The following is a 127,627-nucleotide window of genomic DNA, read 5'->3' as shown; positions in this document are numbered from 1 at the left end:
GTGAGCATTTTCTTTGCTGACTGTGTAGAAGAAAGAGGAGGAATTGAAAGGCACAATGAGGTGGAGAGGACCTGAGGTCACAAATTATAAAGGGCAAGAACAATTCTAGACATTGAGAGGTATGTTAATCTCATCACTTAGCAGAAGCAGAGCTTGCAGATTGAGAGACCCTTCAACAGTCTTTATAGTGGGCCAGTTTTAACATCTTCTTTGTTGAAAAGCAAATAGTATCCTGAATTTACAGGATAAAGCTGAGTAAAAAATGCTCTGGTTGCTGTTCTCTGTGTATTTGGGTATTGTGCTGCCAGAAGTGTGTGTGGTGGTTGCATAAAAGAATCAGAAAATGAAACTTAGAAAGCAAAAGCCTGAGATGTGTCTAGATTCAATGTTTGTATGTGATATGTGAGGACCCCTCCTTGTTAAAAATGTTTAGTAAAGTCAGTGCTGTGGCATGGCCTAGAAAGTCTTGCAAATTCCTTCAGACACACTTGAGTTATTCTGCATACACAGAGTATTTAACAGGCATAGTATACTGTGCTGTGCTCATGTCACTGTGAAGCTAAGGCCGTGCCCTTGGAGCAGCAAAGACACCTCAACCTGTGTAACACAACCTTCTATCAAGGTCTGCATACCATTAAACCAGCTGGAGATGGTCTAGCCTCCAGGACTCCTCCGGGCTTCTTGATATTCACCTAACTACTGATGCAAAAATGCTCTTCCCCACTTGCAGCAGACTGCAGGACTGGGCTGTCCTTGCCAGAGACAGACTTGGTTCTGGTGAAGCTCACATTAGCAACTTCCATCCTTGCTTACTGAAAGCATCCTTCTACAGGTGTGAAAATTCACAGGAGTGAAAGAGTTCTAGAAATAACATTTCCACTTTTCAAGTAGTTCTGAACAAGTAACTAAGAGGATATCGTGACTGAGCTCTTCATTACTTCAAGGGAAACATGAAGCGAAAAACAGGCAGAAGAAACCCTTCAGATAGAAGAAGCAGTTTAACTTGCACTGGCAAAGGTTGCTGCCCACACCCATACAGATGAGTTGGAACCACAATAGTGGCATTATGCAATTATACTGGTAGCAAAAATCCCCAAGGGGGAGAGACCATAAATATTCTTAGACCTTAAGAACATGGAAGAAGAAATTGTGGGCAATAAATTTGGGTAATAATCTCCGGGAGAGAGAAACCAAACCACAGCAGGCTTTAAGACTTGCTTTTATTTTAAGCAGCAGAGGATGATAGATCTTGCCTGGCTGGGAGTGGTAGCAGGGCCCTCACCAGCGCTGGATGCCTATGGGATAATTGGATGCTACAAGGATAGGAAGCCTCATTCACTACAATAGTAGCAGTTGGGTATAACTCTAATGAGAGCCATATAGGGGATGAATGTGCACTTTTCATCACTTTAATTACTGTAACCTATCCAATCATGTCACCTATTATGATGTAATTATGAGATCAAGCTGAAGACTAATCATTTGTCCCACTGCCACATATTTTGCCATTTCTCACAGCTGCTTGGTAGACTTCAGATCATAAATTGTCTTACATTCAAGTGAAATGAAATAAAGTGGCTAATCACCCAGATTCTGCACACAATTAACCAGACGTGCCGTGCTGCTGTCTCAAATCCTGTCAAGAAATGTGGGACAGAATGTTCCCTTTTTGTTTAAACATATTGTTTTAGGGTTGCCTTGAAACAAATATTATGATCTAAAGATTCATGACGCTCTTTGTCAAAACAGAGCCTACTGTTTTATAACTTACTGGTTGGCAGCATCCTTGATCAATTTGTCAACGACAAAGCTCTCATTGTCTTTTTGTAGGTGTTTTAAAGAGCCTTCCTGTTTCTGTAAGGCTCTAGCCCTCACACATTCAACAAAACACCAACGTTTTTAGCATACAGGCAGCCTGTAATTTTTAACTGTAGCATGTTGGGGTTTTTTTTTGAGGGGGAGTTCACAGCTGAATTTGCATAGTCTGCATTTTTCCCCCTGGAAAGCAAGTTGTCGTTTACTTATGTTTCTGAGGCTGCATCCATGTAAGACCTAAGAAATGACTGGGGCAAAATATGAAAGCAATCCCTTGGTCACAGAATCACCAAGGTTGGAAGAGACCTCAAAGATCATCAAGTCCAACTTGTCACTTCCAGGAATAACAAATTCTGTTTGAATTACAATAACCTTTTCATGAAGCCAGCAGTCAGTCTAGTTATATTCTTCAAACCCAAAGTGTGGAGTATTGGAAAGTGAATGCAGGCAAGCAGAGTTTACCCTTTTTTGATACAGTAAGTGTGGCACTTACTCTCATGTATAGCAGAGAGAGCAGTTTACATATGGTTTTATCAATCAGTATACACCTGGCTATATTAGTAAGAGCTGAAAGCAAATACAAGCATGAGCTGTGCCAGGAGAAGTTTAGGCTCGAGGTGAGGAGAAAGTTCTTCACTGAGAGAGTTGTTAGCCATTGGAATGTGCTGCCCAGGGAGGTGGTGGAGTCACTGTCCCTGGAAGTGTTCAGAAGCAGATTGGATGTGGCACTTGGAGCCATGGTTTAGTCATGAGGTCTGTGGTGACAGGTTGGACTTGATGATCTTTGAGGTCTCTTCCAACCTTGGTGATTCTGTGATTCTGGGTGATTCTGTGACTCCCTGATGAACAGAAAACAGCCAGTTTGCAGCAGCTCTAGCTCTTCTTCCTAATTTCAAGAGCTCATGCCACATTGCAGTTCTCTTGCAGGGTGTGATAGAAACTCAGGCAGAAAGCCTGAGGGGTTGAAAAGTAAGTGGAGAGATGGCCTTTCCCTTCTTTGAAGAAAGAGGGATGGGAATCATGCTTTATTAATGTAGTAATTAGTGATGCGTGGGACTGTGCTTCCTCCCTCCTTCCAGTGGTCACTTTGAGTCCTGTGGAAGTCTGTACTGGGAGCTTCCCAGAAGTAAAGCAGTTATGCAGAGTGGAATCATGGCTCATAAATCTGCAATAATCATTGTGCACAGAGTAAAAAGCTTCTTGTGCAACTTTTCCACATAGCACTGGGGCACCGCACCAATGAATTACAAGGTCACATTCTTGCAATTCATAACTGTCACAGCTGTGGATTACAACTGTATATACAGTTTAAGGGTTCACTGTCAATTGCTTTTAAGGCCAGGCTATTTATTAAATGTAGAAGAAAAAATGATCAAATGTCATCTGTCTTTGCAAAGACCTTTGTGCCTTTTGAAACATAATTCTTATGAAAGAAATATGGGCTTGAGTTTGAGTATTTTCTCATCTTTCACTTACAGTGTTCAATGTATTAGTGTGCCTCTTTATGAAATGCAAAGTAAAACCAGAGCCCAGCTCAGGCTCCTTGTCAAAGCTAACTGGGTAACAGAAAGCAAATGTAGCAGGTTGGTGAACAGTGAAATCAGTTTGAAACATTCACTCCTCGTGCCATAATAAACGGGCAGTAGTTGGGAATGTTTAGCACTTAGGTTTGTGGGGACAGTGTGGTTTCTCAGCTATTCCATCCCAAAGAAGGAACATCTGGCATGCTTCTATTTATCATTTTTCATTAAGGCTGCTGTACTCTTAGTTATATTAGTCATGCATAACTGGTGGTTGTCATTGGCCCCAACGTTCCTAAAAGGTGCTGAAGAGCTTCTTTATAGAATCATAGAATCACCAAGGTTGGAAAAGACCTCAAAGACCATCAAGTCCAACCTGTCACCCAACACCTCCTGACTGCTAGACCATGGCACCAAGTGCTTCTCCCTGCCCCAGCCTGCTTTACCTTGAGGTAGTGTTTGTTATGATAGCTTAAGCACATTGCTGTTTTGCAAATCTGTTGGGAGTCCAGCTGTGGTCACAATAAAAGGCCAACTCTTTCTATTATCATAATGCAAAGAGGGGTCACTCCTCTGTTGTGCAAGATCACATTCAAACAGATCAAGAGCAGCAGACACCTCCCCCCCCCAGGTTTCTCTCCGTTAAGGGACAACAATGCATTCTCAGACCTGAACGTGGTTAACCCTATCAGCTGTTAGAATGAAGGTGCAAGCCAGCAGGGTCAAAGGGTGCCTTTCCTGGCCTTACTTCCCCTCTTCTGCTGCTCACCTGATGTGTTGAGGCAAAGCAACTTGCTGAGCCAGCAGAACATTTTCCTGATAACAAGGTGAGTGGCTCTGTGCTGTGTTAGGGACCTGAATTAGCTCATGGGAGGATGAAAAAAGCGTCACAGGCAGTGTATTGGGGAATGGCCACACTGCTGAGGCAGGGGAAGATGAGGTCTGAAAAGAGGTGGGGAAAGGTCAGGGCTGCTGTCTTTAGTGTTCAGGTGTAGCTCTGTGTGCTTGCCTCCTCCTCACTCTGTCACCTGCCTGACTTCTTAGTGAAGAAAACATCTTCAGGAAGGAAATTTTCCTTGGCTGGGGGGAAACTCCTTCAGTAGAAGAAAATTTGGAAATGTTCTTCCCAAGGTATGTTTTCCTGTCCCTCAAACAAGAAGGGGTCAGACATATCTCCAGCTGTCTGCAGCAAGCCTGTGTTTGTCTGTTGGAGGCTCAAAAAAAGTTTAGAAAGCTTGTTTATTTTTCCCCCTCCTTCTTCTCTGCGTGCCTTTGCCCATGCATATGTGGAGAAAGGGAAGCACTTCTTCCTATGGAGCAGCAGTGGGAGCCTGTATCCAGGGGCACTGCTCAGGAGAGCTGAGGACAGGAACCTTTGAGGGAGTGGGACTGAAAGTCTAGGTATTTCCTGAAAGCATGGTGACCAAACAGCACTCCAGCAGCATGCTTTCACAGGCAGTGACGTGTAGTCAGATCCAGCCCCTGCTAGTTCATGTCTCCATGTTGGACACCCTTGCCTCTGTAGCTGTCAGAAACTCCATGCAGACGGACTCTCTCCTGGATTGCTGGATGAGCAATTTCTTTCCATGGAAGTTCTGGGAGTGGAAATGTGTTCAGGTGTTTTGCAATGCCGTGGAAACCAGGAGGTGTCAGAGGTAAAGCCTTTTATTGGAGATGTTTATGCAGACTGAGCATCTGACTGTTATGAAGCTCTCTACAAAGATCACATAATCTGCACTACTGCTTCTGCTTCTTTTGTCTTTTTCTCCTAATCTCACTCTTATATCTTCTTATACACCAATCTGCATGCTCACTCCCTCTGCAGTATGCAATCTTCTTTCTTGCTCTTCTTCTCTAAACACCTCTGCACATCCTTTCCATGCAGTCCTCTTCAGAGATGCCAGGCCAGGCCATTTCAGACTGCTGCCCTGTTTACCACTTGTGCATGTTGAAATCTAGTTTTCTTTAGATTTTAGACTGCACATTTGCTTAGTAACAATGGGGAGACATCTAATAGATAATACAGCTGAACAAATCACTAAAGAGCTTTGCAAAGACCTTGCCAACCTATCTTCTTTAAAGCAAAAAGCAGAGCAAGCTTTATCTACTTAACAGCAAGGATTTTATTGTCACTTTGTGCTAGCTCTCTTTCTCCCCTGGTGTCACACAGGGTGGTTACACAAACATGGTGTAGTGAGACCTGATATAGTCTTTCTTTTATTCCTTTATTTATTTTAAAGATTTGACCTTTTTTTAGCACTATATTTATAGATCCATGTTATGCTTTACCATTCCTTGTATTTTCTGCCCTGGGCCTAGCTTTTCCACATCTCTGGCCGTTGTTAGTCTCCAGAATTCAAATTTAACTAGTCTGAAATCCATCATTGGACATTGTTTAATGAGACATTTCTCCAGTCATCATTACTGCAGATCAATAGAAGCAAATCCCTGTCTCCTGACTGGTTTAGCTAAGTATCTCATGCATGACTGTCTTTCCAATTTGATCCCGTTTAACAGTCTGCTTCTCCCCCCTCTCCAAGCCCACTTCTCTAATCTGCAGAGATAGATATAAATCTTGAGCCAGACTCCGGGGGGTTTCTCCTGTTGGGTCTTCCCTCTGTTTGTGCACGGCGCTCCCTGACTGACTGCCTGCTGTTGCCAGACAAACAGCTGCCTGCGCAGTGGCGCTAACTAATACGAAGGGAGGGAGGCAGGGGCAGTGGGGGGAAGCCTTTTGCCCTTAGGGTCCTTGTTCACTTATTTTACTGAGAAATTCAACAGCTAATGGGGGCCGATTGCTGGGGAGGGAAATGTGAGTAATCCGTGGTCTTTGGAAAAGAGTGAAAATCCATCACCACTAGTGAGTGCTTCACAGCAGTAGATCTTTTCAAGGCTACTTTCACAAGACAAAAGGGTTAGAAACTGATAAGTAAAACCCGAGGTTTTCCTTTTCGTTGCTCTGCCCTGTAGGCTGATTATGGCATTGACAGTCCCTGCGCTCGGCTCTCTCGGCTTCCCCTCCCATCCACACGGGACTCATGAATTCAGGGACGCCAGGGAATTTTTAGCACTGTGTAACTGGGGGCACAAGCAGTCCAGATTGCACAGAGAATCACAGAATCATGAAACCATAGAATGGTAGGGATTGGAAGAGCTGATTCTGTCCAGCCTCCCTGCCAAAGCAGGATAACCTAGGGCAGATCACACAGGAACACATCCAGACCCATCTTAAAAGTCTCTAGGGAAGGAGACTCTACAACAGCTCTGGACAGCCTGCTCCAGTGCTCTGTCACCCTTAGAGTAAAGAAGTTTTAACTCATGTTGAGGTGGGGCAGGCACCTGGGAGATTTGGGTGTCCCTCTCCTTGTCTCCTCCACCATCCCTTTCTCTGTTTCTGCAGTCCTTCCAATGCTGCTGTGTGCTGTGGTTTTGTGAAGCTACACACAGATGTGTTTAAATGGTGGCACATGGTCAAGTGTTTCATCTGATGAGGTTTTTAGGTGCCTGACTTGCCTGTGAGAACAGATTGAAACTAAATTGCTGGAGTGGCCTCCCTTTTTGATGGAGGATGTTGCCAGTGAGGTAGGGATGATTGTATGTCTCCTGGACTGAGTCAGTTGGGAGCTGCCCTGAAACTTGAAAAGTTTTGATCTGGACTATTAAATAACCTGAAGCTGGCATCAGTTTTTGTTACTATGTTGTTCTGGTCTGTAACCTTTGGCAGTCCAGGTGATGCTTCCCAACTGATGTCTCTGGCTGTAGGGGTAGCTGGGGTGTATGATTGAGGCTGCCAACCTTCCTTCACCTAAGAATTTCCTTGTTCTGCTGTAAATAGAGTGAAGCCCTAAAGCTCTGTGTCTTAGATCATTAGCCTGCTTATACAGCTCCTGCATGCATTTGAAAAACCATGTGTGTGTTCACATGTAGGAAATATTTGTCCTCATGGGTCATGATAATTTCAGGTTCAAAAATGTTAGCTATTTGCTTTACTGGCAGTAAGAATGTGCATTTTTCTGCTCAAGATACAAGAGCCCACATTTGCTTGTGCATATTTCTACTGCTCTCAAAGGATTCATCTCAAAGATGAATCCATAGTTTGTGAGGTGCTCTGATACATACTGCTGTTCAGGAAGGGAATTATAACAGAGTTTGCTTTTCTCTGTTTCTCATTACACTGCTGGTTTTCTCCTTGTTCATGCTCTTCTCCCCCGTAGATCCTCTCCCTGTGCTGGTCTTTGGGATGAAGGAACTTATGTTCTGAAAGGAGATCTATAATATGAAGGACAGGGTTTATTAATGATACCACCCCAGTTCTGTGCCAGGTTACAGTTTTAAGGGAGAGATGCACTTAAAAATGAGACCTAATTCTCCACCATTTACAGATTTCACAAGTTCAGTTTCTAAAGCTCCTAAATACCCTTTTCCTGAAGAATTCCTGATATTCAGCTGAAAAATCCAATGGCTCAGGTGAAGTGATATTTGTTCAGACGGTGTGTTAGGAGGAAAGGAGACAATTCAAAGCTTTTTTCCCCCCCGCCTTTGAAGGCCCTGATTTATGGGATGTTACAGTGACACCTGGTGGAAAACAGCGTTGGAACCCTTAACAAAACTTTCTGCATCATAAACCGAGTGGCTTATTTGAATAATGTCTTTAATGTTATCTGTTTATTAGCTCCCTACACCTCAGCAATGGTCAGAGCCCATTTGTGCAAGGCAGGCATGAGGCACAGTGCAAATACTCACTTACAGGAATTATCAGCATCGATAATAACAAATCTTACCAGTCATGAAGAGAGAGTCAGTACCCAAATTTCCTTGGCCTAAAAGCCAAATAACAACGTTCTTATGTGACTGCTTCTTCGGGATTTCAGATGCACATTGATTACATTTCTTGCCAGGTTCTTAACTTGATCCCTCCTCTCCTCCCACTGCACCTCTCTATACACCCTCAAACAAGACCCAAGATATCCTAACAGTCAATTAGTTCCTAAAAATAGCCCAAACAACAACAACCACACACCCCCTTCCCCCCCCAATAATTAAATGAAATTAAAATGCTTTTTAAATGATTGAACTTGGACATGTTTGTTTACCAGGGCTATATCCAGGAACAGTGTGAGATGTAGTAAAAGCCAGGAACCATTCCCCAAAGGTATTTCAGTTGTGGCCACCCTCTTTTGGAGTATGAGTCAAGATGAGCTGGATTAACATACAACTTTTTAAGCAGACTAAACTGGTTTCTTTTGGCTGGAGCTAAGGAGTTCCCTCTCAAGTGGCTTTGCTGATGAGTTGGAGCCAGGGGCAACACCCTTTTGGAGAGGAGAAATGACAAACAAATGGGGCAGTGACTTCCCCTTACATATGTGACTGAAAGTCTTTAGCTGAAATCTAGGCACAGCTTAGAGAAGTGTTCCTCAGGTCTAGGAGTTCCCTGGAGTAGTGGTGAAGAGGCTGAGATAATGCACAACTAAACTCCAAAGTGTTTTCCAGGACAAGTGGGAGAAAAGGAAGGATCTTGCTCCTAAACTGATTTCCTTCCTCTGCCTATCTTCAAGCCACATGCTTGGCAGTATTTGTGGGCTTTCCCCAAGCTGGCTTATCCTTTCCTCTTGCCTCTGTGCTTTTAGGTCCTTTCACTTTCCCCAAACAGACACAGCAGTACATGGGGCTGTGCTGCAGCCTCCATCAGAGAAAACCATGAGGTTAATGCTAACCAGTTGCTGCTGTTGCTGGGTTAGTGTTAAGCAGATGTTCAGGCTGGTTTATTACATGACTGCAGGAATATTTGCTTGATGAGTGAGTGGGGCTTGGGAAGGTGAGGTGGCAAAGTGAGTCCCCTCTTTAAGCAGCAATGATAGAATGTGGCAGCTTAAAGTGATTACCAAACTGCTGGGTTGTTTTAAAACTAGCACATCCTATTTATCATACATAACACACATGCAGGAAAATCAGATAGCATTTGTTTATGTATACATAGATTTGAAAAGATCACTGGAGGTGTTTAGGAGGAGACTTGATGGGGTGCTTGGTGCCATGGTTTAGTTGATTAGATGGTGTTGGATGATGGGTTGGACTCGATGATCTCGAAGGTCTCTCCCAACCTGGTCCTGTCCTGTTCTGTCCTGTTCTATTCTGTTCTGTTATTCTATTCTATTCTATTCTATTCTATTCTATTCTATTCTATTCTATTCTATTCTATTCTATTCTATTCTATTCTATTCTATTCTATTCTATTCTATTCTATTCTATTCTATTCTATTCTATTCTATTCTATTCTATTCTATTCTAATTTGCACACACATATACATGAGGGGCTGTGGTTATCTCTGCCAGTACAACACAGATGTGCCACAGACTGGGAGATGGGTGTGTCTTAAGCTTGAATTCTCACTGACCTCTTTAATGTGTGTTTCTAACTTCATGTGGGACTCTTCAGCTCTCTTTAAATGAGGTACATAATTTATCTGTCCATCAGCTTCAATTTTCTTCAGTGACATGGGCAGAAACTTAGTAGTGAAACAACCCCCACTCATGCAGAGAACCCCTAGCGGTTTTGCAGTGGTTAGTTTGTGGTTTGTGTCTACATTGGATCCCAAGGCGGACAGGGGTCTGTTTTGAGTGGTATTTTGGTGTAGAAATGGAACATTTGGAGGCAGGCATTAAAACAGTGACCAATATGAACTATGGTGTTCTGACAAGGCTGTTCTTCACCACAATCAAGTTTTCCTTGCCATATCCACTTCAAAATACCAAGAAACAGCTTAATCATAGCAGAAATGAACATCAGACCAATTTTCTCTCAGTCTTTCCCTGTTTCTGTGTTGTTGGAGCACCTGGATAAAGGCACTGCACTGAGTTTCCTCTTTGCATTAATGATATTTATGCAAGGGGATCCGCCGACCTCATTGGCCAGCTCTTTTGTTTCAGTGGTTTAATAAGAAACTATGAAATAGACGTTGTGCAATTTCAAGACAAGTGCTCCAGGAAGCTGAAAAGTTGTCGAAGGAGCGGAGCCTGAACCAGGATTTCAGAAACATTTAATAAGCCCAAATGTAGAAATTTCACTCTCACCTCTCTGCCCTCTCGACCGAAAGGAGTCTGTGAGGCCAAACCAAGGAAGGAATCAGGCTGACAGATGAAATTGCTTAAGTTATGAGGAACTCTTGCCTGGTGGAACTCCCGCTAGCCAGACTTGCTGCCTTTTATTGTGTGGGGATCTCTGCTGTGTGCTGTTCTTTCTTGAAGGACTGTCAAAGCTTATGTACAAGTAACCTGGTAAGTTTTGGAAAACCCTACTTAACCTTTTGAAGCCTTGGTGGTTGCTAGCACTGTAAAAATGTCCTATTGTAGAGCAGCTCTCTAAGAATCAGTTTTTTACAAGAGTTTGAGGACTGATGTTGAACGTTTGGCTTTGTGAAGCCTGGTAAGGAAGAAACCCCACTCATCAGTCTGCCTGGGGTTTTATTTTGTAGTTTCTTTACATCTTTCTATTCCAACAGCTGCTGAAATCCCATTCATCAGGCTGTGTGAGGCAACCTGGTAAGGAAGAAATCCCCTTCCTCAGACTGCCTGAGTTTTTATTTTGCAGTTTCTTTTCATACTTCTCTTCCAGCAGCTCCTGGAATTATTATAAACACCAAAGCACCCAGAGGGTGAAGGAGAGAAACCTTTCTTCTTTCAGTTTATTCACTTAACTTACCAGTTTCAGTCTAGTCTGTGACTTTTCTTATATAAACCTAGAAAAATTGCAAATTCACCAGAAATGGTCTGGGAATCTGTGGCTTGCACACTTATCCTGAACAAGTTTCAGATTCTTATTCGAGCTACCTGTGCTTTAAATTGTGACTATGTCTTTACATATTAAAGTAAGTGCTTGGATCTTCAATCTTGCACTTTCATAGTGTTCCTTTGAGTAGCCGAGTGGAATGTACCACTTCTCCTTCTACTGATGCATGGCAAAGCTAAGCAAAACCTCTCAAATGTAAGAAATAATCCTGCATGAGGCTTTCAGCAGTTACATCCCTGTTACTGCTTGCCTGAAATGCTGATTTGTTTAGACGATCATGCACCTTTGCCCTCCAGGAAGTGCATTTTGTGCCTTGGGGCTAAATAACCGTGGAAACCTACTGCAGAGGACTATCACCTGCTCCATTTTATGTCATAAATTTGTCTTGACAGTTCCTTTAAAACTATTCCTTACTCTTGCATCAGTGAAAGAGTTAATTGCCTTCCCTGATGGAAGTCTATCATGCAACGATAACTTTGATGGAGATCCTTTGATTTGAGCTCAAATTAATTCAGAATAAGAAATAAGTTGCTCTCCCTCTCAGCTTTGAAAGACAGGAAAATCGCATTCACCTTCAGTGGATGTATTGTGTAAGGGATTCAGATGAGAAAAATACACTCTTAGAGTCTGAGAGCTGTAAATCTTATTTTTCACCCACCCCCACTCTGCTTATTGTGTTCACATTTGCTTTGTGACACCTTTAATTCTCGCTATTGTCACGGCGGTGTGTGCAGTTTGCTGAGAATTGCTTCCTGAGAGTTGTTTTATTAAGGGTGATCTAACCTGTTTGCAGGGAAAATAACTGAAGGCCTAACATTCAGCTCCTCTAAGGCTGTTAAATATGTCCCCAGATCATTCACAGTTCACAAGAGGAGCCTGGGTTTGCACACTTCTGATGGCGTAAAAACACAGGCACTTCAGCCCTGGAGCGCTTTCGGCAGGAGAGGAAGGGCAGTCACCATATGGCTGTGTAAAACCCCTTCAAAAGAAGGGCAGACAAAAGGCATTTAGCTTGAAGAAAGGTCTTTCCTCTGGCAAGGGCTCAAAGCCACTTGGCTTTGTCATTTATACCCAACCTACATTTGTTATTGACTTGGTGAACCAGAATCAGGAGACAGGAGCCACATTCCTACCTGAGCTAATTCTGCCAATGTCTTAGCTGGGTGGCAGTCTGAAATTAGTCTCAAGTGAGAAGCTACTGATGTGCCAGTAATAAAGTGCTTCAAATGAAGTAACATTAGTCAAAGAAGAGTTGTTTTTACAAGAAACCAAGGCTTTAACATGTTTTAATCATAGAATTTGGGGCAACATTTTGACTCTCTGTGAAGCTGTGTGTTTCTCTCTTACAGGAAGGAGAACTTGGAATTGCTCCCCTTTGCAACGTTAGTGACATCACTGGGGCGGTGAGTAATGGTTTACTTTCTTAATTAATAGCCTTCTATGTTACTGCTATTGGAATAAAACGAGCACAATGCTCGCATTGTCAAAGACCTCACGTGAAAGTGTACAGTCGCCTGGCAGTATGAGTCAGCAGGTTGTGTGCTTAGATTTGGCTCCAATTGTTAAAGACTCAACTATTAGTTTTTTGTTTGTTGTTTCTTTAAAGAAAATCTGTGGAGTGTGTGGATCTCTGCCGTGAGTCACATTCACATGGTGATCTACAAAGTTCACACGTTGAGAAAATGAGAGAACAACCTCCAAATGCAAACCATTAGGTCTGCTTTGTTCAGCAGCCTTTGTGCAGTTAATTTGTTTGTTTGTTTTCCTTTGCTTTCCTTTGCTTTGCTTTCCTTCGCTTTGCTTTGCTTTCCTTTGCTTCGCTTTCCTTTCCTTTGCTTCGCTTTCCTTTCCTTTGCTTCGCTTTCCTTTCCTTTGCTTCGCTTTCCTTTCCTTTGCTTCGCTTTCCTTTCCTTTGCTTCGCTTTCCTTTTCCTTTGCTTCGCTTTCCTTTCCTTTGCTTTCCTTTCCTTTCCTTTGCTTTGCTTTCCTTCGCTTTGCTTTGCTTTCCTTCGCTTTGCTTTGCTTTCCTTTGCTTCGCTTTCCTTTCCTTTCCTTTCCTTTCCTTTGCTTTGCTTTCCTTTCCTTTGCTTCCCCTTTCCTTTCCTTTCCTTTCCTTTCTTTCCTTTCCTTTTCCTTTCCTTTCCTTTCCTTTCCTTTCCTTTCCTTTCCTTTCCTTTCCTTTTCCTTTCCTTTCCTTTCCTTTCCTTTCCTTTCCTTTCTTCCTTTCCTTTCCCCTTTCTTTCCTTTCCTTTCCTTTCCTTTCCTTTCTTTCCTTTCCTTTCCTTTCCTTTCCTTTCCTTTCCTTCCTTCCCTTCCCTTCCCTTCCCTTCCCTTCCTTCCCTTCCCTTCCCTTCCCTTCCCTTCCCTTCCCTCCCTTCCCTTCCTTCCCTTCCCTTCCCTTCCTTACCCTTCCCTTCCCTTCCCTTCCCTTCCCTTCCCTTCCCTTCCCTTCCCTTCCCTTCCTTCCCTTCCCTTCCCTTCCCTTCCCTTCCCTTCCCTTCCCTTCCCTTCCCTTCCCTTCCCTTCCCTTCCCTTCCTTCCCTTCCCTTCCCTTCCCTTCCCTTCCCTTCCCTTCCCTTCCCTTCCCTTCCCTTCCCTTCCCTTCCCTTCCCTTCCCTTCCCTTCCCTTCCCTTCCCTTCCCTTCCCTTCCCTTCCCTTCCCTTCCCTTCCCTTCCTTCCCTTCCCTTCCCTTCCCTTCCCTTCCCTTCCCTTCCCTTCCTCTTCCTTCCCTTCCCTTCCCTTCCCTTCCCTTCCCTTCCCTTCCCTTCCCTTCCCTTCCCTTCCCTTCCCTTCCCTTCCCTTCCTTCCCTTCCCTTCCCTTCCCTTCCCTTCCCTTCCCTTCCCTCCCCTCCCCTCCCTCCCCTCCCCTCCCCTCCCCCTCCCCTCCCCTCCCCTTCCCTTCCCTTCCCTCTGCTTTCCTTTCCCTCCGCTTTCCTTCCCTTTTTCCCCCCCCTTCTTCTCAGCTATTTGATGGGAGAAAGCTTAAAATGACTGTTGTTAAAAAGGTAGTGTCCTGTCAGACTAGATTCATGTGAGCTTTCCCCAGCAGTGAGGACCTTATCTGCTGTTCCCCCAGTTCAGATTTCAAATGCAGTTCGAGCTGGTGGTTACATATATTCTTTGCAGAGCAGTGGAGAAATCAGTCATCAATATTTTCCACAGAGACTAGTGGGAAGCAGCTTCTCAACACTTGATATCTGGTGAGGTTGGGTCATTTATGACACTAGGACCATAAAAGGCTGTGTTGCCATGACAATACATAGCCACATTGACTTAGAGGTTTAGGTTACTGTGTGTCCTTGCTCAGTGTTATCAAGCCTTGCTGTTGTTGGTTTTAGCTTGGTTTTTTTTTCATGAGGCTTTGTAAGGTTTGATAACAGTCTCCTGCTTCCAAAGTTGTTCCCTGACAGCTTCCCTTTAAAAAGAATAATGTACAGCACCATTGACAAGTGGATGGGACAGAATAAAGGAGAAGGGTCCAACATCAAATCCAAAGCACATATTATTTATAAGATCATGGGTTTGAAGCCGATGCCTTGCCTGTTGGGGAGTGAGTGGGTTGTGATGAATGGCTTTCCACTGTGCTTGGCTGTGCTGCATCCTGCACCTCTGTTACTGCTCTGCAGAGAGCAAGTGATGAAATAAAGCTGGGAGAGAAGGAGCACTGAATACACCCACACACATCATGGCTGGCTGGGTGGCTTATTCCCAGAGCAAGAGTGAAGATGCACTGCTTTAGCCAGGGCTCCTCCTGCTCCTGGAGCTGTTCAGCAGCCCTTTCCCAAGGCCTCACTCTCCCAGCTGATAGTCACAGGATGCTCTGGTGTCCTGTAGTCCTTTTAAGTGCTCTCAGTATGTGCAAGGATGTCAAAGTCTTTACTGGAGCTGGGCAGCTACCTGAAAATCTCTTGTTTTGCACAAAGCAGCCTCTGAGAATGATTTAATTCCACGCTGTACATCGAGAAGGGCAGTATAGAGCATAACTCCCTCAGTGTAGTAACTGAGTACCTGAAATCTTTGGTGTATTTAATATTTTTGTTACAGTGTTTAAGTGCTGTAAATTCCTACTTTATTGCTAAGGAGTCAGGGCACAAAGTTGGTGATGCAGAATGTTTTCCTGCAGCTGGAAATGGATGCATTGTCCTCACCCTTAGTGCTGTAGTATTCCTTCTCTTTAGAAAGGTCCTTTTCAAAACCACTGTCTGTCTTTGCAGTGCACACAGGGATGCCAGCTTTGGAATGCAACAGTGCAAACCCAGTGCCCACTGAAATGTGTGAGTATTGCCTTAGCCTTGGCTCTGCAGCACTTGTCTCCAGTCCATTGAGTACCTTATCCAATGGCAGATGTGGAAAACCTAACCAGAGCAGTGTGTCTGTGAAAAGATGTAATGTCCATATTTTTACTCAGTGCCTTTATAAATTCTCCTTTCAGAAGGCAGTCCTTCTTGCTCTGGGAGTTACCTGGAACACAGAAAGTTTTTACTGTGTTTGCCAAAATGTGGGGATGTTTTACAGCTCATTAAGCTCAAACACTCGCCCAGACTCTCAAACAGAGAGAAAGAATTCAGGATTTTACTGTCCCAGAGCTGTATGCAGATGTAAATGAAGCACATGGTCCTTACTAGATTGATTTCTTGCTTTTGCTAAACCAGATGGATGAGACTGAGCACTGGTCTGGGACAACTGCCATGGCAGTTTTTAAACTGGCCTTTTGTTCCTGGACCTCTTGAACACCTGAAGCTCGTTCATTCTTGGCATCATTTTGATGTTGACTTTCTGTGGGGTTATTTCAAGTGTGGTTTTTCCTTCTCTCCTTACCTGGCAATGATAAGGTTTTGCAGTGTACTTTCACTGGAAGAAACTTCTAATTAATTGATATTATCTGCTTGAAATACTCTATTATTATGTGCATGCTAATCCTACCTTTTCCTGACTTGCTTCTTGGCAGAACCAGACATACAGCAGAGCATGTGAGGTGAGTTAAATGCTATCAGATCAATAAAAAATAAGTAAGTCATGATTTCAGTGATTACTATGTCCACATAGTAAGTACCATAATAGCATAGTATAATACTACCATAATAGTACTAAGAAATGCAATGTAGCTACACAAACTTATCAGTCCATGTCTGCTTTGTGCTCCCTAAAGCTGAAGAATGAGTTAAGTACATGCACCCCTTCTTTCCAGCAGGGTGGCTAAGAGCATGCTTGCATTCAAATCTGCTGTGTGTCAAAAAATAATGCTTTTTTAAAAGCAGACTAGTCACATTAGTATAGAACCCAGTACAGATCTATTTAAACTATGTTCTAAGTGCTCCCAGGAGTCTTGTTCTACCCAGTTTTTCATTGATGCCATCAAACGTGTATGCTTGTTAAGGCTCCTGTGACATCAGCTGGGTGAGAAGTGGGAATAAGGAGTGGAAGCTAGAGGACAAATCACACTCTTGACTAGACACAGTCTGAATGAAGTAAAACACAATTGAGTGAGGGACAATGTGTTTCCCTTTAGGAAAGAGCTCTCAGATGAGGAGTGCCTGCTCTGTGCTGCAGGTAGACTGGAATTTACAGTGATAGGTATGAAGCCAGCCCAGGAACTTCCTTGTTCCCTCTCACCTAGGAACAAGGGAGTGCCACTGAATTTGGTGGGAATGTTCACAACAAAGGGCAGCAGGATCTGGTTCATACAGGTTTCCTGTAAGTTTGGCTGTAGCCATGCCATGCAGAGGATGCATATGGAGTCAAAGCACAGAGTAAGTCTGGATAGAGTTCTGTGTCCAATTCGTGGTCTGGTAAATTCAGTTTTAAAGTTATTGTCTTATTCTGTTACCTGGGTTGAAGAAAAGTAGAAATGTCTTCCTGAGTGTTTTGATTCACACCAAAATCTCCACTCTTGTTTTAACAAATACAGTGAAGTTAATTCTGCCTTATAGTAAAACCTTTTTCATAAACCTGAGACATTTTCCATGCAATCTCAACCATTTAAGATGATGCTTTGTTGAGCACCAGTCATTGACTTGCCTATTTGAAACCAGAGCAGGGGAGATTTGGGTAGGACATTAGGAAGAAATTCTTTACTATGAGGATGGTGAGACACTGGAACTGGTTGACCAGAGAAGTTGTAGAAGCCTCATTCCCTGGAAGGGGATTCCAACAGGTCTGATCAGTGGAGGATATTCAAGGATTTCTTGTTTTCAGGCAGAGCAGATGGCAAATTTCCCTCAAAATTTCTAAGGCTGGGAGCTTTAGTAATCCTCTTACAAAAATTGGATTTACAGTTCAGACAAAGATCAGGAAAAAGAAAGAAAAACATGACAAGACCCAAATGGTCAGAAACACCTGTTAAATAAAGAAGGCATTATGAATCAGAATGTAAACTGAAGGCACTTCCCCTACAAACTCAACAATGCTTGGGTGTAAACAAAAGCTCCAGTGTGCAGTTGATAATTGATGTCTGCTAATAACCAGAATCTTTGCCTGCTAACAGTCCTGAGAATTCACAGGGGAGGATTTTATTTCTCTGAATAGAAAAAAGCATTGGAAAAAACTTCAGTGCTTGCCCTTGTCACTGAGTGCCTGGCTGTGAGGTAATGTCCATAGGAATACACTCCTGAGCAAGCTCTAAAACTCGTGTCGGCTGCAGCTGTTATCTGAAGCAATATGCCTTATCAGCTTCCATCGGGGACTGGAGGTGTACATCCTGGAACCACAGGAAGAGCAATTAAAAAGAATTAGCTCACTTAACATAATGAATTGATTCTGCAGGAGCTAAAGGTTAATTTTCACTTGAGAGGTGGTTATTGTACAAAGCAAGCGTCGAGATTTCATAAGCCAAATGAACCTGCGAAACAGAACGAGCCCAAATGAAATGCCTGTCTAGAAAAGCTCAAGCCATCACTTCTCAGAAGCTTTGGCTTTCTAGGAGGCTCAGTTTTATGTACAGCTTTTAATCTGAGATCCACCTGGAAAATGCTCCTACCTCTTCTTAAGTTCTCTACCCACTACGCAGGGTAACGCTGGTACCTGGACTGAAAACTTTCTGTCCTTGGCATGTGAGTGTGGAGAACGCAGTGCCCTGGGTATTTGGTATGTTTGCAACTTGTAGGCATAACTGTACCAGAAGGAGTAACTACTATCAAGGAAGTGTGAATTAGCATGGCTGCTCTAACCAATGACTAATTTCAGTTATTGTGAAAACTGGCTGGGACTACATTTGTAAGCGTGTGCCTCATTCATGGGAAGTAGATGAAGCAGGAGAATGTGAAGCAGCATATTGAACATATCATTACCAAGTTAAACCCCATTGCTTCCCAAGTCCCTGGTTGTCATTGTAGTCTATTCCCAACTTTAATTTATCCCCATATTTGTGCTTTCAACAAAGGGACAGGGTGTAAGGAGGAAAACCCTAATTCAGTGCCCAATGAAATGATGGAAAGGCTCTTGGGTAGCTCTTTGGTGTCAGTTTGTAGTACTGCTGCTTTTTAGAGGGGATCTATTGGTTGGTTTGTATGTTGATTAGGTGGTGTTGGATGATGGGTTGGACATGATGATCTTGAAGGTCTCTTCCAACCTGGTCTGGTCTGGTCTATTCTATTCTATTCTATTCTATTCTATTCTATTCTATTCTATTCTATTCTATTCTATTCTATTCTATTCTATTCTATTCTATTCTATTCTATATACCCACAGGACTTGTATGCATTCAGAACATGTTTGCATAGTTGTAGGAGGAAGTTTGCCTTTATGCCAAAGTAACAAGTGAGTTCTGTACCCTCCACAGACAGTTTCCTGTAAGTTTGGCTGTAGCCGTGCAGAGGATGCATATGGAGTCGAAGCACAGAGTAAGTCTGAACAGAGTTCTGTGTCCAGCTCATGGTCTGATAAATGCAGTTTTATGATTATTAGTGTTATTGTGTTATCTAGATTTCTTTGGAAAGGAAAAATAAAGTAGGAATCTCTTCCTGAGTGTTTTGATTCACAAGATCATCACCACTCTTCTGTTTTAACAAATGCAATGAAGTTAATTCTGTCTTGCAGTAAAATTTTATGTCACAGGCATGAGATTTTTTGAACACAGTCTCAACTGTTTAGGATGATACTTTGTTGAGCACCAATCCATGGCCTGTCTATTTAAAGCTAGAGCAAGGGAGATTTAGATTGGACATTAAGAAGAAGCTCTTTACTATGAGGATGGTGAAACGCTGGAACTGGTTGACCAGAGAAGTTTTAGAAGCCTCATCCCTGGAAGATTTCAAGACCAGGCTGGGTGAGGCTTTGAGCAGCCTGGTCTAGTGGAAGGTGTCCCTGCCCATGGCAAGTGGTTAGAATCTTTAAGGTCCCTTCCAACCCAAACCATTCTGTGATTCCATGTTTCTGTGATCTTGAAATCACTGCCAAAAGCTCCTGTAACTTAGATGGAAACAACAGGGCCAATACAGTGCTATTGAAATAGCCCCCTTGAAAATATCTTCAAACATCTCCCAAACCTCTCTAGGTTTCTGTTCAGAAAGGGTTTACTAAGTACCTGTAACTAAAACTGCATTGACACAAGAGCAGAGTTGTAGTCACATTTGCTTGCATTGAGCTGGAATTCTTCCACCCTGTATCCATTTCTAAGTCTATGACCAGAGAAGACTGAGAGGGGATTTAATAAATGTTTCTAAATATCTGAGGGCTAGGGGTCAAGAGGGAGGGGACAGGCTCTGCTCACTCGCACCCTGGGATAGGACAAGGGGCAATGGATAGAAACTACAGCACAGGAGCTTCCACCTCAACATGAGGAGGAACTTCTTCACTGGGAGGCTCACAGAGCACTGGAACAGGCTGCCCAGAGAGGTTGTGGAGTCTCCTTCTCTGGAGACTTTCAAGACCCATCTGGATGTATTCTTGTGCCACCTGTGCTAGATTCTATGCTCCTGCTCTGGCAGGGAGGTTGGACTCAATCCCATCCAACCCCTAACATCCTGTGAGCCTCTGAGCTGGCTCAGTTCAGGCTTACTTTATCAAATTTTCCTTCTACTGTCATGTGCTTTATTCAGCCACATGCTCTACATATTCTTTGGACTATTTTTATTAGCTTCACAGCTTTCAGGTGTGTGAGGCAATAAGCCTTTAACCCTAAACCCCCAGAGATCACTATGAAAGAATTTGTTCTTACTGTTGTATTTAATTCCCCTCAGACTGCTTGAACAAGCCTGAAGCACCATTTGCATCTACCATTGGAAACCACAGTGTCACACTACGCTGGAGTCCAGCTAACATCTCTGATGTAAAATACATTATTCAGTGGAAGTTCAGTGAGCTCCCTGGAGACTGGAGGTACACAGAGGTAAAGAAGAATGCTTCCTCTTACTTTGCAAGGAAATAAGTCCTCCTCTGCTCTTTGTTTTGTTTTGTTTTTGTTTTGTTTTGTTTTATTACAGAATAGAATAGAATAGAAAAACCACTTGGAAGAGACCTTTGAGATCGTCGCATCCATCCCATCATCCAACACCATCTAATCAATTAAACCATGGCACCAAGCATCCAGTCTCCTCCTAAATACCTCCAGTGATGGTGACTCCACCACCTCCCTGGGCAGCACATTCCAATGGCCAATCTCTATTTCTGTGAAGAACTTCCTAACTTCTTCCTAACATCCAGCCTAAACCTCCCCTGGCACAGCTTGAGACTGTGTCCTCTTGTTCTGGTGCTGGTTGCCTGGGAGAAGAGACCAACCCCCACCTGTCTGCAACCTCCCTTCAGGTAGTTGTAGACAGCAATAAGGTCTGCCCTGAGCCTCCTCTTCTCCAGGCTAAGCAACCCCAGCTCCCTCAGCCTCTCCTCATAGGGCTTGTGTTCCAAACCCCTCCCCAGATTTGTTGCCCTTCTCTAGACCTGTTCCAGCAAGTCAACATTTTTCCTAAACTGAGGAGCCCAGAACTGGACACAGGACTCAAGGTGTGGCCTAACCAGTGCAGTGTACAGGGGGAGAATGATCTCCCTGCTCCTGCTGGCCACACTGTTCCTGATCCAGGCCAGGATGCCATTGACCTTCTTGGCTGCCTGGGCACAATGCTGGCTCATGTTCAGCCTTCTGTCAACCAGTACCCCAGAAACAGAAAACTATTGCATGGTATGTTAGGCACATAAAGGAGGTTTGCAAAATCATGAGCAAAATGGAGAAGCTGAGAAGTGGACAATTACTCCCTCTGTGCTCCAACACAGGAACTTAGAACCTTGGTGGTCACTAGCTGGTAGCAAATGACAGTTATTTCCTCATAGAATGTGTAGTTCAAATGTTCAGCTGCTTCCTGCCACATGTGGATGTTAAGCTGCTACATTTAAACTCCTAAATATTAAAATTAGTAGAATGACTAATTAGGACTTGAAAAAGTGAGTGGACAAATTAGTGGAAGAAAAAGCTAAGTTCTACTGAAGGGAAACTTTGAAACTTCACCATTGTTTCCTGTTGAGTCATGCTTAGAAAATGTCAAGACAGAGTATTCAGGAGAAATATCACTGCAGGCTTTTTTTCCCCCCCCTACCTTTCCCTAGAGAAATTTCTTTTGGTTCTTGTGAAAGACAATAGTTGGCTAGCTAGAGCTTGGTTCTGACTCAGTAGTTACTTCTCATATTATGTCCTTTTACGTCACCTGTTATCTTGCCATCATCTCTCTTGGACTCGTTTACAGACATGGCAGGTTGGTGCCCCAAACCAAAGGCAAAGATAATTTTCTAAGCAGGAAATTCTTCTGAATTAATCATTGAGGAACAATGACTGGAGGCCATAAACCTTTTAGGGTAAATAGGACTAGAGGACACAGTCTCAAGCTGTGCCAGGGGAGGTTCAGACTGGATGTTAGGAGGAGATTCTACACAGAGAGAGTGATTGGCCATTGGAATGTGCTGCCCAGGGAGGTGGTGGAGTCACCATCATTGGAGGTGTTTAGGAGGAGACTGGATGGGGTGCTTGGTTGCATGGTTTAGTTGATTAGCTGGTGTTGAATGATAGGTTGGAAGTGATGATCTTGAAGGTGTCTTCCAACCTGGTCTGGCTTGGTCTATTCTATTCTATTCCATTCCATTCCATTCCATTCCATTCTATTCTATTCTATTCTATCTTTCCTGCTGTTGAAATACAACCCTTATACATCAGTTGCCTGTCGGTGTGCACAACTGCAGTTTCCTTTCTTTGTCAGCTGGAGAAGAACCATATATGTTGGCAGTGGGGGCTGAAGGTCTCTGGAAGCAGCAGATGGATAGCTATGGGCCAGGAGAACTCCTGAGTTCTCAGTTTGGTCATGAGGTGTTGGGTGACAGGTTGGACTTGATGATCTTTGAGGTCTCTTCCAACCTTGGTGATACTGTGATTCTGTGTTCTGTGAGCCCCCTTTTGCTCTGATAACACCCAAGATAGTAGCTGCAGAGGGAGGGAGGAAAAAAATAATCATATTGTGTCTATGTATTATTCCAGGTAGTATCTGAAACCTACTATAGAGTCAAAGACCTTCAAGCCTTCACAGAATATGTGTTTCGAGTAGTTTGGGTCATTACATCTCAGCTGCAGCTCCACTCTCCATCTAGTTCCAGTTACCGGACACTTGCTTTTGGAGGTAATGATTTGCACTATGAGTTGTGACTTTCAGGATTGCATCAGAAACATAGAATGGTTTGGATTGGATTGGATGGGACCCCCCAAGGGTCATCTAGTCCAACCCCCCTGCAGTGAGCAGGGACATCCTCCATTAGATCAGGTTGCCCAGAGTCTTGTCGAGCCTGACCTTGAATATCTCCAGGGATAAGTCCTCAGCTACCCCCCTGGGCAACCTGTTTCTGGGGCCTCAACTACCTCCCTGGGCAACCTGTTTCAGTGTTCCACTACCCTCATGATAAAGAACTTCCTCCTCATGTCCATGTTTCCATGTTGTTTCTTTCACAGTAAACACTGATGCTTCATTAACAGAATGATTTGTGCTTTTTAATCTAGAAGATTTAGGGCAGCTTCCTGCTTTTAGTTTTAACAGAGTGCACAGAACAAAAAATGCATGGTCAAAACTGAGGGCACATTGAATATCTTTGTGTACAATTAGCCATTTCAACTTTTTGTTTTGACTGAAGTACAAACACATGAAGAAAAAGTTAACCATTGTGGAAATTTTGTGCTGTCCCTAATGATCTTTACTAGTGCAAACAAACAGGTATGAAACCTAAAATACCTCAGGTATTTCTGTTTCTTACAGTTCCTACAACAGCCCCTATCATTAAAGATATTCAGAGTTCAAGTCCAAACACTGTTGAAGTTAGCTGGCTTCCACCACTTTTTCCCAATGGATTGATTGTTGGATATAACTTGCTCCTGACCAGTAAGAACCATAAACTGTCGAGAGCCTCAAGAGGGAACAGCTTTCAGTTCTACTCCACCTTCCCCAACACCACTTACAGGTATGAAAAGCAAAGATGACCACCATGGCCATAGGCTCTGTAGCATTCACTGCTATGCCTGAATGCCACTTCTCTACACTTATGCTACTTACTTCTAGCTTTGCCAAAAGCAAGGGTGTCTTCCCTGAGATGATGCACTTGTTTCAGATGGAGTTGGCTGCTTATGTGGAAGTCAGATGGGGAGGAAGGAAAAGATATTTGGTATAGGGCCAACCTGCTGCAGTTTCTTAGCTGCTGTTTTTCTTGTTTTTCAGTATCTTCAGGGACTGAGAGCAGTCCTCTCTAGTCCTTAGCATCTGGAAAAAGGTCTTGATTTTCTTTAAACACAAAGGCCTGCACCCTGCTTGCCCTGGTAAATGCAGATCTTTCTTTGAAATGAAATTCTTCTGGGTCTCAAACCCCATTTTGTGTTTTAGTTTAGAAGATTCTTTTGTCCTACTTTTGGGGACGTCAGCCTCTGTTGGGTTTATTTTTTATTACACATTTCCTAGAGCACTGTATTTAGATAAGTGTTCAAACACTTCTGTAGGAGCTGCCCTGCTGGATAAAATGTTTCCCAGGCTATGTTTCACGAGAAACCTGCAAACCAAAATCCATCTCTCTGGCTTCTTGTAGGTTCAGCATTGTGGCCGTGAATCAGTTTGGTGATGGACCCTCTGCTGAAGCCAACATCACAACCCCAGAATCCAAAGGTACAAGAGCAGCAGAGTCCTTATTGCTGTCTGTTCCTGGGGTCAAAGTCACATTCCCTGGGCTGCCATCTACCTGGCAGAAGAGAGATAGACTGCAAACAGTGCATGACAAAGAGTTGCACAGTGAGGAGTCAAGAATGTATCAGAGAGTCCTGTTCTTCAGTTCCAGATGTTGTTAGGCTACACAGCATCGTAACACCCTGGGATGCTGGTTGGCCTGAGTTGTGTTATGGATGAAAAACATCTCAGTGGTCCAAGGTAGTCACTGAGAGGACATGCTTCCATTTTCTAGATGGGATTTTAACAGCTGACAAGAAGATATATTTCTTCTAATACCATGAAATACTTAACATAAAGATTTTGTCAAAACATACCCAGTGATACCATGCCAAGTACATGAATCATAGAATCAATAAGGTTGGAAGAGACCTCGAAGATCATCAAGTCCAACCTGTCACCCAACACCTCATGACTACTAAACCATGGCTTCAAGTGCCATGTCCAATCCCTTCTTGAACACCTCCAGGGATGGTGACTCCACCACCTCCCTGGGCAGCACATTCCAATGGCTAAGGAATCTTGAGCCATAAGTACTTGGCACACATAGGAATGGGTGTACATGTGCATATGCATGTCTGCTAATGATGTTCCAAGTTAGCAACATTTTTTCTGTGCTACAGTTACCTAAACTCTAAATTTCTCTGTTAGCTAAGGAAAAAGCAGGATGGCTCTTCCTATCCAGAAACCAGTCTTTAAGGAAGAGATGCACAGAGCAATTCCTTGAAGCTGCCCAGTGCCTGCAAAATGGTATTGTACACCACAACATCACAGGTAAAACCAGATTGTGCTCTCTTCTTTCAAGTATGACTTAAACCTCTGTGTCACCAAAGACACAGTGCACCTCACCTTGCCTAAGACGGTGTCTAGCCTCCCTCTATGGTCAGTGGGGAGAAAAAGGAACTTTCAGGACGTGATTTATTTGTAAATGACAGGTACTGAGAAGAGATTAATTGTTCTCTCAGTGTGGCTTTTTCTTCACTGAATCAGGGCAGCTACTTCAGAGCTGAACTTTTCCATGGTGTGTATCTACATCAGGATAACATGAAGCCAAAGCAGATCTTTCTGTGTGATTAATGACTGGGTTTTTTTCAATGTGAACATGGGGAAGTGAAGTGGCTTAAACTTAAGAATGAAACAATGCAGCATGTCAAAAGACACTGGCTGAAGAGAATGTTAGTGCACTATCTAATCTGGAGCACGGAGCTGTATAATGACACATTAGCAGCCCAAGTCATCAAGACATTCACATTATCTCAAATTGCTGGTGACTGTAATATTTCTTATCTACACTGGTGCTGTATTTGGTACTTAGAGAAAGTGTGGAAATCTGAGTTTGCCTCCTGAAGTTCATGGCATCAAAAAGATGCCAGAGTACAAACATTGCCCTGGACTGAATACCCTTTGATAGCACAGAGGTGGCACGGATAATGTCTAGCTTGAAGTCTGCGGTGAGCGGTGTTTCGTAAGGAGATGTCATTTGCATCTGTTTGCTCTGGAGAGGGGTGATCATTGTCAGCTGGTTTGCATGTTACCTGTTTTTTGTCTGATGACCTTCCAGAAGGGCAATTGTCTCCAGTAATGTCATTTACATAGCAAATGGGAAAGTTTCTTTTTTATCTGAAAGAAGACTAGAAGTAGAGGAGGAAAACCCAGTGAAACTTTTTCCAGTTGGGTTGCAGATTGAAAAGTACTTCTTTGTAAGACAAGCAGAACAAGTTACTGGTAAAATCAAGCTTCTCTCTTATATTATTTGTGTACCCATATCTTTCTGGTTTTAGGGATTGCTGTCAATGTTTACCAGCAAGCTGTCTATTTTTCTGAGGGCCACTCCATCTGGGTGAAAGGAGCTGCAAATATGTCTGATGTGTCTGACCTAAGGCTGTTTTTTGCTGGCTGGGGGAATATTACATCCATCTCAGTGGACTGGCTTTACCAGAGGATATACTTTGTCATGAATGAAAAGGTAGAGCTCTGGGGCTTAATTAATCTCTTGTTTTATTTGAACCATTGCTGTGATTTATTTTACATGAGAAAAGTCTGATTTATATATAGATGTGCACGCACAAAATGCAACTGAAGAAATAGTTTTGGGTTTGGTTTTGCTTTAATCATATTCACATATTTCAGAGTTTAAATGAAATTGAAATAAATAAGAAAGGTTTGCACACCAGGTCCTAGTTAAGGCAAATAGGCTGCTTGGAACACTGAGGTTTTGTCCCATTTTTCTCTTTAGAACATAAAAAGCTTTGGGTTTAATTGCTTTGGTTTTGAGACTGGCTTCACATTCACTTCAAGCCCAGTACAAGCAACTTTGGTTTTGTTACTTGGCTTGCATTTAGTCTGTTCAGCTCCTGTTCTGCCTCAGGAAGGTGGTCAGATAACTAGTTAGTGATTACAGCACCCTTCATAAGTGACAAAAGGTGTTCAAGGATGCAAGTGTTTCACAGCAGTGATGCACCTTGGATTGCAACAGTTTCTATTTGAAGTGAAAACATAGATGGCAACTCTGCACTCGATTCATAAACCACCAATTCCACCAGTGGTTGGATTTTTGCACTTACTTTTGCAGTTCTCTAATGCACAAAGGGCTGGGAAGTTGCTCTGAATGGTTAGTTTGCCATGTCTGATATTTCAGTTACTGCTAAGGAGCAGGGAGAGCAGTACTGATAAATAGACACAAGTGAGCTGTACATGAGCAGAGTGGTGGCAGGGAATTCTGAATCTGTTGCAGGTTAGAGAAGTCCAAAGGCATTTCTCCCAGGATCAGAAAAGCACTTCCTTGACTCTTTCTCTCCCATTTTGTCTCAATGTGCAGAATTTGCCTGTAGCCCCCAAACTGGTCTTTCCCTTCCAGCTTAGAGGTAGGGAGTTAAGAGGAGGATGGCTGACAGACAACTCTTTCGGGGTAGGCTGTCATGGATTCACTTGAACTCAGGAGCCCAGAAGGCCCTGGGTCTGAGAGAGAGGTGTGTTTCCTTGTCTGGTTCTCTTGACGGAATCTCAGGTCAGCTTGTTTGCTCACTAGAAAGCACCCTATGAATGCATCACCACTTTTTCTTCTTATTACCCAGATACATGTCTGCCAGTTACAGAACTGCACAGCAGCTGAAGACATCACTCCTCTTTATGTGACCTCCCCTCTGAAGGTCATAGCTGATCCCTATAATGGGTGAGTGTCCTCCTTTGTGCACTTGATGTCGAAGAAGCTATGAAACTCCCCTCTAACTGTCTTCAATTCCTTAGTCATCTGGGTTCCTGTTTCAAACTCTTGCCTTACCAAAACAGAAGTGCAATAGGCAACATATATCAAACTGCAAAGTTGTTGGAACCAGAGTGACATCATACAGTGCTGTTTTCTGCATTTTCTTCCCTAGGGTGTTAGCAGAAGAGGTAAAGTATTTCCAGTGCAGAAATTTGGGGTTTGCTTTCATGAATATGAAGCTCTATGTATTTAAAATGTCCATGCTTAACACTTGAGGTATTATGGAAGAATATTCTCCAACATTCTGCCAGCCAAATCCCCAGAAGGTAAAAAGTGATGTGCTTAATTCTCCCAGGGTGTATATTAATAGCACCAAAAGCATCTTCCTATTGTCTACATGAAGACAGGCACATCACATCTCTGAGCTGTTGAAATATCTGTGACTCACCTGCAGAGTTTCTTGCACTGTAGTTATTTGGGTCTATTTTTCTCCATGGGCAGCTATATTTTCTGTCTCCTGGAGGATGGCATATACAGAGCAAACCTTCCACTCCTTCCTGGCACTGCCTCCCCAGCTTCACCAGTAGTGAAATCCAGTGCTCTGAGAGACTTCATGATCAGCTTCCAGTCTAAGAGACTTATTTTCTTCAACAAAACAGAGCAGACCTTTGTGTCAGGCTTTCTTGATGGCTCAGAGCTTCACACGCTGCGATCCCACGTGCCATTCAATGACATGGAGAGCTTTGCTTATGAGGATGACACATTCACCGTCACAGACGGCGCTGCAGTTTTCCTTGAGGAGGTCTCTCCAGGGGGCAGTTCTAGCTTCAATGAGTATGTGGTGGACTGCAATTTGGCACACCCAGAGTACTTTGGCTTTGGCAACTTGCTTTTCTATGGGGTATCAACTCAGCCTTTTCCCTTTCCAACCCCTCCTCGGCTTGTCACAGTGCTATTTGGATCGGACCAAGCTGTGATCAGCTGGAGACCACCTGAACATGCTATTGGAACCAGTAAGTTCAGCTGCCTCTTCCTTTTCTTTCTGGAGGAATAACTTTCCCTTCTCCTGGTGCTGGGCTTTGGTGACTTCAATAGCTGATTCTGCTGGAAGATGCAGAAGTACCTCAGTGGGCAAAAATTTAGTACAAGATTCACCAGAAAAAGAAGCTGGCTGAATTAATAGAAGTTTATACTGAAAACTCACCACCTGCAAGGGGCTTTAAGCAAGGCTCCACCTTTAGTGTGATGTGGAGTAGCACTAATGTTGGTTGCTGATGTGACAGAGAAAATGCATGCCAAAGATATAATGATTTTTGATCAGTGACTGTGCTGTGGTGCCTGTCCCCTGCACCTGTGTCTTTGAACAGCAGAAAATAATCTGATTAGGGAAAATTTTGCTTGTTCCTACTTCATTCTTCATGTGGATTGGGCTACTACTCTTAGTTGATCCCAGAGCTGAAGAGTGCACATTTTTAATGCATCCCTTTCTTAATTCTCCTGATGTGGGCATGTTTGAAATGTCTCCAACATACAGTTTACTCCAAGGTTGTGTATCACCTGTTCCAGCCATCAACTCCAATAACATCACTGTTTGCATCTCACAGGTCTATCTGCTTGGCAGAACTGGACCTATGATGTGAAAGTGTCACCTCAGCATTCATCTGAGGAGAGAGTTGTCTCAAACATCAGTGACACCAGGTTTACAGTGAAGGAGCTGGTCAGCTCCACAGTGTATGAAGTGTCAGTCAGAGCTGTGTCTCCTGCTGGTGAAGGGCCGTGGTCAGAATCATTTAGAGGCACGACTTTACAAGAAGGTGAGAACTGCTTTGTGACCCAGGAGAAATGTGGAACGAGTTATGCATGCATCTTCCCACCTGGTGAGGCCCAGGCTTTGGGCAAAGACTGCAAAATGAGGGGCCCAAAGACTGTTGTGTTGGAAAGACTAAAGAATGTAGGATGAGTAAATTTCCTTGTAGTTAAAGTAGCAAGATTCTCCAATTATAGTTATAATTTAATTTTTACTACTTAAATACATTTTTCTAATGCAAGTACCCTAGCAAACACATTATTTGATACACCATCAGATCAGATATGAGAGGTGCTATTTCTTTCCTATGCTCTGCAAAGCACTTTCTTTAATGAAGTGGTTTGAGCAGTGCCTTGGAGTTTAATGAGAGTTTATGGGAAAGTGCAGGCTCATTACAAGCTGAAAATCCTCGATTTGAGCATAGCTAATGGGGGATGTGGCTGTGTGCACAATGCCTGAGATTTGGAGATCTTTCTTTTTGAAACCTGGTTGACCCAAAATAGCCTGTGTCTGAAGGGAAATAGCTTTCAGTTTAAGGCACTGGACTGGCACTTGAGATTAGGGGAGACTTTTGCCTGACTTCAGTAAGGCCAAGTCCAAATCCGCAGGAGTTTGTAACCATCTAATAGGGTTCCAAATTGCCTTATTTTTCTTGATCTAAGCCCGCCTGACTATCTGACTTTCTCAAGGTATGATGTTTTTGTGCCTGCCTTCTTTATCCATTATTGCTTAGGGCAGGGACAGATTAAACTGTGCTTCTGTAACTTCCAGTTCTGGGCTCCTTAGTTTAGGAAAGATGTTGAGTTGCTGGAACGTGTCCAGAGAAGGGCAACAAAGCTGGGGAGGGGTCTGGAGCACAACCCTGTAAGGAGAGGCTGAGGGAGCTGGGGTTGCTTAGACTGGAGAAGAGGAAGTTCAGGGGAGAACTTATTGCTGTCTACAACTACCTGAAGGGAGGTTGTAGCCAGGTGGGGGTTGGTCTCTTCTCCCAGGCAATCAGCACCAGAACAAGAGGACACAGTCTCAAACTGCACCAGGGGAGGTTTAGACTGGATGTTAGGAAGAAATTCTTTGTAGAGAGAGTAATTGGCCATTGGAATGTGCTGCCTGGGGAGGTGGTGGAGTCACCATCACTGGAAGTGTTTAGGAAGAGACTGGATGGGGTGCTTGGTGCCATGGTTTAGTTGATTAGATAGTGTTGGATGATAGGTTGGACACAATGATCTTGAAGGTCTCTTCCAACCTGGTCTGGTCTATTCTATTCTATTCTATTCTATTCTATTCTATTCTATTCTATTCTATTCTATTCTATTCTATTCTATTCTATTCTAACTTTCCTGCTGTTGAAATACAACCCTTATACATCAGTTGCCTGTTGGTGTGCACAACTGCAGTTTCCTTTCTTTGTCAGCTGGAGAAGAACCATATATGTTGGCAGTGGGGGCTGAAGGGCTCTGGAAGCAGCAGTTGGATAGCTATGGGCCAGGAGAACTCCTCAATCCTCATATAAGAAATATTTCAGGTAAATACTAAACAAACTCCTGCTGCTGCTACAGGCTTGTCAGTATTTATTAGCTCTCCTTAAATTTAATCAACAGCACTGAAAGACAAGACCTGTCACTGCAGAAGTCTAGACTTGAGTGCAGTGCAGTGCAGTGAAGCAGCTTCACTGAGCCTTTGAGTCCATTCTCTTTCTTCTACTTTATGGATTAAATGAATCCTTAGTGAAACTTTACTGACATCACCACAGATACAGCAGAGCTAAAATCACCTCTCTGAAGCAAAGAGTTCTGCCTCCAGCACCCCATATATGTCATGCATTTATAATCAGCAGGGCCATGCATGTGCTATAGGTGTACATTTCTGTAAGGAAGGATCTTCAGCTGGGTCTGCTCATGTGTATTCATTGTAAAAAAAGCGGGGGAGGAAATAGCATCTGGCTACTTTTTATTCTTTTTAAAACCATGGGGTTTCTTTCCATGTTTGTGACATCCTTAATATCTTCCTGTTTTATTTCTTTTCTTCAAGACCTTGATTGGTATAACAACACTCTTTACTGGATTAATTCCGTGGGGGAAGTTCAGAGCTGGTCATTGAACACAAAAGAGGGTACCCCTGAGACTACTTATGTGCCTGATGTCAGAAATGCAAGGATCTTGGCCTTTGATTGGTTGGGTCAGTGCTTGTACTGGGCTGGCAAAGCAAACACGGTGAGTATAGAATCATAGAATCAACAAGGTTGGAAAAGGCCTCAAAGATCATCACATCCATAGCTGCATTTCTTAAGAGGACAAGTCCCTGAAGTCATAGAATCACAGAATGGTTTGGGTTGGAAGGAGCCTCCAAAGGTCTTCTAGTCCAACCCCCCTGCAGTGAACAGGAACATCCTCCACCAAATCAGATTGCTCAGAGCCTTGTTGAGCCCGACCTTGAATATCTCCAGGGATGGGGCCTCAGCTACCTCCCTGAGCAACCTGTTCCAGTGTTCCAGCACCCTCGTGGTCAAGAACTTGTTCTTAACATCCAATCTAAATCTACTCTTCTCTAATTTCAAACCATTTCCCCTCATCCTATCACTGCAGGCCTTTGTAAACACTCCCTCTCCAACCTTCTTGGCTTTAAGGGCAACAAAGCTAGTGAGGGGTTTGGAGCACAAGCCCTATGAGGAGAGGCTGAGGGAGCTGGGGTTGCTTAGCCTGGAGAAGAGGAGGCTCAGGGGAGACCTTATTGCTCTCTACAACTACCTGAAGGAGGTTGCAGCTAGTTAGAGGTTGGTGTCTTCTCCCAGCAGCAGAACAAGAGGACACAGTTTCAAGCTGTGCCAGGGGAGGTTTAGGCTGGATGTTAGGAAGAAGTTCTTCCCAGAAAGAGAGATTGGCCATTGGAATGTGCTGCCCAGGGAGGTGGTGGAGTCACCATCACTGGAAGTGTTTAGGAAGAGACTGGATGGGGTGCTTGGTGCCATGGTTTAGTTGATTAGATGGTGTTGGATGATAGGTTGGACTAGATGATCTCAAAGGTCTTCTCCAACTTGTTTAATTCTATTCTACTGTGTTCTCCCTTCAGGTACTGAAGCCTGTATCTGGGAGAACAAATTTCTTGCAAACTGAGAGGCATTTTGACCTTTGCTGTTAATCATTTGGGAGAAGGCCTTATGTTATTTTTCCAGAGTTATATAAAAGGTTGGAGTAAAACATTCACTCACAGCCACTCATGCAGCATGGTGAATTCCAGGTGCAAACCAGGCAAATCAAAGCCACTATCAACAGTTTTGTTGGAGTCAGTGCTGCAAAAATAAGTGAAGATGGTGAACATGGAAGCTTCCAAGTTGATCCCTGCTAGGAAGTAGAGGGACTTTATTTTAATCACATTTGCCATGATTTGTTTACACAGAGATTCTTCCAGATTGGTTTCTGTACTGTGATGTTTTGCAGATCACTGCAGATCAAAAAAATAATTACCATTGCACTTTGTACACTCTCATATCAAGAACATTGACATGTGAAGTATTTAAAAGGTATCTGACTTCAAAATTGCAGTGCTAATTTATGCAGTGCTGTCAAATTCTGCCTTTCATTTCTTGCAAGTGCAAAGGCAGAAGCTGTTTTAAAAACTGGAGCTCGGAGGCCAGATTTCACACTGCCTTGCACCCTCATTTACACTTGTGAATAGTGAATATGAAGTGGGTGAGAAACTCTGTCAGACAGAAGGCTGCCAAAACTGGGAAAGCCAAGGGGAAAGAGATTTCTCAGCTTTGTCTTTTGTTAATTTTTAACTAATAATTTTATCTTAGCCTCCATCTTTGCACTTTGAACACAGAATCACAGAATCACCAAGGTTGGAAGAGACCTCAAAGATCATCAAGTCCAACCTGTCACCACAGACCTCATGACTACTAAACCATGGCACCAAGTGCCATGTCCAATCCCCTCTTGAACACCTTCAGGGATGGTGACTCCACCACCTCCCTGGGCAGCACATTCCAATGGCTAACAACTCTCTCTGTGAAGAACTTTCTCCTCACCTCAAGCCTAAACCTCCCCTGGCACAGCTTGAGACTGTGTCCTCTTGTTCTGGTGCTGGTTGCCTGGGAGAAGAGACCAACACCCATCTGTCTACAACCTCCCTTCTGGTTGTTGTAGACAGCAATAAGGTCTCCCCTGAGCCTCCTCTTCTCCAGGCAAAACAACCCCAGCTCCCTCAGCCTCTCCTCATAGGGCTTGTGCTCGAGGCTTCTCCCCAGCCTCGTTGCCCTTCTCTCCAAGGCTTGCATAAGCTTCTGATAAACTGCTGTGAAAAAGTCATTTGTGCATACTCAGCTGATCAGTGCTGATGCTAAAAGCAATTCTCTTGCCCCTAGATCTATAGAAAAGCACTGCTGGGTGGCCATACGGATATTGTGGCTCATGTCATGTTCCTTGTGAAGGATCTGGTGGTGGATTCAGTGAATGGCTATTTATACTGGGCCACAACGTATTCAGTGGAAAGTGCAAGACTGAATGGAGAGGACTACCTCCTGTTGCAAGAGCAGCTCCAGTTTTCTGGAAGACAGGTGAACTGAATTTTTGTTTGGTTTGGGTGAAGGGAATGTGTGCCAGAGATTAGATTTCGTGAATGCAGGCAGTGCTCATGGTTGTCCAGATGGACATCTTATGACTAGAAGAATAACATGCCTGTCCTGCAATATTATATCAGCTTGAGAACAAGGTAAGAATAGCTGTACCAAACTGTTGGTTCCATAACTCTAAAGTCACACCTTGCAACAAAAGGTGACATTAAAGATGTCCCTCTGGTTGTAATGCTGCTCCTTCCCATGTGGGAAAGGTACCTGCTTTTCCCAAGCGACTCAAGCCTAATGGTCAGTTCTAGCTGTCCCATTAAAATATGGAGCTGGAGTTCCACAGCATCCTGCCTCCTTTGTGATGTTTTCCAACTCACAGGTCCTGACAGGGGCAGTTTTGGGGCTAGACACTTGCCAAGGGCACTGGAGTTACACTTCAGGCTGCTGAGGTGCTGCTACAGAGACAGGCTTGGTCTGTGCTATACTCCTTTTCCCCCTCCCATGACTGGGAGAGAAATGATAGATGACCCAATTCCACAACACATACCACACATCTTCAGGGTGATCTGTTGCAAAGGACTGACAATTTTCAGCTTATTCTGTGGTAAACATCACCACTTTCTTTGCCTTTCTCTTTTCATTCACTACCTGTTTCCCTCAATCGCCTCATGCTAACCTCGGATTTCTTTTTCTTGTTTGCAAGAACCTTGGCAGCAATCTCTTGCTGCTCATCTCTTCCTGTCTTAATGTTTCTTTTCTGCACCTTTATCTATGTCAGTGACACCAGCCTTCAACCATCCACTTATTCACACCTCCTACAAACAAACGTCTCCTCTCCTGCTTCTCTCCTGCCCCTAATCTGCGCACTGACTCTCTGAACTCAGCCTCCTGCTGTGATGCACACAGGAAAAAAGCCAAGTAAAAATGTCTGGATTGGGAAGTGACCAGTTATAGCTGACAGGTGCTTGTTTATTAAAGCAAAACCCAAACCCATCAGATTAAAACAACAACAACAACAACAAAAGGGCAGGAAACACCTTCTTTAATGGTGGAATGATCGAGCTGGTCCTTATTGTCTCCTATAAAGAAGCAAATATGTCTTTGCACAAGTACTAATGCTTATCTTCCTTGCTCAGGGAAGTCCTTTATCCTGAAAGGGATTGAAACACATATGGCAGTTAATTTCTAGCATCCAACAGTTAGACCATGTTGTCTACATCTCTGGTTCTCACTGGTATTCACTACCTGGTTTATGTGGCAATGAATTGCTGGTGAGCTGCTCAGTACAGGGTCTTCAGCAGTATAATGCTGCATCTCCTCTTAGCTTGAAATGTGAGTGATAGGAACAGAAGAGACTTCTCTGGAGATGTCAGATTTCCTGAACAAATATGAGGGCAGAGCTTTGAAAGTCTAATTTCTTTTGCAAGAGCTAGATCCTTCCAGGATTATTATTTTATTTCCCAATCAGCTGATGTGTATTGGCAGACCTTGACTGATTTTTGTCAGAGCTATTCTGATCTATGCCAGTTTAGGATATGGTACAGGATCTCGAGAGCACTTAGTAAGTAATTTGCTCTGTACAGTATGCCTGGGACAAAAGCAATGTACAGGGGAGCAGCAAAGTGCATTGCATGCTGGAGGGGACAGGACCCTCTCTAGGTGTGGTCTCTTAATATTTCTAGTTCGAATCATAGAATCAGTCAGGGTTGGAAGGGACCACAAGGATCATCTAGTTCCAACCCCCCTGCCATGGGCAGGGACACCTCACACTACATCAGGCTGGCCAGAGCCTCATCCAGCCTGGGCTTAAACACCTCCAGGGATAGGGCCTCAACCACCTCCCTGGACAACCCATTCCAGGGCTTCACCACTCTCATGGTGAAGAACTTCCTCCTCACGTCCAGCCTGAATCTCCCCACCTCCAGCTTCATTCCATTCCCCCTAGTCCTACCACTGCCTGATACCCTGAGAAATCCCTCCCCAGCCTTCTTGTAGACCCCCTTCAGATACTGGAAGGCCACAGTAAGGTCACCTCAGAGCCTTCTTTTCTCCAGACTGAAGTAGTTGAGGATTATTTCAAGTAGCTAAAGTTCTGTTGTGTCTTCTGTTGTTAAATTGATATCACACTTACACATCGTGTCCAGAGCCTAATACTGCTCACAAAATGGAAAGCCTTTGTCCATTTTTGAAACATAACAGAAGGGAGGTGTTCTATTACTGTCTGTCTCCTGAAGATGAATAGTATGAATATTTCTTTGCCTTAATTAATGTGGATACAGAGATCAGGAGAAAGAAGATGGACATGACTATGGGAAAATAGTTATGGGGGGTGGAGGGGGAGAAGTGGGGCAAGGATGTGGTTTGGTGCTGAGCATAGTAGGGGTAAATGGGATGAAATGCAACATGGTTGACTAAACATGGCACCCAGGCACATGCACACTGTGAGATATTTTTATCAGGAAAACCTACAGGAGCAATCATTCAAACCTTGATTTTCTGACACACAGTGTCAACAGAAATATGTCAAGAACGTAATTACATAAGGACCAACAGACAACTAAGTGATGTGGCATTTGCTTTCCTGTCATCATCTTCTGCAGTTTATTAATGAAGAGATGGGGGAAAAAATAGAAAAGAGAGAGAAAAAAAAAGGCTGCTCCACTTACATCCATAAGGGAAATTTAAACTTCTAAGGGAAGAGCTACAACTAGTGTTTGGATTAGAAGTTTGAGAGCTGCTGGAAAACATGTTTGGAGGGGCCCTAACAACTTGTAAGCTGTGCTAATGACGTGGCATGGGCTGAACTTGATAACATTTAGCAGATTAATTTGAGGAAACAAGTTCCATTTTATTCACAGAACAATTATTAGAGGTCTGATTTCTGTTGTTGTTGCATATGGTGAGGAATCTGTTGTTTACTGCAAAAGCAAGAGAGCTTTATTCTGAGTATTGGGTCCTGTTAAAAGTAAAAAATCCTTGCACCTGGTTTAGCTGAAGATGAATCAGAGAATCATAGAATCAATAAGATTGGAAGAGACCTCAAAGATCATCAAGTCCAACCTGTCACCCAAGACCTTGTGACTACTGAACCATGGCACCAAGTGCTATGTCAAATCCCCTCTTGAACACCTCCAGGGATGGTGACTCCACCACCTCCCTGGGCAGCACATTCCAATGGCTAACAACTCTCTCTACGAAGAACTTTCTCCTCACCTGGAGCCTAAACTTCCCCTGGCACAGCTTGAGACTGTGTCCTCTTGTTCTGTCACTGGTTGCCTGGGTGAAGAAACCAACCCTGTCCTGGCTACCACTACCCTTCTGGTAGGTGTAGACAGCAATGAGGTCTCCCTTGAGCCTCCTCTTCTCCAGGCTAAACAACCCCAGCTCACTCAGCCTCTCTTTGTAGGGTTTGTGCTCGAGGCCTCTCCCCAGCCTCGTTGCCCTTCTCTGGACACATTCAAGAGTCTCAAAGTCTTTCTTAAACTGATGAGCCCAGAACTGGACACAGTACTCAAGGTGTGGCCTAACCAGTGCTGAGTACAGGGACACAATGTCCGCCCTGTTCCTGCTGGCCACACTATTCTTGATGCAGGCCAGGATGCCATTGGCCTTCTTAGCCACCTGGGCACACTGCTGGCTCATGTTCAGTCAGCTGTCAATCAGCACCCCCAGGTCCCTTTCTGTTTGGCTGCTCTCCAGCCACTCTGACCTCAGCCTGTAGCTCTGCATGGGGTTGCTGCAGCCCCTGGCACTTGGAGTTGGTGAATGCCATCATGTTGGACTCTGCCCATCTGTCCAGCCGGTCAAGGTCCCTCTGGAGATCCCTTACTACCCTCTAACGCGATGATCTTGAAGGTCTCTTCCAACCTGGTCTGGTCTATTCCATTCCACTCCACTCCATTCCACTCCATTCCACTCCATTCCACTCCATTCCACTCCATTCCACTCCATTCCATTCCATTCCATTCCATTCCATTCCATTCCATTCCATTCCATTCCATTCCATTCCATTCCATTCCAACTGATCAACACCTGCACCCAACTTGGTGTCATCTGCAAATTTCCTGACGACTGACTCAATTCCCTCACCCAGATCATGAAATATTGAAGTGGTGAACAGGAAGATTGTGTCTTCCTCCTGCCCCCTGACTACTTAGCAAGAAATTAGTTACCAAAATGTAAACATTTCCTATCTATCCAAACACATTAATAAACATTTTGCAGGTGTTTGCCAGAAATAATGCAGCCCGTTAAATACGGTAAGCGTAGAATCCAAGCTGGAAAACAAAGACAGAAGCTCTGACAGGCTTCTTTCCAAAGGTGAAGCTGACATTCAGGCTTGGATATCAAACACCTTTTTCAGACAAAGAATGTGAAAATAGCAGAGGTGCACTGGAAATTTTGACAGGTAGTTCCACTAATCACTTGATGGCAACATCATATCTGAAGTACTCTGATACTCGAGGGATGAACACTGTGACAGGTGGTCATCAAATGCTATCTAGAAGATCATCAGCTGCTATAAATAGGTGTCCACTGAGGACTTGATGATTTTTCTCTTGCTACCTCTTTTCATGTTAGAATAAATAATCCTGGCAGTAATGTCATCTTTGCCACTCCAGAGCTGCTCATGTTGCTGTGTAGACAACAGTTATGCCCCAGGGCTTCTACCTCAGAAGTGAAGGTGTGTTTAAATTGCCAGTTGGATTTTGCTTTTTTTCCCCCACTTAGGTGGTTGCTTTGACGTTGGATCTCACCTATGGTTTTCTTTACTGGCTTGTGCAAGATAGTCTCTGCCTAAACCTCTACAGAGTTCCTCTCTGCAAAGAAGGGTAAGTGAACGTGTAAGAGAGGTAAGAAGGGCCTGCATTTTCTGGGGTTTGTGATACTCTTTAAAAACATTTTGTCCAATTCTGGGCACATTAGTTGCCAATTTGACAGTAAACAAAGAAGAGGAGGTAATGATCACAGCTACCTGATGGCGTGATACAGACCGAGGTGGCTGTTAACACAGTGTTCACAGTACGGAAACTCAGCTCGATTGAGGTCATTCTCATCAAATTTGAGACATGGCTTTAGGAAATAGTCACCACTGCTTGTCTATTTTATCCTGGCATTTACAACACCTGACAGTTTTCAAGTGCCTAGAGCTTTAACTTGTTAATCTTGCATGGAGCTTGGAACTGAAACTGACATCACTTTCTCACCTGAGCAATCAGTACTCAACAGGCTTTCCTCTTGATCAGCCTGAATGTGAGATGGTTGCATTAGTCCTGAAAGGCCAAGTTTAAAAACAGAGCAAAACTATGTTTATGAGTCAGCTTGAATATATGCATAGGCCTCAAGAAAAATGGTAAGTTTGTTTTGTAAGTGCCAGGTGCATGATGAGTGGGTAGCTCATGAAACTACATTTTTGCTCCTTTTCTTGTGCAGGGTGCCTTTTAAATTGATTTATTTCTTTTCAAGCATCAGAGTAAACTTCTTGAACGTAATTGATCTGTATTTACATGTGCTCATAATGTTGCAGGCTGGCTTTGTGTGGGATCAGCTGAATTTTCTGGCTGATTTTAGGCTTGCTATGATTAATGGGCCAACGTTTAAAGAATCAAAATATGCTGATTGCTTTTAGCTAGAACATGCAGCTCCATTGTGAACCCATTGGCAGCCATAAATCATTGTCCCTGGCATGCCAGAATAGAGAGATTAGAAGTGATCCATCCTCATGGACCTGATGGCATGTCAGAGCTTTTCCAAATTTGCTTTGGATAGCATGTGTCTAAGTTGGAAGTGATTTCTGAGATGGCAAAAATCAGGCCTCTTACAACATATTTAATCTCTTACTCAGAAGATAAATTGGGAGCAAAAAGAACAAACAAACAACAACAAAAAAAGGCCCTGTACATTTTGACAAAGAAGTTAACAAGGCTGATTAAATCCCCGGTGATCCCAGAGGAGTTCAATAAATAATGGAGGGTTATCCAGGAAAGTTGCAGGGTCAGATTCATCTGAGGACCTACTGTAAGGAAGCTGAACGAATCTCACTCTGTGAAGCAGAGTCCATTGCTTAGTGAAATTGCTGTGGGAAGGTGGGCTGAGTTTTTCCACAATACTCTGTTTTCTTCCCCCCCACCATGCCTCAGAACACTAAGAGGCTTTATCAATGTTTTCTAATGAAATGAAGGGAATCAAGGCTTTTTCTCTTCTTTTTCCCCCCCCCCCAGCTACTCCTGTAATGTGTCACTCTGAAAGTATTCTGCTTTAGAGAACTTAAGGAGAACTTTCTGAATTGTTTTCCTGCCTCCTACAGGAGTGTTAAGAGTTTGAGTGATGAGAAACATCGATGTGTCAAACATTACATAACTCTTGCTCTCTCCACGTGCGCTTAGCAGTCAGTTTGCTAATTTCATGTGTGTTTTCACAGTTGTGGTAATGCTATCATCACAGAATTGGCAGCATGGAGTACTTCAGAAATATCTCAGGCTGCACTGGAGTACTACAGTGGTCGTCTGTTCTGGATTAATAGCCTTCAGTTCCTTACAACTCAGGAAGTCAATCAGAGCCTTAGCATTCCCTTCTCACAACCAGCAGAGTTTACAGCCTTTACCCTCGTTCACACATCACTTAAACCTCTGCCAGGTACATGATTTTCTTTTCATTTCATAGTTTCTTATTGTCTAAGCCCTTCACTAAGGCATTCACTACCAGCCTGCAGTTCTTCATTTCGGAATGGAATGGAATGGAATGGAATGGAATGGAATGGAATGGAATGGAATGAGAAGTAGAAGTAGAAGTAGATGTAGAAGTAGATGTAGAAGTAGAATAGAATAGAATAGAATAGAATAGAATAGAATAGAATAGAATAGAATAGAATAGAATAGAATAGAATAGAATAGAATTAACCAGGTTGGAAGAGACCTTTGAGATCATCAAGCCCGACATATCACCCAACACTATCTAATCAACTAAACCATGGCACCAAGCACCCCATTCCAGTCTCTTCCTAAACACCTCCAGTGATGGTGACTCCACCACCTCCCTGGGCAGCCCATTCCAATGGCCAATCGCTCTTTCTGTGAAGAACTTCTTCCTAACATCCAGCAATTCCTTAGTGTCCCAGTTTGAGCTGGCTGCTTTAAGAAAGACTGCAAAGCTACAGAGCTCCAGAAGCTGGAGTGTCCATTGTGTCCAGTCCAGAGGGTGGACACAGGAAATGATGTATTTCCTCCCATAAATCCTATGTCCTTATAAAGCTGGCTGAGAAGTCGGTTGCTCTCTCTTTCTTCCTCTGCACATCCCTGGATGCAGTGAGCTCCCTTATCTGGTGTGGAGGGAAGATGGTTTCAGTCCTATCTGCAGCCTTCAAGGCTGGACTAATTTTTCCTGCTTGGGTCTAGTCCCAGGGACTAAGGGGAGGCAGTTTCAGACCTGGACAGCCTGAAACCAGCCTAGCTATGGCGGGAGGGAAGAGCCCTGGGGTACACATTGAACCCCAGGTGGGGAGTAAAGGAGTCCTGGGCTTTTGGTCTGATTTGGTGGAGGTTCTTGTGTGAAGCTTTTGTCTTAATGAGCTTCTATGTTAAACCCAGATTATGCATTCCTTTGCATTTGATGTGCTTTGCTATGCTCCTCACTATGCATTGTAATATTGTAGGATTGTAGGATTGTGAAAAGCTTTTCCATTTAAACTTTCCAATACTCCAACCCTGAGTGTGAAGCAGTTTTCTTTTGCCCCAGGGGCATTAGAGCAATCTGTCCCACCCTCAACCATGACGCTTAGTCATTTGATACAAGAACAGCAGCAACTTTTAAATGTATATATATATATTATAGATATATAAAGTATATATTTATATACTTAAATACTTATAGGTATTAAAAACATATATTAGCAAGTGCAGGGTCCTGCATCTGGGTTGAGGCAATCCCAGGCACAAATACAGGCTGGGCAGTAACTGGCTGGAAAGTAGCCCTGAGGAGAGAGACTTGGGGGTGCTGGTGGACAAAAAGCTCAACATGAGCTCTCAATGTGCACTTGCAGCCCGCAAAGCCAATCAGATCCTGGGCTGCATCAGGAGAAGTGTGGCTAGCAGGTCGAGGGAGGTGATCCTCCCCCTCTGCTCAGCCCTGGTGAGACCCCACCTGGAGTACTGTGTCCAGTTCTGGAGCCCCTATTACAAGAGGGATGTGGAGGTGCTGGAGCGTGTCCAGAGAAGGACCACAAGGATGATCAGAGGGCTGGAGCACCTCTCCTGTGAGGACAGACTGAAGGAGTTGGGGCTGTTCAGTCTGCAGAAGAGAAGGCTCCGAGGTGACCTAATTGTGGCCTTCCAGTATCTGAAGGGGGCTACAGGAAGGCTGGGGAAGGACTGCTCAGGATCTCAGGTAGTGATAGGACTAGGGGGAATGGAATGAAGTTGGAGGTGGGGAGATTCAGGCTGGATGTGAGGAAGAAGTTCTTCACCATGAGAGTGGTGAAGCCCTGGAATGGGTTGTCCAGGGAGGTGGTCGAGGCCCCGTCCCTGGGGGTGTTTAAGACCAGGCTGGATGAGGCTCTGGGCAGCCTGCTCTAGTGTGGGGTGTCCCTGCCCATGGCAGGGGGGTTGGAACTAGATGATCCTTGTGGTCCCTTCCAACCCTGAATGAAACTATGAAACTATGAAACTACACCTGGATAATGTGTAATTATAAAAGCTGATGGGTATGGCTACAAAAGATGCATGATGTTGTTATTCATTGTTTCTATCTAGTGACAGCTTTCAGGGTGTTTTTTTTCCCACAGTGTCTTAATGCTTTAAGCCAGGTTTGAACAGCCTGCCTGTTGCTCATAGTCCTCAAATCATTATTACTATTTCTTCCTCTCTTTATGCACAGGGAATTTTTCTTTTGCACCAAAAGTGATTCCAGATTCAGTGCCAGAGTCCTCCTTCAAGATTAAAGGAAATTCTTCATGTTTCCATGTCACTTGGAGTCCCTCCACAAATGTGGAATGGGGAACTGTCTTGTACTGTGTGGGATCCAAAGCTCTACAAGTGAGGATATTCATGCATTCCCTCCTCATTAACTGCATGTAGTACTGCATCTACTTGCTGATGTATCTATTTTTAAACAGAAATACAGTTTGTTTCTTCTCCAGCATCACAAATCAGCCAAGCAACCAAACTAATCAGTAAATATAAAGCAAGCTGTCCTATTTCTCCATCGCTGAGGCCAAACGGGGGGAAGAAGGGTGTAGTAGTAGCTCCGGGTTAGCTGCTGGGGTGTGAAGTGCTTAGCAAGGAGCTCACAGTGCTTCAAGATGTGTGAGAAAGCCCTTCACAGTAACTCAGAGACAGAAATGTCCTCTGAGCTGTCAGTAGGACAGCCTTTGCCTGTCTGGGAAATCTAGCCTTCATCCATGCTTAATTTTAGCACACTTGGCAAACTTTACCTTAAATTCAAAGGGCAGATTGCTAGCAGATTGCTCCCTGTCACTACAGTGCCACAGGAGCTGATGAAACAGCAATCATTCACAGGAAGAGAAGCTCTGATTTGATAGAGCTGACCAGCTTGGTGAGGGGAATTTGTGGAGACCTTTCTGAGAGCAGGAAAAATGTTTTGTTTTGTTTTGTTCTGTTTTCTTTCATTCGCAGCCTCTGGAGAGCGAGCAGTGCCTGCATCCCCATAACCTGACAGTGCCATCCTACCAAGTTGATTGGCTAGAACCATTTGCACTCTTTGATTTTACTGTCACTCCATACACATACTGGGGCAAGGCACCAACAACATCTGTATTGCTTCGGGCCCCTGAAGGAGGTACTAAAATGTGAAATCACATTCCTGTGTCAACAAGTAAAACCCTGGAGAGGAAGGAGCAAAATTCAGGGCAACAGAGTTGGAAGGGCATGTTCCTGAGTATCTTTGGAATTATCTGTGGCACACACAGATGCACACAACTGCAGCAAGAGGAGCTGGAACAGAAGGTGCATGGTGGCATATCCACCATGTCCACAAAGAGCAAGAAAGAGAAAGTGAGATCCATTGCAATGGCCAGCAAAGGCTCATGTAATATGTTAACCACTTAGCACACTTTTAATGTGTTATGCACTTTCAAGTTTTTAGTTCTGTGCTTGTTTTTGTTCTCATGCAGGTCAAAGCTAAGCCAGCTAAAATGCAGTGTTGAGTGAACCGAGTGCTGACTAAGCTTATGAGCTGCAGTGGATTTTGAAGTGAATAGGAGAGGGGATGGAGTATGCTTTCTGTTGTGGAAATTCTTGCAGCTCCATTGTTACCTACAGGACTTGGCTAAGTGGGTATGTCTCAGTCTGAGTGCAGGCGTGCATTTGTCTCTGTTCATGCAGCTCTTCTTTTAGCTGAGCAAGTTAAAATAAGGTAACTACACACCAATGAAAATCAGCAAATTTTAGATCACAGAAGTACAGAATATTAGGAGTTGGAAGGGACCTCTTGAGATCTAGTCCAATCCCCCTGCCAAAGCAGCATCACCTAGGGCAGGTCACATAGGAATGCACCCAGGCAGGTTTTGAAAGTTTCCAGAGGAGACTCCACAAGCTCTCTGGGCAGTCTGCTCCAGTGTTCTGTCACCCTCACAGCAAAGAAGTTTCTCCTCATGTTGAGGTCAAACCTCCTGTGTTCCAGCTTGTACCTGTTGCTCCTTATTCTATCATTGGGCACCAGCAAAAAGAAACAGTCACTTTCATCTTGACACCCACCCCTCAGATATTCTTCTGTAGTTTACTTGTCACCAGTTGCTGTCTCACCCTGTCAGCACTGCAGTTGCAAAGCTCTGGCTCAAGACTAAGAGTTAACTACAAACCAGAAATGCTCCACTCAATGTTTTTTATCTTTTTTGTTATTTATTTCAGTTCCTTCAGCCCCTACAAGCCCTAGAATATATGTGTCTCAAAATAACCTTCATGAAAGGGATGAGAAAGTCCTTGTGGAGTTGAGGTGGGACGGACCTGAAAGGAACAATGGAATACTGACACATTTCAGGGTTTACTATCAGCTGTTAAGTGACACTGCTAACACTTCCATGGAGTGGAACACAAGCATTGTTAGACCCACCCTGATGCTCCTTTCTCTCAGGGGTGTGCTTCCCAATGTCACAGTAAGGTTTCAGGTATGAAAAGTACTGAGCTTAACTCCTGCTAGATGGTAGATGTTTATTAGTCCACCCTGATGTGTTTGCTTAGGAGATGGTATTGGGCCTGGGGCAAGAACTTGTGGTTTCTGCTTGTGGAGCTGCAGATTCCCTGACTCACCCTTGGGTACCTGCCTTAACCATTCTACATATTGTGCTTTTCACTGAATAAGGTAGAAAACAATGCTGCAGTATTGTACAGGCTTGCTGAAGCAGAAACATTTCTAGAAGTTTCCCAAAGCCTCTGATAAAAGCTGCAGGTTAGAGAGAGTCATCTGAGTGAGGCTGGCAGGCTATTAAAACACATGTGAAGAGAAGGTCCACTGCAGCAGACATGCAAGGACTCAGATGCCATCCATAAAAAGACTTCCATGTTAAAACTTGTCAGGAGGTCATCTTCTCAATGTGGTGAAAGGCTTGGAACACAGAGACACATACCTGAAAGAAAAAAACACAATAATATGTGGTAGACATACTGGTGGTGTAGAACACCACGTTGGTTGCAGCATCAAGCAGCAGTAGGAATTGCTCCAGCCTGGGGGAGAAGATAAGACTCTCCAGTGTCCTTTGAGCTCTAATTGATAGATGTGGTGTGAATTGTCTTCATAAAATTCTCCTCATAGCTATGGTGCAACCCTGAATGTAGCCTTTGAAGTGACCAGCTCAGCCTTGGGTCAAATAGGGCACATGTGCTCCTAGCTGAGCAGCCAGGGGATGTGGTTTTGCATTTGGCATTAGCTACGACTTTGCAGGCTCTCAAATGCAATCATTTCATGCTGCTGTTCAACCTATGTAACAATCTCCTGCCCCACAGGTACAAGCCTTCACCTCTGTGGGTCCAGGACCTTTGTCTGCAATAGCAGAGAGGAAAGCATCAGGTATGGGTGATTTAGAAGCCCTCTCATGGTTCGTGTGTACTAGGTGGCGAAAGTGGCAGTACAGGAGTTTGGTGATCTGACAAACGGCCTCCAACACTCTGTAGGACATTTGTTTCACCCTACAGTAGACACCACAGAGGAAAAAGTTACAACTTCTGGCGTGAAATGATTAGCACATTTCTTATCATTAGATGACATGTCAGGAATTTCAAGCCTTTCCTCAAAACTATGCTAAATTAACTTTTCTGGATAACCCTGGGGTAGTATGGGACAGCAGGTTTTGCTGGAGATCACAGAATATTTCTTACTGGGCTGCGAACAGTGACCAGGAGGGTAAGAGATCTACTGGGGATAACAGGCTATTTGTAGATGGGTTGCTAAAGGTATTTAAGTGAGCAAATCTGTTTTGACTAGGCTTAAATTCTTTAGGTAAGCATCCACAATGCCACTGAAAAAATCTTAGGAGTCTGCATGTGATGACAAGAAGGCAGCTCATTATTTTATTTATATGCTGTGACATAGGCCCAAATATCATTTGTGCTGGGCTATCATTTATTTTTATCTTGGACTTGCTTTCCTTATGAAAGACTGCTATTGTCTAGAATGTGGTTTGCCCTATCTTTCTTTCTTGCTTGCTTTCCCCCTTCTTTCCCCCTTCTTTCCCCCTTCTTTCCCCCTTCTTTCCCCCTTCTTTCCCCCTTCTTTCCCCCTTCTTTCCCCCTTCTTTCCCCCTTCTTTCCCCTCAACTTCTTCCCCCTTCTTTCCCCCTTCTTTCCCCCTTCTTTCCCCTCTTTCCCCCTTCTTCCCCCTTCTTTCCCCCTTCCTTTCCCCCTTCTTTCCCCCTTCTTTCCCCCTTCTTTCCCCCTTCTTTCCCCCTTCTTTCCCCTCTTCCCCCTTCCTTCCCCCTTCTTTCCCTTCTTTCCCCCTTCTTTCCCCATTCCTTCTTCCCCCTTCTTTCCCCCTTTCTTCCCCCTTCTTTCCCCCTCTTCCTTTCCCCCTTCTTCCCTCTTCCTTCTTCCCCCCATCTTCCCCCCATCTTCCCCCCCATCTTCCCCCCATCTTCCCCCATCTTCCCCCATCTTCCCCCCATCTTTCCCCCCTTCTTTCCCCCATCTTTCCCCCATCTTTCCCCCTTCTTTCCCCCTCTTTCCCCCTTCTTCCTCTTCCCCCTTCTTTCCCCTCTTCTTTCCCCCTACTTTCCCCCATCTTTCCCCCTTCTTTCCCCCATCTTCCATTCCCCCATCTTCCCCCTTCTTTCCCCCTTCTTTCCCCTTCTTTCCCCCCTTCTTTCCCCCTTCTTTCCCCCTTCTTTCCCCTTCTTTCCCCCTTCTTTCCCCCTTCTTTCCCCCTTCTTTCCCCCTTCTTTCCCCATCTTTCCCCCATCTTTCCCCCTTCTTTCCCCCATCTTTCCCCCTTCTTTCCCCCATCTTTCCCCCATCTTTCCCCCTTCTTTCCCCTTCTTTCCCCCTTCTTTCCCCCTTCTTTCCCCCTTCTTTCCCCCTTCTTTCCCCCTTCTTTCCCCCTCTTTCCCCTTCTTTCCCCCTTCTTTCCCCCTTCTTTCCCCCTTCTTTCCCCCATCTTTCCCCCTTCTTTCCCCCTTCTTTCCCCCTTCTTTCCCCCTTCTTTCCCCCTTCTTTCCCCCTTCTTTCCCCCTTCCTTTCCCCCTTCCTTTCCCCCTTCCTTTCCCCCTTCCTTTCCCCCTTCCTTTCCCCCATCCTTTCCCCCATCTTTCCCCCATCTTTCCCCCATCTTTCCCCCTTCTTTCCCCATCTTTCCCCCATCTTTCCCCCATCTTTCCCCCATCTTTCCCTCCATCTTTCCCCCTTCTTTCCCCTTCTTTCCCCCTTCTTTCCCCTTCTTTCCCCCTTCTTTCCCCCTTCTTTCCCCCTTCTTTCCCCCTTCTTTCCCCCTTCCTTTCCCCCTTCCTTTCCCCCTCCTTTCCCCTTCCTTTCCCCCTTCCTTTCCCCCTTCCTTTCCCCCTTCCTTTCCCCCTTCCTTTCCCCCTTCCTTTCCCCCTTCCTTTCCCCCTTCCTTTCCCCCTTCCTTTCCCCCTTCCTTTCCCCCCTTCCTTTCCCCCTTCCTTTCCCCCTTCCTTTCCCCCTTCCTTTCCCCCTTCCTTTCCCCCCTTCCTTTCCCTCCTTCCTTTCCCCCTTCCTTTCCCCTTCTTCTTCTTCCCCCTTCTTTCCTTCTTTTTTTTTTTTAATTCTGCTGTGCCTTTTTCCTTCCAGATCTTTTCCCTGTCCCAACTCTTCTAACTGTTTCTGCCAACAAGTTAATTCTTACTGACATAGACAACAATCGTACCATATGGGAGCGTTCAGCTAAGACAAATATAAAGGACATCTGTTACACTGCTGATGATGAGAGTGTGTACTACATTGTGGAAGATTCTCTTTTGATTCAGAGCATACAGACTGCTTCAGAGTCCCAGGTATTCCTTTGTTCATCCTCATGCTTGAGAAAGTCTAGGAAAATGTGTGACCAAATCTAGGAAAATGTGTATCGTTAATAATTTGGGGTTAATGAAGAAGTCAAATCCTCACCCCAAAGACCCCACCCAGAGTACTGCAACCCACCTGGAGTACTGCATCCAGTTCTGGTGCTCCCAGCATTAGAAGGCTGTGGAGCTGCTGGAGTGGGTCCAGAGAAGGGCCATGAAGTTGATCAGAGGGATGGAGAACCTCCCTTATAGGGACAGGCTGAAAGAGTTGGGGCTGTTCAGCCTGCAGAGGAGAAGGCTTCTGGGAGACCTTATAGCAGCCTCTCAGTGCTTGAAGGGGGCCTACAAGAAAGCTGGAAAGGGACTTTTGACAAGGGCTTGTAGTGATAGGGCAAGAGGGAATAGCTTTAAGCTTGAGGAAGGGAGATTTAGACTGGGTGTTAAGAAATTCTTTACAGTGAGAGTTGTGAGACTCTGGAACAGGTTGCCCAGGGAGGTTGCGAACACAACCTCCCTGGAGGTGTTCAAGGCTGTCAGTTTGTATGAGACACAATATGAGAGGGATTAGCTGGATGATATTCCCTTCTAGCAATAAAACACAAATATGTGCAATGCAGTAAAGTTTAGAACTCCAATTTTCTGGGTTTGGTCATCAGTACCTATTAGAATGAGCCCTGGGGTATGCCATAGGTAAAGCTGTCCTCTAAACCATGGATGATTTCACTGATTTTCATCTGCTTTGTTGGTAAGCTATCTCAACAGGCAATTTAAAATTCATGCTGTTAAGTGCAAGACATTTCTTAGTTCCCATCAAATGTCATTTAACTTGATTTCATGGTCATTTTGAGAACAATTTTGTGTCCAGTTCTGGGCCCCTCAGTTTAGGAAGGATGTTGACTTGCTGGAACGAGTCCAGAGAAGAGCAACAAAGCTGGGGAGGGGTTTGGAGCACAAGCCCTCTGAGGAGAGGCTGAGGGAGCTGGTATTGCTTAGACTGGAGAAGAGGAGGTTCAGGGGAGACCTTATTGCTGTCTACAACTACCTGAAGGGAGGTTGTAGACAGGCAGATGTTGGTCTCTTCTCCCAGGCACCCAGTACCAGAACAAGAGGACACAGTCTCAGGCTGTGCCAGGGGAGGTTCAGGTTGGATGTTAGGAAGAAGTTCTATACAGAAAGAGTGATTGCGCTATGGAATGGGTTGCCCGGGGAGGTGGTGGAGTCATTGAAGGTGTTCAGAAGGAGACTTGATGGGGTGCTTGGTGCCATGGGTTAGCTGTTTGGGTGGGTTGGATTGGTTGATGGGTTGGACAGGATGATCTTGAAGGTCTCTTCCAACCTGGTTTGGTTTATTCTAGTTTTATTCATGGAAGCAACAAAAGAGATTTTTGAAACACTAATTTTCATCTGTATATCGGAAACTTTGTGCCAGGGCAGCTCTTTATAGTCTGACTTCTACTTGACAAAGAGAAATTACTGCAGAAATAAATCTAATTTTATAACATCCTGGCATTGGGTGGGAAAATTCTGCTCTGAGGCAGTGGTAGTGATGTTTTTCTTCTTTTTCCTGAAGTCTTTCAAAGACCCATATCTTCACAATGCCACAGCCATCACAGTTGACTGGATTGCAAGACATCTCTTTGTTGCCTTGAAAACACTGTGGAATGAAACTCAAATATTTGGTTTTGATCTTCAGCTCAAGAGCAAATCTCTAAAAGCCTTGAACATACAGCTGGGTAAAAATTCAACTGTATCATCGCTGTTCTACTATCCTTTCTTAAGGTAAGGCATAGATTAGTAATAACTTTAAAAAGCAGATTTGAAACACTATTTTAATCTAATCTAAGGATTGAAAAAGCCTCTTTATAGTACATGAGATTTTTGCACCTGGAAATGCCAGAAATTTCTGGATGAAGTTATACTTTTATACTGCTAGTTTGGGGTTGGACATCCCTAATTTCAACAAGATAATCTGTGTTTGAGGAAAGATTTCCAATGATCATCAAATACTGGTTGATTCTTCCATTTAAGTGATGCAAATGGAAATCAGCACCAGACAATGCTTTTTAATAGTAACTGCTTTACCCAGGCTAGTCAGCTATGGAATGGAATGGAATGGAGTGGAATGGAATGGAATGGAATGGAATGGAATGGAATGGAATGGAATGGAATGGAATGGAATGGAATGGAATGGAATGGAATGGAATGGAATAGCATAGAATAGCATAAAATAGAATAGAATTAACCAGGTTGTAAAAGACCTTTGAGATCATTGAGTCCAACCTGTCATCCAACACCATCTAATCAACTAAACCATGGCACCAAGCACCCCATCCAGTCTCTTCCTAAACACCTCCAGTGATGGTGACTCCACCACCTCCTACGGCAGCACATTCCAATGGCCAATCTCTCTTTCTGTGAAGAATTTCTTCCTAACACCCAGCCTAAACCTCCCCTGGTGCAGCTTGAGACTGTGTCCTCTTGTTCTGGTGCTGGTTGCCTGGGAGAAGAGACCAACCCCCACCTGTCTGCAACCTCCCGTCAGGTAGTTGTAGACAGCAATAAGGTCTCCTCTGAGCCTCCTCTTCTCCAGTCTAAGCAACCTCAGCTCCCTCAGCCTCTCCTCATAGGGCTTGTGCTCCAAACCCCTCCCCAGCTTTGTTGCCCTTCTCTGGACACATTCCAGCAAGTCAACATCTTTCCTAAACTGAGGGGCTCAGAACTCGACACAAGACTCAAGGTGTGGCCTAACCAGTCCAGTGTACAGGGGGTAGAATGACCTCCCTGCTCCTGCTGGCCACACTGTTCCTTCCATTCAAAAATGTCCTTTAAACACCTGGAATCACTCTCAAATATTCATGTTTTCAAATATTTGGGAGGTTTGTGACTGTAGCCACTTACAGGACTGCACTTAGTGCTGTAACTGACAGGCAGGATTGCTCAGGCTGAAGTTTCTCTACTGTAAGCAGTTCATTTTGTTTGGCAGCCGCTTGTACTGGATGGAAGAGCTTGATTGTGGCAGCCACATGCTTTACTATGATATGCTGAATGACACTGTGCACCACATTTTGGGATCCATATCAGTAAACGAACAAATGAGGACCTCCTGCACCTGCAACGTGGCAGAAGCAGAGCTAGGAAGAGCGATGCACGTAGATGTGTCTGACTCCAAGAATCCCCAGCTACTCTTTGTCAGAGGAAGAAATGAAATATGGGCCTCAGATGTGGATGGTTGCCACTGCTGGAGCATTACAAAAATACAGAGTTTTCAAGGTCTGAGTGTTCTGTTTCTAGGTAGTTTGTGATTCTTGCTGTTCCTTACATCAAACAATGTTCATTTCAGCAAAGTAGCCTCCATGAAGCACTTTCATTGTCAAATTGATTGATCTATAGGCAAGGTGAACAAAATGTTTGTGTTTTATGTTTGTAGTTGTGTACCCTCTTTATGCACACTAGGAGAAGGAGCAGTGTGAGGATTTTTACTGGCTACATGTCAGTAAGTTTCACACTATTTTGCTAGGTTTTCCTATTTGATACACCTACCACAGCTGATCTCAATGGGAAAATGCAGTTCTATCTCAAATCATGCCTGAAAGTGATACTGCAGACTTCAGCATGCAGGGAGGGTACTTCATGCGAAGGAGACTCCTGTATGACAACATTAATTCCTTATTAATTCAAGGGGTCCCTGCTCATGGCAGGGGGTTTGGAACTAGATGATCCTTGGGGTCCCTTCCAACCTTAACAATTCTATGATTCTATGACATCTATCTTGCACTTCCTGTAATGGTAGCCCTTAATCCTGGCTGCCTGATTTTCAGCTCCATTTTGGAGGAGCACTGGTAAAAGAGTTCTGTTACCAGAGGAGCTGCCTTAATTGTTCCTGGGAGATGGCAGAACACTGTGGTTTTCATCTTGGAAAGTGGTGAAAATCTCTGCAGACAGCTCTTGCTCTTGTCTTTTATTTCTGGTGTGTGTGTGTGTTAATTGTTTTGCAGTTCTCATAATTATGGGTAATTAAAAGCCTTCAAATCTACCCTTGGAAACCTGAGAAAAACAACCCCAAAGTGTCTCAGCTTCTTGAGACCCATTGGAAAAGACCAGAAATATGTTTTCCAGAAGGGGTCTTTGAAAATATTGTATGACCAAGATGCTCACCCATATATACTCCCTGTGAATGCAAGCATCCATCTGCTCTTGCAGAGTTGTCTGCTGCTCAGGGTTTATTTTGAAGCTAAACTATGTGATATTTTCTCTTGTAAATCTGTCTGCTCAGGGGTTTGTTCTGAAGCTTAACTACACAATCTTTTCCTGCAGGTAAGACAATTGTCAGCTTGACTGCAGATAAGGAATTTATATACTGGAGCACCGAAACAAAAGAATGTGCTGAAATTTGGCTAGCAAATAAAACTAGCACAAGATACTTTCTTCATGAGAGAGCAAATCATGAACTGAAAATCTTAGCCTACAGCTCAGCAGCACAACTGTACCCAGGTAGAGGGGATTTTGGTTGTTTTTCAAATCATAGAATCAATAAGGTTGCAAAAAGACCTCAAAAATCATCAAGTCTAACCTGTCGCCACAGACCTCATGACTACTAAACCACGGCACCAAGTGCCACGTCCAATCCCCTCTTGAACACCTCCAGGGACAGTGACTCCACCACCTCCCTGGGCAGCACATTCCAATGGCTAACAACTCTCTCTGTGGAGAGCTTTCTCCTCATCTCCAGCCTAAACTTCCCCTGGTGCAGTTTGAGACTGTGTCCTCTTGTTCTGGTGCTGGTTGCCTGGGAGAATAGACCAACCCCTCCTGGCTACCACCACCCTTCAGGTAGTTGTAGACAGCAATGAGGTCTCCCCTGAGCCTCCTCTTCTCCAGGCTAAACAACCCCAGCTCCCTCAGCCTCTCCTCATAGGGCTGTGCCCCGGACTCTTCCCCAGCCTCGTTGCCCTTCTCTGGACACATTCAAGTGTCTCAATGTCCTTGTTAATTTGAGGGGCCCAGAACTGGGCACAGTAATCAAGGAGTGGCCTAAGCAGTGCTGAGTACACGGACACAATGACTTTCCTGCTCCTGCTGGCCACACTATTCTTAATGGAGGCCAGGATGCCATTGGTCTTTTTGGCCACCTGGGCACACTGCTGGCTCACATTCAGCTGGCTGTCAATCAGCACCCCCAGGTCCCTTTCTGTTTGGCTGCTCTCCAGCCACTCTGACTCCAGCCTGTAGTGCTGCATGGGGTTGTTGGAAGAATTACTCCTGCCTGCAACTGCTTTCACCAGTGCCCAGACTATTCTTACCAGCTCTCTGGACAAGACTTTTCCCATGAGGTCTATGTGGGCTTGGCACTGATGCAGGAGCCTGTTTGGGCCCTGGTACAGAATGTGCCAATCCCCCTCCCCAGGGATGGGGTTTTCTGAAAAAGCCTCAGGCTTAGCTGGTGGAGAAAGGGAAATTTCAGTCCTAAAGGATTATTTCTACCCAGAGATCCCCACCGGGCTCTTCTTACATATTGGGTGAAAAGTAAATGAAGTCACTAAAATAAGAAAACAATATTTTCTTCTCCTTCTCAGCACTGAAAGCAAGTGGTGTACAGGTGAAAAAGTGATGTTTGCAAAGACCAGCTGGGGTGACTGATATGCTTTTTATTGCTTTAGTGATGTGAGCAAGGAGCACTGCTAGAGTTTCCTTTCATGCTAACCTTTTCATTGCCACCCAGATATGTGATGTCAGTTGATCATTTGACACATCAGAGGTACTCAGTGAAGATGATTGTCCTGTCACAGATTCTGTGAGAGAATGATTTCTCTTCAGGGTTAGGAGAAAGGGGACTGAAGGATTTTCTTGTCAGGGTAAACACATTTCCGTGGCGCTGCCTGACAGAAAATCTAACTCTGAAAATGACTCAATCCTTTATTTCTTCTGGGACTTTTCCCATGGGAGTTTTAACTAGTCTAGGTAACTCTAACATTGAGAAAGATGCAACCTTGCATTTATTTCTGTTAAACAGACTCATTTATTCTGACAATATATGCCTGAACCTGACTTTGGTAGGAATGGCAGTGTTACTCATTTGAGGAGAAGAGACCTGACAATGAGGTCAGTTGCTCTGGCCTGAGGGCAAACCTTTGTCCTCGTACCATCTCCACCACACATGTACTTTAATCTTTTTCTTTCTTGGCAGCAAGTCCATTTAATATATATTTAATTAGTTTTTAAAAGCACACCAAGTGATGAGGGATTTTCTTTTGTTACCTTTTGCTCCTTGCCAGAGAGGAGTTTTCTGTTGTTTTCTCCCTATGGACTCCTTTTCTCCTTGTAAAATTTGCCTCCCCTTTCCCTGTTGTTATTATGAACTTTACACACAAAAAAGCTGTTTGGAAGAAAAGGGAGATAACACTTCATTGATAAAGAAAGATGCTTTCTGTTTTGCATATCTGTCTGTTCTGTGACAAACAAGCCTGGGCTCATGAGTGTGTATTGCCCTTGAGAGCAGAGCAACTACCATCCAGACTGCCAAGGGATTTAGGTACTGAAAGAGGAACTTAAAATCTTTAGTAAATCTGCACCTTAGAAAAGAGAAGTGAGAAGCTACTTTGTTGATCACTGATTTTGTGTCCCTGAAAGTGATCAAATACTGTCCATTCAGGTGGGATTTTTTTGTCTGTTTCTGTTGGTGAACTCAGAGAGAGATGTTTTGTGGCTCTGCATTCTCACAGCAGTGGTGGTGGAATCCCTTGCAAGTTTGGGCTGGTCCAATAGTTTGGGTTTTTTTTTTCCTTTTTATGTCTTTCCTAGATAAAAGTTGCCTGACTCTGTTGCCAAACACTGAGAAACCTACTATCCTTGATACAACAAACACCAGTTTTACATTAGGATTGCCACCTGTCACACCACAGGAGTTGTGTCCTGGCATATTTCAGCCTACGCCAACCTATCTGGTATTCCTCAGGCAAATGATGAATGACTGCAGGAACTCAAGCTACTGTTTGTCTGACCTACAGCAAAAAGTATTGGTATGGCTCTTTTGGAATGGGTATGACTGTTTGGGGATGTGCTATCACTTCTAGCCCTTTCAAAAACCATCCCTTAACTTTCTAGGACAGTATTCCCACTTCTGTGCCCCCTTTCTCTGTGGTATTTGTTCAGTGATAGATTCCTCAGCTTTCTTCTGTGTGAGTGCTTCTCTGCTTCATAACATGCCTTTACTAAACCCTTGTTGAAACAAGTCTTCAGTTTCTACTTGTGCAAAGAGCAGCTGGGGTTGATATTACAGAATCACTGAGGTTGGAAGAGACCTCAAAGATCATCAAGTCCAACCTGTCACCCAACACCTCATGACTACTAAACCATGGCACCCAGTGCCACATCCAATCCCCTCTTGAACACTTCCAGGGACAGTGACTCCACCACCTTCCTGGGCAGCCAATTTCAATGGCTAACAACTCTCTCTGGGAAGAACTTTCTCCTCACCTCCAGCCTAAACTTCCCTTGGTGCAGCTTGAGTCTGTGTCTTCTTGTTCTGGTGCTGGTTTCTTGGGAGAAGAGACCAACCCCTTCCTGGCTACAACCAGCCTTCAGGTAGTTGTAGAGAGCAAGAAAGTCTCCCCTGAGCCTCCAGGCTAACTAAACAGCCCCAGCTCCCTCAGCTTCTCTTTGTAGGGTTTGTGCTCAAGGCCTCTCACCAGCCTCATTACCCTTCTCTGGACACATTAATGAATCTGTTTAAATAACTCTTCAGACTGTCCAGCCACCATATGGCATGCCTTTAGGTCTTGTGATAGTTGTACTTGCCTTGGTAAAGTTTCTTCTGTTATGGACTTTGCAATTAAGTATCAGCCACTGAAAAATGTAACCATGATAATCACACTTCAGCTTGCTTTTTTAGTTTGTGTTTTCTGTAGTGACCTATTACCCAAACTACCATTTTGACTTTATTTTTTGTGTGCTTTCTGTAGTGAGCTATTACCCAACTCATCACATTAACACTATCTTTTAAACACTAAAGTGTATCAAGAGTACAAAAGCACTGCTGTGTTCTTTTATAACTCTTCATTGCATTGACAGGTGATTGGTGTGACACATGACTCTCTTTCCTAAGAATCTATTTATTATCTGACTTCAAATTGCAGGAATTTCAGGGTCTTACAGCCACCATAATCAACCTACAGCCATTTTCAAGTTATCTGATACGAGCTGCAGTAAAAAACTACTATTCAGATGAGGAAGTGTTGCCTACAGGAGAAGAGACAATTGGCACAACTCTCTACGGAGGTTTGTTTCACTTTTTATTCTAAACAGAATTCTCATGGAAGTTAAAGAATCAGAGAATCAATAAGGTTGGAAAAGACCTCAAGGATCATCAAGTCCAACCTGTCACCCAAGACCTCGTGACTCCTAAACCATGGCTTCACGTGCCATGTCCAATCCCCTCTTGAACACCTCCAGGGATGGTGACTCCACCATCTCCCTGGGCAGCACATTCCAATGGTTAACAACTCTCTCAGTGAAGAACTTTCTCCTCACCTCCAGCCTAAACTTCCCCTGGCACAGCTTGAGACTGTGTCCTTGTTCTCACTGGTTGGCTGGGTGAAGAGACCAACCCTCTCCTGTCTACCACCACCCTTCAGGTAGTTGTAGACAGCAATAAGGTCTTCCTTGACCCTCCTCTTCTCCAGGCTAAACAACCCCAGCTCCCTCAGCCTCTCCTCATAGGGCTGTGCCCAGACCCCTCCCCAGCCTTGTTGCCCTTCTCTGGACACATTCAAGTGTCTCTATGTCTTTGTTAATTTGAGGGGCCCAGAACTGGACACAGGACTCAAGGTGTGGCCTAACCAGTGCTGAGTACAGGGGGACAATGACTTCCCTGCTCCTGCTGGCCACACTGCTCTTGATGCAGGCCAGGATGGTGTGTGCAAGTTTGTGCTGCAAATAAGAAAGAAGAGACATTTTTCTCCTTAAAATGTTACCTGTGTAGATCTTCACAAGGCTTTGTCAACCAGATTTGATGAATCTGTAATGTTCATGACATGCATATTCTTTAATGCTTTTGCTCATTGGCTTCCTGAAGGAAAATGGTTAAAAATGGCTAACCAGCTGCAGTTGCTGCCTTGGACCACATTTTTAGTAAGCTGTGTTTGAATGTATGTGTGGCTACATATATCTAGGCATATGCAGTAAGTATTCATTCAGCATTTTTTCCTCTTTCCCTGACATTATTCTCATGCTTACTGTTTCTTAAGGTAATGTGGGATAATGATTTGCTGTGATCCAGGCTGAAAAGACAACACTTCATTTCCACTTCTCTTGGCTGGTTTCAAGAATTTTGGTGTGCTCTTCTCAGTCTCTTTCACACTGGAAGAGGAAAGCTAGGAGTAATGCTTTGAACTTGAACGTTCACTGTGTCATTTAGGGTAGAGAATGGATTGGTTAGGGATTACCTGAAAATAAATGCATCAGTAAATTTATCTGATTTCTTTCTTATCTAATTATCTTTTCCTTTTCCCTCCTTTTCCTTTCTCCTTTTTCCTTTTCCTTTCTCCTTTTTCCTTTTCCTTTCTCCTTTCTCCTTTCCCTTTCTCCTTTTCCCTTTTCCCTTTTCCCTTTTCCCTTTTCCCTGTTCCTTTTCCCTTTTCCCTTTTCCTTTTCCCTTTTCCCTTTTCCTTTTCCCTGTTCCTTTTCCCTGTTCCCTTTCCCTTTCCCTTTCCCTTTCCCTTTCCCTTTCCCTTTCCCTTTCCCTTTCCCTTTCCCTTTCCCTTTCCCTTTCCCTTTCCCTTTCCCTTTTCCTTTTCCTTTTCCCTTTTCCCTTTTTTCCTTTTTCCTTTCCCTTTTTTCCTTTCCCTTTTTTCCTTTCCCTTTTTTCCTTTCCCTTTTTTCCTTTCCCTTTTTTCCTTTCCCTTTTTTCCTTTCCCTTTTTTCCTTTCCTTTTTTCCTTTCCTTTTTTCCTTTCCCTTTTTTCCTTTTTTTCCTTTCCCTTTTTTCCTTTCCCTTTTTTCCTTTCCCTTTTTTCCTTTCCCTTTTTTCCTTTCCCTTTTTTCCTTTCCCTTTTTTCCTTTCCCTTTTTTCCTTTCCCTTTTTTCCTTTCCCTTTTTTCCTTTCCCTTTCTCTTTCCCCCTTTCCCTTTCTCTTTCCCCCTTTCCCTTTCTCTTTTCCCCTTTCCCTTTTCCCCTTTCCCTTTTCCCCTTTCCCCTTTTCCCTTTCCCCTTTTCCTTTTCTTTCCCCCTTTCCCTTTGTATTTTTTGTTTCTTCTTAACATGCACAACACCGAGCAAACAGACTTTCAGCTTAGGTGGATCTCTGAATAGTTTAAGTGTATTCACAAGGAGTCTGTGGTAGGCAAAAAAACAAACTGATGATTAGAAGATTTCAATCCTTTGCATGGAAATCCACAATCTGCACAGCACAGGGCTTGAATAAGATTGAATGCTGCTGGGATGTGGCAGGAATTCACACCGTTGCGTCTTCGTGGGGTGAACTGAGCCACCCCGCAGCAATGTGCACCCTCTCAGTGGTGCAACATAAAGATAGCATATGAAATGGGAGACTGGGTTGCTCCACTGAAATGGAATTTTTCAGGCTCAAGTTAAAACGAAACATGAAACTCGGAACAGGCTTCTCGAGTTGGGGCAAAGCAAAATGTCGGGATCAAAATAAAGTCCTAGACGAAGGAAAAACCCCACACCAAACCCCAACTGATAAAAAACACACCCTCCCCACCCCCAAAAGAAATAAACCAGGAGAGAAAACAACCAAAGAATCACACCAGCCCCTAAACTCTAAGCATTTCTACTATGTATTTGTATCAGTACTCAGAGCTTTGCACAATTTGTTGAAAACCTTCCAACCAGCTGTAAACAGAATATATATCTGTGTCCTGGCACTTATGTTCTCAATTTCATGAATGTAACTACCAGTTTAAATTGTAATCAGATGCTGCTAGAGCCTCCTGAAGTGTGCACACTATTTCACACCTCTGAAGCTGTGTGAATTCCCTCTCTTTCCCTCGGTCCTGTAACAAAAGGGAAGAAGCTTAGGTTAATCTGTGCTTTCCAGCAAACCTGCAAGACAGAGGGAATGAATGGAAAAAAAAGAGGGGAAAAAGAAAAAAGGAAGACAGCTTGGAAAAATTAATGCATTGCTCTTGCCACAGAGTGTCACTCTTACTCCACTCCCAAGCTGTGCCAGGGGATGTTTAGGCTGGAGTGAGGAGAAAGTTCTTCGCAGAGAGAGTTGTTAGCCATTGGAATGAGCTGCCCAGGGAGGTGGTGGAGTCACCATCCCTGGAGGTGTTCAAAAGGGGATTGGATGTAGCACTTGGTGCCATGGTTTAATAGTCATGAGGTCTTGGGCAGCAGGTTGGACTCAATGATCTTGGAGGTCTTTTCCAACCTTATTGATTCTATGATTCTATATTTTGGCTGGTGAAAGGAGAAAATTTTCTTCTTCACTAGTTGATCTTCTGCACATTTCTTTCAAATAATGTCCAGTCTTGCTGCTGGGGCATAAATGGTAGCCTAGGTACCCATCATTCTGAGGTGGTGGTAACACACACAGTGCAGGGACTTGTTAACTTTTTACCTATCTGGACAGCTAAAGAGGAGAAATTAATTTTTAATACATGCCATATACCACTTCAAAATGTGGTGACCTCAAAGCTTCCAAGAAAAGCTTGATTTTCCCAGAACACTTAGTGAGTAACCAGCTGGCATGGACATCAGATGAGCTACTTAATTTTCTGCTTACAGAGCTCAGCCAGACCATGAATTTCAGAGCAAAAGTGTAAATTATGACAAAGGATGCTTAGGTTTGTTTTTTCCTTCCTCCAGCCATTTCTGTGCAAGAAAAGGTTTTCCAATTGAAATAATAATGTATATCATAGAATTGTTAGGGTTGGAAGGGACCTCAAGGATCATCTAGTTCCAAACCCCCCGCCATGGGCAGGGATCACTCACACTAGATCAGGCTGCTCACAGCCACATCCAGCCTGGTCTTAAGAACCACCAGGGATAAAGCTTCTACCACCTCCCTGGGCAACCTGTTCCAGTGTCTCGCCACCCTCATGGTGAAGAACTTCTTCCTAACATCCAATCTGAATCCACCTATTTCTATTTTTGTTCCATTCCCCCTATTCCTATCATTACCTGACACCCTAAAAAGTCCCTCTCCAGCTTTCTTGTAGCCCTCTTCAGATACTGGAAGACCACAATTAGGTCTCCTCGGAGCCTTTTCTTCTCCAGACTAAATAGCTCCAACTCCCTCGTTAATATATATCCAAGTAAGTGTTGTAATAAACTCACTCTGAGACCCTGATTAGGAAACTAATAGAGAGCAGGAGTTCTGTGATGTGTAAATATATGTATATGTAATATAAATGTGGAGGTATAGGACAGCAGCTGGTTGGGTTTTTTGTCTGTTTGTACTGTAGGACAGACAAGGAGATACTAAAAAAGGTCCCTCAAAATACTTTGACCTTGTCTGCAACTGACTGTACAAGAGCATGAGTTTTAGATGCATGCAGTGTGACTCCTGTAGATGGATCATATTCTTATTCTTATAACCTTTTCTTCTTTCCTTAGCAACATTTCTTGACTTCTTTAACAATAAAACAAGCCAACAACAACAACAACTAAAACTCTAGTGAGAGATATGCTCCTGAAAAGTGATTGAGTTTTCCTTCTCTTTCAGTACCAGAGGCAGTTGATTCCATTCAGGCAGTGGTTTTGTCTGACACCATCATTAACATATCTTGGAGTGAACCTCTGCAGCCAAATGGACCTCTAGAATCCATCCGCTATCAAATCTCTGTCAATTTGTTATCTCCTGTCCCAGCAACACCCTTGAGGAAAAGTGAATTTCCAAATGAGCCACTTGCCTGGTCTGTCAGTGGGCTCCAACCTGGAACAAGCCATTTATTCAAGGTACAATTCCAAGGAGTTCTAACTGCTTATTCACAACTCTGCCGATCTTTAGGCTGCTTTTCTGTGAAGCTAGATGCGTGTGTTTTGAAAAGATGAGTTCAAAACATGGCAGACTTCCCTCAGCTCTTTGGTCTTCAGGAGAATGAAACATCATAGGATAGGATAGGATAGGATAGGATAGGATAGGATAGGATAGGATAGGATAGGATAGGATAGGATAGGATAGGATAGGGTAGGGTAGGGTAGGGTAGGGTAGGGTGGGGTAGGGTAGGGTAGGGTAGGGTAGGGTGGGGTAGGATAGGGTAGAGTAGAGTAGAATAGAATAGAATAGAATAGAATAGAATAGAATAGAATAGAATAGAATAGAATAGAATAGAATAGAATTAACCAGGTTGGAAAAGACCTTCAAGATCATCAAGTACCTAACACCCAACATCATCTAATCAACTAAACCAAGGCACCAAGCACCCCATCCAGTCTCTTCCTAAACACCTCCAATGATGGTGACTCCACCATCTCCCTGAGCAGCACATTCCAAGGGCCAATCTCTCTTTCTATGAAGAACTTCTTCCTAACATCCAGCCTAAACCTCCCCTGGTGCAGCTTGAGACTGTGTCCTCGTTTTGTCACTGGTTGGCTGGGAGAAGAGACCAACCCCCACCTGGCTGCAACCTCCCTTCAGGTAGTTGTAGACAGCAATAACAGTTGACTGATTCTGTCTGACAGCAGTCACATGTTACACTGAAGCATATTATTAAAGTGTGCATGCAAAGTTCACAGCAAGGACAATGTGGCAATGTCTTTTGAAGGCAAAGGGCTAACAGTGACTTCAAAATGCAAGTAGAAGCCTGACTGTTTGTTGGTACACTCTGAGTTGGCCAGGCCACCTTTGCAAGGAGTCTGATACTACATGTACAGTTGATGTGCTTCCTTACTAGGTTCTTGCATTTCATCCTGAGGAGAACTGGTTTTCTGAGAGTGTTAATGTTATTGCAAAAACTTTTGAGAGCCCACCTCCACCTGTCGACATAGTGCCCAGAAATACCAGCTTGCAGCTGAAATGGAGAGCTCCTCTGCACGTCAATGGAACCAGCTTCTGGTTTGAGCTGGCTAAGGTAAAAAAAAATATCTCCCTTTTTGTTTAACCCACTCAATTCTGGTGAGGAGGGCAGGGTGGAGGATGTGCATGAAGGACTCAGTGGATAATTTGGGCACGGTGACATCAGTCTCAGCGGCTCAGGAGGGGCAGGATGGAGACAGTGTTTGCCAGGAACAAGGGGGAGTGCAGCTGTAGCATTTAATAGTCTATAGTGTCAAAGGACATCCTGGATGACCCCATCAGGATTCTTCCTGGGTCTCCTGTTTCAGTAGAGTGCCCTCCCTCTTTCCTCACTTCCCTCCCCCAACCTGGCTAGTAGCTACAAATGCTGTCTGCTCTGCCCAAGAAAGAGAAGAGAAGGGTTTTCAGCATTAAATATCAGCTACTACCTGCTTTAGCAAAAAAGGCCAGAGGGAAAAACAGGTCCCATAGTGCACACTGCAGAAGTAGGTTAGTGCTGCAGTGACAGCAGCATGGATGGAAACTTCAGATTTCTGTGTCTGGACCAGTGGACACAGAAAAATATCATTGAACTGAATCACATAGAATGGTTAATAGAAATGATTGTATTTATGAGACTTATGCCAACATTTCCCTGCCCTGTCATAGCGAGATTCCACTAAACTGCCTCCTCTCAGTTGTATCATGGCAAGCTGAACTCATAGGCATGCCAGAGTGATCCAGAAATACAAGCTGCACAGAGATAACCAAGGGAAAGACTCCTTTTGGCTGTGCACAGGGGCCACTTAATCTGTTGTCCTTTGTGGCTGCCAAGACTTGTGTAGGTCTCATGAAAACAAAGCAAAAAAAAAAGCAACCCTAGGTTTTGTGTCCTTGGTCTCTAGGAGGACAAAGTCCCAAGATTGAAATGGCATGCATGTGACCTGTCCTCTGTGACATTCAAAGGTAGCAAAGTAGTTAATCAATCCACGAATAGAACTGTGTGGTACTTTCATCAGAGCAGCAAGAAAGTTGAGCACAATGCTGTTTTATTTTCCCAGTGGCAATCAAAAAGTGGCTGGTTTTCTCCTGCAAGCACTATGTGCACTTCAGACCTGGTTTACTCGTGCAATCTCACAGGAACTCTTCCTTCAACCAGCTACTTTGTAAGAGTAACAGTAGTTTACACTACAGGAGTGAAAAGCACTTCTTCTTCAACAGGCTTTAGAACTACAGGTAAGCACATGGTTAATGTAAGGTAGCAAGGTTTTAAGAGTCTTTTCAGGAGGTGACTGTTGAAGCACAGGATTTTGTGAAGTTTAGTAGGCAGTTTAGAATGGAGTGAATGGGATGGGAGGATGGGATGGGATGGAATGGAATGGAATAGAATGGAATGGAATGGAATAGAATAGAATAACATAGAATAGAATAGAATAGAATAGAATAGAATAGAATAGAATAGAATAGAATAGAATAGAATAGAATAGAATAGAATAGAATAGAATAGAATAGAATAGAATAGAATAAGAATAGGAATAGGAATAGAATAGAATAGAATAGAATAGAATAGAATAGAATTAACCAGGTTGGAAGAGCCCTATAAGATCAAGTCCATCCTATCACCCAACACCATCTAATCAACTAAACCACGGCACCAAGCACCCCATCCAGTCTCTTCCTAAACACCTCCAGTGATGGTGACTTCACCACCTCCCTGAGCAGCCCATTCCAATGGTCAATCTCTCTTTCCATGAAGAACTTCTTCCTAACATCCAGCCTTATCCTAAAAGCCAATAGCTGTGCTTGAAAAATAAATTGCACAGTCCTGTATCTGCAAAAAAAAAAAAGATAGAAGGGAAGAAATGAGATTCACTTCCAAGTGCAAGAGAGGAAACGGTGAGGGAAACTGAAATGAGATGCCTCTTTGTGTGTGGTAGTTTGTTGGGGAGGAAATTGTAACCCCCCCACATGGTGTCAGCTCAGAACTGCTTGTGAAGGGCTGTAAGTGAATGAGGATTTTGAATCTGCCCTTTGCAAAGAGAAGGACAAAGATTCATTCTCCATAGGGATTGCTGATGTAGATCCTCTGCTCTTTTGTATGTCTGAACAGCCATGTGCACATCTTGATTTTTCTCTGTGTCCATTAGCCCTTTGTTTTACTATGAGTACATTTAAAGGGTCCTGTTTCTTTCCATTTGGCCTAAGCTGGTGTTCCCAGCAAGCCAGGAGTTCCAGAAAAGGCAGAAGACAGTAAAAACTCTATACGCTGGGCAAAGGCTGATGACAATGGAAGCAACCTGACCTACTACATCTTAGAATGCAGGTGAGCTCTGCATGCAGGCATTCTTTCAACAGGGAGCAGATCAGAACAAATCCAGGTGTGCAGGGGCTTTCAGTCTGGTTCTGATGGGAAGAGCGAAATATCTCTGATGGGAATGGCCCTCCTCCTGGGATCTCTGTTTTGGGTGAATTAAATAGCCACAGTTTCTATAGAACAGAACAGAACAGAATGGAATAGAATAGACCAGACCAGGTTGGAAAAGACCTTTGAGATCATAGAGTCCAACCTATCATCCAACACCATCTCATCAACTAAACCATGGCACCAAGCACCCCATCCAGTCTCTTCCTAAACACCTCCAGGGATGGTGACTCCACCACCTCCCTGGGCAGCACATTCCAATGGCCAATCTCTCTTTCTGTGAAGAACTTCTTCCTAACATCCAGCCTAAACCTCCCCTGGTGCAGCTTGAGACTGTGTCCTCTTGTTCTGTTGGTGGTTGCCTGGGAGAAGAGACCAACCCCCACCTGGCTACAACCTCTCTACAGGTAGACAGCAAGAAGCTCTCCCCTGAGCCTCCTCTCCTCCAGGCTAAACAACCTCAGCTCATTGCTGTCTACAACTACCTGAAGTCAGGCTGTAGCCAGGAGGGGGTTGGTCTCTTCTCCCAGGCAACCAGCACCAGAACAAGAGGACACAGTCTCAAGCTGCACCAGGGGAGGTTTAGGCTTGAGGTGAGGAGAAAGTTCTTCACAGAGAGAGTTGTTAGCCATTGGAATGTGCTGCCCAGGGGGGTGGTGGAGTCACCATCCCTGGAGGTGTTCAAGAGGGGACTGGATGTGACACTTGGTGCCATGGTCTAGTAGTCATGAGATGTTGGGTGACAGGTTGGACTTGATGATCTTTGAGGTCTTTTCCAACCTCATTGATTCTATGATTCTATGATTCTAAATCAGGATTGATGGAGAGAAGCCATTTTCAAACATCAGCTGTTATTTCCTTTTTTTCCCCTCAGATAACTCATTAAAATGTGCTGGGAAAATGATTGACCCACTCCTGTAGGTTACTTCATGTGAAATATTACAGCCTTGTATGACATAAAATGATATTTTGAGTTGGAACACATGATCTCCTTTTGGTTGGTGAATAATCAGCTCTGAATTTATTATGAGCAATCAATCAATGGGCAAAGGAAGAAATAATACCCAGCAGTCAGCAGATGCTATGGGAAACTGGCTAGCGAAAGAATTGTGCCTTCACTGCCAATAACTTGCTTCCTGTTTAGCTTGTGAAACCTGATGCATAAGAGCCACTGAATTACCCTAGGTCAAGGGACCAAAAAATCTCTAACAAGACACAAAAATAAATGTTTGTTGTTGATTCCCCCCCACCACCCTGAAAGCCAAATGAGAAGGTTTTGAAATCTTGGCTGTGAGGTGCACACTGAAACAGCTGAAAGAGTGCTGGAGTTTTTTGTGCCTAAAATCTTCTAGCATTTCATTTCCAATGCCAAGATAAAGATGTGTGATTCCTGGCGTTGCTGAAATGGCTTGGTACAATTTCTGCTCTGTAGCCACTATCAGACTGAGCTTTCATGCAGGCAGAGAGATGTTGTGAAGGCCATGAAATCGAAGCAAAGTTCAGCTTGCTGAGTGGGGCTGGGGAGCAGTAAAATGCTCTTCAGGACATTAATGACATACCTGTGCTTGTTTGCTGTGCCCATTGCAGGAAGCAGCTTGGCAACACCAGCAAAGTGGAGTCCTTGTGGGAGGTGGTTTACAATGGCTCCTGTGCCAGTGTTTGTATCTGGAAGGCTGAGAACTTAGAAGGCACTTTCCAGTTCAGAGCAGCGGCTGCAAATATGCTGGGGCTTGGGGAATACAGTGACACCAGCGAGGATATAATCCTGGGTGAAAGTATGTCCTGCACTTGGCTGCTCATCACAGTTTTTATTTAGAATTGTCATGCCAACTTATGGAGAGAGACCTGGTGTTTGGTGATGATGGTGCTGCACAGGCAGTGTGTGCAAGAGGGAATGAATGGTGACACCTATAGGGTGACCACAGCTGCTAGTGTTCATCCAGGCTCTTTTGCTTGGAACAGTGGGCCTGAAATTTGTTTCTGCTCATTCATACCTGCTTGCATCTGTGTCCCTGCATTTTGCACCATGGTATGATGCTTGAAATAAAAGCGAGCTCCTATACTGGGTAAGAATGGGTAGATTCCTCCTTGCCTTCAGCCTTTCTTAAAATCTCACCTTGAGTGGTCAAATAGTTCAGCATCCCCTCTTTCCATGCATGTAGTAGGTCATTGCCACAATGAATGGCCAAGAGCTGGGACAGGAGGATTGGTATGATCAAATGTAGACATCTACATACAGCCTGCAAGAGAGCTTTATGCAGAGGAAGGCATTGGCACAGCAGGCAGCTCAAGGGTTCTCTCAGATTTGCTCAGCTCCATAGGATTAACATCATTTTTGTTCCCATTTCTGTTTAACAGATACTTTGATCTCCCCAGAGAGCATCATTACCACTGTTTTTGTGATTGGAGCGGTTGTGCTGGGCTTAACTCTGGCCACGCTGTTTGCTTTCGGTAGGTGGATGAAGTTTTTTGCATGTCCTTGGTTTGCCAGGCCTCAGTCACAGGCAGTTCAGATAGCCTGGAGATGATCAGCCTCCAGCTTTAGAGAACTGCTAAATAATCCCCAGAGTGGGAGCCAGCAGCAGTTTGTATATGCTCATCCTTAGAGGCTCTAGAGATGACTTGTTATATTTCCAGTATCAAGGACAGAATATGAATTCACTCCATCCTTGGGCATTTCCTTGCTGTTGATTCCTTGCAAGCAGAGCCCAGGAGTGCTGAAGGAACTCTGATGTTCCTGTGTATCCTTATAAAAATGTTTACCTTATCATTCTCATGTTGGATACTGCATTTATTCAACAGAGAGTCCAATTTTTTCCCTTTCAAGCTTTGACCCTGCAGGATGTAGAGATTACCCTGAGATGTAGATGTCCACCCCTGATGATCCTGCCCTCTCATTCCTCATCAATTCCCTGGGATACAGCAGCAGCCCTTTGGGCTTGGATCTTACCACATACAGAAGTGGATGATGGGCTGATTTCTCAGCTCAAGAAGGAATTGTCTGTGTTTCATGGATATAATACAAGTGGTGGCTAGATGGAAATGTCTTGCTTAAGTGAGCTGCTAGGGGGTCATGAACAAAGCAACAAAATCCCTGTGGCCTTTCAGCCTGCTTAGGATGCTCTCAGAGTTAAATGTCTGACAGTCTGCATTTCTGTTCCAGTATGGCATCAGAGGTGGAAATCCAGAAAACAAGCCTTGCCTGGACATATAGTGTTTATCCAAGAAGATAAGGAACTAGCTCATCTTAGAGGGATAGCTGAAACAGTAGGACTAGCCAATGCTTGTTATGCTGTAAGGTATGTCCTTGAACAGATGTATTTTCAGGACAAAATCTTCCTGGGCTTCCTGGGCTGGTTTTCATCAGTGCATTCATCCCTGACACCTCAAGGTGGGAGTTCTGGGCTGCACCTTCACTGCAGGGCAGGAGTGCTAGGAAGCATACCCTGCCATGCTGGCTTTCTGGCATGGATCCTGGCCTGGATTGCCCCTAGCCCAGCCTGCACATTCACACTGGCAAGAAACACAAGTGCATGGGGAAGGAAGAAAACCTGGTGTTTTCCAGTAGCTTTGCCTGAGCTCCCCTTAAATGTACCCAATGAGACAAAAAATAACAGATTTACTTGGGGAAGAATGTTAATAACATTTCAAGCATTCTTAGCTTCATGAACAGGTGACTGGTATTGCTGTTTTGCAGCACTCTTCCTTCTCAAGCAGAGATTGAATCCTTGCCAGCTTTCCCTCGGGACAAACTGAACTTACACAAATTGTTAGGAAGTGGAGCATTTGGAGAGGTGTATGAAGGGACTGCAGTAGATATCCTGGCAGATGGAAGCGGAGAATCCAGAGTAGCAGTCAAGGTAATTGCAGCTGTGTGTTTCTCTGGCAAGAGCATGGTATGGACAGAGAGATTTGGCTCAGAGGTTATATCATAGAAACAAGTGTTGTCAGATTTGGGTATTTCCTTGCAGTATTTCTTGCAAGTCACTCAAAGCTGAGCCTGTCTCCTTGTAAAGATTGCTGGAAAATAATCATAGAATCAACCAGGTTGGAAAAGACCTCAGATATCATCAAGTCCAACCTATTACCTAATACCTCATGAGAACTAAACCATGGCTTCAGGTGTCACATCCAAACCTTTTTGAACACCTCCAGGGATGGTGACTCCACCACCTCCCTGGGCAGCCCAGTGTATTTAAGGCCATGTCTGTGGTTGCTTTACTTCAACACTCTGATAATGGTGGTGGTGACCTAAGTGTTATTGCACATTTGCTTTCTGTTGTGTAGACCTTGAAGAAAGGTGCAACAGACCACGAGAAGAGCGAATTCTTGAAGGAGGCACACCTAATGAGGTAGGAACAGCAATGCCATGGGGCATCCTTCAAAGCTAGTGTCATGTGAGGTGAGAGGAATGAAAGCAACCCTTTCCTTTAAACAAATAACTGTGGCATTTGGGGAGTATTCTGCTGCTTCTGCAGGAAAAAAACATCTATCTATCTATCTATCTATCTATCTATCTATCTATCTATCTATCTATCTATCTATCATCTATCTATCTACCTATCTATGTATCTATCTATCTATCTATCATCTATCTATCTATCTATGTATCTATCTATGTATCTGTCTATGTATGTATCTATCTATGTATCTGTCTATCTATCTATCTATCTATCTATCTATCTATCTATCTATCTATCTATGTATCTATGTATGTATATATGTATGTATGTATCTATCTATCTATCTATGTATCTATCTGTCTATCTATCTATCCATCTATTTATCTATCTGTCTATCTATCTATCTATGTATCTATTTATCTATCTATCTACCTATCTAACTATCTATCTATCTATCTACCTACCTACCTACCTACCTACCTATCTATCTACCTACCTACCTACCTACCTACCTGTCTATAGTTATTTTATATATATATATAATTTGTATGTATATAATTTATACATATATATCACTGCTTCTGGATGTTATGAAAATCAATCTTTAAAACTCATGAGCAGACTGCAAATTCACTATGCTCATACCGTGGATTTGCTGGAGAGTTTGGACTGCTATATTTCAGTCTCTTTGTTCACCTACAACTGAGTTAGTTGTTCAAGGTAATTGGGTAACATTCCACTAATCTCTTTTTGCCACCCCCCCCCCCCCCCAACAAATATCATAACAAGGTGGCACCTTGAAGACTCAATTGAGTGTGCAAATTGGGTTTTGAACGTCTGCATATTTACCACTAGAGGCTGCCACAAACCTTCTCCATCGAGGCAGGCTTCAGTGTAACGGGTCTGTCACCAGGGCAAGAATTTCACGTGGGAAGGTCTGTGTGCATGTTAGAAATGTGGTATTCCAGAGTCTCCACAGAAAAAAAAATAGCAGTTCAGCTGAAGTTTTCAGCTGGTGGCATAATAGTGAGAGTGTAATTTGGTTTTCAGATGCACTTCTGCACTTCTCTGGGCTTTATTTCATGTGTAGAGAATTAGACGCATCAGTTGAAAACTGAAGGCTTTTATATCCTGTACAGAAAACACAGTGGTGTTAAATTTGAAATTAGCTTTCATGGATTTTTTTTCTGGTGTGTTTATGTATTTTAAAAGATATTCTGACGTTTTTGCCTCGTTTTGTCCCCATATTGTACACTGAATGAGGAAAGAGGTTTGTGAAAGTCAAAGGGGAGCTGTTTCATTAAAGCACAAATTAACGGCAAAGAGTAAGTGTTGTGCTATCTTTACCTAGCAGACACAAACTCAGTTAAGATCTCTTTTCTGTGTGGTGTGGAAATTATGTGTACCCACAGCTGAAGTTTTGGGAGCTTTCCCAATGCTGCTTCCTTGTTAATAATCCCAAACTAGAAATTCTGGGGAAAATCTGTAATTGGAAAACACTACTTTGAAATGTAAACACTGATGGGATCCTGTGTGCGCACAGACACAGTGAGAAAACAAAACAATCATAGAATCAACAAGGTTGGAAAAGACCTCAGAGATCATCAAGTCCAACCTGTCAACCAACACCTCATGACTAATTAAACCATGGCTTCAAGTGCCATGTCCAATCCCCTCTTGAACACTTCCAGGGATGGTGACTCCACCACCTCCCTGGGCAGCACATTCCAATGGCCAATTCCTCTTTCTGTGAAGAACTTTCTCCTCACCTCAAGTCTAAACTTCTCCTGGCACAGCTTGAGACTGTGTCCTCTTGTTCTGGTGCTGGTTGCCTGGGAGAAGAGGCCAACCCCTTCCTGGCTGCAACCACCCTTCAGGTAGTTGTAGACAGCAATAAGGTCTCCCCTGAGCCTCCTCTTCTCCAGGCTAAACAACCCCAGCTCCTTCAGCCTCTCCTCGTAGGGCTTGTGCTTGAGGCCTCTCCCCAGCCTTGTTGCCCTGAGAAACAAAGAAAAAAGAAAAACTTAAATAGTGCAAATTCCTAGTAGGCATTAATGGATAATCAAAACATTATAGAGATTTAATATGCTTTAGTGCTTTTCCTTTTCATTTAATGTGGAAAAAGTTATTCTTTCATGCCCTTATGCAGGACTTACTGATTTTTCTTGAAGTCTCTCTGTGAGGTCTCATAAATGAAACTAAGGACAGGAAAGAAAAATAAGTGGATTTTAGTGTTTATGAACCTTGATGTTAGATATTTAAAAGCAATTTTGCCTGCTTTTTTGGATGTTCATGACAATTGTGGGTTGCAGCATTGTGCACACCCTCCCAGTTAAGCAAGAACTATCTGTTCCTCGATCTTGCTGTGCAGCAATGGTGAAATGAAGTTGCCTACACTTCAAAAAGTCATTTGATACCGGTTATTAGTGAGTCATTTGTGTACAAATACACGTGACAAATTCTCCTGTGTGTCCCTTCCCTTGGGAATTAAGGAATGATAGCTCAGTGGAGAAAGGGCTGGGTGAGGTGTAAGGGAAGTGCCAGGTGCTCCTTCCCCTCTTTTTGTTCTTGAGAGTGCCACAGTTTATCTGATTGAGAGGTATGCCTTACAGGCTGGGGCGAGGGAGCTGTCAAATTCAAAATCACATTTTTAGCTGAAGTCTTTGCCCACACCTAAGATTGTGCTAATTGAAAGAATTCAGAAGGAAAATGGCCCTCTGCTTTATTTGTTTGCTTACACTGGCGCGTTTGACGGCATTTTGGTCACCCTCAGTTCCTCCAGTAGAGTCAGGTTTCTCTGAGTGGAGGTTCAAGTCCTTCCACACAGCAGTGCAAAGGGAAAACCATTTTCTAACACAAGAAATGTGACTGTAAAAAACAGAGGCACTGACAGAGATGGTGAATATTTGTCACCCCTTGAAAAAATGCTAGCTCTGAGTGCTTACTGCCTGGTGGCAATCCCTATCTGTGTGGACCCACAGGAAATTACTGGCATGTCTGCAAGTATTCCTCAGGCACATTCTGTTTCTCTTGAAACTGTGCTGTGAGAAACAGTTGTCTGAATTGTGAAATAAAAAGCAGGTTGCACCTTTGTGCATCTCTCTGCAGAGTTCTGCTGTGACTGTGGTGGTAAAAGTGCTCTATTAAACCAGGTGCCTTTAATGTACAGGTGGCAATTACTCTCATTCCTAGATGAGATTCTTTCTTTGCTTGATGGAAATATGAAGAAGTGTGCTTTTCATACCCAAGCATTAGAGGGCCTGCCAAAGTTCAGCGTGAGCCTGTGTTTTGAAAGGGTATCCCTGAACCCTCCCCATGACTGAGCAAATCCAGCCACTCTGAGGTACTAAATCATGTTTTCAGTAGAGGCAGGATTGTAAAGGCCAAACTGCTCATTCGTTGCCTGCAGCCATAGCTGCATTTCTCCTGTGTAACCTTACAGTAATTTCCTTCTCTTTAGTAAATTTGATCACCCACACATTCTGAAGCTGCTTGGTGTGTGCCTGCTGAATGAACCTCAGTACATAATACTGGAGCTGATGGAAGGAGGGGATCTACTTAGCTATTTGCGAGGAGCCCGAAAGCAAAAGGTAAAGACCACAACGCTTACATTTTTAACCTGTAACTGCCCACAGATTCTCAGGTTTTTCCCTTTCTCAAAAGCCATGCTGATATCCAGCTGTTTCTCTACCTGTAAGGTCTGACCTGGTTTTCCCTAATGCCCTGGGACCTCCATGTTGAGTGCTGACTTTGCATTTGGAGTTGCTGTGAAGAAGATGGAATGCCACCAGACCACTGATCAAGATTGCGTTTTCAGTCATGTCTACTGAGTTTTTCTCTATGAATAGTCCTTTGAAAAGTGATCATAAATAAGGGTGGTCATGTGTCTGGTCTCTTAGGCCTCATGGATTTGTTGTTTGGGTTTTTTTCAATTTGAATAGCAGCAGTATCCTTAACATGCTAGGCATAATCCAGGCACATCAGAAGATAATGTCCCTGTATCCTTATATTCTTTAGAAGGAAAGATAAGAAAGGAATAAAGAAATGGTGCCTCTAATTACATTTCCCCCCCCTAGTTAGCATGCAGATTAAGAATATGGATGGCAAAACTGTAGGTCAAAAAGACTCAGCACTGAAGTTTTATAGCATTGCAGCTGTTGTTTAGCTCATTTACAAGGCCAGCTCAAATCCAGTCAGCATTGAAGTCTACTGAAATGTGCAGGTATTCTACTAGAATAATGTATTATACTACTAGAATATGTATTATACTACTAGAATATGTATTATACTACTAGAATATGTATTACACTACTAGAATATGTATTACACTACTAGAATAATGTAATATACTACTAGAATAAAGTAATATACCACTAGAATAATGAATTATACTACTAGAATAATATATTATGCTGTATTCTACTAGAATAATGTATTATACAAGCAAACCTGATCTGACAGCGGGAGGAAATTTTCAGAGTCCCATTTCTTCTACTGTAGTGAAGAAACAATTCTGAAAGCCCCAGGATAGAATCATAGACTCCTAGAATCACAGAATCAATAAGGTTGGAAGAGACCTCAAAGATCATCAAGTCCAACCTGTCACCCAAGACCTCATGACTACTAAACCATGGCACCAAGTGGCACGTCCAATCCCCTCCTGAACACCTATTCTTAGCCCCCAGTCAAAGAGCAGGATGGGTTGGTCTGCCTGGCAATGCAGTGTTCTGACAGTTTCCCTGCTGGTAATTAGCATTTGCTTTATGGCCATTCAGAGATCTTGCACCTGTGCTTTGCATCTTTTGGACAAACCCTGCACATTTCAAATGAGCAAAGAATCCAATCTTTGCACAGGGAGCTCGACATTCTGAGTTTGTAAAGCTGAAAGGCACAACTAACTTCTGTCTTTGCTTCTTGTAGCTCCAGCATCCCTTGCTGACAGTGACTGACCTCTTGGATATCTGTTTGGATATTTGCAAAGGCTGTGTCTATTTAGAGAAAATGCACTTTATTCACAGGTACAGAACTTCCTTAGTCTTCCAGGGTTTACCCACAATATAAACCTGGGAAAAATGTCTAGAAAGACACCATAATGCAACAGGGAAGACATGAGCAACAGAGTAAAATTCAGTCTCAGGTTTGTGACAAAAATCACCTGCAATTCTCTCACAAAATAGAGAGCTGCTCTAAGATCTAAATTCAGGACTCATTGTTCATTATGCAAGAATAATATCCTATGTAACAAAGAGAAGGGTGAGCAAGGAGATCCTTTACCCTCTTCCTCTAAGTAGAAGGTAGTGTAGAGTTCACAGAGCCAAACTTCTCTCAGAGATGCACAGGGAAAAGATGAGAAGCCACAGGCATAAGTTACAGCAAGGGAGAGGAGATAATATTGTTCACAGCATGCAGGCTCACTCACTGGAACCAGCTGTCCAGAGGAGCTGTGTCACCTCCAGGCTTGAAGATATGCAAAACTTAACTGAATGAGGCCCTAAGCCACCTGATCCGACTTTGAGATTGGCTCTGCTCTGAAGCGAGGGTTGAATTCAGATGGCTTCCAGAGGTCCCTTCTGACTCAGGTTCCTCTGCTGTGCTAATTCGATCTCATTTCTGCCTTACAAATCAGGGACCTGGCTGCTCGCAACTGCCTCGTGTCTGAGAAGCACTATGGGAGCTCCTCCCGGGTGGTAAAGATTGGGGACTTTGGCCTGGCCAGAGACATCTACAAAAATGATTATTACAGGAAAAGGGGAGAAGGCCTCCTCCCTGTCAGATGGATGGCTCCTGAAAGCCTCATCGATGGTGTCTTTACAAGCAGCTCTGATGTCTGGTGAGTTGCAGTAGTCACACGGCTGTGGGAATAATCAGGCCAAATTCCATAGCTGGAAGGTAGTTTCCCATTCCATTTTGGTGACTGACTGATCTGATTGTGCAAATGTGAGCAGACCAGGCAGGTCAGTCTCAGTGTGAGAGAGCAGTCCTTGATTACTTCCCCAGCTTAAACACAGATGGAAAATGTGGGCTTCAAGTCCCATGTTTTACCTGTTGTTCACTGGAAAGCCAGCAGGGAAAGCCCCTTTTGAAATGATGGGAGGTTTCTTATGAGAGAACTCCACAGATGTCTCTAGAAGACCTTTCTCCATAAGCCAAAGAAAGTACATTGGGGGATGGAAGCATGTCTTTGGCTTGAAAATCAGCTTCTCTTTCAGTCTTCTGGGTGGTTGTGTGATGAAGTGATCAGAGACTACGGTGAGAGATGATATTACCCACATGGATTTAAAACTCCCTGCAGTGTTCCTTCTACTACACAGATCACAGGTTCACAGGATGTTAGGGGTTGGAAGGCACCTTCAAAGATCATCAAGTCCAACTCCCCTGCCAGAGCAGGAGCATAGAATCCAGCACAGGTCACACAGCAACACATCCAGATGGGTCTTGAAAGTCTCCAGAGGAGGAGACTCCACAACCTCTCTGGGGAGCCTGTTCCAGTGCTCTGCAACCCTCATGTTGAGGTGGAACCTCCTGTGCTGTAGTTTATACCCATTGCCCCTTGTCCTATGCCATCAGGGATGTGTAGGGTGAGGTAGGAGGCTCCAGCATGGATGGTCCTAATTCAGCCCTGGAGCTGTGCTCTCCATGGGGATTTTTTTGAGCTAGAGGTTGAAGCCATCAGGGTTCTGTAGAGTGAGGTAGGAGGCTCCAAAGGAGGCTCAGGGGAGACCTTATTGCTCTCTACAGATACCTGAAGTGAGGCTGTAGCCAGGAGGGGGTTGGTCTCTTCTCCCAGGCAACCAGCACCAGAACAAGAGGACACAGTCTCAAGCTGTGCCAGGGGAAGTTTAGGCTTGAGGTGAGGAGAAAGTTCTTCACAGAGAAAGTTGTTAGCCATTGGAATGTGCTGCCCAGGGAGGTGGTGGAATCACTGTCCCTGGAGGTGGTCAAAAAGGGATTGGATGTGGCACTTGAAGACATTGAGGTATTGGGTTACAGGTTGGACTTGATGATCTTTGAGGTCTTTTCTAACCTTATTGATTCTATGATTCTATGTTTCCAGGAGGAATGATAAGGTTGCACATTGCCATCTCTAATAAATTGTAGGCTACGACAGATTTCCTCCTAGGTGATATTTTAATGAGCTAATGAAAAGTTTGGCATCACAACAGTAGCCTGCATGGATATATTTCTTGATGCTTTGAGCTCTAGCTTTGGATTCTGGCTGGGAAGAATTATTGTCACTCAAACAATTTTGTACCAGGCCCATAATGTGGATTTTGCTTGCCTGGGCAGTGAATTGACTGCCTGCATGCTGTTCCATTTTTTCCCCCCTCAGATTATTTGGCATTTCCTTTGCACAACCAAATATTTCCCCTCATTATTTTACCCTGCTCTGATGGCTGCTTTGTTTTGAAGCTCCAATTTCTCACCATCCTCAGAGGAATATCATAGTACTTTGCTGTGGAGGTTTACTTAAGTGTATATTTGAGTGGGTTTGAGCTTATGATGATGAAGAGGAGGAGACCTACTGTCAAGAGGCATGTGAAAAAACCCAAACCACACTAGATCCATTAAACCTGAGATTCATACAAGCTTATATCTCGATAGCCATAGGAACTCATGGCAGGCACTAGCCCTCCAGTCTTGTCCAAGTCCTCAGCTCCTGCAGCCCATGCATTTGACTGCCACTCTTATATTTATCTCAGTGAGCAGTTTAGTGCTCTCTGCCAAACCAAATGAGGTGCTGATTGCTTTGTGAGTGGTGCTTAGGAGAACTTGTCTCTCTCCATTTCCAAGACACTTCTAGAGATTTCTAAACACTTGTTTAAGCGAGGACATGCTCAACCAAAGGGCGTTGCCCAGGGAGGCTCTGGGCACTCAGAGGCTTCTAAGCTGCGTCTCAGAGAGTCTGGGGGAGTGTGTCAGGTGTAGACATTGATTTCAGCTATTCCAGAGGCTGCTTTAAGGACATATGAATTGTTTAACATGAGAAAAACCAAAACAACTTCTCACTCTTGATGCTTCTATGTCTTGTTCTTGGTTTAGAGAAATTTTAACTGTTGTTAGGGAGATTTTTCATGATTGCTGTGGAAATTAATTTATTTTAATTGGTTTTTTTCTTTCTTTTTTTTTTATAGGTCTTTTGGAGTCTTACTATGGGAAACATTAACTCTGGGTCAACAACCATATCCAGGTTTCTCCAATACAGAAGTTCTACACCATGTACAGTCAGGAGGAAGGCTGGAATCTCCAAACAATTGTCCTGATGACCTGTAAGTTAATTCTGTTCAAGTGTTGTTGATAATATATATATAGGGAACAAGAAGCCATCATTCTGAATGTCACTTAGGCCCATGCAGAGTCCTACATTTTTATTTCATAAAACCCATGTAGCACTTGGAGCTGCCAGCCCACTACTAATTCACCCAGTAGGGCAGCCTGGAAGAACTTAAGAAATGAATTTGAATGGTGGATATGGGTCTTTTAAACAAGGTTTCAGAGACATCATAAAGCCAGCCCTGGGCATGAATCTGATAGTATAGAATCATAGGATCAATAAGGTTGGAAAAGACCCCAGAGATCATCAAGTCCAACCTGTCACCCAACACCTCCTGACTAAATAAACCATGGCACCAAGTGCCATGTCCAATCCCCTCTTGAACACCTCCAGGGATGGTGACTGCACCACCTCCCTGGGCAGCACATTCCAATGGTCAATTACTCTTTCTGGGAAGAACTTTCTCCTCACCTCAAGCCTAAACTTCTCCTGGCACAGCTTAAGACTGTGTCCTCTTGTTCTGGCGCTGGTTGCCTGGGAAAAGAGAGAACAGACTGAGAGCATCTAATGGTAGAAAGAATTTCCTGGTCCCTGTACACCATGGGGCTGGGGTCACTCAGTATTGTCTAACTCTGTGTCGCAATTCCTGTACTACTCTGCACAAGCAGTCAGAGCAATGCACTTGACAACTGATTGTATAGATGGAAAGAGAGGCTACTCAAAGTGCACAACTCTTACTCCTGGGGCACAGGAATTGTCTTGAGCCTAATTCTGTGATTGGCAAGCCCAGATCTCTGTGACCTCTGTGATCTCACATCATTTACCATGCTCTGAGTTCCAGAGAGGCTGTTTATATATCATTGTGTAGGTACAGCTAAAACACAGCAAAGGTTTAGTGTTTGGAGGAGCAGAAGACCTGAAGATATCAGGATAGTGTTTTACCAACAGAGTGAAAACTGGAAGTCATAGAACAAATGAGAGGTCAAAGCAAGCTCAGTTGCAATATTTTCTGCTGGAAAAAAAAGATTTCTTCAAAAAACAATCCTGACAGCTGTCCTGTAAATAAAAAAGCATAGGAGGCAATGTACATCTGTGTGCTGGTTTGATATTCAAACTCACATAAAGGCTTCTAAGTTGCCTATAACACAAGTGACCAGATCTGCAGAAGAATCAAGAAAACTTTGCTTGAAGTCGTTTTTAAGGTCCTAGATCTTAAGTTTAGCATGGCAGGTAGGGTTTAAACTCTGGTCTGCCTGTTGTGACTTGTAGGATGGGGCCTAATAGCAGTAACAGCTTTTGAAAGCCAAGGGCTGAATGAGCTCTTAGACTCTTGTGTCATCTTTTATCTCGTTTGGTGAACACTCAGCACCTGCATAAATAGCTTTTTGCTACTTTGCTTGGTCATTAATGGAATGCTGGGATTCTTCACATTCCTGCTTCCCTCCTGGTGGTTTTGAACCTGCATCAGGACATCAGCAGTCAGTAATTGTCTCCTCAGCACTTTGGCTTACTCATTGTCATTTCACAAAACAAACCATCACTGATAGGAAGAGAGTTCAAAGGCCAAACTACTTCAGCTGAGAAGTGTTTAGGAATCTGTGCTAGGCTTACATTGCAAGAGCAAGTAGGGCTGACACAGAAACCTTGGGGTATAAAAGCACTAAGGAAGGGAGCCTTTTGGGGGGGGGGGGGCTGTGGAAAATTCTCACCTTTCCCTCCACAAGTTGTTACTCCAGGGAGTAATCATTGGCTACCCTACAAAGAAGTGTAGATAGGATAAGCTTGGTAATGAGTTTGGAAAGGGGCTTAGGGCTTGGGGATCTACAAATAAGACACATTTATTAAAATATGAATTACATGTATAAATGACACCACTTTTGCAATCAGAGTTCCACATCTGGCACAGCTACCTGAGTGTGAGGCTGGTATGCAAGGGCATGCACAGTTTGGACTGAGCTGGGCTCAGAATCCACATGTCATGTTCTTGTTTCATAAATGAAGAGAGAGTAGATTTAGACTGCTTGTAAGGAAGAAGTTCTTCACTGTGAGGGTGTTGAGACAGTGAAATATGTCACCCAGAGAGGTTGTGGATGTCCTGTCCCTGGAAGTGCTCAAGGCCAGGTTGGATGGGGCTTTGAGTAGCCTGGTCTAGTGGAAGAGGTCTCTGTCCATGACAGGGAGGTTGGAACTAGATTGTCTTTGAAGGTCCTTTCCAGCCCAAACAATTCTGATTCTACAACTTACATTTCTTTCTTCCTCTGTGGGCCTATGGCTGACTTTTTCTTCCTTTCTGTTAGAGGAGTGGTGTACTCAGGCAGCTCTTCACTGCTACACTTTGCACAGTGCTCTGCTCCTGAAAGCCCAAGCACCAACCTGAAAGAGCGCACCACTTGAACTCACGTTTTTTTCCCTTGGATATCTACAACCAGCATGAACAGAAAGCAGATTCTTTGACTTCCATCATCCAAGACTACAGCCTTCAAAATGAAACATGACAGACACTTTGTTGGCAGCAGCAGAACAAGGATTATTTCACTTCATTTTCAGTCTTCTTCAGTACTTTTTCATCTATATTTGCAAGTGTCATCAGTAACCAGCACACTTGAAAGCAAGCAGACAAAGTGCTTCAGAGCATCAGGAAGCCAATACCAGTTAAAAAAAAAAAAGCTTTTTAAGTGGATTTTCAAGATTTCATTGGATCATTTTGGGGAAAAAAAAAAAAAAAGCACAAAAAGCCAAACCCACAAAAAAACCAAACCCCAAAGCCCCCAACAGAATGACTGTTCAGCTCCACAACCACGACACAGATTGATGAAAAGTGACTCCAAACCAGTTTTCTACTCAGATTTCTCCCTCAGTGCTTCTATCTTGATGGAAAAACATCACTGAGAAAATCAGAAGTCAAGAGACTTCTCCCACCTGTCACTAAGGGTTTTGTAAAATACCCAATTGTGGTGAAGGACAGCAGCCTCCTTTTCAAGAAGGATAAGCAAGGATCTGAACAAGCCAATTCATTTCACATAACTCAGTAACGCCTGGTATCACATAGCAGCAGGTCTGGGAGGCTGTTTGTCAGGGGAGGATTTGAACTTAGGGCTTAGAGGTGAATACTCTGCATTCCAGCAGCAGCTTCCTGAACTGGCCTTTCACTGCCTGCTCAAATGCTGCTCTCTGGTTCTGAGATTCTGAAGACCTCCCTCCGCTCCTAATGCCTAGCGTGGCCAGGTGCTAGCTGTGTTTTGGTTTTCAGCCTGGCTCCCCCTGGCTTTTGTAGGATTTGGGTTTGTGTAGCCTGGACTCACCTCGAGTAAGCAATGAAAGTCAGCCCTAGGCTCCAGACAAACACAAGGGGCTGTTTTCCACTGAATGGTATTGATGGTGTTGGGCCAGGTGAGCTGGGATCCCTGCACTCAGAGGAAACTCATTTTGATGGGAAAACTTACTCCTATTTGGTTTAGTCTGGAGGCAGAAGTCTAGATCAACCCTCTCCATGCTGGGTTTTCCTTGAACTTCCCTGAAATATGAGACAGCATGAGCTTAAGGAGGTTTAAACAAGCTGATAGGTTCATCTTCATTTCTGAGTTTAGATATATTTTCCTTTTCCTTTTTTCCTTTTTCCCCTTTCTCCTTTTTTTCCTTTTTCTCCTTTTTTCCTCTTTCCCTTTTTTCCTTTTTTCCTTTTCCCCTTTTGTTCCTTTTCCCCTTCTTTCCTTTTTTCTTTATTTTGTTCCCCTTTTTTTCCTTTTTTCCCCCTTTTTCCTTTTTTTCCTTTACCATTCTCCTCCCTTCCCCTCCTCTCCTTTTTTTTTTTTTTCCCTTTTTCCTTTTATCCTTTTCCCTTTTTCCCTTCTCTTCCCTTCCTAAATCATTTAATGGCCAATATTGAAATGAATTTTTCCATGTTCTTTGCTGCTTGCATTTGTTTTCCAGATGTGATTTGATGAAAAGATGCTGGGCCCAAGAACCCCACAGCAGACCTACTTTCTCCTCTATCCAGGACAAGCTGCAAGAGATAAGGCACTCTCCACTGTCCGTATTTGAAGACAAAGCAGCAGCAATTGGAGTCATCAACGCAGCTTTTGAAGGTGAGTCTGGGCTAGCACAGGCTCTCCTCATGTCCTCTTCCCTGTGAGCAAAGCAGGATGCAGCAGTTTTTTTTCACTGCCTCCAATTCCCTGCCTATAAGAACAGCAAAGATTTAACTCCCTCATAATGAACTCGTGAAGATTCACCAAATGCCAGTAAGTGACATGCATTAGGTCCGAGGTGAGGAGAAAGTTCTTCACAGAGAGAGTTGTTAGCTGTTGGAATGTGATGCCCAGGGAGATGGTGGAGTCACCATCCCTGGAGGTGTTCAAAATGTCAGTTTATCCCCACCTTGACTTGCCTCTGTCAAGTACAGTCTGTGTATGATGTTTATATGTCAGTACAAGAATAAAGACTTTATCAAGTCTTTATCAAGACATGATGGGATCAAAGGAAGCCAGAACTGCTAACTTATAATTTCATGCTTTTTTTTATTAGCTGATCTTGCACCCTTATGCTGTAATTGAAAGGTTCACATAGTTGCATGTAGTGTCATTTCCTATTTTCTTTAAGGGCATCTTCACTTTCAGTAGTGGAGTTCAGGCAGGAGCTATTTAACCTGGCACAAATCTAAGCCTGGCATTAGCTCAGGAAAGGACTACAGCCAATTAATTCGGCACTCTGCCCAAGATAATAGGCCTTACTTTTATAATGGACTTTATCTTACCTAAAGGCAGCTATCTAGAAGCTAGAAGTCTCATCAAAGATGATCTTCTAGCTGTCTCTGTAGTAACAGACATCTCCAGAGAGTGACAACTCCTATGTTTTAGGCAGGTATCACAGCAGGAAAGGGGTCACCTTTTGCCCTAGGGTGACTTGCCCTATTTGACCTGCATACAGCAGCAGTAGTAGTAGCAAGATGACAGCCAAAACAAATGATTCAAAGGTCTGTTCCGTGATGGATTGTCCTGGACAGCATTTTCCCAAACTGTTATGTGGTCATTGGCCTTTGTGTGTAGTGAAACTTCTGTCATGAGCCTCCTACCAAGAAATGTTTGCTCTCACCGGGAGGCTTGGTTCCAAAAGAGAGAGCAAATGTCAAGCAAAGTGAAATAACAAGCCTCAAAATAACTGTGATGCTGAGCCCTACATGGAGTCACACATCTTCCAATCTCTGCTGAGCATTACCTACTTGTAGGTAGCCTCAGCTTCATCAGGTCTGTACATGCTGTTGTGCTATATCATAGATGGGAGAGCTGGCTAACCTTACATTTTTTCCAGCAACATTACTGATGGTACAGTATGACACATGGACTGCAAGTGTGGGTGAACTAATACAGACAGCATCTCAGTGGCCTGGACAGCATGCTAGCAGGATAGTGTGGGAATGGCAAAGGGACTCTGACCTTACTGTTGCAAGAGTTACCTTTCTAAAGGAGGTATCAAGTAGAAATAAATACACCTGAGCAATGCCAGCAGCTCCTGGCACTGCTGCTTTGGAAGAGAGGGATGCAAATGTAGCACCAGGAATGGGCCTATCAGTTTAGAATTGTTCCATCTTCATCATATAGGCTTTCCCAGGACATTGATTGTGGGCATTAAGTGGCACTAACAACATTTTTTGAGTAAGGGAGTACTAAGGAGGACAAAGACAGCACTGAATTTTGAACCCAATGGGAATTGACTGAGCAGAGGCTCCATCACCAAAGTTCATTGCTGAAAGAGAGATTGTTCTTGCCACGGTTTCAAGGAGCACAAATGAAATGTCATGAATCAGTGTGCTAACAGGACAGCCCTGCAGAGCTGTAAAAATAACCAGTCCATCTATTTTCAGACCTAACTTTTTACATTTGCACATACAAGACAGCACCATAATTTTCAGGTCCCAAGCGTGCCCCTTTATGGATGGAAACACCTGTTTGTTTTGGCAAACCTCTTTGCTGGCATCAGACAACTGGGCACTAAGCAGCTGGAGCAGCTCCTAGCTTTTATGACCCAGGAGGACTATTCTTATCAAGGCTGCCCACCACAATCCCTCTTAGACCTGTAAGGAAAAAAATGTCTAATTGCTCAGAAGCTGTGATGGAGCAGCACCACACTCTTGTTGCTAGAAATGGCTCCTCCAGCAAGTCCTCCAGCAGGGCAGCTGGAGGAGCCTGAGGAAATCCTGCATGAAGGACTTCTCTGTAAGACCCTGCCAGGCTACTCTTTCCCTTACAGAGAAGTCCTTCACTCTGTGCCCCTGTAGCTGAGGTGGTTTGGGGTGCAGGGCAGTGCAGGCTGGCACCAGCAGCCTTCCCTTGGGGTGCTGCTGTTCACAAGCTGCTCCTGGGCTGGCTGAAAGGGAAAGGCTGTCTGGTCTGCTTTTATTGTTTCTGGCCAAACAACCATTTCTTGCCCAGAGAGGCTGAGAGTAGGTCATAGGCTGGCCTGGATGATCTCAGAGGTCTTTTCCAGCCTCAATAATTCTGTGATTCTTTGTGAAATCCAGGGTAAATAACTAAAGACTGAGAGGAAACACATTTGGACTCAAACCCAGCATTTAAAAATCCCTAAGCTGGAGGTGTTGCTTGAAGCTGTGTCCAGTTACTGTGTCCAGTTCTGGGCCCCTCAGTTCAGGAAAGATGTTGACTTGCTGGAATGTGTCCAGAGAAGGGCAACAAAAATGGTGAGGGGTTTGGAGCACAAGCCCTATGAAGAGAGGCTGAGGGAGCTGAGGTTGCTTAGCCTGGAGAAGAGGATGCTCAAGGGAGACCCTATTGCTCTCTACAACTACCTGAAGGGAGGTTGTAGCCAGGTTGGGGGTTGGTCTCTTCTCCCAGGCAACCAGCACCAGAACAAGAGGACACAGTCTCAAGCTGTGCCAGGGGAGGTTCAGACTGGATGTTAGGAAGAAATTCTTCATAGAGAACCCAGAGGAATGTGCTGCCCAGGGAGGTGGTGGTGTCACCATCATTGGAGGTGTTTAGGAGGAGACTTGATGGGGTGCTTGGTGCCATGGTTTAGTTGAGTAGATGGTGTTGGGTGATAGGTTGGACTTGATGATCTTGAAGTTCTCTTCCAACCTGGTCTATTCTATTCTATTCTATCCTATCCTATCCTATCCTATCCTATCCTATCCTATCCTATCCTATCCTATCCTAGATGGGAAGATAAAAAAGTTACAATTCTGCAATGTTTCCTTTGATTTTCTTCCTTTTCCTTCTCCTTCCAAAGCCAGTCACCCAGTCTATTTACTCTTTTTCCCCAGCAGTTAAGGTGCTTGCTGAAAATACCACTTGTTTTTTTGGTTTTGGTGTTTGGTTTGGTTGCTTTTTAATCTCTGCACAAAACTTTGAGGGGATTTGACATTAAAATCTGGAATCAAAGATTTTACTGTTAATTCTACACCTGCTCACTGAGTGGTACTGGTTTGCTGTTCCCTATGTAAGAGCCACAAGTTGCTAAAATCAGCTGCCTTTAGAACAAAACCATCTTGCACACCTCTCTGAACTAAAAGTAATCACCTGGTCAAACGGAAGCTTCCTTAAAGCAGATGTGTTGATAAGAGCCATTTTTAAACCTCCTATCTGGTCTCCTTTTGTATTTTTCTGAAATTCAGTAATCCTCTTCCCCACTTAGCTTAGTGAGTGGCTGACCCAAAGCCAGCGGAGGTCAGCGAAAAGGCTTCTTCCAAAACACTGAGTGGTTACAACACTGCGGGGAGAGAGGGGCTTGGTGGTTTGATCATTTCTTGTTTGTCCCTTAGACAAATGCTGTTTGAGTCCAGAGAGTGCACACAAGCCATAGGATGCTGCAAGGAAAGCCATGCTAGTTAGTGCTTTGCCTTGATCTGAGGGAATAAAAGTCAGAGAAGAGGATGATGTTATAAGAGCTGGCATTTCTTTAGCATGGGTGTGGAAGCAGCTACAGCTTAGGCACTGCATTTATGCTGGATCTCTAGGTTGCTTGACAGTCACCAGAGAGTTGTAGACACATTCAGGGGATGTTGTTGTGTAAAGGTGAGGATGTGAAATAAGATTCTCCCCAAAGGGGTTCATTCCTCTTTTCTCTTTCCATTGGCATTCAAAGCAGCCCAGGCAAGAAGCTTGAACTGGACGTGTAAAACTTAGCACACTTAGTAAAACGGATCCTCCTTTGTGATCTGGAGAAGAGGAATGCTTCCCTATTTATAAAGCCTTATTGTATTGCAGCAAACATGCATCTGGCCTTTTTTGGGTGCTCTTATAAATGATAACCCACAAGCTAACAAGCAGCTTTTATGTTGTGTATTTCCCAAGGCAGATTTGTGCACACACAGATTTCAGTTCATGGATCTCTGAGAAAAATCTGTTAAAAGCAGTCAGTCAATGCTCCAAACAGTTTAGGGCAGTGGAAATGCAGGATGGACAAAATTCTCACTTCTAGCACCTTTAGAGTCTGGTAGAATAGCAAAGCTTGGTGAGTCACCCTCGAGCCATGCAAGATCATATGCTTCATTAGACAGGAAACACAGATATATCTCAACTGATACATAATACAGAGGGGAGTATTAAAACAGATATATATTTGTTCTATTTATATTACTGGCCATGTGCAGGAACTGAAACACAGCTCCAGGTGGCCAGCAGGTATCAGGAAAATACTCCCTACACACTCCCTGTCTCCTTGAGCTAACCAGCATAGCTGAGGTGAAGAAGTCGGGGTTCAGTAGCCACACTTCAGTGTCATCAAGCACCACTTCTGAGCATGGCCCCAGTGGGGTGCATCTTTCAGCCATGCCAGGAAAGCAGCCAGGCTCTTGTTTACTGCCATGGACATTGTGCTTGTTGCAGGGACAAAGGGCAGAGTATATATATGAACAAAAGAAGAGGATATTAATGGGGAAAAGCAAATGTGGCTGTGCTTTTAAATACTTCACCATACTGAAGGTGCTAAGCATCGTCTGGGATTATGTTACCCTGAATAAGTAGCATCTCAGGCTGGCTACTTAGCTGGTGTAAATCAGTGGCATCCCACTGGTTTCTATGGAGCTTTGTTAATTTGTGCTAGCTGAGAATCTGGCCCTGAAATAGCTGTAACAGAAGGTCAGCATCTCTAGGTCAGTTTGTTCAGTCCCTACCAATCACCTGTTCTGCTCACAGGTTTTTTTTCTTCTTATATGTTGTCACCTTCTGAACTAAAACACAGACACACACAAAAAAACCCCTCTCTGCTTATCAAGACACAACAAAAATTTGCACCCTTCCAGGCAGGACTTCAAAACATGTTGTGAGCCCACACAGCCTAGGGAGCAGTGAGGAAAGGCACTCGGTGATGGTGAGGCAGGATACGTGTCCCAGCTCAGCACTGCGGCTGCCCTGCGGCGGGAAGCAGCCAGCTGAGAAGCTGGGACTGGGAAGGGGGAAGCACAGATTTTATCAGGTTAAAACTGGTCTCCTCAGAGGAGGCTAAGCAAGCAAACTCCATCCCTCATTAGTATGAGTCAGGCAATCATAGTTTCTTGCGCCAATGAATGCAAGGGAGAGCTTCTGCCTACCCCTGGAGAGACGCATTGTGATTAATTCACCGGCAGTTAGGCTCACACATTGTGCTTCAAGAAAGCCACTGCTAGGAAAAGTGTCCAGCAAGGTCAAAGTTACATGCATTTAGGACCTGGGACAGGTATCTGGGTGAGTGCTGAGCTTTGAACGTGTCTGTTTAGTTATTGAAGGCAGTCTACCTGCAAGAGCACAGAGCTCAGTGGGAACCTGCTTCTCCGCAGGGCTTCTCTCAGCCTGTACAGAGCTCTGGCCTGCTGGAGCTAGCCTGCCTCGTGCCTTGAGGTAGAGCAAATGTGAGTAACTCTACACTGTGCAGCAGCCCACAGTGTAGACAACCCCTCAGGATTTAAGCATTTGGAGTTGAGTCCCCAGCATGACTCCAGATTCCATGAAGGTGTTCCTTGGACGCCTTCTCTCAGGGTGTTTTGATGGCTCAGCCAGACTTTGCTTGTGAAATCTGAGGGGATCACATCACATGGTTTATGCTGCATTTACTCACGTCTAACCCAGCATGACTATACATCAATCAACTAATTTTAGTAATGGTAAAACTGAAAAGAAAAGAATGATATCTCCTGAATACGCTGACCTGCCTTCTCCCTCCAGCTTCTCTGTCTTCCTTCAAATTCTTCCTGCTTTTTGGAAAGGCCTCCCAAAGATTATTCAGAATTCTCTGCACTGCCTCATGGCTTTCCATGCTGCTGCTGCTGGATTGTCTAGCTCTCACGTTTCAGAGGGAATTTCACAACATGTAATGATTTGGTTTTTTCCCCTCTCATTTGCTCATTTTCAGCATCTTCTGCCATACGACGAAGTGAGCAAAAAATACTTGCTTGCTCTACTGCCTTGCACGAGAAGCAAGCACTGTGCTGCATAACTTGACACTTTTGCACAGATTTTGGTTCGGGGCTTGTGCAGCAGAAAGGTGCTAAACTTTCCTAGGTGCTGAGCACAGCAGCCAGAAGTGACACAACAGTGAAGGGCTCTTGTAGTCAAAAATCTCATTGTGAAAGCAGCAGTGCAGCTTACCTGGGCATGAACATTATATTCTTCCTCTTTCTTTGGAGAGGATGAGAATATTCTGCAAAAACACACCCCAGACCTTCTTGCCTATTTCCTTCCAAAAAGCTGGAAAAAAAAAACCAAGTCAAAGCAAGGCAAGGTGCTTGAATTTTTTCTCTCTTTTCCTCTATAATGAGAAACACAGTGGCTCATAGGCTGGAAAAGGACTATAAGATTTTATATATTCTGTAGATCTTCAGACCTGTTGGGGAAAGAATTAGTAATGTATCTATATATCTGGTAAAAATATCCCAGTGACCTCATCCTCACATTTGTGTAAACATCACCTCATCAGTCCCAGATACTTATACAGGAAACAAATCTGAATGCTCCTCTAGTGTTCTATACTTAGGCAGGTCAGCCGGCATATGTCTGGTCTGTAAATACCCAGTTTTACTTGGGTCCTTATTTTAAGGTTTCTCTCCGAAGAGTTTTGCTGCAAACATGCCCTCAGCCTTTGCCCCTGTGCCTTTTCCAAGGCAACTTGCCCCTAAGGCTTCCCATTAAAAGCTTTATTAAACAAAAGCCAGATACAAAGAAGGGCTCTACTGCTTGGTAAAGGCTTAGTTGGGATTGAGTTACTAAATATTGCCATAATAGTCCTGAGCTGACAAAGTGAGTATCAAATGATTTTTCGTGGCTGTCAGTCACTGTGGTATGTGAGCACAGTTTGCTCTGGGTCCCAATCTCCATCTTGGTAACAGGCTTCTAAAATCAAAATTGTCCTTCATTATTTTCCTAATGATCTTTCCTAATGGACTTTAGTGTGCAGAACTGACTCTGACTGGAGCTTGGGGCAGGAAACCTGTGATTACAGTGAGGGACTTCAGGTACTTCGGGTACTTCAGGGACTTCAGGTAGTGATAGGACTAAGGGGAATGGAATGAAGCTGGAGGTGGGGAGATTCAGGCTGGATGTGAGGAAGAAGATATTCACCATGAGGGTGGTGAAGCCCTGCAATGGGTTGTCCAGGGAGGTGGTTGAGGCCCCACCCCTGGAGGTGTTTAAGAGCAGGCTGGATGAGGCTCTGGCCAGCCTGCTCTAGTGTGGGATGTCCCTGCCCATGGCAGGGGGGTTGGAACTAGATGATCCTTGTGGTCCCTTCCAACCCTGACTGATTCTATGATTCTATGACTTTTTAGGGTGTCAGGTAATGATAGGACTAGGGGGAATGGGAAAAAAATAGGAATGGATAGATTCAGATTGGATGTTAAGAAGAAGTTCTTCCCCATGAGGGTGGTGAGACACTGGAACAGGTTGCCTAGGGAGGTGGTGGAAGCCTCATCCCTGGAGGTTTTGAAGGCCAGGCTGGATGTGGCTGTGAGCAACCTGATCTAGTGTGAGGGGTCCCTACCCATGGCAGCGGGGTTGGAACTAGATAATCCTTAAGGTCCCTTCCAATCCTTTCTATGACATTATAAATAGTGTGTTTCCTGGTGCAACAGCACAGCACTTGCTGCTCCTTGGAACAGATAACCCTGAATGTCACCTGCTTAATTTTCCAGTTGTGAAGTAGAAGGAGGCAGTGCATGTTACCAATCAAAGGGGTATGTTACAAAAATAAATGGGAAAAAATAATAATAGCAAGAATTGGAACTTGAGCCTTTAGTTAATAATTTAGTTAATAATTTTTACATTTTTTAAATGCTTTATCCCTTGCAATAGATTTCAGGCAACTCCATATATGTGGGCAGCATCAAATTAGGGGAAAACCCCAAAGATTTTAGAGATGTGAAGAACACAGCAGATTGCCAAGTTCAAGCTTCTAGAAAGACAGACTGCTGCAGGTCCTCATGACAGTATGTAATGACTTAGCAGCTAGATAACTGCCTGTGTTACAGGACTCTTTAGCAGTATTATTAGCAGGGTTACACAAAGGCACAGATTAAAATCACTTTGGCTTTATGCAGGCTGTCTTTCCTGCCAAGAGAAGCAAGTCAAGTATTCATAATGGTCTTGCAGCCTGGTGAGAGATGAATGGTGCGGACCAACCTTCCCTCAGCGGTTTGCTTAAAGCTATAATCCATGCAGGTACTAGCAGAAAATAAACTGGGATTGTCAGTCACTCTTTGTGCAGTCATTAGACCAACTTTTTCCAACAGCTGCCTGAGTTTGTTTGCTTTCTAGCACTACATGTATATCATTGGGCTGTGGGTTTTGTTTTGTTTGGTTTTGTTTTTAATGCAGACAGCGATGCTCCAGGTGCAGATTCTGACAGTATTATTTCAGCCGTGCTAATGGAAACAAGGAATCAAGAGGGCCTAAATTATCTGGTAATAGTCAAAGAAGGCAACCAAGATCAAGGAAGCATCAATTCTGCTGAACTTAGTTAAGGCTGGCTTCCTCTGTTTGAAAGAAAGAGAGGAAGAAGAGAAAAAGCTCTACCAAAGAAGACACCAGCCAAGGAGGATGTTCTGCACACTGTCATCCAGAGGTGTCTTGACAAGCAGCAACTCTCTGAAAGACTCAAACTACTAGAAAATATGAGGTACTTGATGATGTGTAGCAGAATGAGTCAACAAAACCTTTTGTTTTTCTCCATGTTACAGTTTGGCTGATGGTTTAACAGAATAAAGCATGTATCAGACAACAAGCGATTTTCCCTTGTTGATTACATTTCCTCAGTCACCCATACTCCAGACACAGGCAGTGCTTCCAAAAAGACACCACTGGCATGCCATTCCAAAGAGGGGACCTGATTGCTTGTGAGCAGGAAAAAAAACCCCAGTGGAAAACTACCTTCACTGTGCACAACTGAGAGTTTGCAGACTGAAAAACCAACAAAAACTTTTGGTGTGTTTTTCTGGACTCCAAATCAGAAGTGAAGAAGGGTGACTGTGCTGGCCACTGCTGGGGCTGGTCTGTTGGCAGTCATCTTGGATGTTAAGTTGCACAGTGAGTGATCTGTTAGTCCAGGCAGTCCTGTTTTCATTACATTTCTTTTCCTTTCCCTTTTCAAAGTTCATCATCCTGACTTATTTTTTTTATCAGACTGGATAAAGATAAATGGTTTTCCTCCATGTTTTTGGAGCTCAAGTCATAGCATGTAATGAAACTATATGCAAATCATGAACAAATAAAAGACAGCAATAAGATTTTGTTGCATTTCATCATTACCAGTAGTTTGCAAATTATGCAGAGACACCTGTCAGGATGCTGGTTTCAGCTTGGAGAAGAGAAGGCTCCAGGGAGATCTAAAAGCAGCCTTCCAGTAGCTGAAGGGGGCCTACAAGAAGGCTGTAGAAGGACTGTTTACAAAGTGATAGGATGAGGGGCAATGGTTTGAAATTAGAGAAGAGTAGATTTAGGTGGATGTTTAGGAGGAAATTCTTTGCCATGAAGGTAGTGGAACACTGGAACAGGTTGCCCAGGGAGGTAGTTGAGGCCCCATCCTTGGACATACCCAAGGGCAGGCTTGACAGGGCTCTGGAAACCTGATGTAATGGAGGGTGTTCCTGCTCACTGCAGGGGGTTGGACTAGATGACCTTTGGAGGTCCTTTCCAACCCAAACCATTCTATGATGTTATACAGCATTTGATAATGAGGAGCACTGAAGAGCAGTGCAGGCACTATCTAATGTCAGAATGCATGCACGTTTGAGATGTAACTCCACTGAAATTAAACTTCAAAAGTTTCTTAAATTGAGATGCAACACAGAAGAACAAAAGCTTTGAGTCTGGATCAGTTTGTTCAAATAAAATAGACATTGAGAGCTTTTGAATTAGGATTCTTCCAAGTCCCTGAGAAAGCCAATTCAAGCAGCCTATAGCTACATGAATATTGTTTCCTCATCTACATATTGGTGCCAAAGCCAGGCTTTCTGATGAGAAATGTAGCACTCCACTATGCTTATCAGTGACAGATATATAAATGCTGTATAATGTTTCCTTCCTGTTCAAGTGCTCCTTGATTGCTTGCACAGCCATCCCTTCCACTTACTAACCAGTATCATGTACTAGCCAGAAGCTAGGAAGATCCCACCTCCATGACTTCACATCCACATGTAGCTCAAAAGAGACTTCTCAGTCAGGAAGTCACAACAAAGGCTTTGAAAACCAACAAGACTTCATATGATTAATCTTTTTCTTTAGCAGGAGAAGTCTTTTAAAGTGCCTCATGACTGCATTTAACACATGGTATTCACTTTTGTGTAGGTCTGAGTTGGAAAACAATCATACAAGATCCTGTCCAACACAGGTAAAGCAGGGCAGTGAGCAAGATGAGTGTCAGTGACAGACAGCAGTCAAAAGGAATGACAGGCCTGGTAATGGCTAAAAAATTCTAACTCACCCTAATTTCTTTTAATTGATTCTTACAAGGTTTTTCTTACACACATATTGTGGAGGGAGTTGCAGGAGCTTGCATACCAGGTGGATTTTTGAAACGATCATGGCTCTATTTATAATGACACTTGGCACCTCTAACTGACATTATGTTTTAAGTCTAATATATAACCAGAAAGCCAGTGCACCAAAGCCAAGTGATGATGCCAAAATATTGTCATTATTCCCATGACTGATACTGCCATATAAAATAACCTTTTTTATAGTGTGCTAACTTCTCCTTCTTCAGATGACGTCTTCCACTTGGAGGACGTTCATCACTGCCTTCTATCTTGTATGGTAGGAACAGAGCTGCAGAATAGCCACTCTCTGTTTGGATACCAACCTCTTTTGCAATGCTCTTGGCATAGATGGATCCTTTTTTTTCCCTTCTCCTTATTTTTTCCCCCATCTCCTACCTTCCCTGACAGTACAAGTCACTTAGTGCTCATTAGAGATGAGGCCACTGAATCACCTTTGTTGTCCTGCACAGTAGAGTAACTACAGTTGTCTCTCTATTTTCCTGTAGGAAACTCAGTGGAGTTTTAACATAGAATCACAGAATCATAAAATCTTAGAATCATAGGATGGTCCAGGCCAGAAGAGACCTCCAAAGGTCATCTAGTCCAAACTCCCCACAGTCAACAGGGACATCCCCAACTAGATCAGGTTGCCCAAGGCCTCGTTGAGCCTTCCCTTGAATATCTCCAGGCTTCAACCACCTCCCTGGGCAACCTGTTGCAGTGTTCCACCACCCTCATAGTAAAGAACATCCAGTCTAAATCTAATATCATTTGTAGGATCAAAATGGCACAACTCTGATCAATTTCCTAGTGTGTTTCTCTTTGTGTGTCTAATTTTCATGCCTTTTCAGAAGGGCTGACCATGTGTAAGTTCTCAGTAATTCCCAGTCACAAACATATTTAGCTTTGTCTTAGAGAGCTACAGGAGAGGCAGAACTCTGGGAGTCACAGGATTGACCTTTTCTAAGAGTATCTTCTCTCACATCTTCCTATTTCTTCAGCCTGACATCATCACATCCCCAAGGATGGAAATCTACTCACCCAGTGCAGCCTTGTGTTCTTCAGTAAGGACCTTGCCAGCTTTGTTCTTTCCTCAGTTTGTCTGCTGATATAGTTTTTTATCTTAACAGAAGTATCATGCTGTAATTTTTGAGTCTGTTGCTTAAAGCATGAAGGATTATCCTCTACTTGGATCTACTAGGACAAAATTAGTGGCAATGATAAACCACAGTCAGTTATTGAATGCATCCTCTTCCCACTCAGACATGGCTCTTGGCTTTAGTGGCAGCATCAGCAGGCTATGCAGAAGCAAGCTGAGAAGGGACTATTTGCCTTACTTCTTGCCAGCATTCAAGTTTGACATTAAACAATTAGTGCAGGCATCAAAAAATGGGGGGGGGGGGGGGGGGGGGGAGGGGGAATGGCCCATTTAGAAATACTTTAAAAAGTCTTGGTACACTTAAGCATGTCAGCAGCAGTGAGTTTGGGTGATCACTAGAAGCTGGATGAGGTACCAGCTGAATGTCTGACTTCAGTGTGGCTCAGTTTTCAGCCCTGCACCCAGCTGTACTGCCACCAAAACCAAGCTCGCCCCGCTCATCACTTTTGGCCTGCTCCTAATTCTTTTAATATCTTTTCTCCAGGGAATGCTTTCTGAAATGCCTACCTGTCTCCATATAGAAATGAATTCCTGGAGAGAAGTGTTGCTAAAAAAAGACACCTTCAGCCTTCTTTGATTCAGTTTTATACTAGATGATGAACAAAATGCTTGCCCTTGATGGAAGCAGCGTCAGAAAAGGTGGTGACAAAGTGACTGGGGTGGCAAACGCCCTGTTGCTACCGTGTTGTCACTGTTGTATTTTGGCTCAGCTTGCAGACTGCTGCAATTTCAAAGCAGTAGGAATGTTTCTTGGGCAGGAGAAGCAAAAATGGTGAGCAATGCAGTGGCTTTTAGAAGAGAGGCCTAGAAGCAAAAGGGTTGGACTGTGACTAAAAATCTGTGGCTGGTACTCTAACGGCTATGCAGTTGGAAAAACTGCAAATTCTTCTCTGATTTACAGTTTGTTTGTTTGTTTGTTTGCTTGTTTTCAAAACTGCCAGAGTGGCAAGTTAAGTGGCAAAGCAAAACAATAAAATGCCCTGGGAAACAGGCTTGCAAAGAGGGTAAACAGGAGCAAACACAAGGGCCCTCCTCAGCACAGGATTTGCATTTTCTTAGCAGAATGAACTCCCTGTCTTGACACTGTGTGCTCTGATTGAAGTGGAGGTCATGGCTAGTGACAACTGGGAGCTGTTCCTGGAGGCTTTCTTGCCTTTTTAGGTTATGAGGGTCTCTGTGTGTTTAGGATAATATGATTGACGGCTCCACTCCGGCCCCAATTAGCACCCTATAATTTATTAGCTTCTGCTTTCAGATTATGCGCTAACTTCACAAATATTTCAACCACGGAAACAGCAGCTATCAAGTGTCTCTTTCCTGATCCAGCTCCCTGGGACTGCAGTTAAATACAAGGAGGGAGCTGTGCAGGTCTGTCAAGAGAGAATAATCATTTGTGTCTGTGTGCAACTGGGGCTGTTGCAGCTCTTTAGGAGTCGGCTTGTGGAGAAAAGGGGGTGCTGCACCGAATCGGAGGTCAGGGCTTGGTTACTACCACAGGGGTATGGTGCAGGACTCAGGGCAACACACTGACTCTTCCAGAGAGGGTCTGTGCTTGACCAATTCTGTTTATCATGGAAATGATGATGTTTCAAAGTGTGTGTCCCTTGTAACGCTGTTTTTTTGCTCCTTGTTGCTGCAGCGTGGGGCCAGAGTAGTAAACGCAGGAGGGAAGAGATTGAGTGAGGCAGGAGAGCAGAGAGAGATTGAGATGCAGAGTCTGGGCTAGGGCCAGAAGAGGAGGAGAGGAGCCCTCAAAAAATCAGAGGGGTGTGATGAACAAGGAGGGCACCTTGCCAGGTAGGGAGGAGGAAAGGTGCCATGCACTGGGGACACAGGACACTATCAGTAGCATCCAGTGTGGTTTTACCGCTCCCAACAGGACAGCTCTCCTGTTTAGTATTTGTCCCTCATCTACCATCAATGTAAATAAGCAACCAACACATCCCAAAATAAAGGCTCCAGTCCTCCTTCAGCCTGTGTTTTTGTGGGCTGCAGCCAAGCACAGCCAAGCACAACCAAGCAAGGTTTCCCTTGCGTGACCATGGGACCCAGAGGCACGGACCCCCATACCCTGCACCCCTGCATCAGCTCCTCCAGCACCTTCCCCTTCTCCCACAGGGCCAGAAACAGGGGCAGGAGGAGGAGGCATAACACCTCAGTGTCTTTTGGTTACAATTTGCACTCACAGGTTCAGTGCAAGTTATCCATATTTGAAACCAGGCTAAGGAGGCAGTAGAAGGTGCTGCAGAGGTGACTCCTCCTGTATGACTGGAGGTGGACATGAACAGGGGGAACCTGCTAGCATGAGCTTCTTGTCAGTACAGTCAGTTTAGAGAACAGTCTGGGAACTGTGCTGGGAACCAAATTAACAGCATGATTGCCAAGGCTGTAGCCCCAAAGCTTGAGGACTGACTGAATAAAGTTTGTTGATTTTTTCTCTCTTTTCCTTTTTTTCCCTTTCCCTTTCTTTTTTCCCCCCTTTTAATCTTTTTTCTTCTCTGAATGCTATCCTATTCTCATTTCCCAAAGCAAAATGTCATAGCCCACAAAATCAATAACTCGCTCCTCCAAATAATCACAATCCAAGTCAGTCTCCTTCCCCTGCTGCAATTTCTCCTCTGGGTGGCAGGCCAGGGAAGCCAGCCAGGACACCACAATCCCCCAGAGGAGCTGGCTCGCCTTTCTGTAATCAAAAGGGCACGTTAATTGCAACCCCTGCCCAGAAAAAGATGCAGAAGAACTGCCAGTCAGAAGCCCTGCTGCCTCCAAAGCCACCAGCAGCATTTTCCTCCCATCTAGGAAGAGGCCAACCTTTAAGCCCTCTCTAAAGATTTTCATGAACCTAAATAGGACTTCAAAGGGAAGGCGAGAAGGACCAGCAGACTGTGCTGACCCAAGGAGGAGACAGTGCAGATACATTTCTCCAGAGGCAGGCAGCACACAGTCCAGGGGAGGCGCAGGGGATTACTGAGATTCTCTTTCTCCTTCTGTTTCTTCCCCTCCTCCTCCTCTGCTGGGGCCTCCTATGGAAAACCCACTGGGAAAGGAGATGGGAAGTGAAAAACACCACCATAAAGCTCTCCACCATGACTGTACATGCAGGGGTGCTTCATGCTGCATTCTTGCAACTGCAGCTACGCTGAAGCAAAAACCCAGATTAAAATAAAGTGGAGACCATGACCACAAATACTATATCTCATCCCCACTTCTTTCCTTGCCTTGACATCACCATTGACCTCAGAGTTCATCAAAACTGTATTCCTTCTTGCTTTGTTATTTTCAGAACAGGAAATAAATGTCTGCAGCGAACATGTCCAGAGCTCACTTTGGAAACTCCTACAAACTGCTCTCACTCGACAGCAGCAGGTACTCTGGCTAGGCCCAGTGCTGCCATGCTCTGCCTCAGAGCTCATCCCTTCACCTTTTTTCCTGGCCTCTACACAAACAAGCCAGGAGGTGTACTTGTTTGCCTGTCCCAGCTGGGCTAGTCTGTTTGCCAGGTGAGTGGCTGGAGAGCACAAGCCAGCACCAACCTCTGCAGCACACTCGGAGAAGGGGCAGGAGGAGGACCTGATCTTCATGCTGCAGGACCAGGGACTCGCAACCTTGCCCTTTCAGTGTGGCAAGCATGTGACAGATTAGACATACACAACATGTAAGAAGAGTTTCTTTTGTGTTTCCAGATTTCCTGCAAGCATTCATCATGAAGCAATAACTTAGGATGCAAAGATGAATAAAACAGGCTTGCAAACGGGCACTGAGGTGGTCTGCACTACTACTGTACCAGGAGCTGTGGCTCCAGTCCTACGACGACTCACAGCCAAGGCCTTAAAAGTAGGTGCTGTGAGTAATTTCCCTGGAGTCAGGTTAGCAGAGTGAGCAAAACTCTGCAAGGGTTATCCAGAGCAGGATGTGCACTTTAAGACTGCAGTTCATCCAGAGCAGGAGTTGTTTGTACACCTAACACTCTGAGCTACTATCTTAACTGGTGCTTGCTTGCTTTCACAATGCAACAGTAACAAAGAGTACCAGGAAAACACAGTAAAACTAATATTCATGTATTTCTGGCATAAATTCTCCTGCCTGAAAACATTCACAGTCAAAGTGAATTGGAAATGCCAATGACTGGTTTGTGCCTACATGAATATTTCCAGATGTATTTGGGGTCTATTGCCCAGCCCTTCTCATTAGGGACTACAGAGGAGAGAAGGAAAAATGAAGAAGAAGACAAAAATTGTGGTGAAGCACAATCAATGACAGATTAATATTACAAAACAAATAAATAAATACATTGAAAAAGCCTAAAAACCCCCCAGGAAAGTGCTCATGGAATGATCCTCTTTACTCCAAGCCCCTGTGGCAACAAATTAAATACCATTTTTAGTTACTTTTCTTCTGCAAAGTCCTGGTGTCTTCTTTCTTGATAAATGCCTCCAAACATGTTTGGTTTAACCAGCAACTGGAGGCCTTCCCTCGCCCTTTGCAGCTTGTCTGGGCTCTGGCTAAATGGAGACTGAGGGTGAAATGCTCAGGGTGAAATACTCACCTCCAAGCTCTGGCAGAGGATGCTCTGCACACATTGCTCCTTGCCAGCTTCTCACAATATTTACTCATACTATTTTACCATGCTCCTACTATTGGGATTCCTATTCTTTTCCAGAAATGGAGTTCCTGCTGAGCTAAAACCTAAGAGAAGGAAGTTTGTGTCATTCATAGCTCTGTTCCTGAGACACAGTTAAAGCCAGATTACGTTGGAGTGCCTGAAGGTAAAAACTCACTGCACAGCATGAAAGTCCATTTCTACTGCTTCTCCTGGTGTCAGAGGGGTAATGTTGGGACTCTCCTCTTACATGCATTGAACTTTTGTCCTCTTACATGCATTGAACTTTTGCCAGCCTTCTAAGAGATTACATTAAAAGCAAAACCAAACAAACACAAAACAAACCAAAATCAGCAACAATGACAACAAAACCACCCAAAAAACAACCTCCCCCCCCAAAAAAACCCAACACCCAAATAGAGACAATCCATAACATGACAATGTTGAGATGAGAGGTTTTGCCTGTAAAAGAGTTAGCTTTAAAATATAGTGGAAAAGTGTCATTTTTGCACTGTTTCATTGGTAAATCATTGGTTTAATTTACTAGTGCAAGAGCAATGCTAAATGCTGCACTTCCCTCTGCTATCAGCTTCATGATGAAAAACCTTTGTCATCCTGGAGCAGCCCCCTTACCTCAACCCATCTTACAGACACACCACAAGCTACAACGTAGCACTGCAACCGTCCTGCACTTTGTTGCCTTTCCTAATCATCACCTTGCTTTTGACTCACTAAGAAAACGTTTTCAACTGCAAGGATCCCCATTTCTCTTTAATGCAAGATAATGTAGTAGCCCGCTTCATTCCCACCACAGGGGTTCCATCCTGAAGTTTCCATTTCGCTTCATCTCTCTTATTTAAACTGTGTTCAGTATCACTAAGGTTGGAAGAGACCTCAAAGGTCATTAGCTTCAATTCTTCATATAAGCACACAGGGTGAAAGAAGGAGATACCTTTAATGCAGCTTTTCTACTGTTAAATAGAGATCTTATTCCCCCTTCCAAAAAAAAAAACCCAAAACAATTATTAAAGTGACAAAATGACAGCAACAAGTAGACAAAAGAACAATGTTAGAGGCAACTCTGTTGTCCAGCGTGTGCCTTTCCTTCTGGTGCTCCCCTTAAAGGCTGCTGGGTTGAGAGCAAGCTGCTCTTCACGGGTTTCCTTCCTCCCTCTGCTTTAGGAGGGTTTTATTTCAGCAGAAAAACGTCTCTTGTAAAAAAAAACAAAACAACCAACCTCCCCCCCCAAAAAAAAAAAAAACCAAAACAAACCAAAAAACAACCCCAATCACAATAACAAAACCCCCAAACACCAACCCCACCCCCCCCTCCTCCAACCAAACAACTGTTCTATATCCAATGCAAATGTTGTGCCAAACTCTGAGAAGTGCCACCTTGGTTTTCGTCTTTCTGGGGTCTGAGCAGTTGTGCGAGGAACAGCTGCATCTCTGTAAGCCCAGGGCAGGTGGCCCCAGCCAGACACTTGCCACTCACAACCACAAAGCTGCAAAGCTCTGAGCAGTTCCTTGGTAGTCTGAAAAAAACATAGTTCATGAGCTGCAGTTTCTTCTCCTTTCACTTTTTTGGGAGCACAAAGCAAAAGTCCAGTTCAAAACCGCTGAGGGGTCTTCTGCGTTTGCCTTTGGGGAAAGAGTTTTCACTGCCATAAAAAAATATTCACACCACTAAAAAAAAAACAAACAAACAAAACAACAACAACAAAAAAAAACCACCCCCAAACCATGATTTCCTTTGCCCCCTGTCCAAAGGGCAGTGGTTTTGCATCACCATTCAGGATGTCATCTGACTCTTTTAGAGCGGTCTGACTTCGGTTCTGGGTGTCGGGTCTGCTTAAATAGAAGTTCAATGTCTTTGGCTCTCCTCTTGCAATGGAAGGGTTTTCCTCTCCAAAGTAAGTCTAAAGTACCATCCTTGCAATGCCAGGTCCTTTTAAGTCCCGTTGTCTCCCCGGTGGGCTTGGAAAAGGGCAAAGGGAGATCTGAGAGTCTCTGAGTCAGCACATCAGCTCAGAAGGGATCCACCACAGAAGGAGTAACGGCGAGCTGCAAACCAAGATCAGAAGCTGTTACAAACTGACCCGATTTCAGCTCTGAATGCCACCATGTCTAACAGGCAGAGATCTACAAGGGAGAGCCAAGGGAAGAAGAGTGAAGGACAGCTCTAAAACCAGTATAGATCCTTGCTTTTATCCTGAGGCTGCAAACCTGAGAATGGAGAGAAGAAAAACAAAATAGGGAAGAAGAAAAATAGGTACAGGCATTTAAGGACAGAGAAAGATAAACTGCATTTCTGCCAGCTGAGTTCAGAGAATCAATCTAAAGGATGGACTCCCCAGAGCCCTAGGAGGCCATGAAACAAGGAGAAGAGCCCAAGCTAGACTGGAAACAGGCACAGGTCCTTCCTTTCTAAAGTGTGGCCACCATAAGGACCCATTTGTGGCTGCAATAAACCCAACCTCAGCATGGAAAACTGTTGCCAGAGTGGGCTTTCCTTGCCTCCACAACCACTGACTCAGGAACTGCCACTGCTGGCAATGTCTGTGTCACCTTTTGGTCACCACTAAGGCCACACAGCCTTACTTTCAGGCACCCCACCATGCACACAGTACCACTACCATTGCCCTTTTTGCTTAGAAACTGCAATTGTGCTTTCCTCTCATAACTGGGAGGAAAAAAATAAATAAGAAGAGGAGCAGTTCATGACCCTGGGGTAGAAATTATCTGCTTGGCTGTAGTGGCTGTGCTCCTGCCCTCAGGGCAGTCTGTGGAGGGAGCCAAGTGGTGACCTTTGGGCTGGCTCAGTCCTGCTCACAGCTCTTGCTACTCAAGGCAAGACAAGAGCACCTCAAAGCAATCCTTACCCTCAGGGTGTCTTTGCAGGTGCTATAAATTCAAAGGATGTTGGGGAGAAGGGGTGCTGTGTTGGCCTGTCTCATCTTCCCTCTCCCCTTCCTCCCTTGCTTGGCCTGAGAGCTCCAAGAAGGGTAACCAAGGCAGAGCTCAGATGTCTCCCATGGAGCTTCCACCCCAGTTTATTCCCCTATAGCAACATGACAGCTGCTCCACCATGGGGGTCCCTCCTACTGCTGTGGATAGTGTGGTTGCAGGGAACAGGGGTGCAGCCGAGGCAGGGGACACAGAAGGACTGTGGGTAGCTATTTACCTGCATCCACATTGAGGCCGAGGCTCTGTGCCATGTCCCCTGCTGTGCTGGGGAAGGGTCCCGGTGTTGTCCAGGCTGCAGCAGTGCCCACCTCACTCTTGCCCAGTTCACAGGGTGGGCTGACTGGTGTGGGCACGGAGGCAGGCGTGAGGCGGTGGGGGCGAACTGAAGCAGTGGGCACCAGGAGCGAGCTGTAGCGAGGGTCGAAGTGGGGTCCATAGACCTCATGCATGGCGGCAGGACGAGGGTAGGCGGTGCTCTGTGTCCCGAGGTAGGGGGGGTGATGGTGGTGGTGGTGGTGATGGTGGGCATGGTGCCAGGGCTCAGGGCCACCCTGGTGTAAGTGGCCGTGCAGAGAAGCAGGTGCGTAGGGGTCGGCAGCGGCAGCAAAGGGCAGCTCACTGTGGGCAGCAGCTGCCAGGGGGCTGCTCAGGGTGGCTGTGACCGAGGAGGGCTGGTATGTGCTGTTCCAGAAGGACGGCGGGAAGCTGCGCTGGATCATTGGGAAGGAGCCATCTGAGCCAAGGGAGCAGGAGAAGAAAGGAAAGGCAAGCAATGAGCACACTCAGCGAGTCTTGATCTCTTTCCCCTATGACTCTGCCCCTCCTCAAATCTCCACAAACCAGCTCTCGCATTACCTTGATCCCCCAAACATTTGCAAACAACAAGAAATTGCTCCCAGCAAGTACAGATTCCGCTCCAGCTAAACACTCCACACACCTAGCCCAGGGCTCTCCCCTGAAACCAGAACTATTTGCTTCAGGTTTCTCTTACTGTGTGCTTAGGGAAATGACTGTGATCTGTGATGAGGGAAACATCTCCTCCTCAGCAGTGGAAAGGGAGTCACAGCTATTTTGCATTACAGCAATTTCCAGGATTTGTGTTTCATTTTTTTTGGTGGTGGTGTTTTGGTTTGGTTTGGTTTGGGGTTGTTTTTTTTCCAGTAATCTGCCTGTTTAAGCATTTATGCCCAGCACCTTCCAGGAAAGTGGCTGCCGCCTCAAGCATGGTTTCAATGAGGGCAGGAGGAGGATGAGACACAACTAAGGGCCAGTTCAGATTTTCTAAATACCTTGGGTCGAGTCTCCATCTATCACACTTGCCTCAGACCAGCATTTTGAGTGTATCACTAACACATTTGGGAGGAGCTCTGCAGATCTTAGGAGGCTGGCAGCATAAAGGACGAGGTCTATACCTTTTCTTTGCCCAGTAAGCAACGTGTGAGGTGGACTAGTGATTATTAACAACACAGATGGAGATTAGGCATTATTAATTAGGACTGCACACCCTTCCCCACACAGATGAAAACGTGCTCCTGTTGGCCAGAGGTACGTCAGCTCTGTGCCTGGCATTGCTCAGGAGAAAGGGAAGCGATTCATGGTGAGCAAAGAACTCTCCTCTCCTGCCATCAATTCCAGCACTGAATACCTTCCGCCTGTGAAATACTTAAACGACTATTTCATGCTTAGAAACTACTAACAGCCACTGTTCATGGGGGGGGGAGGCTAGGAAATCACCTCTCAGCTGGGCAGGCAGCTCTGTGAGGGAGGGTCACCCAAACTTCCCCCAAAGCAGTGTCTCTTCTAACTTCCTGGCAGGCTGTGTGGGGAGGGTTTATTCCCTTTTGCCCTGGATACTTCCACTGATCTGTCCAGGGTGACTCAGGCATGGCTATGGAGAGCTGCTCATCAGTCCTGGCCTTGGCCTTGCCAGCACAGTGCTACCACCATGGGCAGGTCTGAACATCCTAATTGTCAGAAATTTAGAGTCCAGCAGCAACCAGGGTAGTGATACATGTAAGGCAAAATATAGTCACATACTGTCTGGGTTTTAGCAGTGGGAAGCTGATATGACAGCTCCCCTACCTACTTTTATAGCTTTGTTCCCATCATTGATTATGACCACGGTAAATTTAAAGTGGGGTCAGCAGGGCAAGGTGCATGCCACAGCAGGGAGGATTCTCTGTGGCTTCTTTTGTTGCTGCCTTGCTGCCCAGGTAAATCTCATAGAGTCACAGAATCACCATGGCTGTCCAAGTCCAACTATTATCTAACTCCAGGGCCACTACTACACAATATCTTTGAACACCAGATCTAAACGGCGTTTAGAAAGCTGTAAAGTTCCCCTGTCCACCTCCCAGGCCACTTCCCCATGGGCTGCCGAAGGGACTTTTTCCTGTTTTGACCCTAAAAGCGTGAATTCTCCCGCAGCTCCTGGACCACCACAGCCGGCTCACAGGGGCTGCCCGCCGGGCAACGGCGGCCGGGGAGGGAGAGGAAGCTTCCCTAGTTGGTGGGGTGGGGATTCCTCCGGCCTCCGAGCCCCTCCGCGCCGCGCTGCGCGCTCACCCCGCCAGGAGCCGGCGTTCCGCGCCGCCTTGGCGCTACCGAGGGAGAAGCTGCTGGGCTGGCTGAGCGCCCGGCTGAAGTGCTCGTCCACCACGGCGCTGATGTCCCCTTGGAAGTAGGTGAAGAGGACGCAGCGGGAGCTGAGGTACTCGGCCTCGGGAGGTCGCTCCTTCTCGGGGCTGCAATCCTCCTCCTTGATGCTGGCTGCGGGGTGGCTTGAGAAGGAGCTGCTGGGGCCGGCGCTGCTGCCGCTCTCCGGGGCTTCTTGCATTTTGGAGTAAAAGGAGAGTTTCTGGAGGAAAGGGGGAAGAAAGGAAAAGAAAACAGAGCCGGTCAAACAGCGCAGCGCAGCAAGGTGCGCTGGCCCTCCTGGTGCCAGCCGGGATGCAGCTCCCGCGACCTTCCCGAGAGGATACAAAAGTCTGATCCTCGGCTTCCCTTCGTCCCCACCAGCAGCATCCCCATCACCACCTAGATGCATTTCTGCCCCACCTTTAGGAGGCAGCGAAGGGGCTGCGAATAGGTCTGGGGGCCCAAAACCCAAGAGATAACGACCGGGATGTCGCAGGGCAGCCTCCGGGCAAGAGCTACACGCGTAGGTCCCCAGCAAGCACCCCCGCACAAAAAAAGTAATTTGCAGGCCGGCTCCGGGGGAAACGGTGGCCGCCGAGAGGCTGAGAAGCGAGGGGCAAGGCCGGGGGAGCGGGCAGGAGTCAGAGGGGAGGCGAGCGTGGCTCGGTCCTCAGATTGCAAAATCTGCTCCGTAGTGTCCTGTTGCCCACAGCGACAAGGAGGAGCAAGAGGGGGGGAAAAAAAAAGAAAAGGAAAAAAAGGAAAAAGAAAAAAGAAACTGGCAGCCTCAAAGACATTTCAGGGCAAAAAATCGCATTTCCCTGGCCATCAAAAAGTTTCAGGTATTTCCTACAAAATCGTTCTGTTTTTACTGGATCCCGCCGGGTGGGAAAACAGCAGGCGTTAAGAAGTTGGCTGGATGTTTCTCATCTTCTCCTCAGCCGCGTTAGAGCGTCCGCAGCTGCCGCGAGTTTCTTAGCAGTAACTGACGGGATGCGGAGTCCGGGCTCGGCCGTTTGGGCAGAGCCGTGGGGTGGGTGGCGGGGGAAGCACCGCAGGGACGGATCAGAATCTTGGGCCAAGAAGACACGCGAGACATTTAATAATGTCACTCCTTCGTGACGACCGCCTTTCCACTTGGCTCCCAGCTCGGTCATTGAAGTAATGATCACCCCACTGAATAATGTCACGAAGAAGGGGGGGGGGGGGGGGGGGGGGGGAGAAGAGAAGGTGGGGGAAGACATCATTTGCTATTTGTAACAGGTCTTTCGGCCCCGCTGTCAGGCGCTGGAGGTGGCACATCGGCCACCACGCCGGGGGCTGCGTGCAGCGGGACCTTGCGCCCCAGAACCGGTCCTGCACGACGGGGGCTGCCGCCCAGCCCCAGCCCGCGGTACTGCTACCTCTACCCACCCCCTTTTTCGTTTGACAGGGAGAGGAGGAAATTAATTTCTGGAAGGCATAAAGGTGAGGAGAAAAGGGGAAACCAAGAGGTCGAAAGAGAAAGCGGTGTGCAGCAGGTGCAGCCTGACCCAGTATGGATAGTGCGTGTCCCGGGGCGGGCAGTTCCCTGACCCAGGCTGGACAGTGCGTGTCCCGGGACGGGCAGTTACCCACGCACCGCAGGCTGTCCGCGCCGCGAAACATCCCCGCGGCTGACGGGATCCTTTTATCGAAATCTGAGGGTTAATCGATAGCCGCGATAGCCGGCCGGCGCTGCGGCCAGACGTGGCTCCCGGTCACGGAGTGAGTACCCGAGGGTCCCGCCGTCAGGAGCCGTGTGGTGCCAGGGAGCAGGCCAGGGTCCCTTCACGGAGAGGGAGCATCCCCGCAGCTCTGCCACACCGCAGCCTTGCCCCCTCTTCGGAGCCAGGAGTTCCTTCCTACCGCCAAACCGGGGAAACCCCATCACCTCCCGGCACTCTGGCCTCCTGCACTTTCAGAGGGTAAGTCCGGAGCACCCTTTCCAAGGCAGCTGCTAAAATATCTGCCCGAAGAGGCTCCCACGGCTGCGGCCGGGATGCCGGCGCGATGTCCCGGGCAGCTCTTGCCTCACCGAGCCCGGCGCGACTGTGCAAACTGCAGGATCGCTGCCCCCACTCGCCGGGCAAGGATGGAGCCCGTTCCGGCAACGGGAAATTTAAAAAAGTTTAAAAAAAAAAAAAAGGTTGGGGGGGAAGGAAAAAAAAATCGCTAAAAACCTTCTCAGGGGTAAAATCGCGCTCCACGCAGCCCGTCGGTCGCCGCCGGGGTACGTACCCTGCCGACCCCCGCGCCAAGGTGGGATGCGGTTCTGCTCCGCTCACCATCGCAGGCTCCCAGATCTTCCCCCCACCCCTCCTTTCCCCTCCCCTTCTCCTTTTCCCTTTTTCCTTTTGGTAAGGCCCTAGACGGCCATCCTCCAGACAACACCCCTCCCACCCTCTGCCTCCTCGCCGCTGCCCCCCACACGTACCTGGTGGTAGGGGCTGTAGGCGGCTGCAAAATAGGGCTGGGGAGGGCCGTAGACTTGGTACATAACATCCAAACAGCTCATGGCTGGCCGCAGCCGAGAATTAATTTTTTTCTCATCAACTCGTGTTCTGCAAAGTGGAGCAGTGCCTCGCGGGAGGGAGGTTCCCGGGGGTTAAGAGGCACCACTCATTGGTGGGAGGAGTGAGGGGGGATGAGGCCGTGCTGGGCTGGGATGACAGCCCCCTCCCTGCCCTCCTTCCCTGCCTCCCTCACTATAGCGCTGCTCCCTCCAGCAAATGCACCGGGGCCGGAGGGACCCCGCAGGCGCCGGCGACTTTCACTCCCGGATCTGGCGGGCGGCAGGTCTGAGGGGAGCCGGGGAGAGCCTTTTCTGCAGCCGGGGCTGCCCGGGAGGTGCAGGGAAGCTGCAGCACCCGGCGCCCGCCCTGGCCGCGCAGGAACCCGCCGGCCGTTTGGATTGGTGGTGCTTCCATCGGGACAGCGCCTTCCTTACTGCCTTTCATTTAATTTACTTAACGTAACTTAATTTCATGTCTTTCATTCCACGTGCTTGCCGCGCCGTGTGCTGCTCCGCCCCCGGTGCCGGCTTCTTCCGCGCCCCCACCCCGGGCAGTTCGTCCCCGCCGGGTCCCGCTGCCGATGGGTAAGGTGGGACTCCGAGACGGGCAAGAATCTGGGACTCCCTCCAAAATCCCACAGAATTCCGCGTCCTCCGGAAAATGTCGTCACCAAAGTCAGGGGAACTGGAAGGTCCGATTGATCGAAGGAGGAAAAATCAGTTATTCTCGAGGAGGGATCTTCCCAGGAATTCTGAATCAGATGCCGGGAATGGCGATGCTTTGTCATTTGATAGAAACTAAACCAACGCCGATGGCAAAAGCAAGTGAACAGAACAAATTATCGTGCAGGTAAATTGAATTTTGCTCTCCAGCTTTCTGCTGAGTACGACACAGAGACTTGTAAATAGGTGAATGTATGGCAACTGCCAATGCTAACAGGCGTGCACAGTTAGCTTCTGACAGGGAGATGTAAACTCTCATTTCAATATCAATCCTTTGAAATGTTTAGCATCACGGTACGGCTCACACCTACTGTGAAAAGAGACCCATTTTAAGTCATAAGTATTTGTAACAAAGAAAACAAGATACAGAAAATCCGAGAGAAAGGATATTACTTCAGTTCCACACGCTGATTTGCTTACAAAAGGATGGGAGGAAATCTGAAAAGAGTGAACGCTTGGGATTTTGAAGACCTGGAAATCCCTAAATTAATTTTAGCAGAGAATTCTTATAATTAAAGATCAATACTTGACCCTCTTTTGTTTCTTCCAAAATATAATTTCTATATTCCTAGTGCTGGGTATTGTTCTGAATGCCAAGATCATATTTCCCTGCCTAATGAGCCGAAGTTTCACTTTTTTTTCTGCACCAGGTGGAAGGTTTAAAATTCACATTTAAACCATTTTTTTTTCCTCTCTCTCTCTCTTCTAGTTTGGTGAATTTGTTTTTCATACTGCAATACAGCCTGGAACACGGTGGCTGCAGGGTTCAGCCCCAGCACCTCTCTCTCAGACCAAATTTTGTGTTGGTGCTTAAGAAGATAATGAGAACTGTTGCTCTTAGCCCTTTAAAAAGAAAAAAAAGAGAAAGACAGACATAGATCTCATACTCTATCATTTTATTCCTCATAAGTATCAAGCTAATAACCATGGTACAGGGTAGGTACTGTGGCTGGTGTCCCAAACAAGGCAACCAGCTAAAGAATGCCCCACAGCTCCTCAGAGTGAGAGGCTGAGGGATCTCAGTGGGGTCTTGCTTCTCCTGTGTGCCCCTGCTCCTGAGAGGCAGGGAGCTTTCCCACCGTGCAGAGGTCTCTGAAAGTTTCAAAGGTACAAACTCCACCCATTTCTCCAAAGGCAAGTCTGTTTGAACCCGTAGTCCAAAGACACAGTGTACCTTCCTGCTGCTTCTACCAGCTCCTCACCAATAACTTCAAAGGTAGGACCCCTCATTTGCCAAGGCTGAGTGCTTGCTTCCTCTGAAGAAAAGCCCAGTGTGTGTTAACAACACATGCAACTGGGTGCTGCAATGTGGCAGATGGCCTGCCTTGTGTTCCCTGGAGACTCTCTCCTTGAGGGCTGAGTTGAGGGGGTTTACCTCACACTCAGGTACACATTAGGGGAGTCAGGTTCAATGTGGCTTGATAGGAGTTCAATTTCTTCCCTAAAGAGCTAATCAACTCTAAAACTCTCCAGTGTATGACATGAGCAAACTTCAATTCCTTAATACAGAGCAATACAAACATTGAAAGTGCTGGCGTTGCTCTGCCCTCTTGGTGCACTCTCTGTGAAACCAGTACTGGTATAGGAAATTATCCTGGCAACCAAGGGTCAGAGACTGTATTCACTAATGATCTCACTGCATATTTACAATTATATAAAAATAGTTTTTCTTGGTCCTAACTAAAGAATTTTAGGTGGGTTGAGTCACACAAGGAACTACAAAGGCTGGGCAAAAAAACACATCTGTAGGAGAAAATTACAGCAGCAATTAAAGAAAGAACACTTTTAGGAAGGACATGGGTTAAGAACTGGCATTAGAACACTGGCACTGGCCTACCCTGGTAATGTTTCACAGCAGCAACATCAGGAAAATCTTGTTAGGAATAAAGAATAATGGGTTTTGATGAACAGAGAGATGCAGAAGTGGCAACTTGCCTTAGAAAGCACTCATATAAAGCAATCCAGTGGTGCCTTTTAATGGAGCTGGAACATTTCAGTAAAGAAGAATTGGGTATTACTGTGAATGGCTTCACTAGAGGGGCAAACAGGTCAAGAAAGAAAAAAATAAAGATTCAGAAAGACTGGGACAAAAATTGCTTGGAAACACGATAGCATTTGCCACAGTTGTTGCTCACCTTCCCTGGAAAACCTACGTCCAATGCCAGCCTGCCAGCACCCAGTGTGCAAAGGCTGGGCCAATGACCATCATGTTTGATTCAAGGATTAAGCGGTTTTTAGCCAGCAGTATGAGCACAGATACAATTCACGCTGTTAATAGTGCAGTTTCTTCAGAAGATTAAGGAGACATTGTCTGTTTCCAGTGAGGCATGTGTTCCCAAGTGGAAGAAGATACCATGAGGTGGACGCAGAATCCAGCTCTTCCTGCAGCCATTTGCCGCTGTGCTTAGCTGCCTTCAACGCCTCTCTCTTCCAGCTTGAGTTGGGCTGGCTTCAGCTTCCAGCTGTTGATTCATGTAATACTTCACTTAGCTAAGCAATCCTTTAATATGTAATATTCTCTCTTAAGAAACTTATTTTATTCCACACATTATTTTTTCCTCTGCCAAAATAGATGCAGCTCAATATCACACAACAATTTCTCCAGGTCTCAGATAACTTTCATGTCTTTTTTTTGTTTCTTTGCATCCTATGCAGTTTTTCAACACCCTTTAGACACAATTGACACAAGAACTTGTTATTATTCTAACAGCTCTCTAGCTGAAGGTGCACACAAAGTAAAATGTCTGATAAGCTCGTGCTTATGGTTGTTGGGTTCTGTGCTTTTGGCACAGCTTAATTTTAGGGACACCTCATGCTGACATGCTTTCCCACTGTGAACACCACAGCATTTCCAGGATCACTGTTGTGAGTTTGTAAAACCCACAGACTGCTTGGTGGCGTGGAGATGGTGGTTTAGGAATGTTTGTGATGTTTCTTCTGAGCTCCTACATAGCTGATTGAGATTGCAAGTACTCAGATTGCAAGTTTTGGCAATCCCACACAAACCTATGATGCCTGCTCATGACTCCTTGTAGAGTCGTCCTTTGCAGGATGCATCACCTGCCTTCCTAGTTCCTGGATGTGCAGTGCTGCAAACTGCTTCTATCTTGTGCAGTTTGTTCTTGAAAGGGCTGTGGGACTTGGCAAGAACCTCAGGTCTTTCCATGCATCCCACTTCCCACCTTACTCACCAGTCTTCCTATTGCCTGCAAATTTTGTTGAGGTGGTTTTATATCAGCCCTCAAGTTACAAATGAACATCTTGAGTAATTCACAAAGTAGTTAATAAGACTACTCCTGTAGAGTATCCACATACTATACTCCTACGTAACAGTCTTCATACTCCTAAAGATTTTCTGTTGGCTCCAGTTTCAAGCAATTTTTGACTGCATGCTGTGTGCTTCATTTACATGGTGCGGCGCCTCTGCTGTTGAAATGCTAACCTGGGCTCCACCAGGCTTCCTGTTTTCGCTCTCTATTTTATTCTCTAATGCCTCAATCTGTCTGAAGAATTCAGCACTCAGTGAACTTTGAAGTTGAATGCACTGCTTATGGGTTTACACAGGTCAAATTTGGCTGAAATGAACTAAGATCAATATTGCTGTTCTTCTTTCTTATCTTGTCAGTCTTTGTGCTCTGTCTCCCTAAAAGCTTTTTTGTTTTCTCCCTCTTTTTTTTTTTAGGGCTTGGCAACTGTTACCATGGTGTTCCCAGGGATGTTTTTGAGGTACAGCCTCTGGGTCTGTATTAATGCAGAATACTTTAAGCGCAAGAGCTCCTGGCTTGGTAGTTTTCTTGGACACTGAAGCAGCTGAAATGAAAGATGAAAATGAGTCTGGTAAAATGGCATGGGGTCAGATGAGACTGACTTCCTTCTCTCCTTCACTGTCCTGAGGAACCTGAGGTTATTCTATTTATTTATTCATCATTTATTTTCAACCTCAGAGATCTTTTATAGCTAATTGTAATCTTCCTTTGAGCGTGTGCTTCCTCCCTCCCCTTTTTACATTTTGATTTTTGCCCTGTGGCTCAAAGAATCAACTGTTAGCTGCTAATTAATCACACATACAGATCCTATTTGGTACTCATTTGTGTATGTGACAACACGTCTGCTCCAGTGACACGCTCTGCAGCAGCTGGAATGTATGTGGCGATTTTTACTCCATGATGTATTTACAGGGGAGCTGCAGCCCTGCTCAGGGGGCAGCATCTGGCGTGTGTCACTCACCCGTCCTACCCAACCCTTACAGGATGGGGGCATCACCTGTCTCTCCTCTACTGATCGCGGCAGATGAAGAGATCATTACGCAGGGCTGGAAGGGAAATCTAGAGCTGTCATGAGGGAATATATTAGCATGTGTGAGAACACACTGAAAGCATTGAATTTAGGGCTTGATTTTTGCAATAGGGAAGCTCATGGAAGGTTTTGTGCTTGTTTTTTTCCATGAATGGGCATAGGAAGAGGCTGTTTTGCCCCCAGAGATGGAGCCAGCAGCTTTTCTGATGCATGCACTGTGGCAGGCTTGGATCCGAGATGAATCACTGTGCACCCCTCTAGCCTCCCTGGCACTGGACCACTGGTGGGTGAATTTGACTTGCTGTGGAATTCATTCACCAAGAAGCTCTTCAGATATTTTTGCACTTGTATAGAAAATACATAATACACCTTTCCTCTGTGCTCAGGACAGAGGCAATTTCAGACAAAAAATGTTCCCTAACAATCCCTCCCAAGCACAAAATAGGATTGTCCTCATTTTTCTTGTACTTGTGGGTTTTTGTTTTGTTGATGTAAAAGTAGAAACAGGCTGCATCTGAGCTCTGCTGAAGTTTCTTGATCACCAGTAATACAGGCACTGAACTCTTCATGCAATTGTGTTTTGTAGATCCTCTGCAACATCCAGTTTGGGGGATTTTGATGGCACAGAGTCATACATTTGCCTGCTTTGTTCTGAAAAAGGAAGTGTTTGATAATTCCTGTAAAATGTCTTCATTTTAGAAGTGTCTTTCTTTCCACTCTTGTAGATAATATTTCAGCCAGAGGGAGGTAGGTGGCAGAGAAAGACTGCAGCTTGAGAGAATAAGTGGCTCGAGGTAAGGAAATAACGAGAAGATCAGGTTTTCCTCCGAGCAAAACCAGGTAAGGCCTGTGGGTTTTTATCTGTGCAGGCTTTCTGAAGCTGGGATGAGGAAAAGAAAGATTCATTTCCTTCCATGATCAAGTCTTCCTTTAGTGGAAGCTTTTATTGCTCAGTGGGCAATATTATATCACGATGGAGTGGCTCAGTGGACCGCTTCTGTTTTATTCAATGTGTGCTTGGCTAAGGCTCAAGAAAATGTCACTAGAAAATGTTAACAGAGTGTATTTTAAACAGAATAAGTGCAAAAATAAAGTAAGAAGAAAATTCATAGCAAAATACTGGAGGTGGAGCCATGGTACAGGGAATTGTGTTCTCATTGCCTGGAATTGCCCTAGGTTGAGTGCAAATAGGTGTGATTCAGAGGCTGGAAAATATCCTGACTTTTTTTAACCACTATACTTAACAGAGAACACAATCCTGATGCTTGCAAAAGCCAACTGCATCGTTAGAAATGAAGTTGGAAAAAACAAACAAGAAAGAGAGAGGAAGAGGGTAAGAATGGAACAGAGGAAGGTGTTGCCACTGCAGACAAAGGGACAAAAGAAAGTGTAGGAATAGAACAGAATGGAATGGAATGGAATGGAATGGAATAGAATAGAATAGGATGGGATGGGATGGGATAGTATAGGATAGGATAGGGTAGAGTAGAATAGGATAGGATAGGATAGGATAGGATAGGATAGGATAGGATAGGATAGGATAGGATAGGATAGAATAGACCAGACCAGACCAGGTTGGAAAAGCCTTTTGAGATCATCGAGTCCAACACATCACCCGACACCATCTAATCAACTAAACCATTCCACCAAGTGCTTCATCCAGGCTCTTCTTAAACACCTCCAGTGATGGTGACTCCACCATCTCCCTGGGCAGCACATTCTAATGGTCAATCTCTCTTTCTGTCCCATCACACATGAACTGGATGATCTTGGGGGTCTCTTCCAACCTGGTTGATTCTGTGTTTCATTTGGTTTTCATGATAATACCTGTTTATTGTAGCCCCATCCATTGGAAACCAGTATATACAATATTATGTTGTAGCTCAGCTGGCAACTTTGCCTCAATTTCCTATTAGCATCTGTGCAGACTGATCTCATTTAAGATGGAAAGTTAAAAGAAGTAGCATGTAGATGAATTAGTTTTTAATAAAAAGCCATGCTCCAGCCTCTAGTGAGGACACACAATCTGTGCCCCATGCCTCTGCCTGTACACAAAAAGACTAGAATAGAGATGAAAGCATGAATTGCAAATGTAATGCAGAAATGAAATGCAGAAATGCACTTTGCAGGCATTCAAGGGGGAATCATCAAGTGCATGCCAGGGGTCATGTGCTGGGATCTTCACACAATATGACCTGACATTTCCAAAAAGGATCTTCTCTCATGCTGAGGTAGGCACTTTCCTGAATTGCAGAGTGTCTTACACATGCAGATAAAACAGTCAGTGAGCTGGCAGAGGAGCTAAGAGCCATCAGTTTTAAGAACATAAGTAATTTCAGGCTTATGCTTTCTTCCTTAAAGAAGACTTGCATGCATCAAAAAACTTCTGGTCTGATTAAACTAACAGAGTTTGTCTTAACAAATCAAGTTTTTCAAATGGAGATTCAGTTTGTGTATCAAAGTTAAAGAGTGCAACTTACAATTCAGAAAGCATCTCCAATTCAGGAAAAAATCCATCAACTACTGAATAGAATAGAATAGAATTAACCAGGTTGGAAGAGACCTTTGAGATCATCGAGTCCAACCTATCATCCAACACCATCTAATCAACTAAACCATGGCACCAAGCACCCCATCAAGTCTCTTCCTAAACACCTCCAGTGATGGTGACTCCACCACCTCCCTGGGCAGCACATTCCAATGGGCAAGCACTCTTTCTATGAAGAACTTCTTCCCAGCATCCAGCTTAAACCTCCCCTTGTGCAGCTCGTGACTGTGTCCTCTTGTTCTGGTGCTGGTTGGTTGGGAGTAGAGACCAACCTCCACCTGTCTACAACCTCCCTTCAGGTAGTTGTAGAGAGCAATAAGGTCTCCCCTGAGCCTCCTCTTCAGCAACCCCAGCTCCCTCAGCCTCTCCTCATAGGGCTTGTGCTCCAAACTCCTCCCCAGCTTTGTTGCCCTTCTCTGGACACATTCCAGCAAGTCAACATCTTTCCTAAACTGAGGGGAAGTTTCTGTATTAGCTGGCAAGAGCCAAGTACATAGATTGACATACTTGGAGTTCTTTCTTCATAGGAGGTGAATCATCAGGACTTCATTTAGGCTCAGAATTTGACATAACCTTTTGAATATCAATTTTCAGAAGTTGTTTGTTAACTCATGGGCAGATCACTGAGCAGACAGGAGGATGGTTTGCTGTAGAGGAGAGTACAAAAGCTGAAGAGAATGCCAAATGCAGGGTGAAAGGGCAAGGCATTCTCTGTGTCTCTGGCTGCTGAAGTAACACAACTGCTGCATTAAACGAACTGGGCAGTAATTTTTGTGATACCTATTGTTAAACCAATATGCCTCGTGCTGGTCTCAGGGACAATTTTACCAGTCCACGTGACTCTTGTCCTGATCCGCTCCTCTTAACCCAACCTGGGATCAGACTGGCACATGGCTTTACCAGGTTTGGTCTGCAGGGATGCTGCTGCCTCTGAGAACCCTTGTGCACCTTCTCGAGGCAGGCAGTAGTTGCTTGCTAGACAGCTGAAGCAGAGGCTGGGTCTGATTTCTAGGGAAATCGGAAACGGGCAAGAAAAAGCTGTTGGAGAAAGCCTGCCATCAACCCCACACTCCAGAGGAGGAGTGGGAGCCTCAGGAATGCCTGACTGCTCCTTCCTCTCCCACACAGCCTGCGCTGTGTCCCAGCCTGCTGCAGAGCCGAGGACAGAAGCCTGTCTTTCAATGCGCTGTGTCTTTCCAGCCGGCGTGTGCCAAGCCATATTTCAGCCTCTCGCCTTCCAGCACCATGCAAACTCCACAGTCCTCACATTCCCGCAGCATGGGACACCCTGCTCCTGCCCTTCCTCGATGGAGCACAGCTTGCAGCCATGTTCCAGGGAGAGCTACACGCAGATTAATGGGCGCTGTTCTCTTTTCCAGGTGAGCATCTTCTCACAGGGGAGGAGGAGAAATTTCATTACTCCCCAAAACACACCCAGATACCACACTCCCCTGATCTGCAGTTGCTGTTATGCTGATTGAAATAAGTGTTTGAGAAGTGTCATATAACCTATTGGCCCCTGTGCTTTCTCTTGCCCTGTAGTCTGTACATGCAGAGCCATGATGAGTCTTTTCTGTCTGCAGACCCTTTGGGGGTGGGAGAGGTTGCTCTGCTCTTCACTGGAGCTTTAGAGGTTGATCTATCTATCTATCTATCTATCTATCTATCTATCTATCTATCTATCTATCTATCTATCTATCTATCTACCTACCTACCTACCTACCTACCTACCTACCTACCTACCTACTTACCTCCCTCCCTCCATCCCTCCCTCCCTCCGTCCCTCCCTCCCTCTCTCCCTCCTTCCCTCCCTCTTTATCTATGTGCCTCTCTACCTACCTACCTACCTACCTACCTATTATCTATCTATCTATCTATCTATCTATCTATCTATCTATCTATCTATCTATCTATCTATCTATCTATCTATCTATCTATCTGCCTGCCTGCCTGCCTGATCTACTTGCCTACCTACCAAACAGCCTGTTATACAAATCTCTCACAATTATCAGATACCTAATCAGAGACAATCTGAAAGGGATTTCATGGTAAGGGAAGGCTGAGTGCCTGATATCTAGAAGCCAAGCCTTCAGACCTAAAAGATGTGATGGAGGAACTTCTAAACCCAGGACTGGAAAGAGCTCCTTGGCTTCCTGGGGCTGGGCAGCCTGAAAGGTAATACACAGCAGATTCATGGACAAGATTCACATCCAATCTCCTTCAGAGGTTTGTAACATTTCCAGTTTGCTGTTATCTTTTGTGGAAACACTTGACCCAAACCTAAACCCTGAATTTATCACAGCTCTACCAAGTTAATATTTTTCTCTCCCTTTTAAGAAGCATCCATTTCCAAGGAGGACTGGAATTTTACCTGCAATCTCTGAAAACCCCAGCGTAGGTTAATTGGTGTTCAGCTATACAATAAGCACTGCAGCTGATCACCACTGAGTTCTGTAGTAGTTGATAGATTTTTTAGGGCTTTCCTTGATGCTGTTGCTTTCTAGTGCTGATCCCTCCCTTATGGGGGTGAACTTTCATCTCATACATGCCCTCCTCCACCAGAGTCTCAAAGGTCTCTTCCAACCTGGTCTTTTCTATTTCTATTTCTATTTCTATTTCTATTTCTATTTCTATTTCTATTTCTATTTCTATTTCTATTTCTATTTCTATTTCTATTTCTATTTCTATTTCTATTTCTATTTCTATTTCTATTTCTATTTCTATTTCTATTTCTATTATTTCTATTTATATTATTTCTATTCTATTCTATTCTATTCTATTCTATTCTATTCTATTCTATTCTATTCTATTCTATTCTATTCTATTCTATTCTATTCTATTCTTATTCCATTCCATTCCACTGAAGTCAGCTGAAGTCCTGGTGGTGCCTTAGTTTTCACAATGGGATTTTGCTGTGTGTGTGCCTTCAGCAGGTGCCCCTCTCTTCTGCAGGCCTGCTTTGAATTGGGATGCTTTCCTAGGATCTTGCACCCTCATCTCAGCCCTGCCAGTGCAAGAAGCATTCCCGGCACGGATGGCCAGCTGTGTGTTACAACTTTCTTTGACACCATGCGATGTAAGCCTACTCAGGGCAGGTCTTGTTGATGTGTGAAAAATGCTTCTGACAGCCTGCTCCCACCTGCACTGACGTTTCCACAGCTGACCCACAGTGAGCAACAGTTGGGAAAACAAGAAAGTGGTTTGCTATAGGCAGGGAAGGGAGAAGGAAAGGAGTGTAGGAAGAGATTTGGGTTGCAGAAGGACAGAGGTTTTCAGAAACACCTGTGCCAGAACTGGCACTGTGGGCCAACAGCAAGAAGGACCCTGAAGAAACACTTTCTGTGCGCACAGCTCTTTAAAATAGCCTGGTTTATTGATTAATGTATCTGAGGAAAGGCTCATAGACCTGGGGTGTTTTGGTCTGGAGAAAAGAAGGCTGAGAGGGGATCTAGTAAAAGTTTATAAATACCTGAGGGCTGGGTGTCATGGAAGGGACAGCTTCTTCTCACTTGTGCCCTATGATAGGACAAGGAACAATGGATGTAAACCATAGCATAGGAGGTTCCACCTCAACATGAGGAGGAACTTCTTTGCTGTAAGGGTCACAGAGCACTGGAACAGGTTCCCCAAAGAGGGTGTGGAATCTCCTTCTCTAGAGACTTTCAAGACCCATCTGGATGTGTTTCTGTGCAACCTGCACTAGATTCTCTTGTCCTGCTCTGGCAAGGGAGTTGGACTTGATGATCTCCAGAGGTCCTTTCCAACCCCTATCACCCTCTGTGTGCGATCCTGTGTATTGACAGCTTTCCACCAATCAACTTACACATAGGATGTGTACATTTGGCATTTCTGGGTAAAAATGGGATCTGTAACTGCTCAGAATGTTGCACCACTGTTACACCAGTCACCTGGCATGCACTACTAGAAAAACACATCCTGACACGCTGCCACAAATGGACAGTTTATTGTGAAGAAGACAGTAGAAGTGGTTAAAAGATGTATACATGTACATGCATATGAATATACATACACCCCTCCCCCCCAACGTATACATGCACATTGTATGTATAAAGAGGTCCCACACACATATTCTTTTGAGTTCTTTAGCAACCATAGTGACAGCCTGGAGATGAGAATTGTTCACTAAAAACTCAGTCTAAGCCATGTGGCCAGGCTGGTAGATGATGGGTTGTTAGAGACAGGAGGGCCTTGGTCTCTTCTCCCGGGCAACCAGCACCAGAACAAGAGGACACAGTCTCAAGCTGCACCAGGGGAAGTTTAGGCTGGAGGCAAGGAGAAAGTTCTGTACAGAGAGAGTCATTTGTCATTGGAATGTGCTGCCCATGGAGGTGGTGGAGTCCCCACCCCTGGAGGTGTTCAAGAGGGGATTGGATGTGGCACCTGGTGCCATGGTTTAGTGATCATGAGGTGTTGGGAGACAGGTTGGACTTGATGATCTCTGAGGTCTTTTCCAACCTTATTGATTCTATTATTCTATTCTATGATTCATCTCTGGAACCAGAAGGTGCCAGAAGCAGGTCCAGTAGAAAATCCTTCTTTGAAACCAGAAGGTCCTTCTTTCTCTCCTGGAGGTCATGGAAAGTGGCTGTTCCCAGAGAGTTCCTACAAAGGGACACTTGCCCTGTTTCAGATTGCATCTGCTCTCATGCCATGTACCACCAGCTTGTAGACAGTGACTTGAGACATGGGCCAAATCTATGGGAAAAAGTCCCAAAGCACTGTCCACAGTCATGTCTCAGCATAATAACTGCCCATACTTTGGAGGAAAGCTAATCTCTGCCTATTTTCTACTTGTTAAATCAAATGTCCACACCAGAAAAAAGTTCAATTCCAAACCCACTCTTAGCTGACTGTGTTATTTCAAAATCCAAGGCAGCTGGGGCTGGGAATATTTACAACCATCCATGAACATTCTGGACTTCAAAATGCCATTAAGCTGTCTTGATAAATTTTTGTTTCTTCTTCCACAGTTTCTGCTTACCTCTGGAGCAAGTTGGAATGCTCCATTTTTTTCCCCCCCTCGGGCCCAGTTTTGGAACAACTAGGAAAATAATGAGCAAATATGGAAGTATTTTGGGGAAAAAAATATTCCATCTCCATTTCATTTCTGGAAAACTCTTTCACTGGCCAACCTCACCTGTGCTACTGCATCTGTTAGCGAGTGAAGTTCTTGGAAATAAATTGTCAGTGCATGTTGTACAGCCTTAATCTAAAAAGGAAATGTGAATTGAGGGTAGGAACAGGGCTGGGTTAGGAAAAAAAAATGGGATTCAGTAGGAAAGGGGTAACATAGAATTAACAGAGTGGAGGGTCATCAGGCTATTATAATAGGGTTTAGCCACTTCTCCTTTCTACACTTTCATGTATCTGCCTTTTTGGCTTTGGTTGAGTGTGGTATGAACAGACTCCCCACTGCAAAACAGGGCAGTTGGGCACAGAGTGGGGTGGTGATAGGAGACTGTTCCTCTGACTAAACCTGCTGGAGAGACTATGTTTGGATTATAACTTCTCATCATTTTCAGTAGCACTCTTGATTTGCCCTCAAGTGCTTCTCCTGGTAGGATAAACACTAGCTCCAAAGAATAGCTATGTTTTTGCAAGCCTCTCGGGTCCAAAGGGGGCCTTGGTTGGGTTAAGGATCTGTTCCAATCATCTAGCATGGCATCTCCTAATATTTGTGTGTCAGCTGGTGTGGATCATGATTGCATTTAGGTTTGGTGTGCAATGGTGACAGACCTATTGAGGATGGGTAGGAAGTACACCATGTGGGCCATTATCAGGCCTTGTTATGTACTTTAAAAAGTTGAGGATGAGAGAATATCTATTTTATTACTAGTCTGAGAGATGTTGAGAATGAAACACCTTTGACACTGCCTCTCCTTTTGCCATTGAAGCAAAATCTAGAGCAGAGAGCAAACAAATTAACACAGAATTATTTTAACTCTTGATACTGTCTGGTGTTTTATAAACTCCTAAGCACAGACATGGAGTGGAGAGCAATCCTGAAGCCCTGGACTTACCCTTGGTGAGCAGAGTCTTGCTCACTGACTCCCACAAGGCTATTTCAGAAAGAAATGCTTGAAGCAAGCTCTAGAAATAGGGATCTCTGTAAAATGGACTTTTAAAGCTGGGCTTGTATACATTGGTTTCATGTTATATAATGGCATGTCAGACACGTTCTGCTCCCATCTGAGGGCTGAGCCCCTTTCGCGCGGCGGGTATGGAGCACGCACAGTCCTGGGCTGGTAACAGCTCCATGCTTTGCATGGGTGACATATTTTGGAAGACACTGAGAAGAGACTGGATCCAAAACAACTCTAGAGAGAATAAGAAAGCCTGTAATGTGCAAACGGGTGTTTCACGCACGTCCGAATTACGCCGGGACAAAACGCTCTTGTGAGCGAAACAGCAGAGCGCGGGGAGAAAGGGAAGGGTGGTTTGGTGGGGTGGACAAAGAGTTAGCTCAGGAGAGCCTGGCCCAACAGCAGTTACTAGGCTGTTAAAAAAAAACCAACAAGGAAGGAAGAAAAAAAAAGAAAGAAAAGGACGTGGCAAATGTACTGCATTTGCTAAAGGCTCCATGAAACTCCAGGGAAAACAAAGCTGCCCTGCCGGCAGCGAGAAAGTTTCATTATTATTAGTCATATGCTGAGGATGTCCAGGAATTTTAAGGCCGCACTCTTTGCATTTTTAGAGGTTATTAATGAAATAGCATAGCAAGGTGAATTACATTAAAATATTTTTCTAACCATTCCAGAAATCTTGGTCCAAGTTGGCATAGGGGGGCAGGGGGGGTGGGGGGGGTGGGGGGGAGAGGTGGAGGGGGCGGCTGGCAAGTGGTGAACTTTTGACCGAAGCTCGGATTGCCGGGAGACACATCCTCCTTGTTAGTTTCGGGTGACAGTTCACTGTACTAGAGGGATCCACTTGTGTGTAAAGAGGAGAGTGGGGGAGGAAGATTTAGCGCCGCATTTTCACAGGGGCAAGAAATTCCATCCAGCTCAAATGTGTTTTGGCCTGCTGCCCGGCTCCTTGTCAAACACATGACCATCACTTGGCTTCCTATTTCTGGCCCGAATCTGGATCCCGGGGATAAGTGAGCCCCATTAGTGGTTAAAATTAGGCAGCCGAGCTGTGACAACACATGCTGACTCTCCAACTGAGGGCAGACATTTTTGAAAACCAAAAAGGAGCTACACACACCAAGATTTAATGTCAGTGCCATGTGTAATACACCACAGAATCACAGAATCACCAAGGTTGGAAGAGACCACAAAGATCATCAAGTCCAACCTGTCACCCAACACCTCATGACTACACCATGGCGCCAGGTGCCATGTCCAATCCCCTCTTGAACACCTCCACCACCTCCCTGGGCAGCCCATTTCAATGGCTACCAACTCTCTCTGTGAAGAACTTTCTCCTCACCTCGAGCCTAAACTTCCCCTGGCACAGCTTGAGACTGTGTCCTCTTGTTCTGGTGCTTGTTGCCTGGGAGAAGAGACCAACCCCCTCCTGGCCACAACCACCCTTCAGGTAGTCATAGACAGCAATAAGGTCTCCCCTGAGCTTTCTCTTCTCCAGGCTAAACAATACCAACTCCCTCAGCCTCTCCTTGTAGGGCTTGTGTTCGAGGCCTCTCACCAGCCTCATTGCCCTTCTCTGGACACGGGCTCCTGTGATTTGAATAGCAGCTGATCTACTTCATGGAGAGGATTTTCTGTCCTTCTTCTGACTAAGGCCTTCCTATAACAGTTGCTAAATAAAAGATCATGCCACCATTTATTTTTACTTGGTAGAAATCCATAGCCCTACCTTCTCAACCTGTCATGATCTAGCTGTATGATGGATGACTTCTCCTGACCTCAGAATGACAAACCAGGAATTCTGGCTTTCACATGGCTATTTTGATTGATCAAGTTTACTTCCAGTTGAAACAGCAGCTGTCTAGCTGGTTAACACTTAGGTGTTTCGAGTTGCTTAGTAAGCAGAAGTTTCCATTTGCCCAAACCAAATCAGTCAAAACATTTGTGCTCATATGGATGACTTTTTTTGGATGCAGCACTCAGCCATTTTACCTGTTTCTGCTTCTAATATGCCTACCTCTTTCTGATGACTCTGGCCATGGCAAACTGTCTGAAAGGGACTCATAGCCTAAGATGCCCTCCTTGAGTCCATTCACAAAACACCATCCATTATCTGTCATTGAAATCCTTTCCTAAGCCTTTCCTGCGTGTTGAGATATATCTCCCAAATCAGCTGGGGAACGGCCGACTGGGTATGCAGGCTATTGTAGTGTTGATGTTTTATACACTATAGAGAGCTTAAGAAGTAAACATGCATTTAGCAGGATGCAGCAGTTCTTTTTCACTGCCTCCAATTCCCTGCCTATAAGAACAGATTTAACTCTCTCATAATGAACTCGTGAAGATTCACCAAATGCCATTAAGTGGCATGCATTAGGTTCGAGGTGAGGGGAAAGTTCTTCACAGAGAGAGTTGTTAGCTGTTGCAATGTGCTGCCCAGGGAGGTGGTGGAGTTACCATCCCTGGAGGTGTTCAAGAAGGGATTGGATGTGGCACTTGGTGCCATGGTTTAGTAGTCATGAGGTGTTGGGTGACAGGTTGGACTTGATGATCTTTGAGATCTTTTCCAACCTTATTGATTCTATTTCCACACAGGCACTCTCCCCTTTCTCAACACCACTGGCATCTGTGGTGCTTACTAAGGACTTTGAACCAAGGAGTCCAATGTCTTGCAAATGGATCCTTTCTGTTGTGCAATGAGTCTTTGACATTTCACAACTCCCCAGTCAAGTCAGCTTTTTAAACCCTTTAACAGGTGAATTTCTTACATCTCTCCTCCAGTAATGCAGACTTTTGAATTATCTGTGATATTCCTGCCTTCTGCTGCCTGGCATCATGGAGAGGTGGCTGCACACCTGAGGTTAGCTATCACTGGGCATGGAGGCGTGTTTGACTTTTAGCACACTGCCACTGCAATCAGGTAATCAATATGGTCCAGGCAGAAAATGGCATATGGAATTTGTTAATTGTTTGGACAGAAACTGATTAAAAAAACCCCAAACCTTCAGGTCTGGTGCAGCAATCTCTTCCCTTTTCTTTCTCTTTTCATTGCTCTTTGCCCTCAGATAGCAGGGTCTCAGCTGGTTTTTCTGCTGTGCTCAGGTGTCTGCTTTGCCTAACCCACAATATGCCAGTGAGTTCCCCATGTGTTGCAGGGTGCCAGTAGCTGCCACTCAAGAGAGAAGATCAAGAAAATTCCAGACAGGGCAGAGCTGATCTGTCCAACTGGCAAGGGGGCTGTCACCAAGGGGAGCAGGGTTAGGCAATCTGCTGGAGTTAGACCTGGTTTGTGATGATACATACATCATCATTACTGAGATGCTAACTCTCCAGAGTTAAGTCTTTTGCTTGGTATCTTTCAGTCCAGTTGTATGAAATATTTTAACAGCAGAAGCTAGAGTTTCAAAATGTGTGTAAAAATCCATCTTCAACAGTAATGTGCTTACTTAAAAGATGCACAGTCTGCATCTTGTACTCTTCCTGGAGTCCATTAAAAGACACATAACTTCTCTTGACTCTGACCATTTGCCTCCCTCTGCAAGAAAAGTGAAGGGTTTGCTCATTAACATTAATTTAAATGCTGACCTTCCAGGCATCATTCAATGGATTCTGATGTTTGGAACGATTAGCTATTGTAGAAGGTGCTACAGATTCCTCCCTCCTGGAAAAGCAGCTTAGGATTTGGACTTGTTCATTAATCATTGCTTCAACAGCTTTCCCAAAATAGATTTGCCTAGTTCTGCTTTTTATCCAAAAGCAAACTTTCTCCTTAATTCTGTCACTGCTGTCATTCTACCCAATCAAAGAGAAAAGGCAATATTCAAGAACTGGCTTGTATGTGCTCTTCTTTGAACATGATCAAGAAGAGATAATGTTCATTTGGTACAAGACTATGGAAGAGTAAGGACACAGGGACACCAGGAATGTCTGGGGGAGCCCAGAGGATTGCTTCCTCCTTGAACACTCGGGTATCTATTTTACTCATCTGAGCTGAGCTGCTAAACAGTTTCAAGTACATGAGGGTTTAACTGAGTTAGGAGGGCTTTGTGTTCAGGGGTTGTTTAAATCCATTCCTGTTGCTTTTGGGTCTCACCTTCCCTGCCTGTTATTGCCTGTTGACACAAACAGTGCTGGCCCATCTGCTGTCTCCTGCCACCTTCGAGTTGCTCTCTGCTTCCTTTAGACAGTGCACTTCCTAGAGCAGGATTTGAGAGGAGACTGACTTTGCTGTCAGTGAATTAAGCAACACGCTGATTGTGGCTCTCTGAAAGAGTTAAAAAATGTATAGCAGTGCAGGTAGCAGGTAGCAGGTAGCTATATAGTCATTAAGGAGCTCTTAGGGAGACGTGAAGGGCCTGTGGTCTGAGCCTGGTCACACACAGCTATTCATCTCCAACTCCACAGGAGTAACAAATGTCATCTATATACAGAAGCTACTCACATATCTCTTTTGGCTGACATTGTTGATGCTTGTTTTTCTTGATGCATGTATTGACTAATTGCAATTGCCAATGTTTTAAGAGTCACATCAAATAATAAAAGCTGAGGGTGACTAAATGACACTGAATGCCCAGGACCTGTAGAAATATGGAAGAATTCTTTCCATTAGTTTGTTAGGAGAGTGTGTCAGATTTATCATGGAGACAACATTCCAAAAATATGCTTGTTCTCTACATATTTTCTCATAATTATGCCATTAACAGCATCCTTCCCTGAAAACAGCCCTTTCCTGCATCCCTCCTGACAAAAGGATGGGAGGGAAGGAAAGTAAAAGGTTTAATAGGGCACCTTGCAGACTGCTGGGAATTATTATCACAGTTCAGTTCTTGCCTAAATTTTGTGCAGGCTGGAGCTCCTTAATCCATCCTTGACCTTGTCCACATGGTGAGGAACTGATCCCAAGAGATGCTCAGGTCAGGCTGACCAGAGGGGCTTCCTCTCCGTCATCAGAGCTGTTGGTGAACATTTCTCATTCTTTTTCCGCTCTGCTGCCCCAAGAGTTTAATGTCACTTTTCTGGTTCTTGAGCTCTTCCAAAATCCACTTCAGAGGTAGATAGCTAAAAAATATTTCCAAATTGCTGCAGAAACTGTGCTTAGCAGCCTCTTCCTTTCAAAACATTTCATTTGGAAAACAAGAACCAGTGTACAGGTGAAAGGCATGGGTTATCCAGGAGCTTACCAGGGTAAGGCAGGGGTTTGGAAGGAATAGTAGAGCCATGCACCATTGACACTAGAGAGCAGGCAAGGATGAAGGAAGAAAAGACACATTCATGAGCAGGGAGGCTAGGCTAGAGGTAAGCAGGTCTTTGGCTGTGTTCTTCTTTAGAGGAGGCTTTCTTTCTTCAACCCTTTGCCTTTAGGTCACACACACATGCCTGTGTACCTACATATGCTGTGTTTCACATAAGCTTTGCTTTTTGATCGATTTTCCTCTGTACAAGAAGCCACCCAGGTCAATATTCTGAGCACATTCATTTCCTATTCTACAATTTCAGTACCACTCTCCTTTGTTATCCTTGCTTGGTGTTCATGAGGACTGAACATGCCTAACAAAAGCATTGTAACAGTCCCATCACGCAAACCATGTCTCTTGCCCCAAACACCCAGGAGACACAGGCGTCCTGTTCAACCTCATGAAGCTGCTTTTCAAGAGCAACTCTAAGTCCTTACCTATTTTGCTGACACAGGCATAATTAATTAGCATTCACCTGACCTGCTGTAGACCACACTTCCATTCACTTGACATTTAATAACTTGTTATCCAATGCCTTGCTTGTGTCCTCCTAGGCATCCTGTCTATTCTAAGCATCCTGTATTACTATGACCATGTGCATGTCACGTTCACACAGGCGTGACTTCTAATGTTTTCTCTGCCAGCCCCATGCAGCATCCACATTTTCCCTTCTCCTCCCTACTGCTTGCTTACCTTGACCATGACTTCTGAGTCACTGCACATGACCTTCTTATTTTTAATTCTTTCCTACAATGCAATCATAGAATCACTTTGGTTGGAAAAGACCTTGGCGTTGAGCAGGGTAGATTTAGATTGGACGCTAAGAAGAAGTTCTTTACTGTGTGGGTAGTGGAACATTTGAACAGGTTGCCCAGTGAGGTGGTGGAGGCCCCATCCCTGTAGACATTCACTGTCAGGTTTGATGGAGCAATGTGATCTAGATGAAGGTGTCCCTGTTTACTGCAGTGGGGGTGGACTAGATGATTTTTAAATGGCCCTTTCAAACCTACTCTAGTCATGGGGTCTGTGGTGACAGGTTGGATTCGATGATCTTTGAGGTCTCTTCCAACCTTAGTGATACTGAATACTGAACTTAAAAGATTCTAGGATTCTATGATCCTAGGATCATTTAGGCCTGAGCCTACCAATTCTGGTGCCAAACCGTGTCCTTTAGCACTGCATCTATGTATTTTATGGGATGCTTTCTTGTAAGTTTTGGAGTAGTAAATATGGAGGGACCTCATCCGCTTGTTAACCTCCGCCTCCTCTTCCCTTGCCACAATACTGACAGCACTTCAATTGCTCTTCCAGAAGGCTGGAAAAGGAGAAAACAGGAGACATAGCTGTTGGGAAGAGGAAATGTCTTTCCACAACTGTTTCTGAAGCTCTTCTTGATCTTCTATGGCTATGGCTCCAGAAGGCATTCTCCTTTACAGTCTGCAATCCAGAGAGCACATCCTTTCCTCCCACCTGAGAATGTGAGGTAAGGGGGTTTCTTCTCCCCATTTGCAATGGGTTTGTCTGTTCCTAAAACAGACAGTCTTGATATGCTGCTCGTGTTTCACACACTGCCACTAAGCAGCTACCAAAACCATTCAACTCTGGGATACAGAATTGTCTTCAAATTTGAGGCTCTTTCTGGAAAAATGTTCTTTCCTCACCTATCTAGTAGATGAGATGACCAAAACCACATGTAGGCTCTTCACAGCCCCAAGGCTTACTGCCAAGGAGAGGAACTGCAGCCCAAGCTTGCACACATAACTCCAGGCTTACTCTAACAACACCTTTGTTTTTCAAACATACACTCTTAAGCTGGCAGATATTATTTAGTTGCCCTCCAACAAGCACCTGACTCAGGCTTGCAGCCTGGAAAAAGTAATCTCATGTTAGGCCTTGTGGATTGCCTAAGAACCTGATATTCCTAAAACTCCCTCTGCAACCATCCTAGTGAGATCTCATGGTGGTGACATATACTTGTTGTGATCTGAAGAGGGGACACAGAATGACAACATGGCCAAGGTGACCATGCGTCTGGAATAGGAAAGAGACGCTAAGGAGTGGCACAGTATCTGTCCTACTGTGGAGATTACAGAGGGCTCCATAATCCCCTCCCATTCATCATGACATAACTTTCCTGTGGGGATTATAGCAGGGAAATGTAATAGTAGGAAATTATCTGATGCATTTTGCTATGTCTAAGTGATATCGAGCAGGTGGAAACATGAACAAAAGCTTCCATCTGCAAACCCAGAAGTCTCGTGCTTATCTTCTATTGACAACACTTCATTATTTTTATTCTGCAAGGACAACAAGTAGAAATGTCACATCTAGGCCAGGGCTGAGAAAGCCAAGTCATTCATCTGGGCACGGAACAGGATACTTGACCAGTTAAAGAGGGAGGGTAGGGGTAACGTGTAAGGGAGTGTTTAAAGACAAATGAGAAGGGGGTGAAACAGACGTCATGAGGCAAATATACCAGGAAAGGAAGGCAGA

At 44.7% G+C, this 127,627-nt stretch overlaps 2 protein-coding genes and 1 long non-coding RNA gene across 12 annotated transcripts; 2 read left to right on the top strand and 1 right to left on the bottom strand.

Annotated features, from left to right (window-relative positions):
- Positions 1–10,336: 10,336 nt before the first annotated feature.
- Positions 10,337–91,065, top strand: ROS1 (ROS proto-oncogene 1, receptor tyrosine kinase). 3 transcript variants are annotated; one of them, XM_068162289.1, is made up of 44 exons: positions 10,337–10,610; positions 12,471–12,524; positions 15,336–15,395; positions 16,070–16,096; positions 18,899–18,959; positions 20,298–20,446; positions 22,574–22,712; positions 23,340–23,541; positions 24,157–24,233; positions 24,942–25,064; positions 26,072–26,256; positions 27,365–27,462; positions 27,997–28,508; positions 29,100–29,309; positions 30,714–30,824; positions 31,331–31,512; positions 33,663–33,854; positions 38,595–38,695; positions 40,285–40,499; positions 42,735–42,892; positions 43,493–43,655; positions 44,726–44,982; positions 45,818–45,881; positions 48,110–48,312; positions 49,892–50,100; positions 51,305–51,591; positions 52,636–52,812; positions 55,120–55,337; positions 56,454–56,595; positions 61,006–61,238; positions 62,177–62,353; positions 63,339–63,513; positions 64,483–64,600; positions 66,287–66,474; positions 67,058–67,150; positions 67,863–67,998; positions 68,397–68,559; positions 68,987–69,051; positions 72,563–72,692; positions 74,023–74,120; positions 74,729–74,932; positions 77,235–77,369; positions 81,305–81,459; positions 90,172–91,065. In XM_068162289.1, exons 1-44 carry the CDS (start codon positions 10,488–10,490, stop codon positions 90,315–90,317), a joined length of 6,915 nt encoding a protein of 2,304 aa, XP_068018390.1. In that variant the 5' UTR covers positions 10,337–10,487; the 3' UTR covers positions 90,318–91,065. The 3 variants fall into 3 exon arrangements, 2 of the variants coding, with proteins under 2 accessions (XP_068018390.1, XP_068018391.1); XM_068162290.1 differs by lacking the exons at positions 81,305–81,459; positions 90,172–91,065 and adding an exon at positions 79,672–81,290; XR_010990293.1 differs by lacking the exons at positions 74,729–74,932; positions 77,235–77,369; positions 81,305–81,459; positions 90,172–91,065 and adding an exon at positions 72,801–73,324 and having other exon boundaries at positions 74,023–74,105.
- A 7,410-nt stretch (positions 91,066–98,475) lies between these two features.
- Positions 98,476–106,303, bottom strand: VGLL2 (vestigial like family member 2). 5 transcript variants are annotated; one of them, XM_068162283.1, is made up of 4 exons: positions 106,149–106,303; positions 103,622–103,913; positions 101,274–101,789; positions 98,476–100,315 (listed from the first exon to the last, which is right to left on the bottom strand). In XM_068162283.1, the coding sequence occupies exons 1-4, from the start codon at positions 106,227–106,229 to the stop codon at positions 100,272–100,274; spliced, it is 933 nt and encodes a 310-aa protein (XP_068018384.1). In that variant the 5' UTR covers positions 106,230–106,303; the 3' UTR covers positions 98,476–100,271. The 5 variants fall into 5 exon arrangements, with proteins under 5 accessions (XP_068018384.1, XP_068018385.1, XP_068018388.1 ...); XM_068162284.1 differs by having other exon boundaries at positions 98,476–100,153; XM_068162287.1 differs by lacking the exon at positions 106,149–106,303 and adding an exon at positions 105,895–105,945.
- A 4,887-nt stretch (positions 106,304–111,190) lies between these two features.
- Positions 111,191–120,530, top strand: LOC137453214 (uncharacterized). 4 transcript variants are annotated; one of them, XR_010990291.1, is made up of 4 exons: positions 111,191–111,528; positions 111,971–112,085; positions 113,375–113,476; positions 118,785–120,530. It is a non-coding gene; the product is annotated as an uncharacterized lncRNA (long non-coding RNA). The 4 variants fall into 4 exon arrangements; XR_010990289.1 differs by having other exon boundaries at positions 111,971–113,476; XR_010990292.1 differs by lacking the exon at positions 118,785–120,530 and adding an exon at positions 114,922–115,045 and having other exon boundaries at positions 111,971–113,476.
- Positions 120,531–127,627: the final 7,097 nt, after the last annotated feature.

This window comes from Melanerpes formicivorus, unplaced genomic scaffold (genome assembly GCF_026170545.1).
Source record: "Melanerpes formicivorus ecotype bairdi unplaced genomic scaffold, bMelFor1.0.p_v2 SCAF_63, whole genome shotgun sequence".
In the NCBI taxonomy this organism is placed as follows: domain Eukaryota; kingdom Metazoa; phylum Chordata; class Aves; order Piciformes; family Picidae; genus Melanerpes; species Melanerpes formicivorus.
This window is presented reverse-complemented; position numbering and strand designations above follow the sequence as displayed.

Bases quoted from the DNA above. Each gene is read 5' to 3' on its own strand.
- ROS1 (XM_068162289.1), top strand. From the start codon at position 10,488: ATGAGGAACTCTTGCCTGGTGGAACTCCCGCTAGCCAGACTTGCTGCC. The intron at 44,983-45,817 runs GTATGAAAAGTA...CCTGCCCCACAG, and splicing joins ATGTCACAGTAAGGTTTCAG to GTACAAGCCTTCACCTCTGT. The intron at 62,354-63,338 runs GTAAAAAAAAAT...TTATTTTCCCAG, and splicing joins TCTGGTTTGAGCTGGCTAAG to TGGCAATCAAAAAGTGGCTG.
- VGLL2 (XM_068162283.1), bottom strand. From the start codon at position 106,229: ATGAGCTGTTTGGATGTTATGTACCAAGTCTACGGCCCTCCCCAGCCC. The intron at 103,914-106,148 runs GTACGTGTGGGG...CCTTTCCTCCAG, and splicing joins CCTACAGCCCCTACCACCAG to AAACTCTCCTTTTACTCCAA. The intron at 100,316-101,273 runs GTAAATAGCTAC...CTCCATTCTCAG, and splicing joins CGGCCTCAATGTGGATGCAG to GTTTGCAGCCTCAGGATAAA.